We start from the raw sequence: 144,179 nt of genomic DNA on the forward strand, positions 1-144,179 counted from the left end.
CTTGATGAGGTGGCTTGTGTGTCTGTACAATGCAGATAACTTTTAAACCTGGGAGTTTTTTTTTACGATGTGTCACCCAGCCACGGAGAGGCTTTGGTGTCTTTGTTTTCCAGCCCTTACAAAATGCTTAATTATACCATTAATAATATTAAAATGGCTCAAATGGCTCTAAGCACTATGGGACTTAACATCTGAGGTCATCAGTCCCCTAGACTACTTAAACCTAACTAACCTTAAGACATCACACACATCTATTCCCGAGGCAGGATTAGAAACTTCGACCGCAGCAGCAGTGCGGTTCCGGACTGAAGCGCCTAGAACCGCTCGGCCACAGCAAGCGACTCACTGATGCATGCAGGAGGTAAAATTATAAATCCAGTGATTATTATCATTGGCTGATTGTTTGAATATTTAACAAGTCAGAAAACTTAATATGCAAATTTTTATTAAAATGTAAATTTTTACGGTTCCATACCTCAGTCAGTAAAGACGGAACTCTTGTAGGATCATTTTGTTGTCCATTTGTCTGTCAGTCTGTCCGCCCTACTGTTAGGAACCCTTTTCCTCAGGAATCAAGCTGAAATTTATGTCACATACTAAGGTTATTGGCCCGTTGGCGGTGTAAAAAATTGAAGCTTCTAAGCCAGTGCAATAAAAAGATACGGCTATTTATGTCACATATTTTGATACTCGAAAACTCACTTTTAAAAATCTATAGGATACTTGCCGTTGGCCTCGAATCATGAAATCTGGCAAGGAGCAAGGTTTCACAGAATAACTGAAGGCAAAAATCCTGAAATTGTTAATTTGTAATTTATGTCGTTTTGTTATCTGGCTTTAGACTTAAAATTAAAACATTCCTGTAAGTCTTGGAATTCCTGGGACTGACATCTTGCCAGTATCATTGTCTATAACAGGCAAAAATCGTCGAAATTCTCGATTCCTGGGGTGAATGAACGGTCTATATAGATAATTAAGTTTGTACGGAGCCCTCAGTGGGCGAATCCTACTCACACATGGCCAGTTTTTCTCGGTATTCTGGATCCGCCAATGTGTTGCTTTGATACAACACCATACAACACCATCGGATAATGGGGTCAAATAACTTAAATATCTGTCGAACATATCGTTAAAGAGACACGACATGGCATAAATCGTTAAAGGATGGAACCATTACATTCAAACTGGAGACAAGGTGCCCTCATGGACTACCTTAGTGCTAGAGATTCTTCCTCCTTAGTCTGGCCAAACAGCCACAGCAGTGGTTAGAGCTGCCTCCTCAGTAATGTTGGCCTCAGAAACGATTTTTTTCTAGAATAGGGACATGACAGTATCTCCTCCAAGATCATAAAACCACAGAGACCAGTCTTCGATCCCATCCCTTCTGGATACAGCTTTTTGATGGATCCCATTCAGACGCAGGTTCGTGAAGGTGCCTTTAAATTGTTATGAAGAATGAGTGTGGAAGCGACCGCCATCTTTACTTAACACGTAGTGATGTCCATTACTTTTGAGTCAGTCATGTGTAGAATGACGTAGGTAGGGGTGTGGCTATTCCGTAAGAGTATGCATGCACCTACGTCAGTTGCCGTAATTATCTGCTCACGCAGCTTGCTTTGCGAGCAGACCACATACCACTCACTTATGCTGATGCGAAGGAGTTTCCGTGCTTGTCGCACTTTGTATTCCGATCTAGCAAATCTCATGGTGGACAACAATATCTCTCATCTTTTTCTTAATATAGTTTTCTACTCTTTACTAGTTACAACTCTCTTGGGGCTAGATGAAAATTAGTTTGTTTGATCGTTTTTTCTCTTGTAACTTCTGATTCTAGTTGAGGACCGGCTATACGATGAATAATCCAAAATCATGCATTACTGTTGCCCCATAGGCTACCTCGTATTCTGTTGTGTTTGATTGTGTTTTACGAGTGGTGTCCAATAAGGAAGTTTTCCGGTGGCGTCACATCTGTACTTTCCTTTTATTACGATGAATATCTATATATTGACAGCAACAAGTACGTGTAATAAAAATAAAATTTAATTTACTAACAATTTATCATCTATGAAAGACAGCGATGTGTGAGCTGTGCAGTCATTAATTAATATCCTTCGTGAATGACCATAGAGTAGAAATATCTCTGGAGTGAGCATTCAGAAGCGCAGAATTGATTTTGTGTTGTCAACATATGTTGCCACAATGGTCACGTGATCTCAGGACGCCGTAGATTTGTCCGACATTTGTCCTATAAATTTTGAATGTTGTCATATCGCTAGTAAAGACAGATTCCCTTCGTAAGTGCTATGGATTTAGTATAGACGTTTTGCAGGCACCATAGCAGTTTACGTCTGATATTTGAAGTAAATTGGGCTCTTAGCTTTGAAGAGCAAAATGAACGGGCATGACGTCACAGAAGCTTCACGTCGGTATGTATTTACACTGTCTTTCATGTCATATCTCGTCAAGTCGCTTAACACAGTACTGAACGGCGAAATTGGGGTTTTGAGTCACCATCCCCAATGTGCATAAAATGTCAGAGTATAGTATCAGACCTGAGGAGTTAACAATGACAAAGTTTGTCAATGGCCAAAGCAAACTTTATAACCCATGTTCTTGATCAATTATGTTTGGTAACTTACTGAGAAGTGAGACAACGTTCCAAAACATCGACAATTATTTGCTAGGGAAAATATGTACATTCATACACATCAAAGGAAGCTTCAAACGAATTAATGAAGCCTGTTAAACTTATCCATTATGTTTTTGTTACGTAATTAATAACATGATAAACAACTGCATTTTACTCCTTCATTATGCTGACTTTTTTGTTTAAAATGTCATATGGTGGAATTTGCTTCGTCTATTTATGTTCTTATACATATACATTGTGGGCGTCAGTGCTGTTGTGTTACTGTGAAACCTAAATAACTTTTCGCCGTCAGGTATACGACCTCGATTGTGTAAGAGAGTGGAAAAAATATCCCAGTCGTCATGGAACGCCTCCAATTTGCAACGAAAACAAAGCGATATTATAAAATAAAGATTATGAAGATACAACAGTACAAAATCCACTATTATAAGGAGAGTGAGCGCGGCGAAAATAGGTTAACTGAAGATGTTTACAGACTGGGACCGTCAAAATTTTCTTCCCGAGAAACCTTGACGTACCCTTAAATGACGTGACGTTCCGTTGACGACCTGTGCGAATGCCTCCATTCGAAAGGTATTGTAGAATGTTTTGATGTTATGTGACGAGACATGACGTCGCCAGATGGCGGACGCGAATTGGCCATAAACAATCGACGGCGTCCCTAGATCAGGTGACAATTCTAGTTTAATGTTGACAACATGCGCAGGACGAAATGCTCACTGCAGAGATACTTCTACTCTATGTGAATGACAAAGGATATTAGTTTTTGTCAGACTATTATAAATACAATGGACCAAGGCAAAAATGCTCTCTTATGATTAGCTGTGTCTTACGAATAGATCTCTCTTGCAGCTAGATCTCTCCTGCAGTTAGGTCTCTCTGGGAATTAGATCTTTCTTGATCGCTGTCGCTGAGCTGTGTTATTTAATGTGAGTCAAATTTGCGCGTATAGATCTAATGTTCATTAAAACTATAAAAATGTCTTTTGCATTGGGGCTACGTTATTTGAAGAAACTCTTTTTTATTTCTGGTAAAATGGAAAGATAATTTAATTCAGTGAAAGTGATATAATTAAATGCGGAAGCTTTTCGTATGGTTCGCAATTATTTCAAAAGTTATTTCGTGTGTAATTACTATTTGATTGTTATATTTATTATAACTCGCAATAATTTATTTTTCTGGAAGTCCGATAACTTTTCTTAGTGCAATTATCACGAAGGCAAACTTCATTTCTTTTTTCGGCCAGTAAAATGCCAAACGAATTGTTTTCAAGCTAACTCTTGGGCGGTAGCTATTCTGTAATTTTGAACTAAATGAAAGTTAACAGTATTATTATCATTCCCGACTTTTACGAAAGTGATTGAACCAAAGATATAATTTGGCCCTAGTTTTTTTATAATAATACCGCCAAAGACAGTGTTATAATAAATAATTTTATGTCGCAATTAAAGCTCTTCATTATCAGATTCAGAATATAAAGTCAAACTCACGTAATCACAGGCGGTATTGGTTATATCCCTGTTTTATAAAAAAATACATTACACACAATTTATAATGTTGAAATAATTTTATTGGCAATATACATCGCTTCTGTTACTTTTATACATAGTCGCCATGTTTTTCCAGGCTTTTAGGTATCACGGAACGTGACACAAGTTTCTCCAGACCTGCATTGTACCAGGTCGGGTTCTGTGTTCGTAACCAGCTGTTCACTGTTATGTGAGTTCATCATCAGTGTTGAACTGCTTATATTCAAGATTACCTTTGAAATGGGGGAAGGTGCGAAAATTACTTGGGGCAAGGTCTGGTGAATGTGGAGGATGCAGGAACACTTCACAGCTCTTACGAGCTCCTCCTAGGTCATTCAAGCTGTATGAAGCCGAGCATTGTCATGAAGGAAGAGAACATCACGAGATCAAAGTTAAGGGCTTTTCTTTTAATGGCATATCGCAGATACCTCTCTGCACCCATTGTGATGTTACGAGACAGACAGTGAACAAGCGAACCGCCCTGACAGTTCCAAAAGATGGCTGCCATAACCTTTCCAGCCGAATGTTTGACCTTTCCATTTTTGGGGGCACTTTCGTCATGTTTCTTCCACACCATGCTCTGACGTTTTGTCTCAGGACTCATCCCAAGTGACAAGCGTTTTGGAGAGCAGATCTCCCTCGCTCTGATGCATTTCAAAAATAATTCTCACTGAATCGATCTGTGTCTGCTTGTGGTCATCACTCAGGAAACATGGCGCTCTTCTTGCACAGACTTCGTGATAGTGAAGATGGTCTGTTGGAATCTTTGCGACGGACGAGCGCCCAGTTGCAGCCATAATGGGCAGCCGCATTAGGATGTTGTCAATGGTAATGTGATGATCTTCCTCCACAATATCGCGAACTGCAATACTGGCATATTCACCCGTCTGTTGTCACACCCAGCAGCTGCCTCGCTGCAGATAATAACCTGTTATTGTAATCCTGCAGTTAAATAGTCTGTGCATAGGCTAAAAAAAAGAAAAAAAACAGAAATATTAAACAAAAGACACACGAATAATTTTCGTGAATAATGTTTTTTTTAAGAAAGTGTATCTCAAATAAACAAATGATGGTCTTACGATAACCAGTTATATTGTAGACAGAATGATAATCTTACTAAGTGTAGTAAAGTTGCGTTATGAACGTTATGAGAATGGTAGCAAAATCTCCAAGCTAAATAGTCATTCCAGGCACACGAAAAACTAACTCCATTTCGTGATCACAATATGTGAAATACTCATCAGCTCAAAACAATTCAAAGTGTAGCATGTCGACTTACACATTAATACATGACAGAAAACGCATAGGAACTCATACTCTTTCTATCCTCAATTACAAAACGCAAGCAGAAAGTTAAAGTTCTGCACTGAAGCACATTGAACCCTCATGAGAGGTGAGAGTCCCATCAAAAGTTAAAGTATTGTAGTGGCTGTTCACTGCCCATAATTAATCAGCCATTCTACTGTATAACACACTTTGCCACATACAGGTCAGCATTCTTCCAGAACTAACGTCAAAAGTGTCTAGCATTGCTCCATTGAGCATTGTAATCAAACAGTGTCATCTCCACTTGGCTCCAGCAGTGTTTCGCTACTATCTGCTACTCCATTGACTGAAGGTTGTCCCTATTAAAAATATATCGTTCTTATGTTGTACAGACAGGGTTTTGACTCAATTTCACCACTTCGCTCACTAAACCGATATATTATAAGAACATTTAAATAAAGAAATGTTACAAACATTCTGTCACACTCAGACCATTCACAATAAATGTAAATAAAGGTTTGTTCAAAAATAAACAAGCTAGCATTCTTGCACCAGGGAGCTCATGTTAAAAGACAAAACAATGATATTTAATATTGTTTAAACAACTATTTATGTCTGCTTCATAGAAGTGTCTTTTGGCACTTTTTTCAATAGTTGTGCCAGCTAAAATAAGGGACTGACCATTTCTTAAATTATCATGGTTTTGAATTATCAACTGTAAGTATATGTAAATAAAGTTAGGGGCAAAATAGTAGCATATTCCTTAAAAAACTACACAAGTATGACTAGATACGAGTTTTGCATGCTGCATTCGGTTGCTGTGTTATTGTGAGGAATATGATGTTCTAACAAACATTTGCATAATGAAAAGGACGTGAATATATAATAAATCAATAAACAAAACAGTCGCAGATTGCACTGCACTCTTGGGCCTGGACCTACAGGCCACGCTGCTGCACAAAACAAATTTTTCTTGCCTCCAACCACTTTTAGGTGACCAAATAACTCGCCTACAGGGATGACAGCTATAGAGCAATGTTATCATCTGAGATATCAGTTGTTGAAATCACATGATGAGTTTAATTGTTATTACTTCTAAGGTTCATTGTGACAATATTTAGTCACTGTAAATGATTAACTTTCGTAATTTTAAGAATATTGAAAATATTATTGTTTAACTGGATGCGCCTCATTTATCTGAGTTTGCCGATGTATTCAAATTTGCTTTATTATGTAACAGCGATTTGTTACAGATTTTCTAAGACCTGGAAGTATTAGTATTGTAGACTGTCCCATGCTCCACCATTTCTAGTGCATCGTCTGTTGTTCTGCTAAGCGAGAGACCGTAGTCTGAATTCCCCTCGCCACCTTTTACCTGTTTCCTGCAAGACTGACAGCCTTTGTACTTGGGCTGACCAGCGATGATCTCTCCAGGGGGCAAGGGTGTGCTGAACTCTTGGTCCTAGACCTACCAGCTTATCACACTGCTGTACAAAACAAATCGTTCTTCCCTCCAACCTATTTTAGGTGACCAAATATCTTGCCTACATATGTGTAACATTATACACTTTCGCTTAATGTGGTGCATTAGCTTGCTAACTGTGCACATTAAGTTGCATCAAATTTAACGTACTTACATAACACAATAAATAAACAAATAATGTAACAAACAGTATACACTACTTGTGTGTCACAATAATAACGTAAGTATCTGTGTGCTGGTCTATGAACCAGCTTGCGGCTCCTAGGATAGGTTATATGTTATCAGCAAACACTGATTATAAATCTAATATAAATTTTAAAGTTATGGCATATTATTAAAATGCCCAAATAAACGCATAACATATAAATTTAGAGAAACTCGATTCAACTTGAATTTTTAACAGAAGTTTATAGCGTTGTTTGCCCTCATTTGATGGCACTTTTATGCTTCGACCACTTCATCATAGCACTTCACTACACAGCACACAATAGATATTCTGGCGTCGAAACGTAGACCGTTTGCAGTCCAGTCACTTCTGCAGAAACTCATGACTCCACTGGCCACATACTGTGCCAAAACGTGCATCAGTCTGCAACCACCACCAGCGTCGAAGTACAATAAGTGTCGAAATATGACTGTGGAGGAGTTAACAAGTAATCAAATAATTTTCTGAAACCCCATAGATTAGCCACTGAGCGCTCTCCCAAGTGGAATTCACAGACAGGATAGCAGGGCATTAACTGTTTTGTAGCTCTGGCAGAATATGTTTGATTGAGTTTGACATTCAAACACTCTCCATGTTCCCACTAGAAGACAGGTGCGCCATGAAAATTTGTTTGACACCATAAGCCATTATCATTTTATCGTTTTTTACAATTTTACCACATCTAATCAGCAACTTAAAAAAAACTGAGGTTACTCTGAACAGAATTTGCAGTACAGCAACTTCTGCAGAAACTCACGATTCCATTGGGCACATACTGCGCCAAAACATCCATCTGTCCATAGCCAACGTCAGTGTTGAAGGAACTCAGTATTATAAAAGCTCGCAAATATTCATTTATACTTGCACTAGAAAAACGTTTGACCTCAGAATGCCTTCTCTTAATCGTTATACAAACTTATCCCCAACTTTACATACAAACACATGTGCAAGACCGTTCCATAATAACGTATACTATAGTACTAACCCAATATAATATGTTCTATCCTCCTAAGCAATTGAAAATTTAATAAGGTCTGATGACCTCCACATACAATAATTGCAATTAAACTACATACATCACATGAGAGATCCATCCAAAATACTGCAAATAACATATTTAAATAACCCTTGAAAATTACCCCCCAGATCTTATCTACAGTACAATTTATATATCTCTCTTTGATAAAAGATGAAACTATTCACGTTTTGCCGACCTCTGTGAATCAAGAGTTGTGCAGCTAATATATACCCCCCTCTTGCACTAAACTCTGCCCCCTGCTCTATCACATGCATTTTAAATTCATCAACACTTTAGACAAAATAGAAGTAATCCCAAAATTCTTGAAACTAATCATGAAATTACACTTATTTACATACTGATATTAATACATATGCTGTTCTTCTTTCACAAGGTGCAATTCTGGCACCAGTGTCCCTGTGGCCACTGTGAGTACCTTTCGAATGCCACTTTTTTACACATTTTGAACTACCCAAATTAAAATCTTTTTCCTCGTTCGCCAAAGGACTCGTTCGTTTACGGACAAAATTTTTGGTTATCACTGAAACACCATTTTCAGATTCGAGAAGCATACACTTTCTTTCTTCATCAGCATTTATCATTTCACTTACAGGATGCACATTTTTAATTTCACCTCTCTCTAAACACTGCTCCTTCAAAAGATCATTTTCAACATCCCTTCCTTTTCCCCCTTATTTGTGGTACATATTATAATTTAAAAGCAACTCTCAATCTCATTATCTAATCCTAGATTCTCATGATCTGCTTCCAAATTATATGCAAGATTTAATTCACTCTCAAAACCTGTAGTTTCATCGTCCTCATTAGCATCAACTATATTGTTCCTTTCCTCTGAAGTAACGATATCAGTAACACAACCTCCTCACAGATAATCACATATCGTTCTTCATCTCCCTTAAAACAAAGCCTCATTTTTTCCGCCAAATCACTACAAACTTTATCACAATTAACTCCTTTAACATCCACTGGTAAGCCATAAGCCTCATTACCTAAAAATTTCTTTACATCCATCGATATGTTCTGAAGATCACCATCTATAACTCCTTCTGCCTCCTCCAATATCTCACACAAACTGCTGATACTACATCGCACCATATCAGAATTAATAGTACACTCAGATTCCACCAAGTTCAGATCTACTTCTGCTTCCGTAACATTTTCCATCTTTTCAGATGCCTCAGTCACTTTATGCTTTAACATTCCGTCTGACACATTATTTTCACATTCATACTTCAACATCCACTCACAATTCAAGTTTTCATGAAGAGCCATCAATTCACTTCCATCAAGAGAAATAAATTCTCAGATTCCTTCCTCGGAGATATCTGAATCAGTAGCTTCAACCTTCACAGCTTCTGCACCTAAAACGCCACCTTTACTTCCCTTAAGAATATACCATACACTTCCATCGACAAATAATAAAATTCGAGACTACTGCTAAGGCGCCTTCACAGATATCTTCCCATACTTCTGTCAATACAGCACAATCACAGATACACTACTGTCGGTAAAAAGTGATACACCCAGAAGCAATGGACTGCTTTATGCCGCGATAAGAGGACATGTAACACTGGGTAACTATAATATGTGATTTAGAGGGCAGAGAGATGGAGTGCACGTAGGCGCAACAGCGCCCTCTTTTGTTTGACAAGAAAGGTCAGTATTATGCAATGTTCACTCAGTGTGGAGCAGTCATACGAAGTGGAAACCTATAACCAAGTACCACTATGTCTTGTCGACATCACCGGATAGAATATCGGCATGTGAGCGCATTTGAACACGACAGAATGATTGGGCTCTGGGCAGCGTGTCTGTCGTTTGGGCCATAAAGAGCACTGAAAGAGTACTAGACGACACAGTGTCACCATAGCGCGAGCTGAGCGGCATCTTGTGTGCTTGGCTGTAACTCACAGAACAGCTTCATCCACAGTGTTGACGTGACGTTAGAGTACTGAAACAGGTGTGGACATACATCAATGTTTCAATGATGTCTTCTGCAGGCTAGACTGGTGGCACGCGTACCACTGCGTCATCTTCCAATGACCAGAACCCACCAACATCTCAGACTGCAATGGGCACGTGGTCGGCGACACTGATGTGTTCAGTGGCAAAATGTAAAGTTTTTCTACGAGTCCCGCTTCATCTTATCGTATAGGGATGGCCGCAAACGCGTTCGACGCTGCTGTGGTGCCCTGCTGTGGTGAACATAATCGGGTACACTGTGCTGTTGAGCAGCATAGTGGACAAACGCGAAGTGTGACAGTTTGGGGCACCATTGTCTATAACACACGATCTCGCCTCGCCTGTCTTGAGTTAGCACTACATCCAGGAGGAGTTACAGCCTGAAGCACTGCCCATTTTGCTCGCTGTTTCACATGCCATATTTCAGGAGGGCATCACCCAGCCACATGTGTTGAGGAATGTGCAAGTCTTTGAATAGTGACAGGTACCATTGCTTCCCCGACCTGCACATCCACTTGACATGTCGCCGATCGAACATGTCTGGGATATGGTCAGTCGGCAACTTGTTCATGCAGAGATTGGAGTAGATAGATTAGATTAGTACTTGTTCCATAGATCATGAATACGACACTTTGTAATGATGTGGAATGTGTCGGATTAATAAAAGGTGTCTATGCAAGATATTACATTACGCAAAATATTACATGACACTTAATATTTTTAATTTTTTTTGTGGAGGTTGGCAAATTACCCACTTACTATACCCAAAATTCATCTAATGATTAGAAGAAGTTGCCATTAAGAAATTCTTTTTATTTCCTTGTAAATGCTATATGGCTATCTGTCAGACTTTTGATGCTATTAGGTAGGTGACCAAAGACTTTTGTGGCAGCATAATTTACCCCCTTCTGAGCCAAAGTTAGATTTAACCTTGAGTAGTGAAGATCATCCTTTCTCCTAGTGTTGTAGCCATGTACACTGCTATTACTTTTGAATTCTTCTGGATTGTTAACAGCAAATTTCATAAGTGAATATATATATTGTGAGGCTACAGTGAAGATCTCTAGATTTTTAAATAAGTGTCTGCAGGATGATCTTGGATGAGCTCCAGCAATTATTCTGATTACATGCTTTTGTACAATGAACACTCTTTTACTCAATGATGAGTTACCCCAGTATATGATGCCATACGAAAGCAAAGAATGAAAACAGGTGTGGGAAGCTAATTTACTGAGATGCATATCGCCAAAATTTGCAATGACCCTGACAGCATAAGTAGCTGAACTCAAACGTTTCAGCAGATTCTCAATGTGTTTTTTCCAGTTCAACCCCTCATCAATGCAAACACATAGAAATTTTGAATATTCTACCTTATCTACCGATTTCTGATCGAAGTCTATATTTATTAATGGTGTCATTCCATTTACTGTGTGGAACTGTATATACTGTGTTTTGTCAAAGTGTAATTAGAGCCCACTTGCAGAGAGCCACTTAATGATTTTCTGAAAAACATCATTTACAATTTCACCAGTTAATTCTTGTCTGTTGGGTGTGATAGCTATACTTGTATTATCGGCAAAAAGTACTATCTTTGCATGTTCGTGAATATAGAATGGCAAATCGTTAATATATATTAAGAACAGCAGAGGACCCAAGACTGAACCTTGCGGCACACCATTCTTGATTGTTCCCCAGTTTGGGAAATCACCAGTTTTTTGCATATTATGTGAACTGCGTATTTCAACTTTCTGCACTCTTCCAGTTAGGTATGATTTAAACCATTTGAGCACTGTCCCATTCATACTACAGTACTTGAGCTTATCTAGAAGTATTCCATGATTTACAGAATCAAAAGCCTTTGATAGATCACAAAAAATCCCAACGGGTGACTTCCAGTTACTCAGAGCATTTAATATTTCATTGGTGAAAGTAAATATAGCATTTTCCGTTGAAAAACCATTCTGGAAACCAAACTGACACTTTATTAAAACTTTATTTTTACAAAGGTGTGAAGTTACTATACAATACATTACTTTTTCAAGAATTTTGGATAAGGTAGTCAGAAGAGAGATTGGGCGGTAGTTGTTGACATCAGACGTATCCCCTTTTTTATGCAGTGGTTTAACAATGGCATACTTCAGTCTATCTGGCAAAATACCCTGCTTCAGTGAGCTATTACATATGTGGCTAAGAATCCCACATATTTTTTGGGAACAAGCTTTTATTTTCCTGCTGGAAACGCAATCAATTCCATGTGAGCTTTTATTCTTGAGAGAGTTTATTATCTTCCTAATTTCAGAAGGAGAGGTGAGTGGAATTTCAATTGTATCAAATGGTGTGGGTAAGGCCTCTTCCATTAACTGCCTTGCTTCTTCTCATGAACATTTAGATTCTATTTTCTCTACAACATTAAAAAAATGATTATTCAAAATGTTTTTGACTTCCGGCTTGTTGTTTATCAAGTTTCCATTCGCTTTGATGGTGATGCTGTCATCCTGTACTCTTGGTTGCCCTGTCTCCCTTGTAATAATATTCCAAATTGTTTTAATTTTGTTATCAGAGGTATTAATCTCAGAAATGATACACATGCTTCTCAACTTTTTAATAACCTTTCTTAATGTAGCACAGTAGTTTTTATAATATTTGGCTGTTTCTGGGTCATTACTCTTTCTTGTTGTTAGATACAGTTCCCTTTTGTGGTTACAAGATATTTTTATTCCTTTAGTAAGCCAAGGTTTTTTTCATGGTTTCTTATAATTAGATTTAACTACTTTCTTGGGGAAACAGTTTTCAAATTGTCTTACAAGTGTATCATGAAATACGTTATATTTTAAATTAACATCGGGTTCCTTGTACACCTCATACCAGTCTAACTGCTGAAGATTTTCTCTGCAATTCCTAATTGTTGAGTCATTAATTGAATGCACAACTTTGGAGGCTAGTTTTGAATTACTGAATGGAGCTATGTTATATACTGTAACTAGCTGAGCATCATGATCAGAAAGGCCATTCTCAACAGGACAAGAATTTATGTTTTTAAACCTATCTTGGTCTATAAAAGTGTTATCTATCAATGTGCTGCTGTCCTTTACTACCCAAGTAGGAAAATTAATGACAGATGTCAAATTGAAAGAACTGAGCAAGACTTCATCATTCTTCCTATTACACTTTTTTAGTGAATCAACCTTGAAGTCCTCACAAATAATAATTTGCTTTCCCCTATCTGACAGATAGCACAACAAGGCAGGTCTTACTGCAGCCACTGTTGATGCTTTGTGGACACACCTGCAATCCATATGGCAGAGTATTCTCCAGCAGCATATTCAGGTGCTCTTTGATTCCATGTGATGATACCTCATGATTCTGATTGCAGTGCATGGTGGCACTCTCAGTACTGACTTTCCACAGTCACAGTGCATGTTCAGATCTGTAAATCTGATCATTTGTGTCTTATCATGTCCCCAATCACTAGAATAAGTTTTAGTGTGATTACTTATCCGGTCAATGTTTCGCTTTTTCCAAACAATAGTGTAGACACACTTACTTCCACTGACACAAACTCATTACTTTCACCTACATTGTTATAACTGTTGCTACTGACCAGAACCTCATCAGAATTCATCATACCTTCCACTTCCACGAAATTCAGATCCACCTCACCCTTTCTTCTGATCGCAGAGTTTTCCATCAAACATGAATTCATTCCGTCTTTCCTCTCACAAAATAAATTTTTGAGCCCCGGTCGTCACCATCAAATTTCTCTATACATTTTACAATACTTCTTGCGCCCTATTTATGTTTGTGCCACTTAAAATTATTCCCTATTTTATTCAAACTTCTTACTACCTCCATACCCAACAACTGTGGCTTCTTTGCCGAATTTTCGACAACCACTGAATTTTTAAAATAACGTGTCCTTTTAAGTGCTGGTTGATTTCCCACTCTTGGAACTAAGATGTGACGATCTCTAGTCTTCCGACCTCTTATTCTGGTGTTGAGTTTTGTGATGCGCCTGTCCCTCATCTCTGTTTCCTGTTGTGATTCCCGTTGTAAGAATTCTCATTTCCATTTCCCCTTTGAAAATTATTATTACCATTACAATGGTAATTATTTTGGCTATGATAATGATAATTATTTTGATGATTATTATAGTTCCCATTCTGGTACTTATTTCCCTGTATATTGTTCCCACTACGTGACTTGATTTCAATGCCTATTCTAATTTTTTAGTAAAATATAGAAACTCGTCAGTGTAATTTGTTGGAGTGTGGACAAAATCCAATTGTAAAAATTCCTGTAAGTGTCTCTTCAGCATTGTGACATTGTGATTTCCATTAATGCTTCCAGCAGATTTTTTCTTTTTTTTTTTTTTTTTTTTTTTGCACTTTTCATTCCCTTCTCTAAGGGCTGCCCTTTTCAGTCATAGGGATAAGTTTATTCTGTTTTGGCACTATTTGCTTTGATCGCAAGGGGTGGATGGGGAGGGGGGTATTTTCCCAATTGGGAATTTATTTGCAGGAGTATGTTGGGGACAGTTCCGGTATTCACCTTAGCGGCCAAGGAAAACCTGCAAAACCTGGACAGAACTGCTTATGTCTGTCTTCTCTTTTATCTGCCGTTCTGCCAGCGTTGGTGCTGGAGTTCACGGCGGGCAAGAGTGGCTTCGCTCCTTCTGTTGCTCTCCTCTTCTTGCCTTCTTTCTCTCTCTTCTTGTTCTCTTCTAAATTGCTCTTCGTGGGCTTCCGCCTTTCTTCTTATGAGCTCCTGACTTTGTAGGAAGCTCATTTGGTGCTCGTCCGCTCGGCCTCGTTCGGGATCGCTTCGTCCAGGATCTCGCTGTTTACCAGGTAGTCTGTAATTGACGAACTCCCTGGTTGGGACCTCTGCGTCCTTATGCGTTGCAGGCGCTGTGTTGGCTGCAGCTACAGCTTGTGCGGCTCGGCTTATTGTCATCTTTTTTGGCCATGCCGTTTGGGTGGCTTGGTCACGACGTTGGTGGGCCTCCTCCGTGGCAGGCCCATCGGCAGTTGTTTCCGCGGCGTTGCCTCTCTCTTTTGTGGTCGCCTCTGACCTCCCGTCGCTGTTGTTTGCAGCGGCAACGGAGTGTTGCCGTCTTCTTCTTCTTCTTCTTCTACGGCGTCTCCTCTTGCCCTGGGACGCCGTTTTCGGTGCTTTGGCGGGATTTTGGCCACTGAAGGCCTGGTATCCGCGCCAGTTAGCGACGTGCTCTCTGCCGCAGCGGGCGCAGGTCGGCTGGTCGTCCCTGGTGCTGGTACATGTGCGGCTGTCGTGTTGACCTGCGCACTCGACGCACCTCGCGGCGTCGCGGCAGTGCTTCGCCACGTGCCCTTCTTCCTGGCGCTTGAAGCCCTGGGACTTTGTGTTCAGGTGCGGGTGGGGGGTGGAGTGGGGGAGTTTCCGGCTCCACGCGAAAGCCTAGCAGCTTTCGGATGCCGAATTTATATGCGTCAACTTAGCCAGTTCACCCACACAAAAGTCCCGCATCGACTCACGTCTATATTTGAAACTTGGTCTGTTTAGGAATTCATTCTGAAGTTGCATGTGCTTCGCTTCATTTCATAATTTTTTCAGGAAACGGCTCTCAAACAAAGAACTCACCTACACATGCATAACGTTACAATATCCCAGTCGAACTCGCCAGCCCTCCCATGTTATGGGCACATTTCATTTTACAGAGAAATGAAATAGGGGAACTTACTTATTGTGTGACCCTCGTCAGTGGCCAATATTTAATTATTTCATTGATTTACTGATTTTCTGTTATGTGTTTGTTGCTTCCCCCCCTGTCCATTATTCTATAACTTTATCAGGCTGAAACACTTTTTGAAGGAGGCAGATATCCAAGAAAGATAGCTTTTACGAGTATCTGGAGACAGGAAAGCGGTAACAGACAGGGCAGCAATATCAATTAATTATTCTTTTTGATTTGACAGAGACTCTCCATGCCATTGTTTCATTCGTTTATCCAGTCACAAGCCCACAAGCTGTGCCGTAGATGCAAACACGCCAGAGGAGTATCTGTGGAGAGGCTTGACAAATACGAGATCTCCAAAGCCCTATACTTGCCTTCAGAAATGCAGTGCGTAGTTCTGTTAGATTCCCCTCGGGCACTGACGAGCCGTAATTGGTAGTTAACAGTCATGGGCAGGTGTTACTGACTGCGGGCGGATCTTTATTTTTTTGTGTATCACGAGAGTGACGAATGTTCAAATTACTTTCTATGGTTTAGGCCTGAAATGACACTTCGTGGGATGTTACAGACTGAACAGTGAACACAAGCTGCGTTGTACCGTTCTCAATTGGAAACACTGCTCGCTTTACGAAGCTGTACTGAGGGTCCCGGTTTAAATATTGGGAGAGAGGTCTGCGGGAAAAAAAAAGACCTATGCAAGTCATGGGGGCGGTGCAAAACATTTTTTGAAAAGTTTATTTTGTCACTCGTCATTTGAACTTTATATTGCTTTAACTACTTTTGTCTCTACTTTCGCCTCTCAATGGATTTATCACAAAACAGACGAGTTCTGTGTACTCAGTGGTGTGAAGATTGCCCACGTACACTGTTGTCTCTGACCTCAACGTCCATAGTAGATTCTCGTCAGAACTTCAGTGGCGGCACCGGTTTACTCAGTTCCCCCAAGGTGACGTAGTCCCCGCCCCACAACACACTTGTCGCGAAAATAATACAACCCTAGACATCATCCTAGTATCTCATCACAGAAGTCCTGGACCCGACTGGAAGTTGCCGCCCACTCCTTCTACTGTCAATATCCTCCTCCACATCTCGCCACCATGTGCCTCCTCATAATATCCGCTTCAGATTTATCCAAGTCACTTCTCATAGCGATTGAAAAATCTACTGGGAATCCATAGACACCCGTAACAGAAGCCAGCCACATGCTTTTCAGATGATGATGTATCTCGTGCCACTTCGGTCACTCAGCAGGCATTGTTAAACGCCATTTCCACCTATATCACTACCAAACGCGTTCATCCCAACTTTCTCCTACAATACTTCCAATAGCTCTACTCCTCCTATATGCGACCCGTCGCTTATACCGCTCGTTTCTGCATGCTCGGGACATGGCTACAGTCACACACCACCGTCAGTTACAGAGACACATCAGGAACCGTCAGACACTTACAAAGTACCAGAAAACGTCGGTATTGCACCAAACATGCACCAGATTTAACGCTACACTCCCCATTAACTCCTCTAAGTATAGGAAATTATCCATTGATAGGGAGCAACTCTATTCCTCGTTACCCACTCCTCCACAATATGGAACCCATACCTCACATCCTCAGCAACGCTTATCACTTTGTATTCCATCTCCCGGACGTCTTCATAATTCGTGATGATCATGATTTCGACTACTCCATATTCTGTACAATCTACGAAAGTACAGGCATCACTGTAGCACCACTTGCTCCTAGCTTCCGTTATTTGGACAACACTTCACAGACTGAACTGAAAAATTTCACCACAGAACATGACCAATATTACACAAAAAACGAAACACTACTCTCGGTCACGACTGAATTACGTACTGTAATGTCACTTCCTTGGACGAGAAATGAAAATATTCCCAAAGATTTCCCCGAAACAAGTTCCAAATTCCATGCAAAATGAACAAGCAAACAAATTTCCAGTTAACACTATTATTTGGATATTAACCAGTAACTGAATCAGGAATCTAATACTTAGTAATTTATTAACATACGAAAGAAAGATAGGATTCCAGTAAAATAAAACTCAGAATTCAAAATCATAGTAAATCGCAAAATCATTATAATTAAAATTCGCAGAGTAGAACCAACGTTCCCAAAGAATACTCCGTGTGAGTATTCTTTGAGATTCGTGAGTAATGACTAAGTATAATTCAATCTATTGTCACTACGTTACGAGAATTAGCCGAAGCAGGTCATACTTTTGAATGCTCGTATATGTGGGCTCTATTAGATTGTTTTTTCAGAATTGATCATTGCGATCTACTATGACGCAGTGAAACGATACTTTGACTTCAAATATTACGTTATTTAGTATTCAGATAGGGGACTTGCATATATTAGACAGAAGTGACTTTTAATTAGATAACCTGAAGTTAACACTATTTAGGAAGTGAAAACAGATAGACAATTTCATTCGTAATAACTAATGGACTATGGAACTTGGCGATAGTTACGAAGCATATAATTTATAATTCACCCCAACACCTGGGAAAGCTTCTTCCTCACGGCTCTGTTAGGAAGTGACTAATATTGTGTAATAAACCAGCATATCATGTCAATTCGCGGATTTATCATTCAAGTTTTACAGTATTATTTATAGAGATAAAGAGCTGCGATATTATTTGACTGAAGCGCTCGGCGCTTATATAGAAACTCTTTGACGTTACAAATTAATGACACTGTTACGACTGATCATAGATTTGAGATTACAACCAGTCTATAGGGAATTTGGTGTCGCTGGAACTAATTTGAACTTATCATTAATATTTAAATAGCAATTGATAAACAATCGATTATAAACGATTTAATTACGACATTTGGTGAATTAAATTTCTCGCACAAGTCGCGAGTTCAGTTCATCAATGTTCTGTTTGTTACGTCGATACCTATACATAAGAAATAACAATCACATTGCTCTACCACTGAGTGTTAGCCAAGACCGAAGATCCGAAGGACGTTACAGTACAGACACCTAAAAGAACAGTCCGCAGCTCGCGGTCGTGCGGTAGCGTTCTCGCTTTCCACGCCCGGGTTCCCGGGTTCGATTCCCGGCGGGGTCAGGGATTTTCTCTGCCTCGTGATGACTGGGTGTTGTGTGATGTCCTTAGGTCAGTTAGGTTTAAGTAGTTCTAAGTTCTAGGGGACTGATGACCATAGATGTTAAGTCCCATAGTGCTCAGAGCCATTTGAACCATTTTTTAACCTAAAAGAACGTTCTTCTTCCTTGCTATTAAACCCTATAAACATTTACAACACGATCCTCTCCACTGGCTACTATGGAGAACCGCCAAACCTCAAAAACCTGCAAAGTTTTATTTCTCTTCAAACTAAAAAAATTCCCTAGCAATACACTCTCCTATTGACCTATCAGCCTCACTTTGGCGTTTGGCAAGGTCTATAAATCCATCCTTTCCCTGCACCTGAACCAACAATTACTCTTTCCTATGAACCAGTGTCCCTTCCATCCCAATTTTCTGACTAGCAACTCTTATACCTCACACATCTCCCACTACATTACCTTACGAGCAGTAAATACGCAATTTTCGTATACCTTGACCTTGAACAAGCCTATGACCGTGTATGGAATTCACGTCCCGTCTTTTAAAATCCAAAACACATTCATTCCGCCGCGCGGAGTGGCCGCGCGGTTTAAGGCACCATGTCACGGATTGCACGGACAACTACCTCTCACCGCGGACAACGCAAGTGCCGACGCTCTTCACGTAATGACCGAAATCAACAGCGTTACTGTAGAATTGTCAGTGCTAACTAACAAGCAATACTGGGTGAAACAACCGAAGAAATCCATGGGGTGCATACGACGAACTTATTCGTTCGGACACTGCGGTGAAATTAGGCTTTAATGGACTATAGTTGCAGACGACTGACGCGGGTGCCTTTGCTGACAGTACGACATCGCCTGCAGCGCCTCGTGACTATATCGGTTGGACCCCTCCTATTTTCCACAAGTCTTCTCAAAGATTTGATGCAGCCCGCCACGAATTCGTCTCCTGTGCCAACTTCTTCATCTGAGGGTAACACTTGCGACCTACGTCCCCAGTTATTTGCTGGATAAATTCCAATCTCTGTCTTCCTCTACAGTTTTTACTCTCTACAGCCTCCTCTAGTACCAGGGATGTTGTTCCCTGATATCTTAATAGAGGTCCTACAGTCTTGTCCCTTCTTCTTGTCAGTGTTTTCCACACATTCCTTTCCTCGCTGATTCTGTGGACCTCCTCTTTGCATACCTTATCAGTCCACCTAATTTTCAACATTTTCACTGCCATACAACGCTGTGCTCCAAATGCACATACTCAGAAATTTCTTCCTCAAAGTAAAGTCTGTATCTGATACTAGTAGACTTCTCTTGGCCGGAATGCCGTTTTTGCCATTGCTAGTTTGCTTTTTATGTTTTCCTTGCTTCATCCGTCTTGAGGTATTTTGCTGCCTAGATAGCAGAATCCCTTAATTTCGTCTACTTCGTGATCACCAAACCTGATGTTAAGTTTCTCGCTGTTCGCTCTCAGCCCATATTCAATACTCATGAGACTGTTCATTCCATTCAACACATCCTGTAATTCTTCTTCACTTTCACTGAGGATAAGGATACCATCAGCGAATCTTATCATTGATATCCTTAAAACCTGAAATTGAATCCGACTCTGAAACCTTTCTTTTATTTCCGTCATTGCTTCGTCGATGTTTGGATTCAACAGTATGGGCGAAAGACTGCTTTCCTGTCTTACACGCTTCTTAATCCGAGCAATTCGTTCTTGGTCTTCTAATCTTATTGTTCCCTAATGGCTCTAATAAATATTGTATATTAACCGTCTTTCCTATAGCTTACCCTTATTGTTTTTAGAATTTCGAACATCTTGCGCACTTTACATTGTCGAACTCTTTTTCGAGGTCAACGTATCCTATGAACGTGTTTTGATTTTTCTTTATTCTTGCTTCCAATTATACCTCTCTGGTGACTACCTTTGCTAAAACCGAACTGATTGTCATCTGACACATAGTCAATTTTCTTTTCCATTCTTCAGTATATTATTCTTGTCAGCAACTTGGACGCATGAGCTGCAGTCTTCGGAATTGCGTGGTTGATATTTTCTTGAAAGTCAGATGGTACGTTGCCAGATTCATACATTCTACACACCAACGTGAGTAGTCATTTTGTTGCCACTTCCCCTGATGATTCTAGATATTCTGATGGAATATTATATATCCCTGCAGTCGTATTTGATTTTAAGTCTTCAAAAGTTCTTTCAAATTCTGATTCTAATACTGGATCCCCTGTCTCTTCTATATAGGCTCCTGTTTCTTCTTCTAGCACTTCAACAGACAAGTCTTCCCCCTCATAGAGGCCTTCAATGTACTTTTTCTATTTATCCGCCCTCCCTTCTATATTTAACAGTGGAATTTACATTCCTCTCTTAGTGTTACCGCCCTTGCTTTTTGTTTCACCGAAGGATGATTCTGTATGCTGAGTCAGTCCTTCCGACAATCGTTTCTTTTTCGATTTCTTCACATTTTTCATTCAGACATTTCGCCTTAGCTTCATTGCACTTCCAATTTATTTCATTCCTAAATGACTTGTTCTTCTGTATTCCTGAATTTCCCTGAACATTCTTGTATTTCCGTTTTTCATCGACCAACTGAAGTATTTCTACTGTTTCTCATGGTTTCTTTGCAGTTATCTTCTTTGTACCTATGTTTTTCTTTCCATCCTCCGCGACTACCTTTCTCAGAGTTGTTCATTTCCCTTCAACTGAACTGCCTACTGAGCTATTCATTATCGCAGTATCTATAGCCTTAGGGAACTTCAAAGTATCTCTTCATTTCTTAGTAATTCAGTATTCCATTTATTTGAGCATTGATTCTTCCTGACTAGTCTCTTAAACTCAACCTACTCTTCATCACTACTGGCAACGGCCTTGCCGCAGTGGATACACCGGTTCCCGTCAGATCACCGAAGTTAAGCGCTGTCGGACGTGGCCGGCACTTGGATGGGTGACCATCCAGGCCGCCATGCGCTGTTGCCATTTTTCGGGGTGCACTCAGCCTCGTGATGCCAATTGAGGAGCTACTCGACCGAATAGTAGCGGCTCCGGTCAAAGAAAACCATCATAACGACCGGGAGAGCGGTGTGCTGAGCACACGCCGCTCCTATCCGCATCCTCATCTGGTCGGATGGTCCCGGTGGGCCACTTGTGGCCTGAAGATGGAGTGCTTCTTCACTACTACATCGTGATCTGAGTCTGTATCTGTTCCTGGTACGCCTCACAACACAATATATGCCTTCACAGTCTCTGCCTCATCATGATGTAATCTAAATGAAATCTCCCGGACTTTTGCAAGTGTACCTCCTCCTCTTGTGATTCTTGAACAGAGTATTCGCTATTACTAGCTGAAATTTATTGCAGAACTCAATCAGTCTTTCTCCTCTCTTATTCCTGCTACCAAGCTCATATTCTCCTTCCCTTACAACTGCATTCCGATCTCTCATTATTATTATATTTTCATCTCCATTTATGTACTGAACTACCTATTGAATATCTCTTGATATTTGGCTTACGATGTCGGCGTGTATGTCTGAAATATGTTCGAAGAGATTTCGGGATCGCAGCCAGTCGTCGTAAACTTCATTCCACACATTGTGGCGTCTTCGAGTGGAGCAAATGTCGACGGGATTCCAAGCATTTCCAGCTGGTAGCCGCTGTCACGGTTCATTAGATTTTCCTCGATGCATACTTCAACGGATTATTTTAGTATAATGGCGTTTCAGAAAGTTGTTGCTGTGGCCAAGATTAATGATTTGTTACACTCCACTGAATGTCCGTTGGAGATACGATGTTCCACAATTGTAGACTTGTTGGGTGCAGAAGGCGAGTGCAACGTTTACGTTCTCTGCAACGTTCTTCCACCGCGAGTGTTGTTTGTGCTACATGGGCTTTACCACACTGGCAAGGTATTTTATAAATTCCCGCCTTTCGCAATAACAAATTATCCTTCGCTGGTGCCAGCAAGTCCGAAATCATAGATGGTGAGCGGAAAATCACTTTCATCTGAAAATTACTAATGATTCTTGCTATTTTGAAGGAAATATTTCCAACGAAGGGAAGAAAAGCTAGGGACTTTGTTGGGGATTCTGCTCTTTGTCCACTTCCCGGTTTTTGGTTTTAGCTGAGAATGTCCTGTTATTTTGCCGGGTCGAGTATCCATTGCCTCTGAACACTGTCCGTAGATGTGCAAGCTCTTTAGGCAAACTGTCTGCATTCGACACTGTGTACAAGGGTTTTAAGCACACTCATAGTTTGGGATGGGTTATGGCAACTTGCAGAGTGCGAGCATAAATCACTATGAGTGGGCTTACGATAAACAGAATGTTCCAGAGAGCCGTCGCTCTTCCGTCGAATCAAAACATCCAGGAATGGGAGACAACCATCTTTCTCCAATTCCATAGTAAATCGAATGTTCTCACGAATGGAGTTAAGATGATGCAAAACTTCATTAACTTATCTTCTCTGTGGGGCCACACTATGAAAGTATTATCCACGCATCTCCAAAAAACAGTTGGTTTAAGAACCGCGGATTCAATTGGTATTTCCTAAAAATCCTTCATAACAGAGTTAGTCACCACGAGAGACAAGGGGCTGGCCATGGCGAGGCCGTCAATCTGTTCAAAATATTCTTCGTTAGACACAAAATATGTTGAGGAAAGAGTGTGCCGAAACAAAGCAGTGCTGCCCGACTGAAACTGTTACCAATTAGTGCCAAAGAATCAGCAAGAAGTACCTTCGTAAAAAGAGATACTGCAACAAAACTCACTCAAAGATCCGAACTACTTAGGTGGAGAGCCTCCAGTCTGTTGAAAAAATAGGCTGAGTTTCGTGTACGAGGTGGACATTTGCCAGCCAATAGTCTCAACAAGAAAGCAAGATGTTTGGCTAAATCATGTGTGGTGTCAATATTACTCACTATAGGCCGTAAAGGAAGACCATCTTGGTGTAGTTTAGGAAGACCATACGGTCTTGGTCGTACGCTGCCATGTGGTCTTAACTGCTTAATGGTCTGTGGAGGTAACGAGGAAGAATTCAGCAGTGCACACGTCTTATGTTGCACACATTCTGTAGGGTCGTGATCACTCTTCCTGTACGTAGTATCACTAAGTAGACCTAAAATCTTCTCGAAATACAAGCTAGGAGGGAAGAAAACAACTGAGTTACCTTTACAAGCCTTTTGCACCACTACGTCCGGATCCGCTCGGAGATTTGTAGTGCAGCCCTTTCTTCAGATGTTATATTACTGCGTTGAGAAGAAGCTTTCAGTATCCACAGTAAGGCGTCATACAGCTTCATAAACACAACTCACAAAACTTCTCAGGGGCAGTGCACTTGCCGTAGGTGCACAGTTGTGTCCTTTATCCAATACAGACAGCGTCGCATCGTCCAAATTCTTCTCCGTGAAGTTAACAACGGAGCATTGTGTAGTTATTCCCTATGGCGACGGCTGTTATGGCACCAAACGATCAAATTTTGATATCTGCCGACAACTTGCATCTTTCTATATAATCAAGCTTGGCTGAAGTCACTCCACCAACCCAATCCCATGATACAGGAGAGAGAGAAGTGCTGCAATCTTCAGAAGTAAGTAAAACACTTCTTCTGAAATGGCATTCAACCTTCGTCTCGAGTAACAAATTCTCTCCTTAACAATAGCATGACGGGGCTCCTCCGTTATCTTCCGTGCAGTGATAGTCTTAATAAAATGTGACACTCCGTCAAATTTCTTTTGTGTGATACGTTTCGAAACAAGGCGCAACACACAGTCCCGCATCATATTAGTTATAGCAGTACAGAGATTCCTTCCGTTTCTTGTTCTCGTTGCGTATGATGGATCTCCTTTCAAGTCCTTGTTGTCTTCCTGCGATTCAGCGGCACTGGGAAATTGCCTTTCGCGAAGCCACAATGGATTTTGCTGGTGTGTTCGGCGACGTCCTGATCCTTTCCTCTCCTCGTGGTACGTTCTTAAAATCTCATGAATGAGGCTGTGATGAAATTCGGTGACTGAATTATTCTTTCCGGTTGGAACCTTGTAAATAATGTGGGAATTTAGCACGCACATATCAAACGTAAGGCGTGAAAAAAGTGGTGGTCGTGTAGTTGCAGTGTTTCGTAAAGCATTCCTGTGAGATACGAAGCACGCCGTATTTGTCCACTGCACCCGTAGATACGTTATAATCCAACACTCATATCGCTTAAAAATTTTCGGTATTAGTTGGCAGTCCATTTTCACACCTGAATTTATTGCAACTCAATGACATGTCAGCAACTCACACATATATCTTAAATCATGCAACTTCAGTGCCTTCCATATCTTTGCAGTTTCGCTTCAGCTTTTGGCGTTCCTTTCCTGTACATCAAAATTATACATACCATATTTGTTCTTCTTTTATGTAAGCAGTGGAAGAGAGATGGACCTGTACGCCACCTGCCCATATACAGCGTGTGTTTCCCTGGCGAGCATTTCCTAAGAAAACTTCAAATGTGTGTATCTGAATTTAGCACTCTGCTCCTGTCGCACCTACAGGATGATTTCGTGATAATGTTACAAACTATCAGTAATGATGGAGAAAGGTAAATGTATCAATCTGAGATAGGAGATTCTGGTCTGAAAACTACCGAGTCGAAAGATATAAACGGAAATCGTTCTGATATCTCTGGTAGTGGACATCTTCTACCGCAAACTCTTTGTTTTCCACGTTTTGCGATGTGGTAATATGGGCGAAAAAAGAAAAAAAATCTACACTACTGGCCATTAAAATTGCTACACTACGAAGATGACTTGCTACAGACGCGAAATTTAACCGACAGGAAGAAGATGCTGTGATATGGAAATGATTAGCTTCTCAGAGCATTCACACAACGTTGGCGCCGGTGGCAACACCTACAACGTGCTGACATGAGGAAAGTTTCCAACCGATTTATCATACACAAACAGCAGTTGACCGGCGTTGCCTGGTGAAACGTTGTTGTGATGCCTCGTGTAAGGAGGAGAAATGCGTACCATCACGTTTCCGACTTTGATAAAGGTCGGATTGTAGCCTATCGCGATTGCGGTTTATCGCATCGTGACATTGGTGCTCGTGTTGTTCGAGATCCAATGACTGTTAGCAGAATATGGACTCGGTGGGTTCAGGAGGGTAATACGGAACGCCGTGCTGGATCCCAACGGTCCTCGTATCACTAGCAGTCGAGATGACAGGCATCTTATCCGGATGAATGTAGCGGATCGTGCAGCCACGTCTCGATCCCTGAGTCAACAGATGGGGACTTTAGCAAGACAACAACCATCTGCACGAACAGTTCGACGACGTTTGCAGCAGCATGGACTATCAGCTCGGAGACCATGGCTGCGGTTACCCTTGACGCTGCATCACAGACAGGAGCGCCTGTGATGGTGTACTCAACGACGAACCTGAGTGCACGAATGGCAAAACGTTATTTTTTCAGATGCATCCAGGTTCTGTTTACAGCATCATGATGGTCGCATCCGTATTTGGAGACATCGCGGTGAACGCACATTGGAAGCGTGTATTCGTCATCGCCATACTGGCGTATCACCCGGCGTGATGGTATGGGGTGCCATTGGTTACACGTCTCGGTCACCTCTTGTTCGCACTGACGGCACTTTGAACAGTGGACATTACATTTCAGATGTGTTACGACCCGTGGCTCTACCCTTCATTCGATCCCTGCGAAACCCTACATTTCAGCAGGATAATGCACGACTGCATGTTGCAGGTCCTGTACGGGCCTTTCTGGATATAGAAAATGTTCGACTGCTGCCCTGGCCAGCACATTCTCTAGATCTCTCACCAATTGAAGACGTCTGGTCATTGGTGGCCGAGCAACTGGCTCGTCACAATACGCCAGTCACTACTCTTGATGAACTGCGGTATCGTGTTGAAGCTGCATGGGCAGCTGTACCTGTACACGTCATCCAAGCTCTTTTTGACTCAATGCTCAGGCGTATCAAGGCCGTCATTACGGCCAGAGGTGGTTGTTCTGGGCACTGATTTCTCAGGATCTATGCACCGAAATTGCGTGAAAATGTAATCACATGTCAGTCCTAGTATATTTGTCCAATGAATACCTGTTTATAATCTGCATTTCTTTTGGTGTAGAAATTTTAATGGCCAGTAGTGTAGTAAACATTGGTTCTAAAGTGCATACCGTAAGAGCCAGGAGCACTTGCTCATCATTGCTGTTGCGAAACACATTTCTTCTACTGAACAGTTGCTCATAGCACTTTAGGTACGCATTTTAGAGCCCATCTTTACTTGATATTTTTTTTCTTGTTTCCGTCCATACTGTCTCCTCCTGAAGTATTTAAAGCAAAGAGAGTGCTGTAGAAAAGCTCTTCTGCCAGAGGTGTCAGATCGATTTCCGCATATAATATTCGACTTAGTAGTTTTTGGACCACGATTCCTGACCTCAGATGCATACATTTACCCTTCTCCATCATCCCTGAAAGGCTGTAACATTATGATGCAATCGCCTTATATGTAGTACATCGTTAGCACTGGAGGCACCACCATTGTGCACTGATGTATACGTAGCCAGGAGTTAAAGGGCGAGATGTGGCATACCTGAAGACTTGTGGATTCTCTTCTACGCCGAACAGATTAGAGGCGGTGTTACACGGTATTAGCGCGATATCTGCTGGGGGGTGACTAAATTTTAGTTCTGTTTGCTTATTTCCACACTCGCAATACTTTCCCAGTTTACAGCATCTCTCCAGCTTTTTTCCAATTTTTTTTTAGGGAACGTTCTAAATGTCAGGCTATAATGACACATCTACGTTAAAAAATGTAATCCACAAAAAATTAATTAGGCAGATATGATCACCTGTGTCATGTGCGCGCTTTTACTCCACGACCCATTCAGTAGCTATATTAATGACCAACTGTGGCTGTCCAAAGCGGAAACTTCGTTTCCTCGATGGTTATCACGTGCACAGGGCGATATCCGGTCGGCACGGACGTGTTAAACAGACAGCGGCTCCCTCGGACCAGCGGAAGCCAGAAACCTTCGTGCACTGGACGCTGCAGCGATGTACAGATTCGCCATGCTCTTCCTGGCCGCCGCCACGTTGCTGGCGCTCCAGAGCGGATTCGTGGGTTGCTTGGTGAGTAAAAATCCGTAAATGCATTTTTTCAGTAGCTTTATGCCTCCCACTAGAGTGCAAGAGTGCAATAAAGATTTACGTGATTATATAGCTGTTTCTGTTGGAGTATCTTTGTCCAACATTTATAATTTTGCGCTAGCGGACACTAACAAATTACTTTTTAATCTGATTTTTGCGTGTTTCGTTTCCAACCGGCATCAGTCGCCTACGAGCATAATGCGAAATCTACATTTAATTTATACGTTTACTACGTTCTCTCGCGTCCGTCGGTCGTCGTAATTTAATGTATATATTATTATTGTTATTATTATTTTTTGATTGTTGCCGACTTACGTGGTGGGCCTTCATAAAAATGATATTTAAGTTGAACAATGTAATAAACTTTTCATATAAATTTCCTCGGCTAGTCAGTTGACGTTAAAGCAAAAGATCTTTAGTTATTAATTACAATTGCGGCCCACACACGCGCGAGAGTATTTTCTTACCTCCGTTAACCATTGTATTGTAGTCAGAGTCCTGGCTCTGAGTCTCGGCTATGCTACTGAAAATAAGAATCTTAAAGCTAAGTATTTCTGCAACTTCGTGCGGCTGTGGAGAAAAATTAATATTATGCTAATAGCGGGCGAGTTTTCCGCTTCCGCTAATTTTTCATAAGTTAATATCGCCACGTAATGGCGTCGTTGGCTGCATCGGGCGCTGCGATTGTTGAGCTGTAAATTACTTGAATGCAGGTTAATTCAAGGAAGGCGGACATGAAATCGGGATCACCTCTTACAAATTAAAAGTGCACAATAATATTAAATAGTTATATTATATGTTTAACTCATACAAATATGCTTACATTTGTCAGCACACACAAGATGTCCCTCTAGACACATTCAAGACAAGCGAAGAAGTGAAGACGACTAAAAAATTAACAAAAGAGTGTAACTTGTCGTCTCTTTAGATCATTCTGTCATAAATTATTTCTTTGCAATCTAAACCTACACAGAGAAATTATTATTTTACGGCTACATGATAAAAAATTTGGCACTGGGGACGCTATAGTTCTTCGAAAATGGAAAACAAAGACTCCCCAGTTAGGATTTGACAATAACAGCAACAGCTTTGTTTGACGCTCTTGCTTGTCTACGGTACGGTTATTGTCGTTGTGGTCTTCAGTCCGAAGACTGGATTCATGCAGGTCTATCCTGTGCCTCTTCATCTACGAATAACTGCTACAATCTACATCCTTTTGAATCTGCTTACTGTATTCATCTCTTGGTCTCCCTCTACGATTTTTACCCCCCCCCCCCCCCCACTTTCCTCCAATACTAAATTGATGACCTCTTGATGTTTCAGAATGCGCCCTATCAACCGATTCCTTCTTTTGGTCTAGTTGTGCCACAAATTTCTTATTTCCCCAATTCTGTTCCATACCTCCTCATTAGTTACATGATCTACTCACTTGATCTTCCATCTTCTTCTGTAGCACCACACACTTCGAAAGCTTCTATTCTCTTCTTGACTAAACTGTTTCTTGTCCACGCTTCGCTTCCATACATGGCAACACTACAGACATATACTTTAGGAAAAGATTTCCTAACACTTAAATCTACATTCGATTTTAACAAATTTCTCTTCTTCAGAAATGCTTCTCTTGCTAATGCGTCTACATTTTATATCCTCTCTACTTCCGCCATTATCAGTTATTTTACTGCCCAAATAGCAAAACTCATCTACTACTTCAAGTGTTTCGTTTCCTAGTTTAATACCATCAGCATCACCAGATTTAATTCGATTACATTCTATTATCTTTATTTTGCTTTTGTTTTTGTTCAATTTATATCCTCCTTTCAAGACACTGCCCATCCAGTTTAACTGCTCTTCCAAGCCCTTTGCTGTCTCTGCCAGAGATACATTGTCATCGGCAAACCCTAATGTTTTTATTTCTTTTCTCTGTGCTTCAATTCCTACTCTAAATTTTTCTTTGGCTTCCTTTACTGCTTGTTCAGTGTACTGACTGAATAACATCGAGGATAAGCTACAATTCTGTCTCACTCCCTTCTCAACCACTGCTTCCCTTTCATGCCTCTCGACTTTTATAACTCCGACTGGTTTCTGTACAAATTGTAAATAGCCTTTCGCTCCTTGTATTTTACTTCAGCTACGTTCAGAATTTCAAGGAGGGTATTCTAGTCAACAATGTCATTAGCTTTCTCTAAGTCTACAAATGCTAAGAACGTAGGTTTGCCTTTCCTTAACCTGTCTTCTAAGATAAGCCGTACGATCAGTATTGTCTCGCTTGTTCCTACATTTCTTCGGAATCCAGACTGATGTACCCCGCGGAGAGCTACCAGTTTTTCCATTCTAGTTTCAGGTTCTGAGGATATGTTACAGCGAGCTCGGTTTCAAGAACTGAAAGAAGTAACGAAACAGCACAATTTTGAAATTTTATTGCATAAAAAGGAGTACATGGCATTTTATCGTCCTGCTCGTCGGTTATTAATAAGCAGTCCGTTAACCAGGCTAGCCAATTTACTATCCGTGGTCATACATTCCATCTTTTGGAGAACTTGGTATTGGAAAGATAATTGAAAAATTTAACGAGGTGTGTAGTACAACAAGCTAAGAAACAAACAAGGAAGGAAAGAACACTGAAGTTATACAAGATTACTGCGGCAACAGCAACTTTATACGGGGCAGAAGCGTGGGACCACCGTAAAAGGCACAACAGGGCACAAGTAGGTAAAAACCTTTGAAGTGTGATTTCTTCAATCAGTTGTGGAGAGTGATGAAGAGGGATAGGAAAAGAAATGAAGACATACGGAAGACAATCAACATATGTAGCTTAAATTATCAGATATCGTTTCTTTCTTGCCCTAATGATGGCTGCGTGAGGCGTCAGTGACGAGCAGAATTAATTACGTCGCAGTAGCATTTGTAAAATTTTGCCCTGTATTTGCTACAAGAAGGTGTCCGATACGCCCAGGGGTGGGAGCAATATTGTCGTAGCCGGTTAAAATTATAGTTCCCTATGAAGCCTAAATTCTACAATTGTTAAACTTAATGCCATCGAGTGATAATTGCTGAACGATGGTAGGATTAATCACTCTGATTTTTTATTACTTCATCGACAAGACACGCCGAGTGCAATGCGATCTCGTATTAACGGAAGTCATCATAACTGTTATCACCACCTCAGAATTCCCTAAGTAAAGGTGAACAGATTATAGTTTTAACTTAAATAATGCCTAATACGACTTTGGATTGCGACAACATTTTGTCCCGTTAGCTGCCAGTATTATACCTCGTATTAGTTTGCACAAAAAAGGATTAATTTCCTTTATTCACTTCCCAAAACCAATATAAAACCTTTTGATTTGTATTTTAAAATGGATCGTATCTGACTGCTATTAATTACAATACTACATGACCATAGTTTAAATCTTTTTAAATGCAGATATAAAAATTAATACAAGGATACTGCATTACTGCTTATTTATTCCTAAAACTTAAAATTGATATCATATTGAGTCATCGAAAAAAAGCCTTAAATAACACTGATTCTCTGGCCATCTCCAACCTACATTTCCTACTCGAAAGAAGAAAAACCAAAATTGGAGCAAATTTTATGTGGCTGCGCCACTTTTATATCTACAAAATAAAATATAAGACTAACTTCTATCCTTTTCAGATGTAGCTCTTTATAACCCGCATTCTTTACAAAAATGTTTTACATATTAGACTCGAACACCCTATTCGACATCTGAAATCCGTATCACGCTCATTCGGGGACTTTACCGTAAAGTAATTTAGAAGTCTCAGGCTTATATTTCATGAATAATCTCACATAGTGTCTAAAACGGACGAATGAACAATGCTTCGATTCTTTATAGTAGCCCTTACACTAACAGTCTTTAGTGTTAAGAGGCCAGCTCAAATTTATTTTTTACTTGTGAGGTCGAGCGGTGGCGTTGAAGTCCGACAGGATCTGCGGGACGTGTTCTTAAGTGTTCTCGTTAGATGCCTCAGCCTTGACCTCCACTCCGCCTGGCTCCATAATACGAATGCAACACAACATTGACTCACAGAAAAAAAAACTCTAATGAGAAGCTGGTCAGCTTGTTCAGTGGAAGTAAAAGGAATATATGTATAAGCACCAAAGAAACTGGTATAGGCATGCGTATTCAAATACAGGGATATGTAAACAGGGGCAGAATGCGACGCTACGGTCGGTAACGCCTACATAAGACAAGTCCCTGGCGCAATCGTTAGATCGGTTACTGCTGCTACAAAGGCAGGTTATCAAGATTCAAGTGAGTTTGAACGTGGTGTTGTAGTTGGTGCACGAGCGATGGGACACAGTATCTCCGAGGTAGCGATGAAGTGGGGATTTTCCCGTAAGACCATTACACAACCGTAACGTGAATATCAGGAATCCGGTAAAACATCAAATCTCTGTCATCGCTGCGGCCGGAGAAAGATCCTGCAAGAACGTGACCAACGACAACACAAGAGAATCATTCAACGACAGAAGTACAACCCTTCCGCAAATTGCAGCAGATTTCAATGCTCGGCCATCAACAGGTGTCAGCGTGCGAACCATTCAACGAAACATCATCGATATGGGCTTTCGGAGCTGAAGTCCCACTCGTTTACCCTTGATGATTGCACGACACAAAGCTTTACGCTTCCCCTCGGCCCGTCAACGTCGACATTGGGCTGTTGATGACTGGAAACATGTTGCCTAGTCGGACGAGTCTCGTATCGAGATTGTATCGAGCGGATGGACGTGTACGAGTATGGAGACAACCTCATGGATCCATGGATCCTTTATGTCAGCAGCGGACTGTTCAAGCTAGTGGAGGCTCAGTAATGGTGTGAGGTGTGTGCAGTTGGAGTGATATGAGACCACTGATATGCGTAGGCACGACTGTGACAGGTGACACGTACGTAAGCATCCTGTCTGATCACCTGTATCAATTCATGTCAATTGTACATTCCGATGGATTTGGGCAATTCCAGAAGGACAATGCGGCACCCAACACATCCATATTGCTACAGAGTGACCCAAGGAACACTCTTCTGAGTATAAACACTTCCGCTGGCCGCCAAACTCCCAGACATGAACATTAGTGAGCATATCTGGGATGCCTTACAACGTGCTGTTCAGAAGAGACGTGCTGGCAGGGACCCTACACTATATTAGGTAGGTGTACCAGTTTCTTTGTCTCTTCAGTGGATATACAATTGAGATCCCTAGTCTAAAGTGGTATCTTACAAAATGACAAAATCTAAGATTATCGTCAGAGTCGGACATCTGTTACAGAAAGGATGAGCGATAAATGTTTGCCGAGATCGGTTTGCAGGTATAAACCTAAAGTTCTTTAGCGTAGGCTGTCCAGAGAGAATATGGAAAGTCAAGTTCCCAGAAAGTCGAAGGGCCTATTGCATGATGAAGGTGATCACGAGCAGTATCCATAACTATCAATTTCTTTCTTATTGTCGACATAAAAGTTTGCTGGGTATGGTACCGCGTCATATTGTATAAAACTAGTGCTGGAGAAAATCAAATTTGCGGCCACGGTTGCAGCGGTCTTCTTCAGTGTCTACTGGTGCGTTCTAGCTAGGCACTGTTCCTTATATTTTGTTATTACTGTTCATTGCGCAGTCAGTTACCTCATAAAATTAAAAAGATTGTTCATTTCATTGGTCGCTTAAAGAAGAAGGAGAGGGAACTTTATTTTAATAGGTTACTGTGGTGGAGAGCAGCGTAACCACTGTTGTGTGTTGGCTCTTGTATTATGTGCCATGATTGGTGGTCACCGGCGAATGAGAAGTTGGCCGCAGAAGCCTATGCAATTATATTCTTTCTTCTAATTATTAAGAATTACATAAAACAGTTATAAGCGTTATAAAAGCAGCATGTCACGAATTTTGCCTCAGATTCATGAGATTGTGAAAAACAATCGAAAAATCAACTGAAATGCTATTTGTTTTCAAGAAACTGCTGCCTTTCTTCTGCCATAACTAGAGTAATCTTCTCGATTTATCGCAATAAATAGGTTGATTTAGCTGCCCCTGCCGCTGTCATTTGATGCTACCCGCAATGTTGTAGCTGGTTTTCACAAACCACGCGCGAGATTTTCGTATTCTGTTGCTTGCTACACGTAAGCTATTAGTTCTACAAAAGAAATAAATAAAGATTCTTTGTAGAAAATTTAATGTAGTTAAATACTGTACTACGATATGTTTTCGATAGAGGCTGTAGTTGTCGAGTTATTCAAGAAAAACGTGCAGAAGTGACCTTCAAAGGCACCCACATTCAGTGCTCACCAGACAGGATTTCTAGTGTGTTATTCATGACACTCTCTTCCATCATTGTACAAATATTTGCCACTGCATGAATTATTTTCCTCATTCGACCCTTTTTCGTCCTCATTATCTGGCCTTATTACGCCACTGCCTTGGAGCATTTACAAATTCTAAAATTGACGTTTGTGTACATTTTTCCTAACAGTTTCATGAGTTTTAACAGCAGAAAATAAATAAGTTCATCGTTGTATTAGATTAGATTAATTATTCGTTCCATAGACCCACAAAAGAAGGGATGCTCCTGGGTGTGGAACATTTCAGATAAACACATTACAAAAATATAATCGTAAAAACTTGAGTTTCATTAATTTTAATGATCCTCAGTCAATAAACAGTAAAATTATGTACATGAATTAAAATTAAACTTATAATTTCTACAGGCTTAATACTTATATCTGCTTTCCATACATCCATCATTCACATGGTAGGTAGTTACATGGCTGTTACAACCAAATATTGTCAAAAATTAAAGTATAATAAATTTTCATTAAAATGGTCTACTGCACTTGTTGAGAAATTCATGGATGGAATAGAAGGAGTTGGCCACCAAAAATCTTTTAAGTTATGTTTAAATTGTGCATTGTCTGAAACTAAACTCTTAATGGTTGCTGGTAACTTATTGAAAATATGCGTTGCTGAATACTGGACTCCTTTCTGGGCAAGAGTAAGTGATTTTAAATCTTTATGTATATTGTTCTTACTCCTAATATTGATACTGTGTACTAAGGAGTTAGTTGGAAAAAGAGATGTATTATTTACAACAAACTTCATTAAGGAATAAATATACTGAGAAGCTGTGGTTAGTATGCTCAATTCTTTGAATAGGTTTCCACATGATGTTCTTGGATTTACACTACACGTTACTCTTATTATATGTTTCTGTACTCTAAAAATTTTTTCTTGGTTTGTGGAGTTACCCCAAAATATGGTACCATATGACATAATGGACTGAAAATAAGCAAAAAATGCCAGTTTTTTAAATAGTTATATCTCCTATGTCTGACATAATTTGAATTGCAAACACATACTTATTTAGGTTCTTTAGCAGTCCATTAGTATGTAGCTCCCAACTGAATTTACTATCAAGTTGTAATCTCAAGAATTTTACACTCTCAACTTCTATTTTGATGTCATCATATTTTATATACACACTAAAAGAAAATCTCTTGGAAGTTCTGAACTGCATATAGTGGGTCTTTTCGAAGTTTAATGACAGTGAATTAGCTATGATCCACTTACTAATGTCAGTAAAAATTTGATTAGCTGCCCTTTCTAAATTTATATTTGATTTACTATTTATTGCAATGTTTGTATCATCTGCAAATAAGACAAACTTGGCATCTGGTAATGTGACAGATGACTGGTCATTAATATAAACAATAAAATGTCATGGACCTAGTATGGAACCTTGGGGAACACCACATGTAATTCCTTCCCAGTCAGATAATGTCTGATTACCTACTGCTGTAGTGTTACATAATGACACACTTTGTTTTCTATTAGTAAGATATGATTGAAACCACTTTGCAGCACTACCAGTGATGCCATAATATTTTAATTTACTTAAAAGAATGCTGTGATTCATAAAGTCAAAAGCCTTTGACAGGTCACAGAATGTGCCAGTTGCCTCTAGTTTTTTGTCTAATGAATTAAGGACTTTTCATTGTAAGTGTAAATATCCTTTCCAATATCAGAATTCTTATGAAACCCAAACTGTCATTTTGACAGTATGTTATTTTTGCTAAGGTGCTTAAGTAAATGCTTGAACATATTATTTTCTAAGGTTTTTGAAAAAGCTAGCGAAAGTGAGATTGGTCAGTAAGTTGATGGCCTTTCTTTGTCCCCTTTCTTGTGGAGAGGTATAATTTCAGCATATTTAAGGCAGTCCAGGAATGTTCCTGTGATAAGTAATTGATTACACAAATAACTTAAGATATGACTAAGCTCATATACACACTCTTTTATTAACTTTGTTGATGTGATATCATAACCACTAGAATGCTTTGATTTCGAGAACTTTATGATGGATTCTACTTCTTTGGGTGAAGTAAGCATCAATTCCATTTTACTGAGATTGCTTGTGTGCACTGGTCTCAGATATTCCATTGCATTATTCACTGAACCTGACAACCACATGCTATCAGTAACAGAGACAAAATACTTGTTTAAATGGTTTGTAACACAATATGCATTTGTTACCAGGGTTTCTCTTATTTTTAGAGCTTTTTGTTCCTCCTCGTTTCTGGTCCTACCTGCTTCTGACTTAACTATATCCCATATTGTTTTTATTTTATTGCTGGATGTATTTATCTTCTTCTCAATGCAGTTGTTTAGATTTCTGGATAACCTTCTTCAATATTTTGCAGTAATTTTTGTAATGAGCTATAACGTTAGTATCAAAGGTGTCCATACACATCAGATAGAGTTTCCTTTTTGTCTCACATGATATCTTTATCCCTTGTGTGATCCATGGTTTCTTATTAGACTTCTGCTTAATTTGAGTTACCTTCAGGGGAAAACAATTTTCAGATAAGGTGCTAGCTTTATTAATGAATGTTTTGTATTTTCCATTTGTGTCTTGGATGCTGTAAATATCCATCCAAATAATTTCTTTGAGCAGTCTCCTAAATTTCTGTTTTTGACTGTTTTATTGGCCTTCTGTACTCAGTTCTGATAGATGTTTTAACCTGACAATTTTCAAAATTTAATGTTAGATGTTGCATGTCATGGTCAGATAGCTCATTTACTACTGGTTTTGTAATGTGGCTTAGTTGCCTAGAATTTTGTATAAAGATATTATCAATGACAGTCTTAGAACATTTGTATACCCTAGTTGGGAAAGTTACAGTAAAAATTAAATTGAATAACGATGTAACTGATTTCAGTAACTGTTCACTGACAGTGTTTTTCTGGACATATATATTAAAATCACCAGCAACCACTAGTTCTTTGTTTTCTAATTTTAGACGAGATAATAAATCTTCAAGGCCGTTTATAAACAGGTTGAAATTTCCTGAAGGTACTCTGTATATGGCTACTGTTATAAAGGACATATTATGAAATTCTATCTCTGTTGCACATGCTTCTAAGTGCTGCTCCAAGCAAAATTTATTTATGTCAATATTCTTAAATTTAAAACTGTTTTTAACAAATGTGGCAACTCCTCCTTTCTCCATATTTTGTCTGCAGAAGTAAGAGGCCAAATTAAATTCTGTAAGGTTTAACATATCTATACCAGTGGTCACATGGAGGCAGATTATATCAACTGGGTTCAATCACTCTAATTCGTCAATGCACATAAGTAGTTCATTAATTTTAGTTCTAAGCCCTCGAATATTTTGATGCACTAAAGATAGTTGGCATTTCATATTTACAGAGATGAAATTGGGTAGAAATAAAATTTCTGCTGATTGCTGTAAATTTTTAACCAACAGCTGTGTTTGCTGATCCAATGTGCCAGGATTATTCTGTTTGATTTCTTTCTCAAACTGAAGGTTCGTTTCAATCTTTGCTTCTCTCAGAACTTGACTTCGTTCTGTCCTACCTATCCTAAAAAAGATACTAACCCAACACCTATGACCACTGGTACATTACCACTCATGGCAGTGCCTCCCCCTTACATTTCCTGGTATTAGCCCAGCCAATTTATCCTCTCCTTTCCTGTTGAAGTGTAGGCCATGTCTACTATAATCCAACCTACTGAGAGAATCAACAGGAACCAAACCAATATGTGACCCTGCACCCAACCCAAGTAGCTGTTCCAACTCTAAATTAACTCTCCCGAGAGAAGAGTTTAATTGAGGTTGGTCATGGCGACTCAGAACAGACACAAACTCAACACTGGTATGTATCGTTGCTGATGCAATCTTTGCCAGGTAACACTCGAAATTGTACCCAGGATATCTGTTAATACTATTGCCCAGCCCACCCACAATAACCATGGTGTCTTCCTTGGTAAAATCTTTACAGAGTGAATCTAAATCCTCTGTCACCTGACCCAGACCAGCACTACGTTGTTGGCCTGGTATTCTGAACCTAACAGATCCTGGAAAAGTTGGCCTACACCTCTGGCAGGTGAACTACCTAACAACAAAACTTTCTTTCTCTTTGCTGACTTCCCTACATTATCATTCAATTTTCTACTGAAAGTTTGTTGTGACCTCTCTACACCTACCTCTGTCTGAGGCTCATGAGTTTCTAACTGAGGCAACAGATCAACTTATTCTTCACATTCACCACAAAGCTGTCTGAAAAAGTTCTATCTCTGTTCCTCCAGTTACCTGTTGCCACTTCCAACCTCTCTTTACCCTTCTCCCTCCTTAACCTGTTCAGATCTTCCCTAGCCTGTTCTAACTGTGCCTGAAGGACAGCAATTTTCCCCTCCTGTTCCACTACTTTCCTATCTCTGCTGCATATCCTACAGAACCACTGATGAGTCTGATCCACTTCCCCATTTCCTACGCCGCTATAGTCACCCCAATGGAAAAAACTACTGCAGTCATCACACCAAACCCCGGAACTAACAATTCTACGGCATGTCAGGCAGTTTACACTCATGATAAAAATCTTACTTTGGCGAGAATAAGTCAAATTAAATTACTGAAAAACAAGAAAACACGTTTATGAAAGATTATGCCTAGTCTCAATTGCATTTAACAAACTACTTTAGTGACAATAAGTTAGATTACCGAAAAAAGAAGAAAAACACGTTTACAAAAATTAGGCCTAGTCGCAACTGTATGTAAACAAAGCTACTACCGTATGTGCAAAGTTTCCAGATACCGGAACTTAAAATTTACGCTGTGTTTCGCAAAATAAGAGTCAGACATCAAAGGGATACCCTTTTCTTAACTTGCTGGAACGGAACAGAACAATTAAATGAGATTCTATAAGTTTTTCTGCCCTAAAATGTATGCGAGAAGACGATCGTAACCTTACTTTATGTTCCTTTCGCGTTTTCTGGAATAATACCTTTAATAGTAAGCTTGAAAAACACACTAATACACCTATTAAACTAGTTTCCTGAACTAAACTGAGTTTTATTGCAGTCTAAACCACTTATCTGTATGGCAGCACAAAACTCACGTGTCTCGCCTAGTGCAGAGCTACCCACCAGGTCTTCTGACTACGAAGCTACTGTTCTTGTGAGGGTTAGGTTTGAATCGACTTGTGATGGTAATAAGTTTTGGCATAACGTTTTACGTTCATTACCCTCACGGGTAGGTGTAAAGTAATAAAGTTTACAAAGTAGCCGACTATGCTGTTGGAGTAATAGCCCAATCAATAGCGACCAAAAGAGGTTGGGAGTATTTCGTGTAACCGGAATTTTTTTTTCAGTGCTAGGAGGGAGTGGCACAAGTATTAGAATAGGGCCAAAACAAGAGATCCTTACTGATGGGGGATGAGTGTGGGGTGGAGATGCATTTGAACGTCACTTTTTTACGTTTTTCTTGAATAACTCGTAAACCATGTCCTTTAGCGAAAACGAATCTCAGTACAAAATTTAGCTCCATTAAATTTCCTGCAGAACTGTCCTGCTCATTTTTTTTTCTTTACGACTAATAGCTTGCACATAGTTTAAGGCGGCCAGCTATAACATCGCGGGTTGCATAAAACGACGGCGGTAGGGGCAGCTGAATCACCTTCTATAGTCCGCAAGGAAACACTGAGTAAAGTCTCTAGACATAACCTTCTGTTTAGTGACGTTTACTTGTACGTAATCTTTGAAATGTGATTTTGGAAATTACCTGTGAACGTACACTTTAATTATAGATCGTGCAGGCACATTTTTATGATGTAACTAAACGCATCGCCGTCAGCTAAGATATACATTAACTGTTGACTGGGATTGGATTTTCTTCACGTCTTTACATCTTTGAAATATACTTTTGGAAGTTACCTGTGAATATGCACTTTAATCACAGATCGTGGAGGCACATTTTTATGATGAAACTAAACGCATCGCCATCAGCTAAGATATACATTAACTGTTGACTGGGATTAGATTTTCTTCATGCCTTTGGACACTTGCACAGGACTCTACATCTACATCTACATCTACATTGATACTCCGCAAGCCACCCAACGGTGTGTGGCGGAGGGCACTTTACGTGCCACTGTCATTACCTCCCTTTCCTGTTCCAGTCGCGTATGGTTCGCGGGAAGAACGACTGTCTGAAAACCTCCGTGCACGCTCTAATCTCTCTAATTTTACATTCGTGATCTCCTCGGGAGGTATAAGTAGGGGGAAGCAATATATTCGATACCTCATCCAGAAACGCACCCTCTCGAAACCTGGCGAGCAAGCTACACCGCGATGCAGAGCGCCTCTCTTGCAGAGTCTGCCACTTGAGTTTGTTAAACATCTCCGTAACGCTATCACGGTTACCAGATAACCCTGTGACGAAACGCGCCGCTCTTCTTTGGATCTTTTCTATCTCCTCCGTCAACCCGATCTGGTACGGATCCCACACTGATGAGCAATACTCAAGTACAGGCCGAACGAGTGCTTCGTAAGCCACCTCCTTTGTTGATGGACTACATTTTCTAAGGACTCTCCCAATGAATCTCAATCTGGTACCCGCCTTACCAACAATTAATTTTATATGATCATTCCACTTCAAATCGTTCCGCACGCATACTCCCAGATATTTTACAGAAGTAACTGCTACCAGTGTTTGTTCCGCTATCATATAATCATACAAAAAATACAATAAATACAATATGTTGCATTACACACCTTCATTGAGTGTGTTCCCAGTTTTCGCGGTTGGTAGAAGCTGAATTTTTAAATCGTGCTCAGAGTGAATAATAGTAAGTAAAACAAGCTGCTAACAGTGAAAATTGGGCTATTTTGTACGGTTATGACTAAGCTTTATCACTGGTTCCCAGAAAACATATAAAAACAGACTATTTATCTTGTAAAAACTGTCTGCTTTTAGTACAGTATTAATGTGTCACGCACATTCTGGTCTACTGTCATCACTGTAACGTACGGGCACACACAAATGAATAAGCTGAAGTTTGCAAGTGAATGAAATTGGCTGTGATTAGTTCATGTGAGATTTGATAGAGGAACTTGTAACTTGTAGCTAAGTCCTTTTATCTACGAAGTAAGAAAAAGGTGTCGACATTCCAATGTAGATGTACTTAGCTTTTTACAGCTTCTTTAAAAAGGAAATTTGTTTATTTACTAATTCATTAATAAGAAGAATAACCATGAGTTTCTAAGATTGATATATTACTGTCTTGGGCCATTTTACTATTTTAAGAGCCTCTCCGTCCGTTAATTTCCTTTTTTGAAATTTAAGTGATAAATGGGTTTATGATCATACGTGAGTTTGCTGAAGGGGCATGTCGTTTCTTTGTTATTGATATATTTGTCCTACTAACAAGGAACTCCTTGCGGGACCTTAGTTTATCCCGGCGTATACAATGTTCAAATAAATGTAAATAACATATAATAAATATTGTGGTAATATGACGTGAAGTGCCGACCTTGTGGACGAGCGGTTCTAGGCGCTTCAGTATGGAACCGCGCGACCGCTACGGTCGCAGGTCCGAATCCTGTCTCTGGCATGGAAGTGTGTAATGTCCTTAGGTTAGTTAGGTTTAAGTAGTTCTAAGTTCTATGGGACTGATGACCCATAGTGCTCAGAGCTATTTGAACCATTTTATGAAGAGTGTTTTTCGACCACATCTAAGATCAGGATATTTTTAGCTTCCGTAAAGAATGATTTTGGTTTGCGTAAGGCGGATGTCTACAGTATTCTTTGCAATTTTATCGTGTCATATATTGGCCCGACTATCAGGACTGTGTAGGACCGGTGTACTGAGCATAAGCGGCACACACGCTTACAAACAGACGAGAAAATCCGCCATTGCAGAACATTGTCTTGACGCTGGTCATCCTATAGAATATAACAACACGGAGATTCTGGCATGTAGTTCCAGCTATTGGAATAATGTTATTAAGGAAGCCTTTGAAATTGAATTAGCAGGGCACCTTATAAATAGAGATGGTGGTTTTTCTTTGAATTCTGCATGGAATCCTGATCTCTCACTTATGAAAAAAAAAGAGGGACAGAGTTTATGCTACTTCACCCTTTGATTATTAATTTCACTGTCGATTATTTCTGAGGTCGGTTATCTTTGGTCTGTGATGGCGCTAGTGTTTACAGTGTGTATCTATGTTGTCTTTATGGACTTTCTGCGCAAACCGAGGTTTTAAATTCCCTTGCACAGCGCTTACTTGCTGCAGTGCCTTGAAAATGGCAGTGTGAGCTCCTGCCGAAATATCGGCGGTTGTCGACACCGTCACCCGGCTGCATTCCTGTAAGATTTTTGGACAAGGAACGCCTTCAGTGAGAGATCGCAAAAGGCCATGTTTACAGCATTCGACACCCTGCATATTGTTTACCAACCAACCACAATTTTGACTGTTAATAGCAACAGGAAGCAGAACTGGAGGTATCCATTGGCGAGCACAGTATAAAGGTACGGAGCGTAGTTCAACTGCTCAGTGGTACAGTGACAGTGGTGCTGATACAGCATAGCAATGGCAACGATAAACAAAGCAAACAATTGATTATATCTACAACAACAATTGTCGAAGCTGTCAGTTTGTCAGAAAGGAATCCAAGGTATTTCGCAGAGTGAGAACTGGCAGATGAAATACTAGCGTTTTTGCGAGGTGAGGCAGTGGAATGTGTGGCTTCGCATACGCTCGAGTGTGCGGACAGTGTACATGAGGAGTACAATAATGACGATGCATGCTTAACAAGTGAAAGTGATACTGAAACAGGTGTCCTTGTCGGATGGGGAGCTACAAATGTCGTCTCCAGTGAAACGTAGTAAAGGACAATCGTTGTCCAAGGACGTGGTACTAAACATAATTACGGACATGGAAGACCTTCCGCATCTTAGTAAAAAACAGTTATGAACAGATGTCGAATAAATCCGCAGCAGTATGACTGTGTATGATTAAGAAAAAGCTATGGATATTCAAGGGAGGGCAAGAGGCACTTGTTCCACAAACTGCTGTTTGCGCTTTTCAAGGATGCTCGATACAGTTCACGGGATTTCCACGACAGTGATCTATTACGTTATGCACATCACACTGTGCGCTACGTAGATTACAATGACTTCAAGGAAAGCAGTGGATGGCTGCATAACTTCAAACAGTGCTACAGAAATGGAAGACGCAAGATAACGAAATTTCAAAGTGTCAACTTGACGATGCACAGCAAACTGTGGAATCGGCCCGAGATAAACAAATTTATCCCATCATTCAGTAAGTAATTTGTTTTCAGTTCCGACCAATCGGTATATATATGAGAGGTACCAAGAGGTATCAAGACCAGCCAACATCAATGCCTTACCGTATTCTTATACAATTATGCCGACCGCTTATCTGGATGGTAAATCGGCTGGAAAGTTATTTCTTGTGCTGCGAGATGCAGGAGGTGCTCTGCCCCCTACGATTCTTTCTCGTGTGCGTGATTTTATAAGAGCAGTAGGGAATATTTACGTCAAGAGTGAGAAAATGGTTGTAAGAGGACTACAACTATGATATGAGCACTGCTTTTCGCCAATATCTGGTCAAAATAGCTTGCTTTTGCTATCATACTTTTTTTAGAGCAAACTAACCCTCCCGAAAAGTGTGTGACATCGCAGTTCATACCATGTGGAACGAATGGACGAATACAGCCTCCGGATTTTTTTTTCCTGTGCCTATAAAACATATTGTCGCATTGTCTGCAGCTACGGCATAAAGGATAGCTAGTTAAGCTCCACGATATACTACTCGCATTCGGTTGCATGCCATCACATTACATCATTTCTCATCATCCCGCTACACCAATGTGATTCTATATGCTTTCTTTAAGAGAGAATACCTAGCTGAACGTCCTGCAGGGTTTGTAACTCCAAGGGAGGTCGTCTTCAGTCTCGATGGTGCGAATATTTGTGTTGACTGTGGCGCGCATTTTTCATTCGGTGTTGTCCTTAGGTTAGTTAGGTTTAAGTTCTGGGGTACTGATGACGTCAAACGTTACGTCCCATAGTGCTCACAGCCATTTCAACACACACACACACACACACACACGCACACACACACACACACACACACACACACACAGAGAGAGAGAGAGAGAGAGAGAGAGAGAGAGAGAGGGGCACACGAAATCACAGAAACAGAAATAACAAAGGTGTTTTCTCTGCTGTTACCTCCGTTATTGACACATTGATCACAGTGTGCGACCAGAGTCTTCATTCCCTCGTAGAAGTTCGTCTGCTGTGCTGGAACTAGCTGGTGCAAAGTACTTAAATTTCTCATAACGGATTTCTAAGTAACTTTCTTCTCAGAGAGGTGGTCTTCCACTTCGCTGTTTGCCATTCAGACACATTTGACCACACTGGAAGTTTCTTCGCTACCTACCACTGCATCATGTCGGTGCCTTGTTACCGCACGGTTGCACCAACTCAGGATGGGTTGTTGCGACGTTGTTCCCCTTCCAATGCAGAAAACAAATTGCCGCACGATACACCACTTTATCAGTGGACTGCGCTATTTCGTTTCCGTTGCACTAGCGGCGTGCTACGATACTTTGGTGCGGGGACTCGACTGAGTACCAGGACTTCAGACGCGGGCAGCAAAAAACAAAAATGTAACTACATAACTTTAGTGTTTCAAGGTGATAATTACAACTTTATGACTACCTCTTATCTAGGCTGTTTGATAGATTTAGGTGACGAAACCCACTAACAGGGAGGGGGGGGGGGGGGTTCTATATCCTGGCAGAATACAACAAATTAAACAAGCTTGCCAGAAGATGTTCACTAGCAACTCTTTTCTCACAACACCTGTCACGTCTCTGACGAAACCCACTAACAGCGGAGGGTTATATATCCTGGCAGAATACAACAATTTAAACAAGCATTCCAGATGATGTTCACTAGCAACTGTTTTCTCACAACACCTGTCACCTCTCCTGCTTATTGCTCCCACCTCCGTTGTACAATGTACAGGTACGTAATTTCGTCGAGATCAAAGCAATAAAGGTAAAGAACCAACACCTCTGAAAATGCAGTATTCACTGTCATGCCCCATTGTAGTTACTGTCGCAAGCACATATCGTACAGAAATAGAGAAATGTCCTACCAGTAACCGTTTTAGTCTTATGTCTCAACACCACTGCTCATGTTATGAGATGATTCTTTACTATTACTGCTCACTTCTTTCATTGTTACAGTACTATCTTTTGTTTTATTTGATGACTAACTGGCTGCTTACTGATAACTGATTGATTGCTTAGTGGGGTCGAAAGGGACCACACTGCGAGGTCATTCGTCCTTTCTGCCTTATATGTTCAAAGCACAAGGATTCAATCTTTCATGGTTTCATCTGAAATACTCCTGAGGTTAGAATATTTTCGTTATTATTTCCCATATCAGGGTTTCGAATTTGTCTTGCTCAGTTTGAGATTCTTATCTAAGTTCTTCCTACTTTTTCCTGAACAATTCCATAACATCCTGTATTATCTGGGTACTCTCTTAGATTAAGAAGAGTGAGAGAGAGCCAATGTCCCAAGCTGAAACATTGTTGAGAGTTAAAAGTGACCTAAAGACTTATAATTTTTACCCAAAGACTAGATGGTGGCACTACACTGACCCCCCACCCCCCTTCCCATCCTCCATGAAGTAGACCCAATCCCTTAGGTTTTGCTGTGACCCAGTTCTCTATTGCAATTGCCACTTCCCCTTAATATGTAAAACAAGTACATAACACTAAATCTGTTGACATGTGGCATAATCGGGTCTACTGCCAGATGTTTATGTCGCTCTGGCACAATATTTCGGCCACGTAACTCGTTGCCTTCTTCAGGTGCTACCTGAGAGTGCCATATTGGAGGATCTTGTCCAGTATTCACGCCCAGAGGGCGCTGGGTGCTCTCTCTGCCGTCTGCGCCTGCCTGGCGCTGCCTGTAATGTGTTGTCTCTTCCCCGGTGCTCCCTCGGACGTCCGCGCCCGACTTGGTCGCCGTCTGTGGCAGCTGTCTGCACGGGGTACCGACGTCGCACGGAGTCCTCCTCCATTCATACCTAGCCGAGAGGTCCTTCCATGTCAGGCTGGACGACGGGACATCCACCCATCGACACATCCTTGCTGGAGTGCCGCAGGGGTCCGTCCTTGGGCCCCTATTGTACTCCCTATACACCGCCGACGCTCCGCGCGTAACGCCGGTGAAGTTGGCGCTATATGCCGACGACGCTGCGCTGTTCGTGCGGAGCATGAAGGCGGTCGAGATGCGACGTCTTCTCCAACGAGGTTGCGAGGCCCTATGCGCCTGGTCGACCAAGTGGCGCCTCAAGCAAAACGCGGTGAAGAGCCAGGCGGTGGTGTTCACGAGACGACCACTGCCGCCCGATCTTCCGCCAGTCACCATCATGGGCAGCCCCGTCCCATGGAGCAAGACTGGCTGCTACCTGGGTGTCACATTGGACCACAAGCTGACGTGGAAGCCGCACATCGAGGACGTCAGGGGCAGAGCAATAGGGCGCCTACGCGTTCTGTACCCTCTGCTCAACCCGTCGTCTGCCTTGCCTCCCCACCACGGCATCACGCTGTACCTGGCGCTGGTTCGTCCAGTGCTGGAATATGCGGCCGTGGTGTGGGACAACGCGGCCGAAACACACATCAGCAAGCTGCAGAGGGTGCAAAACAGGGCGCTCTGCGCCTGTCGAGGTTATACTCGACCGCTCGGCTACACGAGCAGACCGGAATCCCCCTCCTCCGCGACTGCTTCAAGCAATCGGCGCGGGCCTTCTATGAGCGGACCGAACGGTCCAAAAACCGGCTCATCAGGGATCTGGGCCACCCTGCACATCACAGGCCAGCAACACGTTGGCCTGACCTGCTGCGGGAGTGAAAACTTCCGCAACAGAGACAGGACATCTACATCCACGAAAACCTAGAGGCCAATCCATGAAGAGAGGCAGTACTTCCGAAACGTAGGGTTTACGCAGGAATAGCAGTAGACGGCTTAGCCTGCTCCTGCACGGGTCAGGGCAGACCCGTAAGGTAGAAGAGTGAGTGAGTAAGTGAGTCTGAGGCCCGTCCTGTGTCAGGCGCTCCGTTCACGGTCCGTTTCAGATATATAAGAGCTAGGCAGAGCAAAATCAAAATCATCAAAGCTCTTGGAACTGCTGCACACAAGCTCACGGCCACCTGACGACTTACGGCCCGATACTGTTCCAAATGCTGCAATAACTGCTGCGTGGTGATCCGCCCCCTTGTGTTTAACGAACAGTCCAGGCTTAGTTCCCAGGTGTCATTAAGGAAGGTAAGGTTTCTTTGGGCAGCATCTCTAGAGGTTCGAGTGGGCCATACAGCAGGGTTGTGTTACATTCAACACAGTAATACCCATCATAGTAGCTGGTGACTGAAACGTAGGTCCCATAATTTCACACATAGTCCCATTGATTAATGGGACCCACAATCTCGAGGGTCGGCATTTGGAGACTACTCTGCTCTGTCATTTCTGGAGCTCACCCTCAGTCACCACTACATGTCGATCCCTGTCTTTCGCTAATAGTACCACTCGTTACCCTCCCACGAGCACGAATTTCCCAACTGTTGCCAACTTCACCAGATATGTTTGCACTGTAACACTAAGCACCGCATGCTTTTCAGCCACCTCTTCACTGAGACATACAATCGTGCACTATCTGTCGTTACAGCCACTGTTCAAATGGTTCAAATGGCTCTGAGCACTATGGGACTTAACATCTATGGCCATCAGTCCCCTAGAACTTAGAACTACTTAAACCTAACTAACCTAAGGACAGCACACAACACCCAGCAATCACGAGGCAGAGAAAAATCCCTGACCCCGCCGGGAATCGAACCTGGGAACCCGGGCTACAGCCACTGTGGCACCATGTTAGTAGAACAGAAAGTTCTCGCTGCTTGACTCTACTATTAGCTGTAATTCCGGTGCTAATACTCCTTGCAACTTCCTCAAGCATTTCAGGCACACCGTCCTAGACATTGACAGTGCCAAATCTCTCAGCCACGTTGCTTGTCTTATTGCAACAATACTTTATTCACCTCCTCACTCTACTTCAACTCGTAAGTATGTACGATTAGTATCCTAATCCTATCGGCAAAATCCTCAACCGCCTCGTCATGCCTCTTGGAAGCGATTACCAGTTACTGATAGAGAAACTGTGCACTATTCTGCTTCTTATACCTTTGATGTAGATCTTGTCTGAGTTTATTAAAAGTCTGCGCATTGCGTAGCATCTCTGTAAACAACGAGAACGACTTTTCTTCCCCTGTTAAGTGTATCTTTAATAACTGTTCATACGACCAAGCCCCTGAGATCCTCCACAAATGTCAACACATCCTCTACGAGAGAAGGGTGAAATACGATCATCAAAAGCGAGATCCACTCCTAGAGCCTGTGACCACCACATCTCTATTTCCTGATCTTTCTCTACCATCTTATTGTATGTGACCACTTTATCTCCCCTTAACTGAGCCACTTGATTCACCAACGACTGTATAGCATCCTCACTAGTGGCACATTTTGTCACTGCTTCTTCCTTACTCATCTTTACGATTCAAAATTAATACCTCAAAACACCACCAACCCATAATTTGCTATTAACCCAGATAAAACAGGTAGTCGAGGAGCATTTTGCCAATCTACTTCTTCTACCTAATCAAGAGCCACAGGACTCTCTACATTGCCTGGCCATGTATCCAAAACATGAAAGCAGACAACTGCTACAAAGACTGCACAAGGGCAGAATGTCCAAGCAAACTGTACTGCGTGCAATGCATGAGTAGTAACTACTCAACTCTAGAATTTGCCTTAAACTGCGATAAGTCAACTGGTTTCTTTAGTTTCATAAAGGTAACCCTCATATAATCACGACCGCTAAAATTGGATGCCATGAATATCACCACACAAGAACAAAAAATAGCCTCACTCATCCCAAATGAAGGCATTGCAGACTCTCACTCAGACGTCACGCTGTGGGAATATCGCACCCTCCACTGCTGATTATAGTGACGTCAGCACTCCTGACACCACTGACGAGTGACTGACCCCACTCTGAACGATACGGGGTAAGTGGTGTGGCCAAAGTCCCCAGTGGAAACACTGTTGACAGTAAGCAATGACTTTTATTGACTTCAGCGGCAATGTCCTTGCTGCAGTGGTAAGACTGATTCCTGTCAGATCAACGAAGTTAAGCACTCTTGGACACTGGTAGCACTTGGATGGGTGAACCTCTGGGTCTGCCAAGCGCTGTTGGCAATCAAGATGCACTTAGTCCTTGTGAGGCCAATTGAGGAGCTAACTGGTTGTGAAGTAGCGGTTCTGGTCACGATTACTGACAACAGCTGGGAGAGCAGTGTGCTAACCACGCGCCGCTCCATATCAGCATTCAGTGATGCCTATCGGCTGAGGACGACACAACGTTCGGTCGATACCACTGGGGCTTATGAGGCCTGTTCAGATGGAGTTAAAGTTATTTATAGTTTATTGACTTCAGTACATGATGCAGTGAGGCAGATGCATCTCTCCCTATTGTCCCTGGCTGATGTTGATGAACAGGGGGTAGCTCCCACCCATAGCTGCTGAGCTGGCGCCCTACGTTGCTGAGGCTGGAGACTGCGGCCATTAACATCAACAGTGCTATGTGTTGTGCTCCGATGTCATACAAGAGGAATGGCTTCTCGGTTCGGTAAGCGGCCACAGTGGCGCAAGTGGAATCTGCCGAGGATGGGCTTCAACCTGCTGATGTTGAATTGGACGGCTGCTGGCGCTGTGGTGCTGAATCCCGCTAGGAACTCGGCGTTGGTGACGTCAGACACAGAGGGACGTCGGTAGTGCCATGGCACCATGTCTCATGAAGGAAGTGCTGCTGGCGGCAGGCACAGCATGATGTCAAACCCATGGCTGCTGACAGCAGTGCCCAGTCATTTCGCTGTCCGACATATCTGTGGCGTCGTTGTAGTGCTACTGGTTTCCAGCAGCGAAAATTGATCCCTGCCTCACAACCCAGCCTTATTCATATGTCTCTGGCGCGCATTGTTTCACTGAACCCGTCACCTTGTCGTTTCGTATGTCACAAGAGACCTTCTCTGCTGTGGTGACATTGCCCTGCTGGTTACAGGTTATCGCTGCATCCTACGATTTACTGCTGCTTTCGGCTGTCTAGGCTTTGCAATCCATTTATGTGCCTGTTATTATGACCGACATGTCGCCACAGTGGCAGCTACCGGGTTGCAGCTATTAACACAACACCCTACGGCAGCTTCCACACTACATCACATTACTTTTGCTGAAGACTTATACGTTTTACTCAAATACTAGGTAGTGGCGCTATAATTAGTTTACAGTTCAGGGAGAAGAAACAAAAACTTTGAGGCTTGCCGATTGTATTTTAATTCTGTCAGGAAGAGCAAAGGACTTGGAAGAGCAGTTGAATGGAGTGGAAAGTGTCTTGAAAGGAAGATATAAGATGAACATCAATAAATGCAAGACAAGGGTAATGAATGTAGTCAAATTAAATATGGCGATGCTGAGGGAATTGATTAGGAAAAGATGGACTAAAAGTAATATATAAATTTTGATATTTGGGCAGTAAACTAGCTGATGGTGACCGAAGTAGAGAGAATATAAAATCTAGACCAGCAATAGCAAGAAAAGCGTTTTTGGAAACGACGTTTTTGTTGTCATCTAATATAAATTGAAGTGTTAGGGAATCTTCTCTGAAAATATTCGTCTGGAATGTAGATTTGTATGGAAGAGAAATGTGGATGATAAGCAGTTTAGACAAGAAGAGAATAGAACCTTCGAAAATGTGGCGCTACAGAAGAATGTTGAAGATTGATGGGTAGATCAAATAGCTAATGAGGAGGTACTGAAATGAGAAAAGAAATTTAAGGTACAACTTGACTAAAAGAAGGGGTAGGTTGATAAGACACATTTTGAGACATAAAAGAATTACCAGTTTCGTACTGGAGGGAAGTGTGGGGTAAATTTTGTAGAGGGGGACCAAGTATTGAATACGGTGTGCAGGTTCAAAAGATATAGGTTGCAGTGCTTACTCGGAGTGAAGTGGCTTGCAAAGGATAGACCAGCATGGAGAGCTGCATCAAATCAGTCTTCAGACTGAAGACTACCACCATAACAACGACAGCAGCAGCAACAACGACAATAACAACAACATATCTTTCATTATACAGATGTTTTGTGTATCAACTGGACGATTGGAAAGTGCTAACACATGCATTGATTCGAATTCCGGCAAGCTACAGAAAAACTGACAGAAAACAGCAGCAACACTGCAGTGAGCCTAGTGGAAAACAGTATAGCGGTACATCTAGTATTTTATGAGTATAGCGTTGTGTAGGAAAGACTAGGATAGAAGAACAAACAGTTTTTTGAGTGAACAGGCACAGTCCAAGAAGTACAACTAACAAAGACAAAACAATGAACGTTGATGCTTACCTCGCAATTTCAGAGGAAATTTACGATTGATATGGCTGACTTTTCAACAGGCATGAGTTGATGTTTTTGAATAGACACCGGTAATGAACTGATTATCAGTGTGCTCTACATTACGACAAACTTTAATTTATTACTGAGAAACTCACTTGAGAAATTTTTACAATATGTTAACGTATTACTTCTTTCCATGCTGCATAAAAAATGAAATTAACTCTGATACAAGTTAGTTCCTGAAGGACAGATTCCCCAGAATTTAGTCCACAGCACCACAGCATTCACGGGGTAGAGAAACCAATATACTATATATCACAGTTGTCAGTAGAATGAGGCTTTCAGATACTGCAGTCACTACCACAATACCACTTTGTCAGATTTAAATAATAGTGTAAACTTATTTCACTACACTTGTTATACAGGTCAGAAAATTCAATAATTACATACGTATGCAATCTAAATGGGCAGAGACTAGAGGATTCTTTCATGTGAATGATTCATATCATGATGGACCAGTTGGACCAATAAGGCACAAACATTTTATGTGAGAATATAAAAATAATCTAATTGTTTAATATGTGGGATAATTGCACAGAAGACCTTTAAAATTTGGCATAGCAGACACTGAAAGGAAACACTCTACTACCTCACTAAAATGCCCCTAAGAAGTTTTAAAAACGTTTGTCAGGACGGGATCTAAAATTAACCTGCAGTATGATACATTACACCCGTTTTATAGATTCCAAATATACGATTACATTAATAACTTCTTCCACAGAGGCAAATAAGACGTGATTCTTTCCCTGCTACAACGATGAACAGATGTAGAAACGATATTATCATATAGGTCAGTTAGAAATATTCCGTGACATGTATATTACATCAATTTCGCAATATAATTTGTAGGAATTTTTATTCTCTTTAGTACATAGATCTGGTGTCTGCTTCTTCAGTAGTTATATCATACTGAATATCAATAAAAACCCGATTGTTTTCTCAGGGAGAAATCACTATAAAACTACAAGGTTACGAGCAATGTGAGGACTGGCCAGAAACTACTATGACACTGCAAGATGTGCAGCTAACTAAGACTGGACCTTACAAAATGAAGGTTGACGCCACCATTACGATTGCTGAGGAAGTTGAAGATTTGCGGGTGAGTAAGTTTTTGAAATAAAATCAAACACTAGAACTATTTCCCCGTTAATTTATTCTAGTAATAGTTTTTGCTTCGGTCATCTGTGGATTATAAAATAAGTCGTACTATTTAAGAGTGTATAGAACCGGTGACTACTGCAAATTCAACTTTTCTGTCTTTTCTGTACGTCAAAAAAAGCTATTCAAAAAGGGGACACTCGACTCGCAAGTATTTATTAAAAATATAACTTTTTATGTAATCTGACGATAGTATATCACTAGTCTAAATTCGTCTTGAGGATAAATCAATGTGCCTATGAAAATGCTACTTGATTGCAACTGATAATTTTCATCCTAAAACAACTTTAAAAATTATTGCTTGAATACATTACTTTCAGATTCAGAAACACAACTGTGGTATGCAATAATCACTTTCAAGCCTTTGATGTCAAGTACTTGCGACACCTTTATATATTCCAGACGTTGTATCAGTATTGGGGGCGATCTACAATGGTGTAGACTCTGAAGATACTTCCAAGCGCCAAGATCGCTAGTAAAGCATTTTTTAGATATAGATAACCGGTTTAGACTAGTCTATATTGCCATCTTCGGACATACAATAGTGTAGAACCGAAATTGACAAGGTGAACAGTTAACCAGCATGATAAAACAATGTTCACAAACATTTCCATTTACTACAATGTATGAAACAATAACATACCTTATGGATTAAAATGTTACATAATTGTTTTCCTCAGTACTGTAAGCTGTGTTACACCATGTATATGTTTGTATCACGAAATTAAATGGAAATTGGCATCTCTAACATAAGACTATGTACAAAGATTATGCTAATGCGCTGACTATGAGTGCTGATGCATATCAACAGCTGACCACTGCTTGAGAAACAGTGCAAACATTCTGTTACATAGGGGCAACAGATGGCACCATATTGGTATGACTCGATAATACCGTTTTCCACTGCACAAATGAATATACTATTCCATATAATTGTTTTATGTAAAATAAAATCCACTAAATATTTACAACGTATATAAGCCAAGTCAGAGAACATAACAGTTTCGACATTATCTTTAAAAAACATTTTTTGTGAAATAACATATTATAAAATTTTTACAAAACTTCTTGCAAATTTAAGGAAATGCACTGTCAAAAGCCAGAAGACATTTGTTTTAGGATCTCTGTGTATACCTAATAGTAATCGAGCTAAAACTTTATTATATCCAAAACTACATCGATATTTGAGGATATAATTAACTATGTTATGATTAAAATTAACACAGAGTATTTCTGACGTATTTCCTCGCAGTATATGGAGGGGGTTTCACTGATTATAGTATCCTGGTAATTTTATTATCGAAAGAGAATGATGTTTTGACGATTTTTTTTATTACAACACGTCACCCGTTGTTTCGATGGTTTTAAGTACAAACCATGCATAGATTAGAGAGGACAACCATCTTAATTTTCTTAATATACACACATTAAATTCATTGTCTATGACGAAGATCGCTAATCAGAATGTATGTGTACACTTATGTCATTATAAAAGTAACGTAATGTTCAGGCACATCTGATTCTTCAAGTGAAGTCTAGATGAAATCTAGTACAAAAATTCCTTTAGACTGGGAACACTGTTGAAACTAACTGAATTTGGTTTAGGTTGTCTTTATGTACATAATTTCCAATAGCGTTTAGCTGAATCTATCACTATCCCAGAATAGCTTCGGTATCTAAGTGTCTACTTTCCTATATAATGATATAGTTAATGCACATTAAATCTAACTCGCAACCAAAGGGAAGAATATACGCTTACTACAGCATCTTTTGTAATACATCCGAACAGTGTCAATGTGCTAAACATATTAACATGACGTTTTCCATCCATCGATTAACGGTAGGGGGGGGGGGGGGGATGGGTTACCAGCGAGAAAGAATATCGTTAAGGTTTGAAATCATTTTTGAAGTTTGTTGGAAGCCGCGAGCGCTGTCATTCTCAAATACTGGATGTATACAAACTGAGGTGACGAAAGTAATGGGAGAGCGATATACACATATACAGATGGCAGTAGTATCGCGTACACGAGGTATAAAAGGGCAGTGCGTTGGTGCAGCTGGCATTTGCACCCAGGTGTTTCATTTGAAAAGGCGTCCGACGTGATTATGGCCACTCGACGGGCATTAACAGACCTTTAACGCGGAATAAAGGTTGCAGCTAGACGCATGAGACGTTACATTTCGTAAATCTTTAGGAAATTCAATAACGGTGTGAGCCGTGTGTGTACGTAATGGACGTCACGTTCCCAAACAGTAATTGAATTGTTATGGATGACAATGCGCCGTGTCACCGGGCCACAGTCATTCTCGACTGGTTTGAAGAACATTCTGGACAATTCGAGACAATGATTTGGCCATCGAGATCGCGCGACATGAATCCCATCGAACATTTACGGGACATAATTGGGAGGTCAGTTCGTGCACAAAATCCTGCACCGGCAACAGCTTCACCATTATGGATGGCTATAGGGGCAGCATGTCTCAGTATTTATGTAGGGGATTTCCAACGATTTGTTGAGTCCATGCCATGTCGAGTTGTTGCACTACACCGGTCAAAAGGAGGTTCGTCTCGATATTAGGAAGTCTCCCATGACTTTTGTCACCTCAGTGTGGTCTGGGTAATATGCGCGTCACGAGTTAAACGCTGCCTCAGGAAATATACACAAGTTCTAACTGTAATACTTGACTTATTGTTAAATCCTTAACATAAGAATGTAGCTCTTAGATAGTAGATTATGACAGTATTTTAAAGTTTTAAATTTGGGGAATAACTGTATGAATGACTGAAAAATCAAATTTTTCTTGTCCCTGGAAGCCGTTTGATAGGCAACCTACCACTGGGATTTAGCCCCGCGTTAGACGATTGGTAACGTAGATTCTGCTTTTCGTATTGGCCTCTCAACAGGCCTGAAGATCCTGAACTGGAGTCACAGATCAAGTCACGTCGCGAAAATACTGAGGCACGATCTGGGATATCTTCTGCGGAGTCAGTTTAAGGGTTGACTGACATGGAAGTTAATGGCCATGACTTATATTTTAAGTACAGCCTCCTTACGGATTCCCATACTACAGCGGCGCATGTTGAACGCTACACAGACTTCAGAAACTTGCACTGTGTTCCTTACAGCACATCCACATTTGTCGTTCCATAGTGAGAAAGATGTTTTCTGTAGTGACCCAAAGATTTTGGTATGAACAAATCAACTGTAGAGTGGATGACTTCAGTCTTGCACGCAGTTTCAAGGACAGTCAACTGAAAAACAGAAACCAGTATATCATGCTGATTACCCCATTTGACGGTTTTACATCTGCCTCCACTTTTTGGATCTGGTGGACAAAAACAGCGAACTTTTAATTGGAGTGATGTCTGGCACTGGCCACCGAGCAGTATCTCCTACGTCAGGAGGGATATTGTGGTCTAAATGGCAGGGAATGATACTGTTACAGTGCTAAAATGTGTCATTCTTCAATATTGATGATGATGAGTTCTTTACAGAGCGTAGGGGAGCGACGCGGGAGACCCGCGCCGCCTTACTAAATTCTCTTACGTTATGATGGCCATAATCGCCTGATCCTTAGGAGCAGGTGGAGCTACAGCCCTAAGCAACGAACGATATGTGGACTGAAATCTCTCGAAGGGAGGAAAGGGGGAGGGGGGTGGGAAGGGAAGTGGGAAATCGGTTGATCAACTCTCTGTGTCACTGCTTAGTGCCTGTTGTGCAGCAAATAGAGTAAGAACGCTGTTGCATGCAGTAATGTATGTACTGAAACAGTAACTGCTTGAAGTGACACGTGAGAACAAGCGACTCAGAGTGGAGCATTGTCACTACTTCTTTGTTTCTTCCATAACTAAGGGCACGTCTTTTTAGAGCTGGTAGCTTTGACGTAACGAAGGCCTGAAATGTGTCTACTGGGGAATTACACATATGCTAGGAGTTTCAGCTACTCCAACCAAATGAAGCCCGAAATCATTCACGTTGCACTACAGAATGTTAATTATTTAATGGTGACATTTTTCTTATCTTTCTGTTTGAGTAATTGCGGATCTACAAGGCCATTGGAGGCACTACGTATTCCTTTTACGCTGACGTCATCTATTAGCAAAATTTGTGCTTCACAGAGGGTTTGAGTTTTCGTGTGTACGACATTACACTCTTCTTTACTAACCTTTGCAATTTCTCCTTTTTGTGGGAAAGAATTCTTGATAGGGTGAATCAACCTCTGCAGTAAAAGTCTTTTTTCTGAGGAGCAGGTACCGCAATATTACTTCACTGGTCGTTGCAGGCAAACTGAAACGTTCAACTTGGTACTTAAATATGGGCTGAGTAACGTCTGTTGCAAACGACCTCATAAACTACGAATATTGGATGGTTTAAACTAACATTTTGGCCTCAGCGTACGACACACATTCTCTAACTTTAAATTTATTTCCTTCATCACAGATTTTATGCTTCAAATACGATGTTTGCCCCACCAGTTAACACATAATGGTGGGAGTGTGTATTCTATATCTGAATCACGAACGATGTAGTTACACACCTTGTGTGTGACGTGGTCAAATTTCAGTCACTTGAAATGTCGCATATCTTTACGCACACAAAATGCTTTCAAATGACGCTGGAATTCAACGTCAGAATCGAGATGGTTGGTACTGTCTCCTGTGTGTTACAGACTTCAGTAAGACGCTCGTTCTCCCATTATTTTTGAAGTTCAGCATAGTCCTCACTTCTTATGTCTTTGTGAAACACGACCCTAAGGCTAGCAGTAAGAGTTTTATGAAATTCAGTTACAATGGGGAAGTAATCACTACCACAGACTTTAAAAAGTGATTTACCTAGAGCGAATAGTATCGATAGCAATGTACCCGTCAGTAACATATAGCACACTGGACTCGCATTCGGGAGGACGACGGTTCAATCTCGCGGCTCGTCATCCTGATTTAGTTTTCCCGTGATTTCCCTAAATCGCTTCAGGCAAATGCCAGGATGGTTCCTTCGATAGGTCACATCCGACCTCCTTCCCCATCCTACCCTAGTCCGATGAGACTGATGGCCTCGCAGTTTGGTCTCCTCCCCCAAATCAGTCCAATCCAATCCGTAACATCTTCGGGTCAGTTGTGATAGTCTTTAAAGCTCCATGTTTATAGAATAGGGATGCCCTTTCCAAGGCTATCCCTTTATAATGTTGCAGTCATTAGGAAACACCTGCGTCTTTTTACTAAAACTCGTTGGAGACTTACATTGAGGGACAAAGGGCACTAAATAACTCCTAATATAGTGTCAGACCTCCTTATGCCCGGCGCAGGACGGCAACTCGACGTGGCATGGACTCAACAAGAAGTTGAAAGTCCTCTGCAGAATAGAGCCATGCTGCCTCTATAGCCGTCCATAATTGCGAAAGTGATGCAAGTGAAGGATTTTGTGCATGTACTGTCCTGTCGATTATGTTCCATAAGTGTTCGATGGGATTCATGTCGGTCGATCTAGACGGCCAAATCATTTGCTCGAGTTGTCCATAATGTTCTAAGGTGGCGCATGGTCATCCATAAAAATTCCATCGTTGCTTGTGAACTTGAAGTCCATGAATGGCTGCAAATGGGCTCAAAGTAGCCGAACATAACCATTTCGAGTCAGAGATCGGTTCAGTTATACCATAGGACCCAGGCTATTCCGTCTACATACAGCCTGCACGATTACGAAGCCACCAGCGGCTTGCACAGTGTCTTGTTGACAACTTGGATCCGTAGCTTCGTGGGGCCTGCACCACACTCGAACCCTACCGTCAGTTCTTACCGACTGAAATCGGGACTCATCTGACCAGACCACGGTTTTCCAGCCATCTAGGGTCCAACCGATATGGTCACGAGCCCGGGAGGCGCTGCAGGCGATGTCGTGCTGTTATTAAGTGCACTTGCGTCGGTCGTCTGCTGCTATAGTCCATTAACGCCTTATTTCACTGCACTGTCCTCACGGATACGTTCGTCGTACGCCCCACATGGATTTCTGCGGTTATTTCACTCAGTGTTTCTGGTCTTTTAGTACTGACAACTCTACAGAAACGCCACTGCTCTCGGTCCTTAAGCGAAGGCCGTCGGCGACTGCGTTATCCGTGGTTGGAGGTAGTGCCTGACAGTTGGTATTCTCAGCACACTCTTCGCATTGTGGATCTCGGATTATTGAATTCCCTAATGATTTCCGAAATGGAATGTCTCACGCGCCGAACTCCAACTATCATTCCGTGTTAAAAGTCCGTTAACTCCAGTCGTGTGGCCGTAATCACGTCGAACACCTTTTCAAATGAATCATTTGAGTACGTATGATACCTACACCAATGCACTGCACTTTTATACCTTGTGTACGCGATACTACCGCCATTTGTATATAGTTGTATAGCTATCCCATTACTTTTGTAACCCGAGTGTAGTGGTGGCATGTTCAGGACAGATATCATTCATGGATGCTTCGTTGGGTTGGGTGCTGTTGTTACCCACTGAGAAGTCACCAGGGTCTAGGGGTAGCGTTTTTGACCACAATACTAGATGTCTTGGATGCCTTGTTCGATCCCAGCCATTTCTTCGATTCAGAATGCAGAGCATCAGGTATGCTAGGCGAAAGTTTCCAGTATAAAGAGACACTTTCATTACGCCAGTAGCATCGGCAAAAGTGGAAGAAGGTGTAGATGAAGTTCAGGGCTCCTTCTTGTCCTTCGAGTGGGAGGCCCCGCTCCTAACGGCGGAAAAATCAGCAGCGGTCAGCAGGCAATCGAAACCACTGCAGTAAAGACGGAGAATGTGGCCAGTAATTGAAAAGTGCCATGATGATCTCACCAATAACAATAGATATCACTCTTTCCATTCTAATCTCTGGGAGGGGATTGCCAAGAGCGTAGGTGAAAAATATTGACAGGCCAACGAAACGTTTACATTCTGCTAGAGTGCGGACCATCGGATGACTGTGTCTTATAGGCTAGTTAGAATATCTGAAAAGCTAAATGCAAAGGCTGACTCTAGGTGTAGTGAAACGGAACGAAGATAAATATTTCTGGTGCCCGTTAACTATGGGGATATCGACAGAAACAGGACATCTTATAACAGGAATAGGACTCATTACGAGTAAGAGGTAGGACAAGCAGTGAGTTACTGTGAACAACTCGGTGACCGATTCAGTCTTATTAGAGCCCATATGAAACCGATACCAACAATTGCTGTTCAAATATACTTGCTGACGTCGCAAGTATAAAGTGATGAGATGAAGTATACATGGGAACTGAAAGTAACTCAGTACTTAATTGGAAATGAAAATATAATACTCATGGAGGATTGGAACGCTATACCTGGGCACAAATTAGAAGGCTGGCAAACAGAAGAATGTGGACTTAGCAACATAAATAAGAGAGGAGACTTTCTTCGTGAAACAAATCCTATACCTAAAACGAAAAACGTTAGGAAAAGAATTAAAAAAAGCACACAGAATGAAAAAAAATAATCATAAGGAATATAACAGAATGTTAGTAGTTGGAGGGATAAAGTACGTTGGCGGTGTGTCACTAGAAATATACGCCATAATAACGATTACCATTATGCAGATAGGGACAAATCAGCCACAAAATCATATTGTAATTACATGGCAGTAAGTACAATACCAGACTAAAATTGCCGGAGGGGTGCCAGTAGGTGCGTTAGTATTTGGACGTAATAAATATAAGGCTTTCTGCTTTTGAAGCAAGTGATATCAAGTTTACTTCACTTAGCCTGACAAACTGTTTATCAAAGTCGTTAGGACCTTAGATAATGTCTTAGGTTTCTATATTACATGTTGTGAAGATGATTAATTAATCGACACTGGGATCTGGATGAACATTGTGAACATCTGAAAGCTTCCTTGGAATGAGACATAACTCTGAAATCATCAGGGTCTCGTTTTGTGAAGAAAAGCCTCAAGTTTTTAGAAAATATTAAATTGGCTGAGGAAAGTTGAAGTGAAAGCCACTCAAGGGTGACCTACCCCTTCAACCACTGGAAATGTGTCTAGGCTTATACAGTTTCTCAGAAGAGTTATTCAAAGATGATGTTATGCTTGTTTAGACTAGAAGAAGTCAAATATAGCTCAAATATTTGAAGGATAAAGGAGTTAAGAGTTGTTCAAATAACTTACGGGAATGCAGCCAGGCGATGTCGTTAACAAATAACGTTATAAATAGGTATGGTGGTTGTTGTTTAAATTCTTCAGGAAACCATACTCTATCCCTTGTCAAAAAACCTCTCTCATTGGTTATTAATTTCATTATCGATAACTCCTGACGTAGGTCATCTTTGGTTAATGATGGCGCTAGTGTTTACTGTGTGTGTGTGTGTTATCTTTTCCGAGTTTCTCTGAAAACTGAGGTTTTAAATTCCTTTGAACAGCGCTTACTTGCCGCAGTTTTGTCTTGAAAATGGCTCGGTATACTCCTGTCGAAATATCGGCGGTCTCCTGGCTGCATTCCCATAAGTTATTTGAACTCTGTATACGTCGGGAGAAACTCACCTCCCACATACTTAAGAGTTGTTATTAAGTCAACCAGTTATACTGTATATGCACTGACAGTACTGGGGATGGTATTGGAGAATAAATCATCCAGTTTACTAAATATGGAAAGAAAGAAGATAAAAATCATAGAATTTTCAGCTAAGTTTAATCTAGATGCAAGTAGAACCTCAGTATACAAACAAAGGAAGCATTTGATATTACTTGAGTTTTCGGTACTTTAGGAATGGTTGTGTTTACACACCAAAAAGATCTGACATGTTTGGAAGAGTAAAGATTGATGCAAAACTGACTGAAATGAAAGTTCTAATTTTGAACAGTTTAAACTGAGAGCTGAATACACCTCATGAAAACAGGAGAAAAGTGCTTGACAAATTGTCGCGATTATCAATTGTTATGATACTACATGGGAACAAATTGTTTAACGAAGCTATTTGGGATTTCTCCATCAGTTACGCAGCCAGAGAGAAAACTATAGAGTAAATTTGTAAGAATTTGTGCTACCAGGAAATTAGAGACGAAATCTGGAGGACAATCGAGATATATTACAGAAGAAAGGAGAGCAACAACCTTACTGGTTTTATAAAATACCCACTGATGTAGTGTTTTTAAGCACAGGTGAAAAGTGAGGATACTGAGCTTTAAGTTGACCTCTGGGATATGTCGAAGCTGTAGAAAAAGTATGCCATTTGTACTGTGGACCTGTGGCTCACAAGAATTTTATTGTCAAACTCAGTGAATGTACACGTTTTCATGGAATAATATAGCTTGCACAAAATAATATTAAGTTATGAGAAAGTTAAAGTAACAAAAAGTATCAGCCAGAAACCAGTTAAGGGCGTCAGACCCATCGATATTCTAGAAAATAGAATAGTCGAACAGTGTGTTCCAGTGTGTGATCAATATTTTTTTCAAAATTTGTATAAATGCACCCTTTTACGGTAAGATGGAGAGATTATATTTTCCTGAGTTTGGAAACCTGAACTCAATATTTTTTAACAATGTGTTGCAATATGTTCTGCACGTACAGAAGGTGAAAATGGCCATCCAAAGTGCAGAATAAACATATAACTATCTATATCATCCGTATAGTAACTTGGCCTAGAGATTTGCGCGGGTAATAGAGCAATTACTTCAAAGCTATTGTAGAAAGAAACATCTTTCTTAGATCAGAAACTAGCTGTGTACCTGTGCTTCACACTAAAGTTTACAGAATAGCCTGTGGATAAAGTCATTTTCTTATGAGATATTTTATACAGGGTATCCGACATAAAACCGGTACGCTTCACGTACCGGTTAATCATCTCTAATCGAAATACTATTGAAGTGGCTTGGATGCCCACGGCCACCACTTCCTGCATCTCTTATAAACAGATGTAACTACATGTTTTCTAATGTCACTATTATCTATTCTTTTTTATTTAGTTCACTGTTACTAGAATCGCGGGCGTGAGGCGTACGGATTTTATGTGGGACAGCCTCGCAGTTTCTATGATGACTCGGCGGGCAGCCTGCAGGGAACCAAAGCTTTTGGGTTCCGCGGAAAGTCTGGTTGCAGTGCTGAAACTTAAAGCAATTGACGGAAGAGCACCACCAGAAGTGGAGCCTGGGGCTTAATTTGGAAATCTCACCGGGCCCGGACACCGGAAGGACTGTCAGATTGGTAGCTCTTTCTTGATTCGCTAGAGGGTGGTGCATGGCCGTTTTCAGTAGATGGAACGAATTGTGGGTTAATTCCGATAACGAGCGAGACTCTAGCCTACTAAATATTCGCGTCACACCCTTCATGCTATCAGCGATTACTTTTCTTCTTAGAGGGACAGGCGGTTTCTAGCCGCACGAGATTGAGAAATTACAGGTCTATGATGCTCTTAGACGTTCTGACCCGCACGTACGCTACAGTGAGGGCATCAGTGCTTCTTCCCAGACTGGAAGGTCTGGGTAACCCGATGAGCCTCCTCCGTGCAAGGGATTGGGGCTTGCAGTTGTTCCCCATGAACGAGGAATTCCTATTTATCCCCCTGTTTAAACGAAATACCACCAGCGTTGCAAGTCTGAGTGGACTGATGTCTGGTTGTTGGTTTAATGAATTCGCTGGCGTAAAATTAGCTGGCGAATCATAAAGGAACAGCCAGAAAAGGAGTATGTATTTGCGTAGAGTTGTAAGTACCCATGAAAAAAATGGGAGAATTTCACATGGGCGTTTCTTGAACACTTCATCTGTTACGCGTTCTACTCCTCCGATAATCTTCAGAGCTGACTACCAAGAACAAGGTTCAGGAGGAGGCACTGTATCCGTTTGGGACAAAAACAAACACATTGACTCACGTACTTCAGTAATTTATTAGTGATTATGTCATGCTGTAAATTATGCTTTTTACTATAAATATTTGTAAACAATGTTCACTGGATAAAAAGTCCTCGGTTAAGTTTCTGCTTCAAAGTCGGATAAAATCTCAAGCTCGATCATCGTTGAGAGCTACGACTGGCTATTGTGAAGCTGGAGAGGATCTCACTGCCATGCTCAGAGGAAGGCATCTGATTTTCTACATTGCGTCATGATGACGTTTCAGAGATGTCGTAAGCTGAGATATCGCCCTCCGCGTTCATACATTACGATTGTGTTTGCTACCCATCGTCGTTTGTTGCGCCGCCACGTATATCGGTCAGTAAACTATGTGAGATTTTCTTCTTTGATCTTCCTTTGCCAAGCGTACGCCTCCAAGCCTTGCTACATGCTTAACATGTGTCCCTATTGAAGTTGTCATGACACCGATTTCCACTGGTCCTCTAGTCGCAGAGTCCCAATATTTCGAAGCATGACCTAGAATTCTGTCTGTTCGAATGTGACACTGTGTTTGTTTATTAGACTGTGTTCGGCCACAGCTGATTTTTCAGATATCTGTACTTACTTGTTGTTGCACTGCGAAATGGTAGCCTCCCTATGTGTTGGCCTTCCTGGCTTGGTTGAACCGCATCACACCTTGATTTCCTTGACAGAACTGACCTAATGTAGCAGTAGTAGTAACAGTAGTTTCATTCATCTATGAATCACTTTTACAAGAGTATTGCTCACGTCATTGTGTTACAATTTAAGAACAATGAAAACTGCATAATTTATATGTACAGGAATTTACATGCAAACAGCTCTAGTTTAACGAAGTCGAGACACTTAGTTGGCCGTGGCCTTTTTGTAATTTAGGGAAACCACAGACAACGTAAATCAGAATGGCTCGATGGAGAATGGAGCCTCCAGCCTTCCGAATACAAAACTAGTCTGTTTTAAAAAATGCTACCTCATTCGGTTTATTCGCATTGTACATTACTGTCTTGCAAAGAAATAACTTCATAACGAACACGGCCGCTGCTACACTCTTCACTCGTTTATCACTACCAGACACTGTACACACTACACACTACCCACACCATCAACTAGCATCAGCACAATTTTGTCTTCTGCAACTTCCCGTTTGTTAACTGTAAAACTAAATCTGTATCTCTATGAGTAAGATGTTGAGCTCAGGAAGAGAATAAGCTTTTAGTACCATTCATTGCATTGCTTTTGGAGTAAGTTTTCCACTAAACAAAGAAAAGAGAAAAGAAGGAAAAAGATAATGTGAAAATGTTATGTGAAATGGTAGATGCTTTGTTAGTATTGTCATTATTGTTATTATTTACTTGCGACACACTCTTTACCAAACCTGTACTCTGTTCTGTCTAACTAATCCTTACTGTCTAGAATATTCTTCATAAAAGATACTTTTAACAGCCATTTAAGTAATTTCCTTTCAATAATATCTTAATTTCATTGAGCAGTTTGTACATTTTTATTCTTTGGTAGAAAATGTTGTTTTGGATTCTATGTTTATTCTATTTTTGGTAAATGTTAGTTCACTCTAGATTTCATTCCTTAGTCATAGCCAGAGCTGTTTGTGCAGAAATTTTCAACGTTATTTTTGATGAGCATAAGTATTTGGTAAATGTACTCACATAGTTATTAAACATCCCCAGTGCTCTGAACAGTTATTTACAATCTGCTCCACTACGTCTGCTAGTTTTTTGTTGTTCTTATTATGGTATTTTAATGTAGTTTGAAATCTGTGTTTATATTTTGCGTATTTGTGCCCCAGAAAAGAATTCTGTAGCAAAGAACTGACTGCACATGTTAATAGTATGTAACTAAAAGATACTGGCTCTTTACACAGTGATGACAGGAATCTGCAGACATAACATGCTGATATCGTTTCGTTTCCAAGCATCTCCCTGTGTTCTCTCCAGTTCAACTGAGAATCGGTATTCATTTCTACAAGTTTTGTGTGTTTAACACAATCTACAAAAATGCCGTCTATACTATTTTGATTTAACAGTGCCATTTTTCCTGTTCAAACTGATTTTCGTGACATTTTTCCTCTGTATGTTGACTGTCACATTATGTTATACTGACCAATTGTAAACTTCCTTGAGAGGTTGATTTGTTTTCTCTACAATGAGTTTTCTTGTTTTCTCAGCGAATATAATGTTGATGTTATCGGCGAAGATTATTTTTTCTCCACGCGTAACACTATTGGGAAAGTCATTGATGTATTCCAGGAACAGTATTGGTCTTCATATGCGACGCCAAAGAACTCCAATATCAATATACGAGCGTGGGAACTTAAAGAGTGTCAAGTATTTATTCATAACCGAGGCAAAAGAGGTACGTGTTTGCACCTGTTACTGTCCTTCAAAGTAGTCACCAGCGTTGTGTAGAACCCGTTGCCAGCGATGTGGAAGGCGTAGCGTACCGTTAGCAGAGCCTGTTCTGTTGATGGTGCGAATGGAGAGGTCTACTGCCTGTCGAATCTCTGGAACAGTTCTGAAGCGAATGCCACGAAGTGGTTCCTTCATCTTCGGAATCAAATCAAAGGCACAAGAACTTAAGTCTGGGGAGTATAGTGGACGGTACAGTACTTCCCAGTCCGTATCGACCGAACAGAGCAGTCACAGCTTGCGCTGTATGTGCCCGTGCATTGTCGGGCAAAATGATGGGTGGGTTGCGCAGAAAGTGTCGCCGCTTCTTTCGCAAAGCTGTTCGCTCCAAAAACGAACAGTAATACTGTGCATTGACGATCTGCCGTGGAGGAATGTAATGCGTTAGGATAACACCATCACAGTTTTACACGAGAACCACCATAACTTTAGACCGCTCCATGCGCACCATTAACAGAACAGACACTGCTAACGGTATACTACGCCCTCCACATCGCTGCAACGGCTTCTACACAACGCTGGTGACTGCTTTGAAGGACAGTAACAGGTACAAATATGTAACTCTTTTGTATCGGTTGTGAATAAATGGTTGCCACTATTTAAGTTCCAACTCTCGTATTTTGTTTCTGGCAAGTGATTCACTAACAGTTTATTCTTATTTAAGGTTTATGTTACCTATACTCATTGTAACCTACCTTTAAGGTATAATTGGCATCAGTCATTAACTGCACCTCTTATTCCTAATGATTCTAGTTTATTTAGTAGAATCTTATAGCCAGCTTTGTCAAGAGCACTGCCGGCCGGTGTGGCCGTGCGGTTATAGGCGCTTCAGTCTGGCACCGCGTGACCGATACGGTCGCAGGTTCGAATCCTGCCTCGGGCATGGATGTGTGTGATGTCCTTAGGTTAGTTACGTTTAAGTAGTTCTAAGTTCTACGGGACTGATGACCTCAGATGTTAAGTCCCATGGTACTCAGAGCCATTTGTCAAGAGCACTGTCAAGAGCATCAAGAACCCCTTTTGTGAATTCTACTAAGGCTGACTCTGTACTTTTACCACTATGTAACGAAAACTACGATTCATTTACAAGGTTGTATTTATTCAGGTAATTCGTTAATCTTCTTTCATAATCGATTCTATTATTTCTGAGAATGTCTGCCCTATCCGTTACCTTTCTCTAGCAAAGACACAACTCTTACCTATTTATAACACTCTAGACATTTTCCTGTGTTTATTAACAAAGCATCGTTTCTGCACCCATAATGGTACTTTATCTAAGTCTAGTGAATTTTCATTTTTAAACCTTGTACAATTTAACTGATTTCATCCTCCATGATCGGTAATAACATGATCGTATTACTGCATAGTTATTTACGGATGTTATATTTGTTTTTGGGATTTTTTTGTATTTTATCTGCTATATTTTAAAAATGCTCATTCACATATTTTCCTAGGTGATATGGATCGTTTGTTACTTTATCCACTCCATTAACGGTATGTTACTGTCTCTGTATGTTTATCTTCTTAGAGATGGTTGTGGGACTCCGCTGTTCGATACAGGATGTGAAACTAAACACCTTTCAGCCGTCTAGTTTCCAAATTTATTTAATGTGGCTACCAGTTTCAGCGTTTTACTGCGCCATATTCAGGACCCTGACCGACGTGTAGGAAGATTCTATCTCGGTTGTGATCAAAACCAGTACTGGTATTAGTATATTTCTACTTGCTACAATCACTTCAACCATCATCTGCCGGCAGATGATGGTTGAAGTGATCGCTGTAGCAAGTAGAAATCTACTAACAGCATTATTGGTGGCCCCTGATTCGATCACAACTGAGGTAGAATCTTCCTACACGTCGGTAGGTGCCTGAAGATTGCGCAGTAAAACGCTGAAACTGGTAGCCACATTAAATAAATTTGGAAACTAGACGGCTGAAAGGTATTTAGTTTCACATCCTGTATGTTACCATGTTTCTGTTTGCCTCTCCATGCTTCCTGTTAACGTCACCCCAGAGAGATTTAATTTTATTCTCTGTTTTTTTGTATTATTTAGCCATTAATGAATTTTTTGCAGCGTTCAGCACCCTTCTGTAAATCGTCATCTGTCTCTGATAGAAATTTAAGAACTGTAACTCATTATAAACTTCTGTCACGACACTGAGGCACTTGAGGGTTTGGAAAGGCTTCGTAATACCGGCTCTTATTCAGTTGCTTTTGCGAAACATTGCTACTCACGTGGATATTTTTTGAAATGTCTTTTAAAGTTTAAATTCAAATGATAGTGTCAACTTAGAGAATCTGGTGTTTACATTGGTTTCTCTATGTCACGGACTGAATATTCATTGTTTCTGAACGGCGTTGTCAGCTGATTAAACTCAGAGCCGAAGTGGTCTTTGTCCAAAGTAGTCCTGGCTCTGTGTATTAGCGTGTTAAACGTAGGTCTCTTCTGATATCCCACGTCGGCAATTGGCAGGAAGACAGTGGAGCTCCTAATGAACTTTGATCTCTCTGAAGAACTTGCGAAAAATGTGTAAACATGAGCACTCAGACCACCCACGCTACATTGCCTGAAATACATGAAGAAGTCATACCACTAGGACCAATAGTTAGTATCAGTGGCTCTCCTCCATACAGACTGCAAAGAACACTGCTCTGCTAAACGTAAGGACGAGACAGATAAAGTGCCGTAACATACTCATTACTCAGTGGAAACGAATGAAACTGTTGGAGAAAGTTGTCAGAGGCTACTCAGTCATCTGCAGCAAGCAGGACATCACACGGCATGAGATCAGCGAGGCTATAGCGCCGCATGGGACCGGCCGCGCAACCCGAGGCACTTGAAGGAATAGGAAAAGACAGCGTGTGTCAATCAGCAAGAAGTTAAGGTGCACCGTGATGATGTTCTCCATTACAATATAAACCAGAGACAACATTTGGATGACTTCATACAGGGAAGTCAAAGACGTATGGGTAATCAAGGCAACAAGGGACCCACGTCAAAAACCGGATGCAGTTGCAAGTACATTCAACAGGACTGCAAGGCGCGTAAACTCGCGCTGCACAGTGGCACGTCGACTCTTTGCCAGGTAGTCAGTACATTGTGTTGAAATGAATTAAATGCCATGGAATGAAATTAATACTTTTATAGGGATCAAATGAATGAAGACGCAGTGACATGATGTCAGTGCTTAGCTCAGCCTACAATATAATAAACCTGTAGTCGCAACTGAAAATTTGTACCGAGCTGCGACTCAGACCTGGACTTTCTGGTTATCGCGACCATTTGCCTCAACCATTTGGTTGTTTGAGTTCGCCCCATTCGAACTTTCACAGTCACTGATGCGCCTATAGGCCTACTCTGAGGAGACAAAAGGTATGCGATAGCGATATGCACGTAACAGATAGCGGTAGTATCGCGTGCACAAGGTATAAAAGGGCGGTGCACTGGCGGGGCTGCCATTTGCACTCAGGTGATTCGTGTGAAAGGTCTTCGAGTTGATTATGGTCTCATAATGGAAATTAACATATTTTGAACGCGGAAGGGTAACTGGAACTAGACGTATGAGACATTCCGTTTCGGAAACCGTTAGGCAATTCAACATTTCGAGATCAACAGTGTCAAGAATGTGACGACAACATCAAACCTTAGGCGTTACTTCTCACCAGGGGCAACGCAGTAGCCGATGGCCTTCGCTTAACGGCGACATTGTCTGCAGCGCATCTCTGTTGCTTGTGACCATATCGGTTGGATCCAAGATAACTGGAGAACCGTGGCATGGTCAAATGAGTCCCGATTTCGGTTGGTAGAAGCTGTTGGATGGGTTCGAGTGTGGCACTGACCCCACGAAGCCACGGACCCGTCAACAAGTCACTGTGCAAGCTGATGGAGGCTCCATATTCGTGTGGGCTGCGTTTACGTGGAATGGACTCGGTCCTCTGATCAAACTGAAACGACCATTGACTGGAAATAGTTATGTTCGGCTAGTTGGAGACCATTTGCAGCCGTTCATAGATTTCATGTTCCCAAACAGCGACGGAAGTTTCACTAGGACACAGTTGTTTGCGATTGCTTTGAAGAACATCCTGGACAATTCTAGCGAACCATTTGGCCACTCAGATTGGCCGACGTGAAACCCATCGAAGATTTATGGGACATAATCGAGAGATTAGTTTGTGCACAAAATTCTGCACTGGCAACACTTTTGCAATTATGGACGGCTGTGGAGGCAGCATGGCTCAGTATTTCTGCAGGGTCTTCCGCAGACTTGGTGAGTCCATGCCACGTCAAGTTGCTGCACTACATCAGGAAAAAGGAGGTCCGACACGATACTTTGGGGTATCCCCTGACTATTGCCACCTCAGTGTGCATCGCTGACGTCAGCTGGTGTAGACTTATGGAAAATTTGTATGACCACGCATTACGCCGTTACTGGAGAAAAAACAACAACAATTGGCTCCGGAAGATAGATCTTGCGCAATACAGGTCGCTTTGTCGAGCGATATGGGGCAGTGGTTAGCACTCTGAAGTCGCATTCGGGAGGACAACGGTACAAACCCGCGTCCGGCCACCCTGGTTTAGGTTTCCGTGATTTCCCTAATCGCTTCACGCCAATGCAGGTATGGTCCCTTTGAAAGGGCACGACCGGCTTCCTTCGCCATCCTTCCCTAATCCGATGGGACCGATCACCTCCCTGTTTGGTCCTGTTCCCCAAATCAACCTGCGAACCAACAGGTCACTCTGTTCGTCCTTGAAGTCTAGGGTGACGTAAATAAAGGCGTACAGATTGATATCGTGTTCCTTGAGTTCCGGAAGGCATTCGATACAGTTCCACACTGTCGCTCGATTAACAGAGTACGAACTTACATTGTGTGATCAAAAGTATCCAGACACTATCAAAAATATACGTTTTTCATATTAGGTGCATTGTGGTGCCACCTACTGCCAGGTACTCCATATCAGCGATCTCAGCAGTCATTAAAAATCGCGAGAGAGCAGAATGGGGAGCTCCGCGGAAATCACGTACTTCGAACGTGGTCAGGTTATTGGGTGTCACTTGTGTCGTACGTCCGTACGCGAAATTTCTACACTCCTAAACATCCCTAGGTCCACTGTTTCCACTGTGATAGTGAAGTGGAAACGTGAAGGGACACGTGCAACACAAAAGCTTACAGACTGACTTCGTCTTTGACTGAGAGACACCGCCGACAATTGAAGAGGGTCGTAATGTATAATAGGCAGACATCTATCCAGAACATCACACTGGAATTCCAAACTGCATCTTGATCCACTGAAAGTACTGTGACAGTTAGGCGGTAGGCGAGAAGACTTGGATTTCATGGTCGAGCGGCTGCTCGTAAGTCAAACGACACCTCTCTTGGTGTATGGAGCGTAAACAATGGACGATTGAACAGTGGAAAAGCGTTGCGTGGAGTGGCGAATCACGGCAGACAATTTGGCGATCCGATGACAGGGAGTGGGTATGGAGAATGCCCGGTAAACGTCATATGCCAGCGTGTGCAGTGCCAACAGTAAAGTTCGGAGGCGGTGGTGGTGGTATGGTGTTGTCGTGTTTTTCATGGAGGGGGCTTATACCCCTCGTTGTTTTGCGTGGCACTATCACAACATAGGCCTATATTGATGTTTTAAGCACCTTCTTCCATCCCAATCCAAGACCGGGATGGCGATTGCATCTTTCAACACGATCGAGCACCTGTTCATAATGCACGGCCTGTGGTGAAGTGGTTACACAACAATAACAGCCCTGTAATGGACTGACCTGCACAGAGTCCTGACCTGAATCCTATGGAACACCTTTGGGATGTTTTGGAACGCCGGCATCGTGCCAGGCCTCACCGACATCGATGCGTCTCCTCAGTGCAGCACTCCGTGAAGAATGGGCTGCCATTCCCCAAGAAACCTTCCAGTACCTTACTGAACGTATGCCTGGGAGAGTGGAAGGTGTCATCAAGGCTAAGGGTGGGCCACCACCATGCTAAATTCCAGCATTACCGATGGAGGGCGCCACGAACTTGTAAGTCATTTTGAGCCAAATGTTCGGATACTTTTGTTCACATAGTCTATCTAGTATCAGGCCTTATTTGTGATGTAGGACTCCCTTGCCGATAGCATGTAACGCTTCGTGCTTAACGGAACATTATCGCAAGATGTAAAGAAACTTTTGGGATTAGCATAATTACACTGAGGTGACAAAAGTCATGGGATACCTTTTAATATCATGTTGGACATCCTTTTGCCTGACGTAGGGTACCAGCTCGATGTGGTATGGAGTCAATAAGTGGTTGGAAGTCCCCTGCAGGAACATGCTGCCTCTGTAGCCGTCCATAATTGCAAAAAGGTTGTCAGTGCAGGATTTTTTGCACGAACTGACGTCTCGATTATGTCCCATAAATTTGCGATAGGATAGCTGGACTAGAGGAGCAGCTGCATTCCATATAAACACAGCTCACACCGTTATGGAACCACCATCAGCTTGCTCAATGCCTTTTTACAACTTGGATTCATGGCTTCATGTGGTCTGTGCCACACTCGAAACCTTCCATCAGCTCTTACCAACAGAAATCTACATCTACATTTATACTCCGCAAGCCACCCAACGGTGTGTGGCGGAGGGCACTTTGCGTGCCACTGTCATTACCTCCCTTTCCTGTTCCAGTCGCGTATGGTACGCGGGAAGAACGACTGCCGGAAAGCCTCCGTGCGCGCTCGAATCTCACTAATTTTACATTCGTGATCTCCTCGGGAGGTATAAGTAGGGGGATGCAATATATTCGGTACCTCGTCCAGAAACCCACCCTCTCAAAACCTGGACAGGAAGCTACACCGCGATGCAGAGCGCCTCTCTCGCAGAAAACATCTCCGTAACGCTATCACGCTTACCAAATAACCCTGTGACGAAACGCGTTGCTCTTCTTTGGATCTTCTCTATCTCCTCTGTCAACCCGACCTGGTACGGATCCCACACTGATGAGCAATACTCAAGTATAGGTCGAACGAGTGTTTTGTAAGCCACCTCCTTTTTCTAAGGACTCTCCCAATGAATCTCAGCCTCGTACCCGCCTTACCAACAATTAATTTTATATGATCATTCCACTTCAAATCGTTCCGTACGCATACTCCCAGGTATTTTACAGAAGTAACTGCTACCAGTGTTTGTTCCGCTATCATATAATCATACAATAATGGATCCTTCTATATATTCGCTATACATTACATTTGTATATGTTAAGGGGCAATTGCCACTCCTTGCACCAAGTGCCTACCCGCTGCAGATCTTCCTGCATTTCGCTGCAATTTTCTAATGCTGCAACTTCTCTGTATACTACAGCATCATCCGCGAAATGCCGCATGGAACTTCCGAACTATCTACTAGGTCATAGCGACTCATCTGACCAGATCACGGTTTCCCAGTCGTCTAGGGGCCAATCGATTCGGCCACGATACCAGGAGAAAAGCTGCAGGCGATATCGAGCTGTTAGCAAAAGCATTCGCATCGCTCGTCTACTGCCGTAGCCCTTTAACGCCAAATTTCGCAGCACTATCCAAACGGATACATTCGTCGTACGTCCCACGCTGACTTCTGCGTTTATTTCACGCAGTGTAGCATGTCCATTAGCACTGAAATTTCCTACGCAAGCGCCGCTGATCTCGGTCGGTAAGTGAACGCCGTCGGCCACTGGATTGTCCGTGGTGAGACGTACTTGGTATTCTCGACACACTCTTGATACATCAGTGTAGTTGTTAACGTTGGAAACTCCTTAAGGCTATTAGCGGACGATGCTGTTTTCTACAGGAATATAGCAACGGCAGAGGACTGCAGCGAAATGCCGGAAGAGCTGCAGGGCATCGACGAATTGGTGCAGCAACTGTCAGTTGACCCTGAACGCAAATACATTTTTGTTGTTGTGGGAGGTTGCGGTACAGCTTCACCGGCTTAGCAGCGGTATAACTGCCTTGGCGTAATTGTAAAACTTTACTGTATTACAATGACATCGAAGTTCAACCAAATACATGTAACTTAAGACGCATAAATAGGTGAAGAGATTCACTAATATTTGATTGTAATACTGACGACAAATCACTGAAAACAGTAACTTCTGTGAAATACCTATGAGTAGCCATCCTGAGCTATCTTAATCCTTTGAGCAACTGTGGTTTCTGCCTCAAACCTCTATTTTTCAAATTTTATTTTGAAGTACCAGTTCTTTCGCGTGAAACCATCGATGCTATTGGAAGACAGACATCTAGCTGTATACTGAGGTACGTCTAAGAATCTAGTGCATTTTAGCTGTTACTTACTGTGCCATGTGGTTGTAGGAGATCATGACGTGTGTTTTTTTTTGATTTTTACATTGATCGTGTTGAGGAGATCACTGAAAGTTAAAACACGTCTGTCTAAAGTTATTGTAACGTAAATATTTGCGTCCTGTAAAGTATTTTAGTGGAATACTGATGTTTTATCTGAGTAATATATTAAATAAACACAGCACTCTTGACACACGTTAACAACAAGGGATATGATGAACACTTGCAATTCCCGCATGGTATTTTTATGTTCACTGACCAAAGATGTGAGATGTAGTCATTATGGTGTAGTGACAAAAATAAGAGAGAATAATAATAATAATAATAATAATAATAATAATAATAATAATAATAGATAGCTGCATCTGAACCCTGCTTGCTTACAATAGCTGTCGTAGGATCCTTTAATTCCTCCGGGACTTTGTCATCGCAGATACGTCGTAACAGGTGAGACCAGTATTATGCAATAGATCCCTAAAGTATAGCAGGTCTGACAGATTATCCACTCAAATGTCTACCAGAAGATACAAGAATTTTCCCATATAACATGCTGATGAAATGAATTAAACAGAAAAATAGCAGATGCTATTGTAAACTTTGGAGCTCTCCAAAGGAAAACGGGTTACTTGAATTGAATGTAGTTCATTTTCACCTCTTTGATTTTTCAGGATTCTGAAGCTTACGATGCTGATGATGGCAAATTTGACCATACGTTTCCCCCTTCTCCGATAATATTCCGTTGCAATTTGACGTCCTTCTGACCAGTGGTGTTATTTCTACAGCGTTTCGAAAGTTTAATTATAATCACCCTGTACATCTTGCTGGGAATGAGATGATCAGTGACGGAGCACAAGCTTGGATTGAATGACAATGTGGAGGAAACGGCTGTATTTTTTTCAGGGAACTGACAACTGACACATCACTTAAAGAAAATCATTGCTGCAGACAGCAGTCAGAATAGTTTGCGATTCTTTCAGTATGTCGTTGGCAGACGGACATACTAGCATTAGCGTCTCTGACTAAATACTTCTTTACATACCAGAGTAGATGACATTTAGGCATAACAAAGGTGGATAATTAGTTCAAAAGTCGAAAGGCGGCTGTTGAATGTATGGTATCATGGATCGATAACACCCTCACCGGCGTCTCACAGTTGACAATGGATGCCGATAGCTGTCGCGTGTGGTCCCGACGGATCCAACGACGAGCGCCTGGTAGCCACACATTCAGCGGCTCCGACTACGAGCACCCTCTGACGCCGCAGTGTACAATGGTCTGCGGCAGATCCATGGCCCTGTCTCAGTCGGTCTTCGACATTCTTCAGCCTCATCCGGCCTTCGACAGTTCGCTCTTGCATTTGCAGCGAGAGCCTCACACTGCACACAGGTTAACTGTAATAGCTGGACTTTGTTTCTGTTTATTCTTTTGCAAAGTTTCTTCGCAATGCTTGCAGAAAGCTACAAGTTGAGTAAAAGTTCTGTTTACTGTGTTTACGTGTTCGCTAATCATTTCTGTTCCTGTCCGTTTTTCCTACGTTGACACTCGCTGCACCACTCACTAGTCCACTCCTCCTTACCGTTTTCTACGAAGCAGTACACAGCAAACGTCCATGTCAGTTTGTAGTACACTTGAGCCAGAAAAAAAACAATCGAACGGCATCTGTATAGGCGGCCTGCCTGAAAAAACTCTGCCGTTCTTAATTTGTGGTGTTGGTTGCCATAGTGGTCGAAAACGATATTTCTTTCTGTAATTGGGCTTCTTGACCTAGTCACAGAAACGGGAATACATCTGAGAAACTCATGCAGCTATTTTGCATTCTCTCGGTATGTGTCCATCCATCAAAATAATTTAGGGCTTGCCTGCAGCTATTCTCCAGGAAGCGGGGCTCTGGGAGGCACACGAATAATTTAGATGAGAAATATATATAGTCTGATTAAAATTATATAGTCTGATTAAAATAGTTGACATTTCACACGTTGGAGCTAGTTTCCTCCACTCAGAGCGCTCAATGCCATGCATGAAACGTTCGCCAGCGCAAACTGGCCATAAAATTTGTCAGTTCATTTCCCACTCCTTGTCCGGCATTCTTTCTTGCTGTGTTTGGATTTCGAATCATGGGTCTATCACTTTTATTTTGTATTTCACCATACGTGATAACCACACTGAAACCAACAAACTCTCTCTCTCTCTCTCTCTCTCTCTCTCACACACACACACACGCAATACAACACTACACGAATACCGAGTGGGGTAGCACAGTGTTATTTTTATTCACTTACTTTGTTTAAATGTAAGTTTTTTATTTCTAATTATTTGCCATGTCATTTTTCATCGTCACATTGACTTTTTATTTATGTGTGTGTCTTGTGTATTGAACCAGGGACCAAGACACGACGGAGAGATTTCGTCCCACCGTAGCCTTCAGCGGTTCACAACCCCACACAAGGCCACAGCAGTGCACCCACCCCACCGCCGCCCCACTCCGAACCCAGGTTTATTGTGCAGTTCGGGCCTCCAGTGGAAACTGCCCCCCCCCCTCCCCCCTTCCCGGGAACGTCGCACACCAGACGACTGTGACCACACATGTTTATGGTTTATGGTGTACACATACGTGGAGACAGTGTTTGCACAGCAATTGCCGACATGGTGTAACTGAGGCGGAATAAGGGGAACCAGCTCGCATTCACCGAGGCAGATGGAAAACCTTCTTAAAAACCATCCACAGGCTGGCCGGCACCCCGGACCTCGCTATGGACGTGCACGGCCTACCACTGAGGATCAAGGCATTAATGTCCTTCACTGTAGCGATGAAGACCCTTTCAGGACTAGCCCAGAAATTAGAAACATCCTACAGCTAAGCGTCAGCAGATGAACTATACGTTATCACCTCAAGGAGAAAGGAAGGTATGGACTAAAATCGGCCTTAACGATATGTTCAAGGAGCAACATAAGGCTGCCAGATTACACTTTGCACTGGCGGACAGTGTAAACCGCTTTAGTACTGGTATGAAGTTATATTTACGGACGACAAGGCATTTTCTAGTGCACTAAATGGTTTGGTCCATGTATATCGTCCAAGTGGAGAGGGATTCGACAACAAATATGTCCAGCAGACACAAAGCTGTGGCCAAACTTCTGTCACAATTTGGGATGAATATCAGCAAACGGTTGCGGCCTCTTGTGGGAACTGAACTGTCTACTTTCTAGCTATTACTGCTGCAAAATACTAACTAACATAATGCCTCTTTCTGTTCGTTCCCCAGTGCACATAGCGAACTGTGTAAAACAGTGGCTCCAAATGAACGGACACGTTGATCTGTTGGTATACCAGAGGAAACGAAGTGCTGTACAAGATGGAGAGTACTTTATTCGCCCCAGAAGTCAAATCAAATTTACTGTCGAATATTTGCTTTGAAAAAGATTTCCTAAATAGGTTCCTCGTAAATATTATTTCGAACGTCGCGGAAATTTATTTTGTCAACAGTACTACCCCTTGTATCGGACCACACAAGTCGGTAACAGCACTGCACCCATGTAGGGTAGCGTAGTGGTGAGCATGTAATCTATAATTGTCAGGTTCGAATTCTGTCAGTTGTACAAATTTTATTCGTTGTAAACGAAGGATGAGTAGATTAGGAGGAGAAAGTAATTGTAGCGCCCAAAGTATTCATATTGTATAATCATTTGAGTACGTGGCTTGCCATCTTCGCTGAAGGAAACCAAGGGCAAATAGTCTTCACTAGCTTCCGTACTGTAAATACGCTTCAGTTTGAGAATGAACTCAACTTGCAGTTGATAATCGTTTTCTAGTTTTACCAGTACCCTTAGGAGGTAAACAAAGGTTTCGACCAATGATTTCCACAGTTATAAAAACACAACATGTGGTACCTCGTGGGTAAAATACTTAAGCAGTGCTATCAGATGAAACGATCGACGCGGCCCAGACTGTGTGTACTTTGTTTTTAAACCCCTTGCTACCTGGCCAATGATACTTTCTTATTAGAGAAATTTGTGAACGTTTAGTTAAGACGTGTTTAGAGGAGAATAAATTCCTTCACCTACGGCGACAAGCCGCTTTTCGTCGCATTTCACTGGTTGAAAGAGAAAAACTCAATGTCTGAAAAATAAGAGCAAATCTGTCAGAGAATATAAAGTGAAGCGGAAAATATAAGTCAGCAATATGAGCATATTGCGCCACCTGGGGCCTGAACTAATGTAGGGCCTGTTTGAGTGAGGCATATAGAGCTTGAAATCTGGCCACAATTAAATTTTTCAATCCTTATGCATTGTTTGCACACGAAGTTACTAATACAGTGCTGTTACGGAGCCCAATGAGTCGTCAACTGTGTATTTTCCGGTGAGAAAGGGCGCTGTCAAACAGTCTTCACAATATCATATTACTGCAACTGATGTTCCATAGAGTTAGAATTTCTTTTTGGCGACTAAGTGTAAGGTCGCTAAGTTGGATGTGAGGTTTCCAACTGTGCAATAATTTTCTGCATTGTTGAAAATGTGAACTTAGACTAGATTTAGTTTTAATGTAATCAATGAATGATTAGAGATGTGCGATATTAACGTGAAAAATATTCCCTGGATATGGAGACTAAATAATTTAACTATTTTTGGGCACATGACTAACAAGCGTTAAATGCTTCCTTGAGCAACCCTGTAGCGGCAGATATATGAAGAACATAATAGCAATAATTCATAAACCCTTGAGTAAGTCAGAGATACAATACGAATATTAAATAAAAAAGTATTCTGCTGTGCATGACGACTGATTTTAGATGTGAAAGTAAGGTATCACTGCAGTTATGTATAACATAACTAGCCGACAAATGTGAGACAATTAACTTCCCTTATAAGTAGTCATAATACCTGCTCTCTGAAATAGTGTCCAATGGTTATAAACCACCGACGCTCTTGCTCATACATTGATGACACGTTGTTATAAAGATGAAAATTAAAAAAAAATGAAAGGTATGTTTTATATGTAATTTTATACTGGCACATATTTTATTAAAGCGCCTTGTACATGAACTGTATCTTATATTGCTATCCTGCATCGTCTTATTTCACAGTCTCCTATTACATAATCGTTGTCATCCTTCGCTTTCAGAAAACCTACCAATAATGTCAAATCATACTGCATAATTCAGTAAATGACGACTGTGTAGGCTTTCAAAGCTAATTCTATTACCGATATCGTATGGCTAAGATATTATGTCATCGTGACGTTACAAAATGTTTCGAATTTTTATCTGATGATATAGGCAGCATTCCGTGACACTTAACAGCATGCTGTGGCTCCTTTACACGCAGTTTGTGTAAACTTTGTCTTTATGATTACTTGGTGAATACTACACTGATGGTATGTTAATTCTGTTAATTCCGATGTTAAACAAAAGTATGACCCTGTTACATTGTCCCGTTATACTCTAAATCCAGTCGTCAATTACTCTGTCCTATACCACGAAGAGGCAAGATGTGACATGTATCTATCTTGTTCGTGTTGTTTGTACCTGAACTTGCACGTAACTTATGATAGCACGCCTGGCTTGTCATTGTAATGGTACGTTTTTATTTTTATTTAAATTTTACTTATTAGAGGTATTCATTATTATATTTTGACTTATGATTTTATCCGTTCATATAAGCAGAGTTTTATGAGAGTTATTATTTTACAGCAAATTGTATAGTCCTAATGTGACACAGTGTTTAAGCGCTTTGTGATGTAACTACCACCTCTCGGTTTTAGGGGTCTGTAATTTTTGCCCTTGAGCTGTGTGTATGCCCTCCTGCATTTTTTTGCATGACTGTAAGCCTGTAAAAAATGGTTCAAATGGATCTGAGCACTATGGGACTTAACTTCTGAGGTCATCAGTCCCCTGGAACTTAGAACTACTTAAACCTAACTTACCTAAGGACATCACACACATCCATGCCCGAGGCAGGATTCGAACCTGCGACTGTAGCGGTCGCGTGGTGCCAGACTGAAGCGCCTAGAACCGCTCGGCCACATCGGTCGGCTGTAAGCCTGTAACCCCGATACATTTTCTTTTTACAGACATGAAGATGGTAATACATACTGCCGAAACTAGTGATCGAGTAATTGTGTTAACATAGCGGTCTTGGAAAATAAATCGGTTTTCACAAGAAGATTACAGTACAAAATCAATTTAAGTGTCATGATGCCCATTCGGAAGGTATTTGTCTGGAGTGTTGCATTGTACGGAAATAAAACGTGGACGATGAGCAGTTCGGACAGTAAGAGAACAGAAGTTTTTGCAATGTGGTGCTGTAGAAGAATGTTGAAGATTAGATACATATATCTGAGGAGGTACTGAAACGAATTAACGGAAAAAAGAAATCTGTGGCACAAGTCGACTATGAGGGGGTTGAATAAGCAATACAACAATTTTTTTTTGAAAGCAGGGGTTTTATTCAGGAATCCATTACGTAATATTATTGCTCGCTCTTCTGGCTACAAAATCCTATTTTTCAATGTAACCTCGCTTCAGTGCGACGGCCTGACCCCATCTTACTGGGAGGGCCTGTATACACCCATGGTATCACTGTGCTGGTCGTCGTCGGTGCCAAAGCCTTGCTGCACCAGTACTGTTTCCCGCGGAGTGCACCCTTCATTGGGCCAAATAGATGAAAGCTGTGAGATCCGGGCTGTAGGGTGGACGAGGAAGAACAGTCCAATGAAGTTTTGTGAGCTCCTCTTTGGTGCGCAGACTTTTGCGCTTTTGTAGCGATGAACACGCTGTAGTCGTTTCTTCAATTTTCTGAGGGTAGCACAATACACTTCAGAGTTGATCGTTGCACCATGAGGGAGCACATCAAACAGGATAACCCCTTCAGAATCCCAGAAGACAGTCGCCATGACTCTGTGGTTCTGTACTTTTTGCTCGGGGGAGAGATGGTGTTGCGCCACTTCATGGATTGCCATTTTGTTTCCAGTTCGACGTGATACGCCTATATTTCATCGCCTGTGACGACGTTCGACAACTGCCACGATCAGCTTTGCAACGCGCAAGCAATTGCGCACAGATGGTCCTTCGTTGCTCTTTGTGGTTTTCTGGTAGGCGGAAACGAACCCAGCGGGCAAACACCTTTGAGTACCTCAACTGGTGGACGAGCGGGTCATCACTACCAACAGAGACATCCAGTTCAGCAGTGAGGTATTTGAATGTGATCTGTCGATCACATCGAATGAGAGTCTCCGTCAGTTCCAACACTGCAGGGATCATAGATATGCACGGCCAGGCGGCACATCGTTGCGATGATGTCAGACGCCTCGCCCAACGACTCACCATGATTTTGTTCACTCCATAGACATTCTGAGAGCTTCTACGAATATCTACGATGCTCTGGTTTTCTGCCAAAAGAAACTCCGTGACAGCTCTTTGCTTGGAATGCACCCCCGCTACAGACGACATTGTGAAGGCTACGTATAGCGCCGCCACGTACTGGAATTTCATGAAACTACAGGAGTTGGATCGGGAATATTTCACGACGTCTCCCAACAAATTACGCATTTATTCTGCCGAAACTGACCGGGAAAAAAAGTGCTGCACTACTCATTGAAAGCCACTTGTAAAAGAAGGGATCGAGTGATGGGAAACATCCTGAGGCGTCAATGAATAGTCAGTTTGTTAACGGAAAGTTTTGGAGGGGGGAGGACAAAAATTGTAGCGGGAGACCAACGCTTGAATGCAATCAGCAGGTTCAAATGGCTGTTGATTTTTGTACTTACACAGAGATGAAAAGTCTTGCACAGCATAGAGAGCTCCATCAGACCAGTTTTCGACTAAAGACTACCACCACCACCACCACAACAACAACAACACATAATGTTCGCTTTATTACGCTGTGTTGTTTAATATGACAACTAGTTTACAAGAAGGACACAGCTCTTCAGTGTAAATGTGGGCCGGCCACGGTGGCCGAGCGATTCTAGGAACCACGCGGGTCGCAGGTTCAAATCCTGCCTTGGACATGGATGTGTGTGGTGTCCTTAGGTTAGTTAGGTTTATGTAGTTCTAAGTTTAGGGGACTGATTACCTCAGCTGTTAAATCCCATAGTGCTTAGAACCATTTGAACCATTTTTTTTTTGTAACGCTAACGGTATACATAAATAGCTTTAAATCGTACGTACATAATAATGAAGCCTTGGTGAAACTAATTAACTGAAGCACTCAGAGGATTTTGCTCTCTCTTTCTCCATTTCTCTGTCCGTCTGTCTATCTGTCTCTCTCCCCCTCTCTCTGTATTGTTCTTTCTTCTCCTGCTTCAGGGTACCTGTATCTGTATGTAGGCATACTATCTACAATAAGTTGTTATCAAGAAAGACTAAGTGTAGTTTGTTTTCAAACTTGTGCTTATTGCTTATCAGTCCAGCACTATACCACAAATTGTAATTAGGACTAAATACATTCGATTTGATGTCTACTGACCACATAATTGTGTGATGCGAATGCTTGTTTCTTGTAAAATAAAATAAGGAGCACTTCGTTGATACGTACGTAAGTTTTAAGAACTGATTTGTGCAAGAAGCTGGTAGTAGCTTCTTCAGGTAATAAAAGAGACACTCTAAGTAGGGACTCTGTGAAAACGAGTAATAGTTGTTTATTTATCTACCTGTTCCATTTGTTTTATTTTCACAGGGCTCTTTAATTAACAAAATGTTTTCTATTACTAATTAAAAGTTTGCTTTTGGAATGGATAATCAAATGTGAAAATATTATCTGTGACACCGATAGGGAAGTATGAATCATTTATTTCTTTTCCAGTTTGATTTGTTCCTGACACAATGTGAGAGCAGAGATCAGCAACATACGTGCACACAGGACCTAAAGACGAGCATAGTAGACATCTGTGATCATCTGGCAGACAAGAATCAGATGTGGACAGAGGGAGTGGAACACATATTGGAATTTGATCCCCACTGCCCCATAAAGCCAGTAAGTAGAAGCGACTTTACACTGAAGGAATCATCTCATGTTTAATATCGTTTGGTTTAAATGCATAGACAAGGATGTGTACGTCAGTAAGTCTACTCTAAGGGTCAGTGTCTACTGCTTAGTATAGGGAACATACAGGGGTTGGACTAAAAATGGAAATAGAGCGAGGACTCCATGACTGAACATAGATGCAGATGATAGCGAAGCCGGCAGGTTGCGCTGTTGTTTACGAGCACGAACGGCACGGCTTAATGTCCTCAGCTCGCTGCTAATGCCAGTCGTGGTCACAACGGTGTTCTGTGTATTTTGTCAAGTGAATTCAAACGTGGGCAAATTGTTAGTGCTTGTATTGTGGTTGCTTCCGTAACCAAGGTAGTCGAAATGTTTGGTGTGTCGAGAGCCACCACACCGAAGATTTATACTACACACAAAGAATGCGGTAATCCGTCACCGGCTATGTCACAACGTGGACGAAAGTGTTTCTTGACTGATAGTGATGGACGTTCATTGAAGAGGATTGTGACGAAAAATAAGAGGACTATAGCTGCAAATGTCGCTGCAGAACTGAATGTCGCACTTGCGAACCCAATCAGCACCAATAACGAAGGGAACTCCGCAAGTATTGCACAGCGGGCTGGAGTTCCAAAACCACTCATCAGTGATTAAAATACCCGCAACAGGAATACGTGGAGCGACGAAAGAAAGCCATTTGGTCGGATGTGTCTTATAGCATAATGTTTGCAGCTTCTGGCCGAGTTCGTGTTCCAAGAACGAAACGCGGCGGGGGTTCGGTGATGATTTGGACCCCTTGGGTACTCTGCAAGGTCACATTGCTGCAAGGGGTATACGACCATTGTGGCTAATCAGGGCCATCCCACAGTACAATGTCTGTTTCCCAATGCCAATGCTTTATTCGAAGACGACGCTGCTCCTATTCGTTCAGCTCGCATCATCCAGGACTTGTTATGGGAGCACGAGGATGAATTGTCGCGTATCTCCTAGCTACCACAGTCACCAGATCCCAATATTACGGACTCCTTGTGATACACTTTGGAGAGAAGCACACGTGATCGCTATCTGCCTTCATCACTGTTACCTGAACTTATCACATTTTGCTTAAAGAACGTTATTAGATTCCCTCAAAGACCATAAACGGCTAATCCATTCCGGATGACCAGAAGCTGTTTTGAATGCCAACGGTTTTCCTACACCATGTAAGTAAAGGTACTGTGTTGTTTTTGTGGTGTTTCCATATTTTTGTCCACCCCCTTAGCTCAATGGACAGGATGTTAGTCACCCACTTAAGAGAACATGGTGATCGCTTTGGAGCGCTGTAGGTGGCACTCGGCTGTCATGCGATCCTCCACTGCTGATGTGTCACGCCAGTGCAGTCCTGGGTACGTCTCAGTCGGTTGCATGGAATCAGCATAGTCAGGTGGAGATGAGACGGGATGGCACAAAGGAGCATATGATGTATTTGATGTGTTCGGAGGGACCAATGACCACTCCGTAAATTAAGCTGCCAGATTTATTATTTTGTCAACACTGACGGTCTAAAGCGGTGGTTGTCAAACTGCTGCCTGTGGGCCACATGCGGTTCGATGTGTGTGAAATCTTATGGGACTTAACTGCTAAGGTCATAAGTCTCTAAGCTTACACACTACTTTTATCCTAAGGACAAACACACACACCCATGCCCGAGGGGGGACTCGAACCTCCGCCGGGACCAGCCGCACAGTCCATGATTGCAGCGCCTTGGCCGGCCGGGGTGGCCGAGCGGTTCTAGGCACTACAGTCTGGAGCCGCGTGACGGCTACGGTCGCAGGTTCGAATCCTGCCTCGGGCATGGATGTGTGTGATGTCCTTAGGTTAGTTAGGTTTAAGTAGTTCTAAGTTCTAGGGAACTGATGACCTGAGAAGTTGAGTCCCATAGTGCTCAGAGCCATTTGAACCATTTTGCAGCGCCTTAGACCGCTCGGCTAATCCCGCGCATATGCGGTTCGAACCGAGTATTCATGCGGCCCGCGATTCTTAGCCGTATTATAAAATAATATGCATAAAGCAACTAACAGCTGAATCCAGAAACATAAACTGACTTTGAGAGCTTCGTACTAGTGTATACTGAGGTGCCAAAAGTAATGGGATACCTCGTCATATTGTGTCGGATCCCCTATTCCAGGTGTAGTGCAGTAACTCGAAGTGGCATGTACTCAACAAGTCACTGGATGTCCCCTGCAGAAATATTGAGCATGCGGCCTCTATAACCGTCCATAGGTCCGAAAGTGTGGCCAATATAGAATTTTGAGCTCGAACTGATCTCTCTGTTTTGTCCTATGAATGTTCGATGGTATTCACGTCGGGCGATCTGGGTGGGCAAATCATTCGCGCGAATGTAGTTCAAACAAGTTGGGAACAATTGTGGTCCGGTAACGTACCGCACTATCTATCGCTTCTATCGCTTGCGCCTTGGTCCCGCATTGTGCGCGGGGTTGACGTGGTTAAATCGGATTTGGTATGTTAATGTAAAGGGGTAGCCGGATGCCCTTCCTGCCACCACCCTGTAACCCCCTGGGACGGAATCAGAGTACTCCATCTGTCTGCGTCTAGTGTAAATCATGGAAAAGTGCGGACGTGTGTCAAATGTCTGTGAGTCGTGTAACTGAGGCGGGACGTGCGGACCAGCCCAGTATTCACCTAGAGGGATGTGGAAAACCGCCTAAACACCACACCCAGGCTGCCCAGCACACCGGCCCTCGTCGTTAATCCGGCGGGCGGATTCGATCTGGGGCGGTGACGTGCAGCACTGTCAGCCTTAAAAACTCCATCGTGTTTTGGGAACATGAAGTCCATGAATGGCTGCAAATGGTCTCAGTTGGTTCAGTTGGACCAGAGGACCCAGTCCATTCTATGTAAACACAATCCACACGATTATGGAGCCGCCACCAGCTAGCACAGTGCCTTGTTAACAATTAGAGGACATCGATTCATGGGATCAGCGCCAAACTCGAGCCCTGTCATCAGCTCTTAGCAATTGAAATGGGGTCTCATTTCACCGGGCCACGGTTTTACTGTTGTCTTTGGTCCAAATGATATGGTCACGAACCCAGGAGAGGCGCTCGAGACGATGTCGTGCTGTTACCAAAGACAGTCACGTCGGCCGTCTGTTGCTGTAGCCCATTAACGCCAAATGTCGCCGCACCGTCCTAACGGATGCGATCGTCGTACGTTCCACATGGAGTTTTCCGATTGTTTCATGCAATGTTATTTGTCTGTTAGCACTGACAGCTCTACACAAACGCCACTACTCTCGGTCGTTAAGTGAATGCCGTCGGCCAGTGCGTTGTCCGTGGTGAGAGGTAATGCTTGAAATTTGGTATTCTCAGCAAACTCTGGACATTATGGATCTCGGAATACTGAATTCCCTAACTATTTCCGAAACTGAATGTCCTATGCATCTAGCTCTAACTACCATTCCGTATTCAAAAGTCTTTTAATTTAAATCGTGCAGCGTTAATTGCGCCGGAAACCTATTCACTTGAATCGCCTGAGTACAAATGACAGCTTCGCCATGCAGTGGCCTTTTATACCTTGTGTACGTTATACTACCGCCATATGTATACGTGCAACTCGCTACCCCAGTGTATGTTTCTTGCATAGTAAGAAACAAAAGTACTTAGTGAGACAATAATATTTTAAGATGTGTTTAATTTTAATTGATGATGGTGAATTCGGCCGGGAGCTAAGTACAATTAGCCGCTTACGTGATGGGGTGGGTGGGTTGTAGCGCAGCCACTTCAGAATTAATAGAAGTGTAAGGTGAACGTTTTATCGTTTCTCTTCCAGTGCTACCAACTCACGAGCGTGCACATCTAGCACAGATCAGTTGCTACGGTATCTATGTCAAACGGAAGTAATATAAATTTCTGCCGGCGAAGGTTCGAGTACTCCCTCGGGCATGGGTGTGTGTTTGTCCTTAGGATAATTTAGGTTAAGTAGTGTGTAAGCTTAGGGACTGATGACCTTAACAGTTAAGTCCCATAAGATTTCACACACATTTGAACACATAAATTTGTGAATACGAGTTATACAGTTTCTCCGGAAATTCTCGTTACAAATTTCTAAGACTTGTAGAGTGGAGTGAGTACATAATATTTTGAATAGGAACTCAAGTTGGGACACAACAGTTTTAGTACTAAGACGGTTTCAGTTCAGATAGGTAACACATCGAAGTCTGCTAAGGGAAAGAGAAAAGTTTCAGAGTTGCTCGTCCTGGTAAGCAATAGGGTACAGAGAAAGATGTGTATTATGTTAGACGGCTACATGATGTCACTTAGCGTTTACCTTTTGGGGTCGTAAGCAAAGTTTAATTTGCGAGGCTCCTGTTTAGACAGAGGAAAATGTACCGGCACGAGATCTGGTTGCTACAACAGAAATTGAAGAGACGCCATTATAAGACGGAGAGTGCGTACCAGAACACGCTTTGTAGGTACAGTCTCTGTAACAGTGGTGGTGGTTGCCATATCGAGCCACTGTTGTAATGCACCAATACTGTTTTGTACATACAGAGTGCTGGTTTTGCTTTTTTGGTATAGTGTAAACACTTAATGTTTCAGTTTTAATACAAAAAACTGTGCTTAAGTGGTAAATGAATGTTTCGTTACATAATAATTGTACTACGTCACCCGTAATTCAGTTCCTCAAGCAGAAGAGGATGAGTCAAACAACTGAACTGAAACCGTCGTAGAACGGAAACGGTACGTTTCCGAACATGGATTCCTATTCAAAATACTATGTACTCACTATCCGTTACAAAACCCAGAAATTAATAACGGGGAATTTCCGAACACCTTGTAGAGACGCTCATCTTCAGATGTGGTACATGTTTGTACTAATTAATATGCAGTCAAATTAAGACTGTTGCAGTGCAATGCAATGAGTAAAAGGAAAATGCCATTCAAAACAATTTGTGTCTCATTTTTCAATCACTTTTATAAATTATTACAACATACAAATTTATGGACGTTACCAATTAATAGAAAGCTCTGTTGGGGAATGTGTGGTAAGGTGGTCAGAACGGGAAAAGCGGCCATTGCATATTTTTTACCTTGAACAACGCTGCTGCCTGTCGAAAAGAGTTCAAACTATTTCTAATATACATAACCGTTCCGTTGTTTGAAATATAGCAGGGTGTAACAGTTAACAACAACCCCCTACTCATCTTCGTTCCTGGGTGATCTCCGATGCTGCAGTGGCTGCAAAAGAATTAATGAGTATCTGCTTGACTATAATTTGCTCCAACTTGCTCAGTTCTTGGCAGTGTAGTGCCAAGACAAATTTCAAGAAATTCAGGTTGATACATGTTTCTCTTTTAGAATTACATGTTTCTTGCACGATACGATTAAAAAATTGTGACAAAAGTGGCTGACATAACCTGCCGAGAAACTGAGACCCTGATATCTGATTCGTCACTCATCTTGTTGTTGTTGTGGTCTTCAGTCCTGAGACTGGTTTGCTGCAGCTCTCCATACTACTCTATCCTGTGCAAGCTTCTTCATCTCCCAGTACCTACTGCAGCCTACATCCTTCTGAATCTGCTTAGTGTACTCATCTCTTGGTCTCCCTCTACGATTTTTACCCTCCACGCTGCCCTCCAACACTAAATTGGTGATCCCTCGATGTCTCAGAACATATCCTACCAACCGATCCCTTCTTCTAGTCAAGTTGTGCCAGAAGCTCCGATTCTCCCCAATTCTATTCAATACCTCCTCATTAGTTATGTGATCTACCCATCTAATCTTCAGCATTCTTCTGTAGCACCACATTTCGAAAGCTTCTATTCTCTTCTTATCTAAACTATTTATCGTCCACGTTTCACTACCATACATGGCTACACTCCATACAAATACTTTCAGAAACGACTTCCTGACATTTAAATCTATACTCGATGTTAACAAATTTCTCTTCTTCAGAAACGCTTTCCTTGCCATTGCCAGTCTACATTTTATATCCCCTCTACTTCGACCATCATCAGTTATTTTGCTCCCCAAATAGCAAAACTCCTTTACTACTTTAAGTGTCTCATTTCCTAATCTAATTCCCTCAGCATCACCCGACTTAATTCGACTACATTCCATTATCCTCGTTTTGCTTTTGTTGATGTTCATCTTATACCCTCCTTTCAAGACACTGTCCATTCCGTTCAACTGCTCTTGCAAGTCCTTTGCTGTCTCTTACAAAATTACAATGTTATCGGCGAACCTCAACGTTTTTATTTCTTCTCCATGGATTTTAATACCTACTCCGAACTTTTCTTCGGTTTCCTTTATTGCTTGCTCAATACACAGATTGAATAGCATTGGGGAGGGGCTACAACCCTGTCTCACTCCCTTCCTAACCACTGCTTCCCTTTCATACCCCTCGACTCTTATAACTACCATCTGGTTTCCGTACAAATTGTAAATAGCCTTTCGCTCCCTGTATTTTACCCCTAAGTCTACAAATGCTAGAAACGTAGGTTTGCCTTTCCTTAATCTTTCTTCTAAGATAAGTCGTAGGGTCAGTTTTGCCTCACGTGTTCCAACATTTCTACGGAATCCAAACCGATCTTCCCCAAGGTCGGCTTCTACTAGTTTTTCCATTCGTCTGTAAAGAATTCGCGTTAGTATTTTGCAGCTGTGACTTATTAAACTGAAAGTTCGGTAATTTTCACATCTGTCAACACCTGCTTTCTTTGGGATTGGAATTATTATATTCTTCTTGATGTCTGAAGGTATTTCGCCTGTCTCATACATCTTCAGGACTGGCTCTCCCAAGGCTGTCAGTAGTTCTAATGGAATGTTGTCTACTTGGGGGCCTTGTTTCACCTCAGGTGTTTCAGTGCTCTGTCAAACTCTTCACGCACTATCATATCTCCCATTCCATCTTCATCTACATCCTCTTCCATTTCCATAATATTGCCCTCAAGTACATCTCCCTTGTATAGACCCTCTATATACTCTTTCCACCTTTCTGTTTTCCCTTCTTTGCTTAGAACTGGGTTTCCATCGAAGCTCTTGATATTCATGCAAGAGGTTCTCCTTTCTCCAAAGGTCTCTTTAATTTTCCTGTAGGCAGTATCTATCTTGCCCCTAGTGAGATAAGCCTCTACATCCTTACATTTGTCCTCCAGCCATCCCTGCTTAGCCATTTTGCACTTCCTGTCGATCTCATTTTTGAGACGTTTGTATTCCTTTTTGCCTGCTTCATTTGCTGCATTTTTATATTTTCTCCTTTCATCAATCAAATTCAATATTTGTTACCCAAGGGTTTCTACTAGCCCTCGTCTTTTTAGCTATTTGATCCTCTGCTGCCTTCACTATTTCATCCCTCAAAGCTACCCATTCTTCTTCTACTGTATTTCTTTCCCCCATTCCAGTCAGTTGTTTCCTTATGCTCTCCCTGAAACTCTGTACAACCTCTGGTTCTTTCAGTTTATCCAGGTCCCATCTCCTTAAATTCCCACCTTTTTGCAGTTTCTTCAGTTTTAATCTACAGTTCATAACCAATAGATTGTGGTCAGAGTCCACATCTGCCCCTGGAAACGCCTTACAGTTTAAAACCTGGTTCCTAAATCTCTGTCTTACCATTATATAATCTATCTGATACCTTTTAGTATCTCACTCATATAGGATTTTAACAATTACTGGTTGCGTTATCCATTATTAGATACAGAACATTTATTGATTACAATAAAAAACACGCTGACGTCACGGAATTACATAAGCCTATTAGTTCGCTCCTCTCACACTGTAATATAATGCTTCATACGACTTTTAGCTTTTAGGATGGTGATTCATAAAATATGTTCGATAACAATGCTTTTTATAAAGTTGCTTGTATCATGAAGATTATTAGCTGGAAAATTTCCATTCCATAAACACAAACGAAAAGCTAATTTCACTTCTTATGAAAGGTATTCTGGAATTACAAAATGAGAATTGTTTATGTTTTATGTTCAACTATTGATTAGTAACAGTCGCACCAGTGCAGAGGTTTGTGTATGCTAGCTAAAGACGATACAAAATTAATGACAATATTTGAATCAGTATAAGAACTTAGTTCTAAAATGATCACATAAATGAAATAAGTTTGTTACCAAATTTATATAAGCCTGTAAATGTGACAGCCCGACACCTGATGTCAGCACTTCGTGTCATACTTAATGTTGTCAGTGAGATTCACAGAGGAAGCTCGTTCCGTTATTTGTTTTAGTAAAAATGGTTTCGCTTTTGAGTCGTCTGATGTGAGATAAGTAATTTATTTCATTCTTGTTTCCTCACTTGTATGGCGAGTAATAAGAATTATAATTCGGTATCACATCAGTGTTTAAACAACGTCCTTTGGTCTACAAATGTAGTTCCTTGTTATACGCTTTAGTATGATAGTCTCTTCTGTGGACCACTGACGCCGACATGGAGTCCGATCGGGAAAACTGGGCAAAATTCTCAACCCAATAAAAAAAAAAAGAAACCCAAATTCAGAATGTGTAAGTGGTAACCTTCTATCAGTAGCCTTGGGTTCGTGAAAATTGAATTTCTCTTTGAGCGGCCACTAGCCCCCTGCCCCCGTCCCCAATCCTATGCGGCTGGGCGTGCCGCACTGCAGTGTCAGTATTGGCTGTTAAGCAAAAGGTTTGACGACCAGTGATCTAAAGGGTCTAGAAACAATGATGTACCATTCGCAACCACGTAACATGTCGTAAGAACAGCGGACGTAAAAAAGATATTAACCGACAGGCGCTGGACGCGAGTGTCAGGCCTTGTCAAAGACCGAGATGAATCGGAGGTCCATCTCATGTCTATGGGGTGAGTATAGTCCATTGTGCACATTCTCAACATCAAACCGTGCTAGCTCACGTGATTTTGGAACAGCGCTGCTTGTCTACAATTTGCGATAACAGCGAAACTCGAATATTACCCGTACTGGCCTTGTTTTATACACGTTTCTGCACATTTGAGTTTTAGTGACAGCCATGGTGCAGTACAGTCGTTGCTAGGAATGTAAACACAAGTATGTGGAAGGATGCCAGTTCCTTTTCATACGTGTGCACAACAAATGGGTGATTGTAAATGATATCTCTCGTACCGTAGAGATAATTTCTGCTACTTTATGGCCATGTGCCTACGAAACAAGTGATAGATAAATTCGCAAGTGTGTCTGAGAAAACAGCCAGTCAGGTATACATATTGGTGCTATGTTCATATACAGATAAAATTTATACTGTCAGTATGATTAATTTTCTCCAATTTATGCAGGTTGTCAAATCCTTGAGTTTATCTGTTTCTACATGAGACAGTTTTCTATACACCTGCCATTGTAACGCAGTTAATTAGAACAGATTCCACTATATGAATCAGAGCAATAGAAAACCTGAAACAAATAATTATTGACAGTCAGTTCTTTTATTACTCCAAAATTTGAGCAGTGAACCTGTATTTTTTTTTTTAACGTAATGTATGGTTTTAATTTTCTGATGAGACGGCGAAAAGTAGTATAGATATTTTACTTCTCTGTAAAAGGTAGGAGGGAAAATTAGGAAAAACTGAAAACAATAATTGACAAGCAGATGGTGCAAATCATTTACCGTTTTACTGTAACAGTTTCATATTTCCAAATATGTTGTTCCTTCGTGAAACTTTGGGGCCGGCTACAGTGTCATTGTAACATAATTAATTAGAACAGAGATTAGACAATATGAACAAGTGAAACAGAAAACGCAAAAAAAAATATTGTTGGCTGTCACTTCGTATCCTGTTATCGAAAAAAAGCTTAAATAAAGTGAAATATGAGCTAAGATGCTGTGACGAAAAAGCACAAAATCATTGCTCTTCCCATCTTTAAGCCAACTTCACTTCCTGGTATTAGATTGTTAAGATGTCCGTAAAACACGTATGCGAGATTTCACGGTATTTCTGAAGATGATCTGTCTGTACAAGTGAAGTAATAACACTCAGAATAAACTAAGCGTTACACGGGCTAAAATGCGCCGTCCCAAATCACGTGACTTGAGCTGTAGGAGATACTGCAGGCGGAATCCTCGTTACGCGCATCCGAATGCTCACTCCTTATATATTTATATCTAGTGTCCATCTCATCCAGTTTTTGGGAGATCATTTCGACGAGATGCGCATGCAATGGACGAATGAAGTTCCATACCTCGCGAAAGGTCGTTGCTCGCAGCAGCACATCAGACAGCTCGTCCTCAAAACGCCAATCATACAGAAATGGGACAGTAGTACAGTGTGGGCCGAAGAATCGCGGTTTTGCCTCTTTTCAAATGATGCAACGCGACGAGTGTACTGACGGCCCGATGCGGCTGTGTCTGTGGAGGGGGTCGCTCACATCGGAGGTGATGCTGTGATGTTTTGGGGCTGTTTTTCGTACCATGACTTGGGTCTGCTCATTCAAGCTCCTTGTGGCCAAGTGTCCCCCTTATATTATACATGTTCACGATGCTGAGTATGCAGTGGATACTACCAAAATTACAACAGCTATTTTCACAGCACCACAGACATACATTCCTACTTTGACAGTCACACAGGCACCTTGTCGCATCTCGAATCGTCCACTAAATCAGTCGATCTTAAGTCCATTCAAAATGTCTGGGACTATTTGGAATAGCAGGCGGGATGTTGCAATCTATTACTTCACTGTCTGTTATCTCCACGCGATATAATCATTGATAACTGGCTTGACATGATACACCTGACGAAACCTGGACTCTCTTCCTCGCCCAGTTGAGGCCATTATAAAGTCTAGAAGGGGTATTACACGGCATTAGAATGATGTCTTCCAGGGACGAGGGGGGCAGGGGGCAGAGGGTGGGGTATGGGAGGGCGTCTAATACCCTCCAAGACAAAAGAACAACTCCGAATAGGACAGAAATCGGTAGATGTACATATAAACAGTTTCAGAGAAAATGGGATGGTTTATTCAAGACAAAGACTTTCCCAAATTGAGAAAGTCAATAACACGTTGATCCACTAGCAACTGTTCGGCTTGACAATGACAGAGTTGCTGGATGTCTTCTTGAGGGATATCATGCCAGATTCTGTACAATTGGCGCATTAGGTTGTCAGAATCTCGAGATCGTTGGAGGGTACTGCCCGTAATGCCCCAAAGTTTCTCATCTGGGGAGAGATCCAGCAGCATTTCTGACCAAAGTGGGGTTTGGCAAGCACAAAGACGTGTAGTAGGAAGCTCCAATGTTGTGGGCGGGCATTATTATGCTGAAAACTAAGTCCAGGACGGCTTGTCAAATGATGATTGAGATGCTAAAATCAGTAGAGCCTGAAGGCGTACTATCATGCACTTTAGATCTTGACATATGATTTTAATGAAAAAGCTGTAAACCGTGATCATGTATTGAAATGCGAGGGGTGTGGAGTTATCCCGTTTCATTATTAACCACTAATCTGAGTCCTTTTTCATTGTGTAGTGTGCTTTACTTATGAAGAAAGTTTTAGCTGCGTTTTTGAGCACACATAATTTAGTAATCTCTTACATTTCTTTGGGCAGTATATTACGAAATTTTATTTTTTTGTATTAAATGATGTTTTGAGTTTTTTGTTTTTCCTTCATTGTTTATGAAATATTTAGTAACGTTTTCCTTGATATGCACCACTGATTGGGAGATGTACTCAACTGGTGCAGTAAGGATGTCCAGTTTTTTAAATAACTGTTTACAACGAGCCCAGCTACTACTTCTCGTTTTCTACAGTTTAAAAATTGTGTCTATGTTTTGAGCCTTAAAGCTCCAAAAAAGAATCCTATAGCTAAGAACTGAGTGTAGGTATGAATAGTATGGAACCACAAGACATCGGCTGTTATTAACTGATTATAAAACCCTAAGAGCATAAAATGTTGATGATTTTCTTTTTACTAGTATCTACGCGAGCTGATTTCATGTGAATTGACACTCAATATCATCCTTAAAAATTTTGTTTTTGTTACACAATCTGTAGATTTATCATCTGTGTTTAAACTGACAGCATTTTTTTCCCTGTTTATGCTAAACTGCATGTTGTTCGCTTTCTTTGAGTTCAGTGTTAATGTACTGCGTACAGCTCAATCCTAAATATCCTTAAGGGTTTCATCTGATTTCTGTGTTAGGAGCTCCGGTTTTTATCAGTGACTATGATGTTGCTGCCACAGCAAAGAGAACTTTTTATCCAAGAACTTTTCCTCCCTGTCTAATACTATCTGGAAAGTCATTAATGTCTATTAAGGATAGAACTGGACCCAGCACACTACCCTGAATATCAACTAATCTTATATGCTTCTTGTCTGACAACTGCGTTATCAAAAATATATGATCAGCAGTCGTGAGAGCTCTCTCTTCCTTTTGTATTATGTTTTCGAGGTAAGACTGGAATCACTCATTCGTGTGTTCCTCCTACACATAGAGCTGTTATCTTGTTTATCTGTATTGTGATCTTTTGTTTTTCGTGGTGATCTTAAAAAAATGGTCTATATGAGTCTTCGCACCTGACTGGCGAGCCCAGGTTTATAGTTTCATTAATCGATTTACTTAACAACAACTCGAGTTCTGCATATACATCTACATAGATGCTCCGCAAGCCAGCGCATGGCGCTTGGCAGAGGGTACCCTGTACCACTACATGTCATTTCCTTTGCGCTTTGCGCTTGAGTAACACACTATTTTCCCATTCTAAGATACATAGCTGCAAAATATTTTCGCTGAAGAAGCATTCCAGAGTAATGCTTAATTTGGTAATATCTTTCGCAGAAGCCTTAAAAACAGCCTTCCCAAGGGTCGTAATGGTTTAATCCTCTGGTCTTCCCTATTTAACGTAGGCAACGGGCCAGCTTCAAGTATGAGATCTGTACCACAAATACAATGCTCTAGGAGGCTCCGCTGGGGCGAGATGGATTTTTTACTGTCTTTGGGACTAAACGACGCAACACTAAACGACATACTACGCGTAAAATCCCTTGGTGTCCACACACTACAGTCAACGCATAGACAAAATAATCGTAATAAAGTTACAAATGTTTCAGTGTTGTATAAAAGTTGTCTAAAAGCCATTTTCCAACTTGCTCTCAACGAGTTGAAAAATAAACGCTTTTTAGAAAACTGTTATACATGAACGAAACATATCTCTTTTTATGTTGATTTTTTGCCCTTATCCTTGAAATTGATCTTCCAGCCAAAAGTAGCATAAGCTGTAATTTTTTTCTTTTATGATGGACATTCCTGGTACAGACAGCACAAGATGTAATTGTCGTCTTTTATAATCGAACTTCCCGCCGCAAACAGTATAGTGTGCATTGTGTATTACTACTATGCGTTACTGTATGTGAGCTGTTCGGATCTACGTGCTAAACATAATTAATAATGTATGAAGTGAAATGGTCACGTAGCATTATTGGACGGGAGACCCCAGCTGAGGTTTTAGGCTACCTAGAGCAAGTGTTTCTACAATTATTTGACGCCAATTCAGCGACTTGCGCGCCTTTGTGATGAATGTGAAATGAAATGATCAGGACAATACAAACGCCCAGTCCCCGACCAAAGAAAATCTACCCTTGTGACGATCGAACCGTGACTCCGCGGTCTAGACCCAGTGACACTAAATACTAGACCAAGAGTTGCGGACTATGAGTCACTGTCATCGTCATCTAAGCTGTTGCGATATCACTTATTCATTCTTGTTATTAGGTCCTCGGCGTGTGCAAGTTGTGGAAGTGTCTGGGTTGCTATATCTACAGTACTCTTGAAAAACATACATGGATTATCCATTCCATGTGTGACTTTGACTCCTTGTGACATATCATCACTTTTGTACTTACGTCATTGATGTTAAGACCCTGTCGTATATCCTAGTTTTATATTTCGTCTCTTCTTATTGTATCTACAAACGACTAGGGAACATCATTTCTCTTGCCTGAATTCTGTTGCTGGGGACTCACTTACAGGTGTAATAGCATGGGCATGGTGTTGCAAAGATTCAGCATTGTTTCCTGTTTAGCTCCTATTAAATTTCTTGATTTCGTGATTATAAACTTTTTCGAAGGATGAACTACTTCCAGGAAAGAAAAACTATTCACCTTATCTGATGGAATTATTATTAACAAGGAACTTTTCAGGGTTATTAAACCAGAAAACTTGTAGCCCAGCATGAAAACAGATGTTGATAAAGACAACAAGGAAAGCGAGTGTACAATAAACTACAACTACCAACCCAAGAGTTGATTGAAAAGTATTTTGTACTATTTTATTTTAGATTTCAAGGCTTTTCATAAGAGTTATCGAAACAGAAACAAGTTATTCGTAACAGAACTTTAGTACATTCATTTCATTAGCTATGTATTTTTGGTGAAAATCTATGAAAAGGATTAATAATTAGACTGATAGCTGTAAAATATCTTTCGTTTCAGGGTGTTTACAAGATGGTGGATGCAGAATTCGATGCCGAAAGCTTCTCGCGCATTCCAGCAATCGACGGTTTCTGGAAGCTGAAAAATATCGCCATGGACAATGAAAAGATTGTTGGGTGTCAGAAGGCGGAAGTCGAAATAGACACCGGCCTTCCCTTGGTCTGATCTTTTAATAATATCATAAATGTGATAAGCCATTAGTTTTTTAAATGTTTCATCGAAGTTTAGTCCATAAACTATGGGAGTTTAAGAATTTTTTCATGCAAAAATTTAAAAAGTAATGACACGCTTGTTATTGAAAACAAAAACATTATAATGTGCAGGTTTTTGCAAAATATATGTATGTGATTTACAGCATAATGGATATATTTATTTTTGTCCAGAATACTATGTTATATTGTTTTTACAGCGTTTTTCGTCACGTGTATATCAGATAATGAGGATATGGAGTGAAACGTGTTAACTTTGTGAAAATAAGAAATAATGTTTCTGTTTACTGGCTACAAAATATCCCAGTTATTTTTCGTGTTAGTTCCACAGTAGAAGGTCTATTAAGGGAAACTTTCTTTCCTTTAGCAATAAAAAATATTTCCTTGTACGATAAACAGACAGATCTATATTGGAATTTCTAGTTCCATAAAAAAGTAGCAGAGATTAATATTCCCACACGAATGATAAGCAAAGGTTTCTACAGATAATGGATCACACTATATCACTATTTTTCAACAGAAAGTGTTTTTCAAGACAAAGGTAAGGTTAAATGGACCATTTGCTGGTGACATGGGACCATCTTTCTTCTTCACTATTTAGGAAAGATCTGTTACTTTCAGAAAGGGTGAGCTAAAATCCAAAAGTGTCTGCTTACGACACTGCTGTGACTGGTAAAGTTTCGTCGTTGGAGCATTCAGGAGACAGAATTTCCATTTGGAGCAAGGTGTGTCAGCTCACATAAAGTGTGAATAAATTTAAGTTATTGTGGATGAGTAGGAGAAAATTTCCTGATATATTTCGATACACGAACATCAGACTCTTAGTTGAGTAGACACGTCAGAAGCAGGAGCAGTTTCTGTTTTAAACAAAAGGTATATAAAGTATGAATAAATGTAGGGTATTGTTGATTACTAGCAGAAAAACTCCTGAAATTTTCGAGTACACTACCGGCAGGGGATGCGCGAGGAACAGTAGCAGTTTCGGTTTCATTTACAGGATATATTACGTGCAAATAAAAGTAAGTTAATGTGGATAGGTAGGAGAAAAATTGCTGCAGTGTTCGAATACACTACTGACAGTCACTGAGTCGAGTGGAGGAAAAGCAGTTTCTCTTTTATAGAAAGGATACATTAAGTGTTAAAAAGATATATGTTAATGTGGATGTGTAGCATGAAAAGTTCATGAGATGTTGGGACACACTAGCGGGAGTTGCAGGGTTGAGCAGGGGTGTAAGGAGCGGCAGCAGTTTCTGTTTTGACAAATTGCCTGTTGACTTGTTTATTTGATACTTTTTCAAATTCAAATGGGTCAAATGGCTCTAAGCAGTATGGGACTTAATATCTGAGGTCATCAGTCCCCTAGACATAGAACTACTTAAACCTAACTAACCTAAGGACATCACACACATCCATGCCCGAGGCAGGATTCGAACTTGCGACCATAGCAGCAGCTCGGTTCCGGACAGAAGCACCTAGAACCACTCGGCCTCAGCGGCCGGCGATACTTTTTCTTCTAACTTTTCCCCAGCACGAGTTTCTGGCATTGTCACACAGACCTATACCTGCGCAAACTACCAAATCACCAGCCGAGTCAGAAAAGACGCATGATCAACACACTCGTAGCGCTAGCAAGAAGAATGTGTGAGCAGCACCACCTCGGACGCGAGATGAGACATCTGGAAAACGTTCCGAGGAGCAATCGGTACTCCACAAGTTACATGAGATATGCCACACAATCAAACACTCGGCGAAGTGACATATCGGAAAAAGAAATATCGGGCACGGGATTTCTGCCATACATTCCAAAAATAACTGACAGAATCGGCCTTATATTGCGCAAATACGGCGTAAAAACATTTTTTGCAAATTGACAAAGAAGATGGAAGAGGTCACGGATCGGAAAAAGAGAAAAGGGTACCACTTGCAAAGTCGATCATATACGTATGCCACCTACATGTGAAAAGTCTTTGTTGGAATGATTGGAGGATTAATCAACACCAGGATCACCGATTATAAGCAGAATTACAGACTGGGGCAGGTAGAGCAATCGGCCGTGGCGAACCGCTCGCTGTGTGAGACTGACCACATAGTGAAATTCGCCAACACGCGTCTTGGTGTAGATAAGAGCTATTAGACCTGCTTCTTTAGGGAATCTGTAGAAATACACAAAAATGATAGCAACTTCAACAATTTACAGCCAATTGGTATTCCAGAAAGTACACCCTGGTGTTAACAGTTATTTTGCCCTTCTTCCCAGCATATACACTCCTGGAAATTGAAATAAGAACACCGTGAATTCATTGTCCCAGGAAGGGGAAACTTTATTGACACATTCCTGGGGTCAGATACATCACATGATCACACTGACAGAACCACAGGCACATAGACACAGGCAACAGAGCATGCACAATGTCGGCACTAGTGCAGTGTATATCCACCTTTCGCAGCAATGCAAACTGCTATTCTCCCATGGAGACGATCGTAGAGATGCTGGATGTAGTCCTGTGGAACAGCTTGCCATGCCATTTCCACCTGGCGCCTCAGTTGGACCAGCGTTCGTGCTGGACGTGCAGACCGCGTGAGACGACGCTTCATCCAGTCCCAAACATGCTCAATGGGGGACAGATCCGGAGAGCTTGCTGGCCAGGGTAGTTGACTTGCACCTTCTAGAGCATGTTGGGTGGCACGGGATATATGCGGACGTGTATTGTCCTGTGGAACAGCAAGTTCCCTTGCCGGTCTAGGAATGGTAGAACGATGGGTTCGATGACGGTTTGGATGTACCGTGCACTATTCAGTGTCCCCTCGACGATCACCAGTGGTGTACGGCCAGTGTAGGAGATCGCTCCCCACACCATGATGCCGTGTGTTGGCCCTGTGTGCCTCGGTCGTATGCAGTCCTGATTGTGGCGCTCACCTGCACGGCGCCAAACACGCATACGACCATCATTGGCACCAAGGCAGAAGCGACTCTCATCGCTGAAGACGACACGTCTCCATTCGTCCCTCCATTCACGCCTGTCGCGACACCACTGGAGGTGGGCTGCACGATGTTGGGGCGTGAGCGGAAGACGGCCTAACGGTGTGCGGGACCGTAGCCCAACTTCATGGAGACGGTTGCGAATCGTCCTCGCCGATACCCCAGGAGCAACAGTGTCCCTAATTTGCTGGGAAGTGGCGGTGCGGTCCCCTACGGCACTGCGTAGGATCCTACGGTCTTGGCGTGCATCCGTGCGTCGCTGCGGTCCGGTCCCAGGTCGACGGGCACGTGCACCTTCCGCCGACCACTGGCGACAACATCGATGTACTGTGGAGACCTCACGCCCCACGTGTTGAGCAATTCGGCGGTACGTCCACCCGGCCTCCCGCATGCCCACTATACGCCCTCGCTCGAAGTCCGTCAACTGCACATACGGTTCACGTCCACGCTGTCGCGGCATGCTACCAGTGTTAAAGACTGCGATGGAGCTCCGTATGCCACGGCAAACTGGCTGACACTGACGGCGGCGGTGCACAAATGCTGCGCAGCTAGCGCCATTCGACGGCCAACACCGCGGTTCCTGGTGTGTCCGCTGTGCCGTGCGTGTGATCGTTGCTTGTACAGCCCTCTCGCAGTGTCCGGAGCAAGTATGGTGGGTCTGACACACCGGTGTCAATGTGTTCTTTTTTCCATTTCCAGGAGTGTAGTTCCTACTCTTCATACATATACAGTTCTAATAGTCGCTGAAACTCGTCATATTACTCTTAACTATGGTCCTATGGTCTACATCTACATCTACATCCATACTCTGCAAGCCACCTGACGGTGTGTGGCGGAGGGTACCTTGAGTACCTCTATCGGTTCTCCCTTCTATTCCAGCCTCGTATCGTTCGTGGAAAGAAGGATTGTCGGTATGCCTCTGTGTGGGCTCTAATCTCTCTGATTTTATCCTCGTGGTCTCTTCACGAGATATACGTAAGAGTGAGCAATATACTGTTTGACTCTTCGGTGAAGGTATGTTCTCGAAACTTCAACAAAAGCCCGTACCGAGCTACTGAGCGTCTGTCCTGCAGAGTCTTCCACTGGAGTTTATCTATCATCTCCGTAACGCTTTCGCGATTACTAAATGATCCTGTAAAGAAGCGCGCTGCTCTCCGTTGGATCCTCTCTATCTCTTCTATCAACCCTATCTGGTACGGATCCCACACTGCTGAGCAGTATTCAAGCAGTGGGCGAACAAGCGTACTGTAACCTACTTCCTTTGCTATCGGATTGCATTTCCTTAGGATTTTTCCAATGAATCTCAGTCTGGCATCTGCTTTACCGACGATCAACTTTATATGAACATTCCATTTTAAATCACTCCTAATGCATACTCCCAGATAATTTATGGAATTAACTACTTCAAGTTGCTGACCTGCTATATTGTAGCTAAATGATAAGGGATCTTTCTTTCTATGTATTCGTAGCACATTACACTTGTCTACATTGAGATTCAATTGCCATTCCCTGCATCATGCGTCAATTCGCTGCAGATCCTCCTGTATTTCAGTACAATTTTCCATTGTTACAACCTCCTGATATACCACAGCATCATCCGCAAAAAGCCTCAGTGAACTTCCGATGTCATCCACAAGGTCATTTATGTATATTGTGAATAACAACGGTCCTACGACACTCCCCTGCGGCACACCTGAAATCACTCTTACTTTGGAAGACTTCTCTCCATTGAGAATGACATGCTGCATTCTGTTATCTAGGAACTCTTCAATCCAATCACACAATTGGTCTGATAGTCCATATGCTCTTACTTCATTAAACGACTGTGGGGAACTGTATCGAACGCCTTGCGGAAGTCAAGAAACACGGCATCTACCTGGGAACCCGTGTCTGTGGCCCTCTGAGTCTCGCGGAAGAATAGCGCGAGCTGGGTTTCACACGACGGTCTTTTTCGAAACCCATGCTGATTCCTACAGAGTAGATTTCTAGTCTCCAGAAAAGTCATTATACTCAAACATAATACGTGTTCCAAAATTCTACAACTGATCGACGTTAGAGATATAGTTCTACACATCTGTTCGACGTCCCTTCTTGAAAACAGGGATGACCTGTGCCCTTTTCCAATGCTTTGGAACGCTAAGCTCTTCTAGAGACCTACGGTACACCGCTACAAGAAGGGGGGCAAGTTCCTTCGCGTACTCTGTGTAAAATCGAACTGGTATCTCATCAGGTCCAGCGGCGTTTCCTCTTTTGAGCGATTTTAATTGTTTCTCTATCCCTATGTCGTCTATTTCGATATCTACCATTTTGTCATCTGTGCGACAATCTAGAGAAGGAACTACAGCGCAGTCTTCCTCTGTGAAACAGCTTTGGAAAAAGACATTCAGTATTTCGGCCTTTAGTCTGTCATCCTCTGTTTCAGTACCAATTTGGTCGCAGAGTGTCTGGACATTTTGTTTTGATCCACCTATCGCTTTGTCATAAGACCAAAATTTCTTAGGATTTTCTGCCAAGTCAGTATACAGAACTTAACTTTCGAATTCATTGAACGCCTCTCGCATAGCCCTCCTCACACTACATTTCGCTTCGCGCAATTTTTGTTTGTGTGCAAGGCTTTGGCTATGTTTATGTTTGCTGTGAAGCTCCCTTTGCTTCCGCAGCAGTTTTTTAACTCGGTTGTTGTACCACGTTGGCTCTTTTCCATCTCTTACGATCTTGCTTGGCACATACTCATCTAACGCATATTGTACGATGGTTTTGAACTTTGTCCACTGGTCCTCAACACTGTCTGTATTTGAGACAAAACTTTTGTGTTGAGCCGTCAGGTACTCTGAAATCTGCTTTTTGTCACTTTTGCTAAACAGAAAAATCTTCCTACCTTTTTTAATATTTCTGTTTACGGCTGAAATCATCGCTGCAGTAACCGCTTTATGATCGCTGATTCCCTGTTCTGCGTTAACTGTTTCAAATAGTTCGGGTCTGTTTGTCACCAGAAGGTCTAATATGTTATCGCCACGAGTCGGTTCTCTGTTTAACTGCTCAAGGTAGTTTTCAGATAAAGCATTTAGAAAAAATTCACTGGGTTCTTTGTCCCTGCCACCCGTTATGAACGTTTGAGTCTCCCAGTCTATATCCGGCAAATTAAAATCTCCACCCAGAGCTATAACATGGTGGGGAAATCTACTCGAAATAATTTCCAAATTATCCTTCAGGTGCTCAGCCACAACAGCTGCTGAGCTAGGGGGCCTATAGAGACATCCAATTACCATGTCCGCGCCTGCTTTAACCGTGACCTTCACCAAAATTATTTCACATTTCGGCTCTCCGTCAATTTCCTTCCATACTATTGCACTTCTTATCGCTATAAACACGCCTCCCCCTTAACTGTCCAGCCTGTCTCTGCGGTATACATTTCAATCTGAGTTTAGAATTTCATTACTGTTTACATCTGGTTTCAGCCAACTTTCTGTCCCTAGTACTATGTGGGCATTGTGACCGTTTATTAATGAGAGCAGTTCTGGGACCTTTCTATAGACGCTCTTGCAGTTTACTATTAGCACATTAATATTGTTATTCCCTGTTGCATTTTGCGTACTCCTACCTTGCCGCGACTCAGGAGGCGTCTTGTCGGGCCTAGGGAGGGAATTCTCTAACCTAAAAAACCCACATGTGCACTCCACACGTACTCCGCTACCCTTGTAGCCACTTCCTGCGTGTCGTGCACGAGTGACTCATTCAGGGGGACCCTACATTTCTCCACCCGATAGCGGAGGTCGAGAAATTTGCACCCCAGATCTCTGCAGAATCGTCTGAGCCTCTGGTTTAAGCCTTCTACTCGGCTCCAAATCAGAGGACCGCGATCGGTTCTGGGAACGATACTACAAATAGTTAACTCAGATTCCACCCCGCGAGCGGCGCTTTCCGCCTTCACCAACTCCGCCAAACGCCTGTACGAACTGAGGATGACCTCTGAACCCAGATGGCAGGAGTCATTGGTGCCGACATGAGCAACAATTTGCAGTCAGGTGCACCCAGTGCTCTCTATTGCCGCCGGCAGGGCCTCCTCCACATCTCGGATGAGACCCACCGGCAAGCAGACAGAGTGAACACTGGCCTTCTTCCCCGACCTTTCCGCTATTTCCCTAAGGGGCTCCACCACCCGCCTAACGTTGGAGCTCCCAATCACTAATAAACCCCTCCCGTGTGCCTGCTCGGACCTTGCTGAAGGAGCGGCCACATTGAAACGTCCCCTTTGAACAATTATACAAGACTGTGCTTAAACTGACACACAATATTTTGTTAGCGCAACGCAATCTGACTTTCAAAATTCCCTACAAAAGAATGGCCCTGACTAACATTAAACTATACCTTTCACAAATCACTTACCTCACAAAAATCTTCGCTGCTCAAGCTACTGCAATACAGCGAGCGCCACTACTGCCAGCTAAATAAAAGATTCAAACTATGGAAGGCACTAACTACTGATAGGGATAGTTAGCAAATGAAAGATATTAATAGAGAACAAACAATGTATTTACCTTGATATCATCATATATAAATATAGCAGTTCATGACAAATTTCAAAACTCCGCCATCTCTCTCCCCACATCCACCACTGCTGGCGGCTCACCTCCAACTGCGCAACGCTACGCGCTGTTCACAGCCAGCTGCCTAACACTACAATGGCGAGTATTACAACAATGCAAAGCAGCCACAGACTGCACACAGCACAGCCAGTGATTTTCATACAGAGGTGGCGTTACCATAAAAAAACCTAAACAGCCTACTTACATAGAGAAAACATAAACAGCCTACTTACATAGAGAAAACATAAACAGCCTACTTACATAGCCCCCATGCTCCCCACAAAAAATTTTACAAATTGGTTTGGGCAGTGCCCAATACAGATTTGAAAAAATGTTTCATAATTACAATAACAAAGATATCAAATGCACACACTTATTGATACAACATTGGTCAAAAGCTAAAATTGTCTCACAGTCCATACAGACAGTCCTAATCGTTCATTACGGTAAAATATAGTGTTTTTCTCAAAGTCTGAGCAGTAGAAGAAAATGCACACGGAAGTAGTGGATTTCCATGCAGTCTTGAAGAAGTAGTGTTGTCCTTCCAACGGAAAGACAGTGCTGACCCTTGACATACATACAGGTAATGGGCCACAACAGAGCAAACCCACAGCAGAGTCATTCGAAGTTTGGAAGAATATTGATAGGTAGGTCATCACAGAGCAGACCCACTGTAGTCCTGGTAGAGATTACGGTATTGGTGGGCCACCAGAGGTGCAGACCCACTGTAGTCCTTGTAGAGATGGCCAGCAGCCATCTGTTGCGATTGTGCAGGTGCACATTCACCATCGAAGAGTCTTGCGGAGAATATAGCAAGTCCATAAACCACCACTTGTGCACTCACAAAGTTTTTGAAATTGTCCTTAGATCCAGCAATGCTGTTATCCAGTCCCTTGCTGAATCATTAACACACGTGCAAACACTATCAGTTCCTACTTCTCACATATTGTCCATATACTATGACCAATAGAAACGTGTGCAGTGAAATGTAACTAACAAGTTAATAATATCATGAACTGGTGACAATTACAATTTTATAACATAAGAATACAATAACAAAGGTACAAAACACATCATTAAAAACATAATAATACAGATAACGTTTGTAGTAATAGGGGCTTTACAAAAGAATAGAAATAAACATATGCATCAGTGTTACAGGAATTATGACATAAGTAAATACATAAAAGATCAGAATAACTTTGAAACATCAACTTTACACATGAGCATTAAAACAAAACAGAATTAATAATGTCTAACATCTTTACAAAGTAAATAACATATTATTAACGCAAATTATATTTGAGGATAACAGTATTCCTCATCATAGTTCATGTAGCTGAGTATGAGAAAATTCTACAACAAAAGTCTGATGAGGTAAACATATAAAGACAGGAAGAACATATATACACAAGGGTACCCAAACACATAGTGGGATAACACAAAAGGAAAGGACAGGGTTTGTTTCATTGCAGTATTTTGCAAACAAAACTTTCTTTGCTTCTTGGAGATCTCCCTTCATTCATCATTATTCCCAAAAGTCCTATCTAAGCCTGCCTTCTGTATTTCGTTCACATCCTCTGTCAAAAATAGTTTTTCTCTCTGCTTTCTGTATTCTGTTCACATCCTCTGTCAATAATAGTTTTTCTCCACTGTACAGTATCCTTTTTATTTTGCCAGACCATTTTCTGATAGCTTCTCAATGCATTTCTTATAAATTTATAATAGTTAGTTTCTTATATAGTCTCCTCTTAAGCTAACTTAAATCTACTGAGCTCAGATACTAAACTAAGGGACGAGGCAATGCAGCAGCACATAACAAATTAACACAAACAGCAATGCAAAAAAAAATGGAAAATTGCAAAGCAAGCTACAGTAAATATAAATTACCAAGCAATGCAACATTACAACTAATATGAGCCAATGTACAGTAGCAAGAAAAATAAGTCAGTAGTAAAATTAGCTTAACAGAGAAACACAATTTAAAATTCAGTAGCACTATGCCTAGCAAACAGCAGCAGCAAATATAAAAAATATAAAACTTATATCTATACATGACAAAGCTCAAGCAGAAAAATATTACAGTAAAAACAACAATGCAGATAAGGGAAATGTATATTCACATCTTAATATCTATGTAATTAAAGTGGTGCACCACAACAACTGATTGTAAAAAGAAATATGACCATGTACTTGAAAAGAAAATTATGTGTTACTAGTGCCTTCTTATTGTTCTTTCCTTTCCAAGTGCTCCTTTTTTTAAAGAATGTGGATCATAAAATAATTATTTAATAGATCTGTTGACAGAAAGTGTTCACATTAGCAAATGCATTTCATTTTATAAAAGCAATGCTGCAACACAGCTGGAAACCAGATATCAAATGAAATAAGCAACTATGAAAAGCAAAGCATAAAAATATCATTCAATAGCTATGTGGCATTTCGTAAGTTAGTAGCTGTCAACTCTCGTAGAAAGACATTTGTCATTATCAGGTTTGCAGATGTAAAAATATTTCTCGTCATTTTATTAGGCATTTCAGGAAATATCATAAATTACGAGCTCCACAGTATGCTTTCAACAAGGAAATGTCAGTAGCGCGGACAATGGCCTCCCCTTTTTTTTTCTACCTGTGCCGCTGAAAGGCTAATGGCTTTTTTTTTTTTTTTTTTTTTTTTTTTTCGGGCGGCTGCCGCCCAGGTGGGTGCCCGCGACGCATTACGTGCAGGTGGTCACTTAACTTTCTTACGGAAATATTTACGACAGCAGTTTCCACTACAGTGACAGTCTCACATAAAAATATTTCACAGGTCAAGAATTAGCGTTGCAAATCTGTAGAAACAAAATCCTATAAATATAAGTGTCCAAAAAAATTTTCGCCGGCATTGTGATACATTCACGCATTTACACACATTTCATAACTCTTAAAGTACGATTCTTGGTTTCCAACATCCTGTTTCACAAGTCAAGAGTCCCTACCCACTATTCATTACTCCTTACCTTATTACACATATACGTATCCATCGACACTCGTCAATATTTCGTCATTATAAATATGAAGCATAATCAAATAACTCATATAGCCTCAGCCTATTAATCATAAACATACCTCAGCAGCATAATACACATCGTCGTCGTAAAAATAACATCATAACACCTCAGTCAAATCTCAAAATCGTCGTAGCTTCCTCCAATAATTAAAAAAATTCTCTGCTCATGTCAAAAGTGTCATCTGCCTCAAACGTACTTTAAAAATCATGAATCCATATCAAATACATCATTCAAAGCTCTCATAGTATCACAATGGTTCCAAAAAAAATATGAACAGTTTACAAAGGACAGACAAAATACAATTTCATAAGTGTGAAGTTATCCAACTCTGTAATTGCGTAAACATCTGTCACTGACGTAGTAAAAAAAAAAATGTTTGTTTCTCTGTCAAATAATCAGATAGCTGTGTAATTGTGTGTTAGAGAAATATGGTACCGAAGTGTAAAGTTGTGTAAGCAAATACCATATTAGCTAGGGCTCCTTGTGCTTGCCAAACATATGGTACACAAAGTGAGTGTGTACCCCCCTGAGGATTATTATAATTATACCCTCAGGTGTTACAGATTACAGCAATGGAATGAAATGTATCACGGAAAACTTTCTTTGTAATTCAAAAATCTTTAAAAATAAATGTTTTAAGTACAAAATTAATCACTCAAATACGTGTCCTGTAGCGCTAAATATGCGTCTTGCTGTAAGATAATCTCTGTGGAAGTGTCGTAGTTATCGTCCTCCGAAAGCTAAGTTCTGCAGAAGACAATGTACTTACCTCATGATAAACGAAAGTGAAATGCTTTGCGTATAGATATCTTAGTTATTACGCTTATTGTTGTGGTGAAGAACGTACTGTGCTGTAACATATTGTTGTGCTACGGAAAAACCTGTCTCATTGTAGCTATACTACAAAAGTTACTACTAAAACATGTTTTACTTTCCAGAATAAAACAGAAAAACTGTGCAGATATAAAACAGAAACACCGCAAAAGCAACATTGTATATTGTCACTCATTAGTAGCGTCGTGATAAAATCGTGTAGCTGTCACATAAACTAACCACTGTGTCATCTGGTATCTCACAGAAAGTACTTTAAATCCAGAATATATTTTCAAGTAAACCAAAATGTTGCATTAAAATCTCATTAGCAGTACTGGTAAATGTTCTAAGTATGTAAGCCTTATAGTCGTTCCATAATCGTGCAACTAACAAGCAAGAATGTACACACACAATAACACTGTGACGTCTGTTCACTATAGCAATGCATTCGTCATTTCTGTTTAAGTAAGTTCTCTTGGTTCTTGATTGGATATTTAACTTCAAACATTGTTGTATGTTAACAGATTCTAAGTCTGACAATGCATATTAGAAATGTGAAGTGAAAAATTTTATGGCAAAGACTAAGTTAAAAAGCAGATTATCTTTCAATAAATGGCTTTACATGTGAAATGTGGTGTAAACCTTTACTCTTCCTAGTACGCAGAGTTTCAACTTCAACGCAATTATCATGTGGTATACGTCAGATTCTGTAAGGTCCATTGTAAACTAGAAAGAATTTGTGACTCAAGTGTTTCTTCTTATGTGACAATGAATGAGCTTTAATGAGAACTTTCTGACCAATATACAATTTCTTTGCATTTGCTTTACCGTGTAGTTTTCTCCTTTTGTCTGCTGCAGATTTTATATTTTTAAGAGCCAAATCAATTATGTCTTTGTGTCGAAGTTTAGGTGTATTTGGGAAAGGTACAAGCTCTCTGATTCTGTTCGGTGGTTCTTCATTCTTTGGTACAAGAGTAGGTGGTAAAGCAGTGGAATCATGAGGCATTTCATTCAGCACATTTTGAAATAAGTGTAAATATCTGTCCCAATGCTGATGCTTTCAGTGACAATAAAGTCTGCAAAGCTTATTGATTTCTTTCATAATCCGTTCAGACGGGTTACAATGTGGTGAGTACAATGAAATAAAAACAGGTTTGATTTTATGATTCCGAAGCGTGCGTGACCAAACAGCAGATCTAAATTGCGGTCCGTTATCTGAAATGACTTTAGCAACGTGGCCAACTTCACGTAAGAAATTTTTAACAAAGGCGTTGGATACAGATCGTCCAGTGGCTTTACGTAACGGAGTGAAAGAAACAAATTTTGAAGTAAGTTCAACAGCGACTAGAACGTACGAAAATCCATTGGATGTTCTGACAAGCGGTCCCAAGAGATCAACAGCAGCAAATTCTTTTAATTTAGAAGGAATAATAGGAAACAACGGAGCACGATGTGAGACAGTAGATGGTTTCGCCTTTTGACAAAGTTTACAAATAGACAAGACTCTTCGAATTCTTTTTTCCATATTGTTAAAATAACAAGTCGTTCGAAGAATATGATAACATTTTCGTGGACCAAAATGTGCGTAGTTAAAATGAATGTACCAAATGAGCTTATTAACAAAATCGTCAGGAATGCAAAGTACCCATAGCTTGTCATTAACAGTGCAGCGTTTGAACAGTATGTTGTTTCTAACCAGATAATAATGCCGAATCTGTGTGTGTGTCTTTTCATGCCATTTGCTCTTGATGTCTTTCCAAATCGGATCTTTATCTTGTTCATGAGCAATGTCCTTTAAAGATGTGGTGATGAAGTTTTCAAAGGCGACTTTCTGAATGTAAAGAATACTGAAATTTTTCTCGAGGTTGCCTTCTGTGGTACTTTTCTCAAGCCCAGCCGGTGCGCGTGACAGTGCGTCCGCAACAATGTTCTCCTTGCCGGGAATGTAGACTATTGTGAAGCGGAATTCTTGCAGAAACAATGCCCAACGTTTTAACCTGTCATGATTTAATTTTGAAGACATAAGAAATTGTAATGCACGATGATCACTGTGTACTTTTACGTGCTTACCAGAAAGAAAGAAACGGAATTTGTTAAATGCCCAAACGATTGCTAAAGCTTCTAATTCAGTAACGGAATAATTTTTTTCAGATTTTGTTAGCACTCGGCTAGCAAAAGCAATGGTTTTCTGAACAGTAATGTCATTTTCTATGGCTTCTTGAAATAAATGGGCACCAAGACCGACTTTAGAAGAATCCGTGCTAAGGCAGAAATCTTGTGATAGATCTGGATGAGCTAATATTGGCGCATGAAGTAACGCTTCTTTTAAAGAATCGAAGTCCAACTGTGCTTGTTCGTCCCAGTTCCAAATAGTATTTTTTCCAGTGAGAGAACAAAGTTTTGGTGTAACAAGAATTTGCATATTCAGAAAACGACGGTAAAAATTTACGAGACCTAGAAAACTGCGGACTTGTCTTTTTGTGGATGGAACTGGAATGGCTCTGATTGCTTCTAACTTTTCAGGATCCGGCTGAATGCCTTCAGAAGAAATAATATGTCCCAAAAACTTCACCTTTGTCCTACCGAATTCAGACTTTTCCAAGTTAACTGTAATTCCAGATTCTGCAAAAATACGTAACAAACTGTTGAGGATGCAATTATGTAGTTCCCATGAAGCTTCTGCTATTAGAATATCGTCCACATATAAGGTGATGTGACGTTTTAAGAACTCAGGTAATATGGAATTTAGCCCGCGAATGAATGCTGCTGAAGAAATGTTCAAACCAAAGGGAAGTTTCCGAAACTGATAACAAACGCCGAAACAAAGGAAAGCTGTGTATTTTCTACATTCTGGATGAAGTTCGATCTGATAAAAGCTGGATCTGAGATCAATGGAAGACAACACTTTTACACCATTAAAATTTTGAAGAAGTTCTTCCAACGTTTGCGGCCTGTCTGTTTCAGGAATAATGATCGTATTGATTTGTCTCGAATCTAAGACAAGCCTGATCGATCCATTTTTCTTCTCAACAACATGTAATGGATTGTTGTATGAGCTTACTGCAGGCTCAATAATGCCCTCATCAAGCATAGATTGTACTTCTGTTCTAACACGGTCCCTATAATGCGCCGGAATTACGTATGGTCTAACACAAAATTTAGTATGCTCACGAACATGAAATTGGTATTGAAATCCCTTGATTGTTCGTGTTTTGTGAGTAAAAACTGAGGAATGTGCCTGTAAAATCTCAAAAAGGTCCTGCCTATCAATGTCATTACAGTTCTCAATTGTTTGAATTTTATTTTGAATTAAATCATTAGTATCAAATATGTCGTCGATACCATCCCTGTCAGTACTTGCAGAGTGATTGTTAGTGTCAAGTTCCGTTGAAAATTCCGAACTGTTGTCTAACAGGAGGTAAAGCCGATTAATTTCCTCGTCATGGTTTGAGAGCCAATCTTCAAATTTCAAAGCTATTGACTTACCTTCTTTTTCTAAACTTATTTCAGCATCGTGAAAGCTTAAGATTGCTTTGTATTCATTCAAAAAGTCTACTCCCAGTATAATTTCCGTCGACAATAATGGAACAATAAGAAAGCTCATAGAGAAGCTGTGGCTTTGACAAAAGAATTCTAAGTTGGTTTGTTGGCGTACATCTACACTTTTTCCAAAGATTGCACCTTGTAATTTAATCTTACGTAACGGAAGTGTGGGACAATCGTTCGATTTGTTGCATTTGCTAAAGGCTGTTTCACTAATTACTGAAATGGGACTGCCAGAGTCAAGTACTGCCATAAATTTTACATCATTTACTGTAATGTGAATCACAGGATATGCAATGTTGTTATGTTTTATGTCGTGTTCCTGGAGTAAGATGTCCCTAATGTCTTCCATTTTTACGTAATTACTAGCTACGGCAGCTGCGTCGTCAGTTTCATAAGTATGTTTTGTGGCTGCCAGCGGTGTGAGTCATTGCCTGTTGTCTCTTTGTTGGCGCGCGTCGTTATTGGGGTTTGGAGACCTAACTTCTACAAATTCACCGTGACGAGAGGGCCCTGCTCTGTTTGAATCCCGCCAGTTCTGATGCAATTCAGGTCTGTCGTTACGATCACATCGTCTGTCGTCATGTCGGTAGTTCCTGTAGTTTCTTTCTTGTCGGTTAAGTGGTGGAGAATTTCTCCCTGAATCGTAACTGCGCGCTGGACCGTTGCGTCTCAAGTTATTCTGTCTCCCGTAATAATAATTGTTTTGGTTCCCATATTGTCTGTTTCTCTGATTGTCTCTGTGATAGTCATTACCGCGGAGAGGTGATCTTTCCCTGTAATTATTACTACTCTGCCAACGGTTGTCATACGGGTGGTGTCTGTTTTGGTCACGATTTGTGTTGTGAGAATAGCCTTGTCGCGTCCAGTTATTATCGAGGAATTGTGACGGATGTGACCTGTAATTGTTGTGTTCCTGTTTCCGCATTCCGCGATTGTCAGTGTCAATTTCCAATTCTTGTAACAGTCCCTGAAAAGCTTCAATGTCGTCTTTGCAACGTCCTGCCAAAATAATGTGTCGTAAATGTTCAGGCAATTTGATTAAGCAAATGCGGATAAGTTCTGAGGGGCTGTATGGGTTTGACAGGTACTGATTCTTGTGCAACATGTCTTCAAAATATTTCATAAGACTGGAAAATTCAGATTGTTCGAAACGTTTCATCATTATGATGCTTTGTTTTACTCGGTCTTGTGTGGCCTGAGACCAATATGCTGAGAGGAAGGCATGGTAAAACTCTCCTTCACTGTGGCAATCGTGAATGACCGACCGCATTCTTACAGCTGGTTCATTCTCTAAGTAGCCACACATAAATTCTAATCTGTGTTCTAACGACCAGTTGGGAGGAAAACAATGCGAGAATTGATGGAGCCATGCTTGTGGATGAATGTCGTTGCCAGAATTTTTAAATGTTTTGAATTTACGTGTAGTCATGAACAGCTTATAGTCAAAATCATCATGTCGGCGAGTCGCATATTGGTCATTGTTAGGTCGTGTCGGCCGTTCCATCTCAAAATTCGGTGCACATTGCCAATTTCTTTCATAACTTCCGAAATGCCCTGTGTTATTATTTTGTGGCTGTTCCGTATTTCTATGTCCCTCTTCCCGTATTGGGGCGCGAGTGTCCTCTGAAATACGTAATTCTTGTACTACTTGTGCCAACTGATCTTGTACTTCCCGGATTTCTCTTTTGTACTGTGTATTGATTTGATTTTGATTTTGTTTGAATTTTCTTATTTGTTCATACTCTTCTGTGTCAGTGAAGGCTACGGGTCTTGTGTCATTCAGATCATCATCTACCTTTGTAGATAAGTTAGTGACCTGATCCGAAAGTTCGGCTACTTTCTCCGATAGTGTACTTATTTCCTCCATGTGTCTTTCTGAACCAATTTTCAGGGTATCTACTGTGTCCTTTAAGTTTTCCTGAGTTCTTGCAAGTTGCGTAACCGAATCGGTAGATGCAACTGAGTCAATTTTAGCCCACAAGGTCTCATGATTTTCATGAACAATGGTTTGCAGTTCTTTTATGGCTGCTTCGTGATTCTGTAATGCATTTTCATGCCGCGAAAAAATAGGTTGAAAATGCTCACGAATTTGTGTTTTTACGTCATTACAGACTTTTTGACATTTCGATTCAATGTTATGTAACTCAGTAGTTAAATCTTCGCGTGTTTGTTCAAGTGTGGTGTCTAACTTTTGAAGATTTTGTTCCATTGCGTCTAACTGTTGCTGTGTTTGTCTCTGGTGTTGTTCCATTGTGTCTAACTTTTCAAGATTTTGTTCCACTGTGTCTAACTTTTTAAGATTTTGTCCCACTGTGTCTAACTTTTTGAGATTTTGTTCCACTGTGTCTAACTGTTGCTGTGTTTGTCTCTGGTGTTGTTCCATTGTGTCTAACTTTTCAAGCTTTTCTCCCATTTGTTGCATTAATTGTAATAACAATGCACTGGTGTCTGAAACATGTTCCTCAGTGCTTTTCGGCAGTGAAGTTGCACCAGCAACATTCACATTTTGACAAGCGGAAAATGTGTCTTGACTCATTTGAGAAAACGGTGAGAACCCAAAACCTGAGTCTGCAGTATTTGCAATATTGTGTTCTGTCATTCCCGATTCCTGAGGCGAGCTGTTGCCGACCAATCGATCGATAACGCTTCCCTGTTCACTACCTGTTTCACTGTCTACACCATTGTTTGCCGCCCGCTCCATTTCCCTATGCGCAATTACCAAATTACTACTTTGAACATTAGTTAATTCATTACTCTGCGGCGCTAACACACTGCTTTTGTCTTCACTGTCATTTCTCAGTTTACTTTGGAGCCTAGTATTACGTTTTTCACACGCCATTATTGTCATAGTATTTCACACGACAACACAGAAAAACACAATTTGAAGAGCAAAAATAAGAGAACACATTAACATAGCACTGAAAATAATATTTAGTTAATTGCAAGCGCAGCTGCGAAAAACTTGCTGCAAATCTACATGCATGCCACAACTGTTTTACTGTACAACAATGAAAAACTACAACTACAAAGGAAATTCTCTCTATGATTACGCGCTATCAATAAACAAAATCTACACTAATTACACAAACTACAAGAAAAAAAATCAGAAGATTCCAGTGAGGTATCCTCGGCTAAGGGTCGACATATGAAACGTCCCCTTTGAACAATTTTACGAGACTGTGCTTAAACTGACACACAATATTTTGTTAGCGCAACGCAATCTGACTTTCAAAATTCCCTACAAAAGAATGGCCCTGACTAACATTAAACTATACCTTTCACAAATCACTTACCTCACAAAAATCTTCGCTGCTCAAGCTACTGCAATACAGCGAGCGCCACTACTGCCAGCTAAATAAAAGATTCAAACTATGGAAGGCACTAACTACTGATAGGGATAGTTAGCAAATGAAAGATATTAATAGAGAACAAACAATGTATTTACCTTGATATCATCATATATAAATATAGCAGTTCATGACAAATTTCAAAACTCCGCCATCTCTCTCCCCACATCCACCACTGCTGGCGGCTCACCTCCAACTGCGCAACGCTACGCGCTGTTCACAGCCAGCTGCCTAACACTACAATGGCGAGTATTACAACAATGCAAAGCAGCCACAGACTGCACACAGCACATCCAGTGATTTTCATACAGAGGTGGCGTTACCATAAAAAAACCTAAACAGCCTACTTACATAGAGAAAACATAAACAGCCTACTTACATAGAGAAAACATAAACAGCCTACTTACAACATGTCCACTCACAGTCAGAGGGGGCGATGCCACACGACCAGCTTCCACATTGACCCTCCGCCTCTTGCGTCGCGAACGCAGCTGAACCCGCCACTCCTCTTGGGGAGAGGGTGGCCCAACCGCGTCCGGTACCCGCGAAGATGTCTCGACAGTAGGGACAGTGGGTGAAGCATGTAACACCTGGGGTGTACCATGCGACGCACCGGACTCCCCACTGCCGCTACACTGCGAGGCAGCAGCCTGAAGACGGCTGACCGCGGCCATCAACACGTTCAGCTGTTCGCGAACAGTGGCCAGCTCCTTCTGCGTCCATACACCGCAGTCACACATCCTATCCATCCTAAGAAATCAATTTACTATAGAAAGTTAATCAACTTTTAACTAGACTGCTAATTCACTAAAGGCGGCTGATAGTTGACTAAACTGTGGTTACTAGACACTTCTTGTAGAAAACAATGAAGGTAGCACTACCTGTCTCTGGACTGTATTGAAAACAAACACTAGCACTACTGGCACTATGCTTGACTAAAGGGACGCTCTCTGACTGTATCCAAAACAAACACGAAATCTATGGAACACTATTACTAGCACTCGACAATTAAAGCTTCCTAAAAGCAAAAACACACAGAAGAAGAAGTGACAAGTAAGAAAAATACAGTTAATACTTAAATTAACGTAGCTCGCTCCACAGCAGACGTGAAGCAGACGGCAGTTACGACGACACTGACACTACTGTTAACTTGCAAGGTTGCCTGTATGTCAGACTACAATGTATATGTAGACTAACTGTAACACAAACACAAACACACACACACACACACACACACACACACACACACACACACACACACACACACACACACACACATATATATATATATATATATATAACAATTTTAAACACTCAATACAGTGGACTTGAGTTAATATTCAACAAATTCCTCTTTTTACCAGTTTTATATGTGATATGTATGGCATAAGTCATATGTAGAAATTTATTTTCATTAATACAAGGGTGTGATGCAAAGTAATGCTTCAGAATTTTTTATTCTGTTGTCAACATCACTTGAGATATTAAATGTCATGTATATTACCTGATCCACTTTCCTGTTTCGTTGACACCAAGTTGCAAACCTCTGTTAGTAGAGGGCTCTGAATTTAAAATCCATAGAAGAATGAAAGCTGTGTACAGTGATGATCAAGACGACATCACAGCAACCAACGAGATTGAGGCACTGTGTGGAGAATGATTGACAACAATGAACATAAGATGTGAGGTGGCTTGGGAGAAAATAAGCTATAACCAACTGAATTATCCTATTTTAGTCTTGTTTCTTTTCTCAGTAATTGTTTATTTAGATTTTATTTATGCTAGAGGTGGTCTCTTGGAATCTAATAAAGTCCCTTGAATGCAGAGTTACGAGGGAGTGCTGAATAACAATGCCTCCAAATTCTTTATGTGAAGAATCTTACAGCTTTTTGAATAAAACAAATTTTATTAACGTTTTACATCTCTATTCTTCGTGTCTACATATTTATTTCTCAATACAGTCACCATGGTGGCGAATAGATTTCTCCCATCAAGAGACCAGTTTGGTGATACCATGACTATAGAATGTTTCACCTCGCCTTTGGTTGCACTGCTTCATCCCTATCAATGTGACATCCTCGAAGTTGTTCTTTAAGTTTTGGAAACAGATGAAAAATTTAATGGGGATAGGTAGGGGCTGTGTGGAAGATGATTGACAACAAAAAACATAAGGCGTCGGATTTTTACAAATGCAACAACGGTCATGTGTAGTTTGGCATTATGATGCTGAAGGAGAGAGTGGTCCAGGTGTAGACTAACTCTTCAAATTAGTGCTTTCAGTTTTCTGTGAATCTTGCAGAGTTTATTGTGGTGACTTTAAGCGTGACTTTCCAATGCACCACACCCTGAACATCCCAGAACGTTGTGACATGGCTTTGCCTGGTGACGGCAGGGTCTTTAACTTTTTAGGCATCAGTGATCCTTTGTGGTTGAACTCCTTTGATTTTCTCTTGTTTTTGGAATCAGAATGGTGAAACAAGTTTTCATCACCTGTCACAAAGTTGTTAAGGAACCCACCACCCCACACTGAAAACGCTAAAAGTTGTTGGTAAATGGCACATCTCCTCTGTTTCACGTCAAGAGTGCTCATTTGAAGCACCCACAACTCACAGTTTTCTGTATTGCAGTTTTGCAGTGATGCCAGTATACATTCTCACGATAAGCCACACTTACCTGAGAGCTGTGTTTCTGTTGCCCGATAATTTTCTCTGATGAGTTCATCAACCTGATTCCAATGACTGTCATCGGTTGCCATGACTCACTTCTTGTACCTACTGAATTGTTCTACTATAGTCCAAATTTCACGTCTAACTCACCTATTTTCATTTAAAAAACGTCTATTTTATTATAAATTACTTAAGAAATTGAGGAGAAATAAATATATTTTTTAATCATGTTCACTAATTATTAAAATTATTTTCTTCTCGCAAAAGGTGAATGTAAGAAATAAATAGAATATATTTCTCATAAAAGGTGCACCAAAAAATGAATAAAATTTTTCTTTAAATTTACTAGCTTACTAGTACAATGTATTTTGTTATAAAATGTGAACATAAGGAGAAACTGAAAAACAACCCACATATTGTCCTCAGCACAACTTGTTTTGTGATTCCTCTGTCCCTATGTACACAGCACTACACGAAGTTCTCAATTAACAGAACTGCTTCATTGATTCAAGCCATTATAAAGTACAGCGACGAGGGTGTTCATTGTGGTAGTCAGATGGTTAGCTCTCTTCAAACATTGCATTGTACTGACCTCTGGTTATGCATACTTCCTTCAATCGATGCTTGGGTGAAGTTTGGCTAATGAAGAAGCGTTCGAAAATCGTGTATATAGTTGCCATTTGATAGACAAAGCTGATTCATATTTACTTATTTTTGTACGTTTATTTGGGATGTAAACAAATAATTTCTTCACATTTTCGTATTTTATTTGATAAGACGAAATCTAAATACATGAAATGATAAAAACAATACTCAAATTTACATTAGAAAAAAATTCAAATTTAAAATCAAGAATGTTCCCTTATTAATTTAAATCGAAAGAAAACATCAGTGCCATCTGTTGACAGATTTTCTAACTAATGCACCTGTTTGACACATGTAAAATGAATTAACTGTACAGTTTAACATACAATATGCAGCAATTGCACAGTTAACCCATGTAAAATGAATCTATGATAATGTTTTTGTTAAAACTTTTTTATTTTTAACGATATTTGAATTCTGATTGCATTTTTGGATAGATAGCAGGTTGGGTTACATAATTCACAGGTGCAAGGTGCAAAATCTTTTTGTTAATTTCTCAGCTGAATATGAAACATTTTGAAATTGAAAATGCTAACATAATATATGTAACAAGAGCTATCTTAAAAAAGAATATAATGAAAAAATTAGATATCTTCTAATTGACATAATAACTTTTTCAATTTTTATTTCCTTTATCTTTCTGAAAATACCTCCAAAGAAGTGTAAACATGAAGTACACACTTCTATAACTTTTTCTACTTTTTTATTCATTTATGCAATTAAAAATTTTCAGTAAGTTCTCTGTGTTGTGAATCATAAGTTAATTTATTTTTACCATAGATAACTATGTAATCAAGAGTGCCATTCAGAAAATTATCATTAAAAGTTGCACAAAATTTCATAGTCGTTCTATGTGAAGTTACAATATTTTTTCTACAAGCCATATTCACGATATAGATCAGGGAACTCAATATAAAATTTTATTGTCTATCATATCTATTTAGTAGTGTAACTCATTTAAGATCGAGAAATGCATCACATTCTTTCAGAAAATTTTTGGGTGGATTAATATTCCACCTCTCCTGTGGGAAAATTTCGTTTCTTTCATTTCTCAGGTATACCTTCTGCAGTTTAACATGATCGAATAATAAAGACTTACATAACTGATTATTTTTACTATTTGTCTAAAAAGTAACAAATACAAAATATGGCATACCAAATTCTACTGAGTTATAGTAACTCTGATATCAATTTCAAAATTCTTTTTATCAATCACTGCTGCAACTTTTACAGTTTGTAGTTCAAAAAATGATAGAATTTTTGGATTTTTCTGAATATTTTGTCATTTTTCTAACTCGTTATTCGGTTCATATTTAACAATTGGTACACGATTTTCCAGTGATTCTTTAACTATTTCACCTTCTTGTGAAAGTGGATCTTTTGTCTCAATTCCAGCTTCATTATAAACTAGCCACCTAAGAATTGTATCTCCAGAACTTGAAGACCTTGTAAAACTTACTGTTAAATCGTCTTCCCGCAGCATTTCTTTATAATCTTTAAAGAAACCACCAAGCATTGCTAGTGGATTAATTACTTCATTTTTCACACTTTTTACTTTACTGTTATTACGAAAATGTCCTTCCAAGCTTATTTTATCAGCAAGAGATGAAATAAAATAAAAAAAACTAATGATGAAATAAAAGGATGTTCTATTCTAGACAAAATATTTTTTGCTTTCTTTATGGTTATAAGACACACAATGCGTATCCACAGGACATGTTGCCAGTAATTGAAGGTGTCATAATGCTCTCTTCATCGGCAAAAGATTCCAGAATAGTTCCCCATTCGGATCTCCAGGAGGGGACTGCCAAGGAGGAGTTTACCATGAGAAAAAGATTGAATAATGAACTAAAGGATAACGTTGTGCAAGTCGGGGCGTGGAATGTCAGAAGTTTCAAAATGGTAGGGAAACTAGAAAATCTGAAATTGGAAATGCAAAGGCTCAATCTAAATATAGTAGGGGTTAGTGAATTGAAATGGAAAGAAGATAAGGATTTCTCGTCAGATGAGTATCAGGTAATATCAACAGCAGCAGAAAATGATATAACAGGAGCAGGATTCGTTATGAATAGAAAGGTAGGGCAGAGAGTGAGTTGCAGTGAACAGTTCAATGATAGGGTTGTTCTTATCAGAATTGACAGAAAATCAACACTGACAACAATAGTTCAGGTATACATGCCAATGTCACAAGCTGAGATAGAGAAAGTATGTGAGGATATTGAAAGGGTAATACAGTACATAAGCAGCAGCAGTAGCAGCACTCCATCTTCAGGCCACAGGTGGTCCATCGGGACCAATCGACCCTGTGTCATCCTCAGCTGAGGACGCGAATTGGAGGGCGTTTGGTTAGCACCCCACTCTCCTGGTCGTTACGATGGTTGTCTTTGACCAGAGCCGCTATTATTCGGTCGAGTAACTCCTCAAATGACATCACGAGACTGAGTGCACCCCGAAAAATGGCAACAGCGCATGACGGCCTGGATGGTCATCCATCCAAATGCAGGGCATACCCGACAGCGCTTAAATTCGGTGATCTGATGGGAACTGGTATATCTACTGCGGCAAGGCTGTTGCCTAACACAGAACATAAAGGAGATGAAAATCTAATAGTCTTGGGGGAATGGAATGCAGTTGTAGGGAAAGGAGTAGAAGAAAAAGTTATAGGAGAATATGGGCTTGGGATAAGGAACGAGGAAGCTGAAAGACTAACTGAGTTCTGTAATAAATACTCTGTTCAGGAGTTACAAGAGGAGGCGGTATACCTAGAAAAGACTGGGTGATATGGAAAGGTTTCAGCTAGATTACACTACTGTCAGACAGATATTCTGAAATCAGATACTAGACTGTAAGGCATTCCCATGAGCAGGTATAGACTCAGATCACAGTATAGTAGTGATGAAGAGTAGGCTAAAGTTCACTACACAAACAAGTGGGATACGGAAGTACTAAGGGATATCGAGACATGCTTGATTCTATAAGACTATAGGTACAGGAATACCTCAGCAGGCAGGAGGAATGGACATCAAAAATAGGCCGATAACAAAAGTTGGGAAGGAAAACATAGGTACGAAGAAGGTAAATGCAAAGAAGCCACGGATAACAGAAGAAATACTTCGATTGATCAATAAAAGGAAGAAGTACAAAAATGTTCTGGGAGACTCAGGAATACAGAAATACAAGTCACTGAGGAATGAAGTAAATAGGAAGTGCAGGAAAGCTAAGACGAAATGGCTGCAGGAAAAATATGAGGACATCGATAAAGAAATATTGTCGGAAGAATAGACTCGGCATACAGGAAAGTCAAAACAACCTTCAATGACATTAAAAGCAAGGGTGGAAACATTGAGAGTGCAATGGGAATTTCATTGTTAAATGCAGAGGATAGAGCAGATAGGTGGAAAGTATACATTGAAAGCCTATATGAGGGGGAAGATTTGTCTGACGTGATAGATGAAGAAACAGGAGTAGATTTAGAAGAGACAGAGGATACAGTGTTAGAATCAGAAATTAAAAGAACTTTAGAGGACTTAAGATCAAATAAGGCAGGAGAGATAGATAACATTCCCTCAGAATTTCTAAAATCAGTGGGGGAAATGGTAACAAAACGACTACTCATTGGTGTGTAGAATGTATGAGTCTGGCTACATACCATCTGACTTTCGGAAAAGCATCATCCACACAATTTCAAAGATGGCAAGAGCTGACAAGTGCGAGAATTATCGCACAATCAGTTTAACAGCTCATGCATCGAAGTTGCTAACAGGGATAATATACAGAAGAATGGAAAAGAAAATTGAGGCTGTGCTAAATGAAGATAAGTTTGGCTTTAGTAAAGATAAAGGCACCTCAGAGGGAATTCTAACGTTGCGATTGATAATGGATGCATGACTAAAGAAAAATCAAGATATGTTCAAAGGATTTTACAACCTGGAAAAAGCGTTCAACAATGTAAAGTGTTACAAGATGTTCGAAATTCCGAGAAAAATCTGGGAAGCTGTAAGAAAAGACAGGTAATATCTAATATGGCAAATGGTTCAAATGGCTCTGAGCACTATGGGACTCAACTGCTGTGGTCGTAAGTCCCCTAGAACTTAGAACTACTTAAACCTAACTAACTCAAGGACAGCACACAACACCCAGCCATCACGAGGCAGAGAAAATCCCTGACCCCGCCGGGAATCGAACCCGGGAACCCGGGCGTGGGAAGCGAGAACGCTACCGCACGACCACGAGATGCGGGCTATCTAATATGTACGTGAGCCAAGAAGGAATAATAAGAGTGGACGACCAAGAACGAAGTGCTCCGATTAAAAAGGGTGTTAGGTGGGGATGGAGTCTTTCTACCCTACTGTTCAATCTGTACGTTGATGAAGCAATGATGGAAATAAAAGATAGCATCAGGAGTGGAATTAGAATTCAAGGTGAAAGGAGACCAACGATGCGATTTGCTAATGATTTTGATATCCTGACTGTAAGTGAAAAAGAATTACATGATATGAACAAGCTAAGAGTATAGAATATGGATTGTGAGTAAATCGAAGAAAGAGGAAAGTATTGGGAAGCAGCAGTTATGAGAACAATGAGAAACTTAACATTGATGGTCACCAAGTAAATAACATTAAGGGATTTTACTATCTAGACAGTAAAATAACCAATGACAGATGGAGCAAGGAGGACAACAAATGCAGAATGGCATTGGCAAAAAGGGCAATCCTGGTCAAGACAAGTGTCCTAATATCAAATACAGCCTTTACTCTGAGGAAGAAATTTCTGAGAGTCCAGGTCTGGAGCACAGTATAGTATGGTAGTGAAACATGGACTGTGGGACAACTGGAACAGAAGAGAATCGAAGCATTTGAGATGTGGTACTTCAAGGTGAATGTTGAAAATTAGGTGTACCGATAACATAAGGGATGAGGAGGTTCTGCACAGTATTGGAGAAGAAAATAATTGGAAAACACTGAGAAGGAGAAGTTTTGGACGATAAGACATCTGTTAAGACATCGTAGTACTTCCATAGTACTAGAGGGAGCTGTAGAGGGCAAAAACTGTAGAGGAAGACAAAGATTTTAATACATCCAGCAAATTATTGAGGATGCAGGTCGCAAGTGTTACTCTGAGATGAAGAGGTTGGCACAGGAGGTGAATTCGCAGTGGGCCACATCAAACCATTCAGAAGACTGATGACCTACGAAAATGGTTGTAAAACGAAATGGCTTTTCGATCTTGTGTTGGATATTATGATTCTGATCCATCAGGATTACCTATAACAATTCTAAAACTCATATACAACTGTACATGATTGGTCTCCAATATATACTTCAATATCTGTATCCTTGTTGGGTGCATTTAAATTATTTTTGTCTTCTCATTCAGAGGGAATGAGTAGAACTGAAAACTCTCGAATTTATTCATGATTTATTAAGGAAAATATTGTTCATATATTTCTAAAAGAACTGTTACACAGTCCCAATTAAAGTCAATCAAATTGTCATTTTCATCAGTTATAGTAATTTCTAATTGTCGAATAGGATAAAAAATTGGAATGTTTACAGGATAAGCTGGTTCATGAATTATTGGTCTATCGAATTTAGCATTAGGTTTGAATGAAGCAATAATGTTAGTCTGTCTATGAACATAATCAGAATGTGTTACAAACATTCCATCAGCAAGATTAAAATTCATATTAATTAATTCAACTGGTATTACTTTTGGTAAATTATTTCCAACATTTTTTGATTAATTTCAATAGTATATATTTCCATTACTTTGATTTTTATCCACATACATTCTAACCTCACTCTCAATAACAACTCTATTTAAAATCTCCTCAGTTTTATGTGTATATTCGGTTTTTGAATGAATAAATTTTTCCAACTTTTTCAAATTATACTGAGCAACAGGTGTTTTTATTTTTTCTTTATCACAGTATTATTTTCTGGTGTAAAATTTGGAGTTAAAAACGTGAATAAACCAACTAGGGCAACAGTGCTATAACTTTTTGTATAGAAACAGTCAATCTTTTTATGAGAATAGATGACTTACCACCCAACTGAATTAGACAAACCACTAATCAATAAATTTTTTATGTGAGTAAATGAAACCTGATTGGGAACCAAAATTAAGAAATCCAGGAAAGAAACCAAAAAATAAACATAATAAACATTTATCAAATTCTGTTTGCCATACAATCATAGAAGCAAGTGTATGTGGGAAAACGACATTAATGATTGACAATTATATTCTGAGTCCAGGATGATTGAACTGGTATAAAATTACTCAATTGTGTACTTACTTCAAACGTTTAGATCACCCAAAATACTCAGAATTTATAAAAAGGTTTGATAAAATAGAAGACAAGCATAATTAAAAATATCTACTTTTACTAAAATAATGACAGAATTATTCCACTAGATCAATGATAAGAAAATTGAGTTGTACTTTTTGATGACTTCATTCTTGAAAATCATGATACATTTAAGGAGTATTTTACTAGAGGCAGACATAAAAGAAACAGAATGTTTTTACTTGGCTGCAACTTATTCAAAAGTAACAGAATAATTAGTAAGAAACAACCTTAGTTTTTAAAATATTTTCATACAAGATGGCACAATTTTAAATCATATTTATCATGAATTTGTTGGAGATGATTTAAAGTCGAACGACTTTGGAGAAATATGCAGTAAATATTGGAATCATTAGTATGGATTATTTATGACCAGAATAAGTAGAAAACAAAAACGCAGAAAGTTGAGAAACAAAATTCAGAATTTCATAAAGTTTAAATGTATTTTTATCTTTATTAAATGAACATTTGAAAGATGATAGCACATATCTGTTAGACCACATTGATGGTGTTTTACCTGAACACATAAATGAAATTAAAGAACCTCTTGATTATATAACAGACCATGATAAATTAGAAAAAAAAACTGAGTTAAAGTTTGGTGAACATTATACTAATAGTTCATGGTGTAGTAATGAAACTGTATCTGGGCCTGATACATGGAGTTGCGATTTTTTGAAAGATATGAATTCAGAGTACATCATCTAATCAAATTTTATAAATCTTTTCTAACATCACCATAAACAAAAATCTTAAACACAAACATAAATTATACATGTCTAGTATTCAAGTTTAATGATAGAAATGATTTTAATTAATGTTTTATCATCTCCAACAAATGTTTGCCAAATTCAGTCCAGAAGATGTTAAAAAAGCAAAAAGAAATAGAAAAAAAGTTGAAGAATTGAAAGAACTCAAGAAGGAAAAAACAAACAAGAACAGAGTATGAAAAACATAAAAATGGTGATTGGACTAGTTAAACAAGGAATGACAGATTTAGCTGATAATGTTCTAAAAGCTATTGAAGAAAATACAGAGGTTGAAAAACAAATGGTTCTTTATGTCCATGAAGATGATAAGTTTCCTATTCCATTAGAATCTTCATTTTAGAAAAGTTTATTTCACAATTAAAGCCCATCACCACAAAGATGAACACAACTCGAAGAACTGCTAAAAAGTAGAAGAAAAGGAGAAAGAAAAACAAATTATACCTGAAACTGTGTATGTTGGTCCAACATCATTAGAAATAGAAAGCATTATACTGGGGATTCTGAAGTTAAAATCTGATTCAAAGATAAATAGTACAAAGCAATTGATGATTTTGTGAGACTCTTGATTTAAAGTAATGGCGAGGATGTATATGATTATGATGTTTTAGACAAGTATGAAGATATATTATTATTAACAAATACTATTTCTCAGAATAATGATGATTATACTAATAAACATAAATCAGGTGAGGTGAGAAATATAGTTCTTTAGTCTATCTGATACGGTTGCGAATAAGAAAATCAAGAAGCCCTAAAAAAGAAACTGGGTGAAGGTATAGTAAAGAAATATTCATAAAATCCCATGGAATATATTTAGATCAATGATGTCAGAGATTTATGCGATAGATTGGCAGTAATTCATGGCAAAGAATCAGCTGGAAATAAAAAATTGTCATAATGAAGAGATGGCATAGCACAGATGTTAACAAATAATTTTAGTGATTTCATAATCATTAATCCAAATGCAACTACATATTTAATTAGATCTTTGAATAATTTACAACATACATTTAGGAATAGTAAAAAATTTGAAAAAGGTTCAGCAAACACTTTGATTAACAAATGCAGCTACCTGTTTATTTTTATTGCAGTCCTGGGACAAAATTAGGATGAATAATATCTACAGGCGATAAAGGAATTAACCCATTAGACAAAGCTTGTAAACAACATGACATTACATACTGAGATCATAAAAATTTAGAAAGAAAACACAAAGCAGATATAGAACTTCAACTAGCTACAAAAGAAAGAATGCATGCCTCTGATGATTCATTAGAGAAAAAATTAACAGCTGCAGCAGTCAAATGTATAATATATGGAAGACAAAACTTAGGAATGGTTACTCATGTTAATGAAAAATGTTTATAATTATTAAGCCTAATAAATTTGTAATCTACACAATTGAATAACTTTTCAATTGATTATACTATGCTACTTAGCAGCACAATTAAACCAAAATCAATTCAAATCAAATTAAGTAATGAATAATTAAATAGTATTGATCAATTTTTAACTGATGCATGTAAAAGAACGAAAAATAAAATCTGGTTGAAATTTACTTATTACGTTAGTATTCCAGATGTGAAAAATGTTACTGAACGTCTAACAAAAAAGAAAGATGGCGTTAGATCAACAAAACATGAAGGTGACTTCTACAAGTTTTACCTGCAGCATTAGGTGCAATTGCTTCATTACCCTCAGGTGCAGCAGCAATCGCAAAATCAGTTCATGATAAAGAACAAAATGATGAAAAATCAGAAGGAAGATAGATTTTAGTAATTGAAAAGAAAGCTTGTGCTGTAATAAAAAAGTAAAAAATAATCAGTGATTAAGAAATGTGATAACCCCTTATCTAATTTTAACATAGAAGAATTAGTGAAGCAATTGAAAATTTAATATCTTAGAAGTCTATTCCTGATTGACAGATTACCCAATAAAACAAAATATCTTGAATGTGATTAGTATCTTTAGATACAACTTATCATGTTGGTACTCAATGAATTTGTTATTATAAATCGAAAAATGTGATATTTGATTTGGATTCATGTGATGGTCACATACTAAAACTTCTCATTAACTGTTTGGGAAAGATGATCTGTACTACAATATTGAGAGAATACTAAATTTTGATGAAGTGAAGTATGATCATTTATGTATACATGTTTAAAAACTGTTATCAGTTAATTGTAAATTTTGAGTTTAATAAATGGATATTGTGGAAACAATTAAATTTATAGATTATACTTCATCTGGAGACATTCAATCATTAAACCAAAGAAGATAAAAATTAAGAGAATTAACTTTTAAAATCAATACCAAACATCTTAATAATGAGTTAGGTAATGATCTTCAAACAGTTACAGAACTATAATCATCACTAGATTTAAAAATATGGTGTAATCAAGCAAGTTCGTAGTGAACTAAAAGATATTTTTGATGTTTGTAAAATTTATGTTAGCCTTTGTGATAAAAGTCAGTAAATGTGAATGATTCAATCTAAAGAAAATGTAGTGAACATATCATATCTAGTAAAACAATTAAAAAATCTTCTTGCAAAACTCGAGCACACGATTATTTTAACACAATTCAGTAACTATGTTAATGAAGAAGAACTAAAAAATCTTATTAGCGAGGTTGATTACACAACAATTCTTACAGAATGTACTAAAACACATGGGATTTATATCTTGACATAAAGTATTATCATTAAAAAACATGTAACATTAATTCAACACATAATTAACTTTAGATAAATGTAATAGACTAGAAAACACAGTACATTATAGACAAATAACTGAATTTAATTTTATGACTGGAAACGAACAAAAGATTCACAATTTTGAGTATTTGTTTATCCTTAAAAAAGTTGATGTTATATGTAGAATCATTGAGTAAGATTTATCATTTAATGATTTTGATATGTCATTAAGTGTTTATGATAATCTGTATAAAATACCTTTTGCTAAACAATCAATAAAAATATTACAAAAATCAAATTTTCTAACTGTAACATTAAAAGTTAAGTTAAAGCTTTTCTTGTAGATGTAAAAATAAGTATACTTGTTGAAATAATTTATAATTCGATAAATTTTTGTTCTATAGTAATAGAGAATTACAATGAACTTACTCTTTAATGTGTAAAAAGTTTACTGAAACATGTAGCACTCACAGACTAACAACTAAAAATGGAAGACAACCAACTGAAGATGCTTGTAAAGTATGTAAAACAAAAGAGAGTATTAAAAAAGTTGTAGGTAATGGGTTTAAGATTGTTAATACTCATAAAGAAATTATGAATGGGATTACACAAACTGATGAGAAAAATTTCAAAAGAAGAAATGTAGTTTCACTTAGTATTGATGGTTTGTAGCAAGTTGATGTAGTAGAATGGATTAAGGTAATTTGAAAGGGATTTCAAAAGTAAATAAAGGATGCAAATATTCCTTGCATGTTATTGATGTATTTTTAAATATGCTTGGTTATTCCATTTAAATATAAAGTAGTTAAAATGTTAGTGATTCTTTTGAAAAAATGTTTGAGGTGAGAATATCAAGGAGTTGGCAAACAAATTATAGCAAAAAATTTTATAATAAATAATTTCACAAATTAATGAAAAATAGAATAGTTATGATTATTCAACTATTATTGAAGTAAAAGTATCGTTTGTTAAAAAATTTAATAGAACATTGCAAGAAAAGGTGTGGACAAAATTCGATTTTTGAGGAAATTATAAATGGATCAACTTAATTAAAAATATTAACATCAAAACTGAAAATAGTGGAAGGTAATGAATAGAATGAATAACCAACTACTGTTAAGTCCAATGAAAAAGTTAAATTTAAAAATGGTGGTAAAGTTGAATTAGCAAATTGAAAGCAATTTTAGAGATAGTATATACTGCTAATTGGTCAACAGAAATTTTTGAAACTGAATATCTTACTCATTCTAGTGCATTAACATACAAATTAGGAGATTTGAATGGTGTAGGATTAAAAAAATTATATGAGTACGAATTACAGAAAACATAAAATCCTGATGTGTATCTTATTGAAAAAGTTCTGAGAAAGAAGGACATAGGTATATATTAAATTGTTAGGTTTTGATAATTCACATAACAGTGTATGAATAAAGATAAAATTGTTTTATAAGTAATAAATAAAATTTTATATGTAAATGTATCAAACAGTAAGAATGAGAAATTTAGCCCTTTCATATTTTCTATAAGTATGTTATCCTGATGATGATAATATATCTAGACTCAAATATCTATTATCTGATGAAAATGCAAATTATTTATTCACTCTACATAGAAAAAATATTATATTTTTTATGAATACTTTAAAAAACAAATTTAATTTTTTATTTATATTGTTTAAAATGTTCAGTCGAAACGTTTCCCCCCTCTCTTACTTCCTCAAACGAATCATTTCATCTTCTAATTGTGTTTCATTTCTTGTAATTGGATCAAGCAAATATCTCTGTTAAGTGATTTCCGGTTTCATAATTAATATAATCAGAAGGTTCATTTATATTTTTAATTGTTAATTTAAGAATCTCAAGTAAAGTTGTGTAATGTAAAACAAAAGGTTCATTCTTTTCCTTAGTCTCTAAAATTATCAATTACTTCATGATTAATTTTTCTCCTTCGTTGACATCATATACCTTTTCATAGTAACAAATATGAAATTGATATTGTTCATTGTGTAAAGCATTAAGATTAGAATTACTAATAGACAAACTATTTTTTTTCTTCAAAGTTATTGATCAACAAATACGTCTTTGAGGTAGCCATGTAAATACACCAATCTTTTAAATTTTTGTTTAACCTTGTCAATAAAGCTTTTGAAATTGATATAGAATTGTTCCAACTTTTTATTGTCATTTTCTAATTCTTCACTTTCTTTATCTTTTGATTTTTAATTTGTTTTGAAAGGTTGATGCAAATACTTTAGATTTAGCGTTTTCAAAAAATGCTATACATTTTAGTTAATTCAATAGTATTTTTCCTAAAGTAATCTAAAAATTTTTATTTTTAGTATTAGCCTTAGTTCTTAAATTCATCAGTAATATTTTAAAATTTTCAACAGTTAAAAAAATCTAGGTATTTTATGTAAGTTGGTGTTCAATTTTTAAATCCATTTTGAATGTATTCATATTCTAAAGCTAGTGGATTGTTATATTTTATTTCAGTGTATTTGTGTTTATAATTATTTTAAGAGTGTGAAATTAGTTGCTATATCGTTTAATTTTCCAGAGAGTGGAACATCACTCGCTGAATTACTATAATGAATAAAACATAAAATGTCGTCAGCAAGCATCACGTTTCTCCTCAACAAAGGAATCCATATATCTTTAAACCAGAAACCTAAATTTAGCTGATAGTTTTTTATGAAGAAATTCGAAAATATTCATTACTGAAGATTCTGAATTAGATATAAATGCAATAGCCGCCATTCACTAGAAATGTTTTTTTTATTAATTTTCTCTGGAAATAGATAGGTCTTATGTGTAGAGTAGGTGTCTATAATTTTCGATACCTAGAAATTTTCATAAATAAAATATAAAATACTATTTGTAAATAAGACAATTATCCTTTGGGAAATTCACATTTTTTAAATTTTTGTAATAAAATATGTAACATATAAATGAAGACTATAAAAGACATAAAAGGTACATTAAAATAATTAGGGTATGAAAAATATTCAAAAACGATATTCAAAAACGAATAGACAGTTTATAGCTCCATCAATTATTCCAATTAATCTTTATGTCAATGGTTACACCAATAATAATTTTTGAAGAATTCTATAAGAACTAAAAGCAAAAGATTTAGGATATGACAGTTATTCATAACTGAGATAACAAGAACTTATTGGCCATATAAGTAACTGTAATAATAATGATGAACTGACTTAGTATAGGAAAAATTTAAATGTCCATTATGTAGAAAAGTATTAAAAATATAATTAATTTGATGAATCCTCATTATATCATTAATCAGTTGTTCTGGTTTATATTCATTCAAATATTAAAATAATTAATCCAAAAATTCATTCTTAATGTTTCTTTCGTTCATTGATAGAAATTTACTGAATTAGGATTGAAATTAAGTCCTAATATTCCTTCAAAATTTGGAAGTGTGTCTATGATTCTGCATAACTGCCTTTGTAAACTTTTCCGTTGTGTTCTAATGAGATAATAATTATATTCAACGTTTTCATCAAATAGTTTTATAAGTGTACATGTTATTCTTGAAGTTTCATTATCTTCATGTAGCGCTACTATAGCTGCATCAAAAACTCCATTAAGATTTTGAATGTGATCTTCTCGAAATCTATTTAAATTTTCAAAATAACTTTTTTGACCTTTGTACATCTCTTTTATTTCTTTTTTTAATTATATTCTCTGTGTTATCGAATCAATGGTATAACTTCTTATGCAACAGGCGATTTGGTTCTCATAACTAAAAAATAGAAACTGGTTCACTGATAAGTTTTGTTGAATTTCGTATATACTTAGGTAGTTTCGATTTACCACTTCCGAAATTTTCATGTTTTTTTCAAACTTTCTGTTTACCATGAATTTGCATGGCTTCTCAAACATGTTCATATCTTAGAATATGAGCCACCTGATTTTCAGAAAACGTCAGATTATGCTTCTCATCAATAATCATTAGCCCTTTCTTATTACTGTTTGTAAGGTAGTTGTTAATATGGCCTAGTATTGACTCCACTTAAAAGAAATTTTGTATTATATTTTTTTAGATTCATTAATTAATTTTCATATGTTTTATATATTTTGAGTGTTTATGAAGTTACTGTTTTTTGAAAGTAGTATGTCCTTATGATAAAAATTATGCAATAAATTATTTAATTTATTTTTGTTATTTGAATAGTCCATCAACAGTTGAAATACTCACATGAGTGATACTTTGTTTTGAGAATCAGTACTGGTATTTCAACTAACACAAAAGTTTGTGGTAACCAGCGAATTAAGTGAAGAACTTTAAATTTTATGAACAGAGCAAGATGTAGTGAAGACGTTCATTTCGTTGTTATAAAACTACATTGGGAAAATGGTAAGAGAAAAATGTGATAATGAATTACAAAGGAGCAACTGTTAGAAGTAACAGAGGAGGCATTTTATTTACGGCAATAGTATATTGATATTCAGTTTGGTCATGATTTTAATAATATTACATTTTAATTACATGTTAAAGATGAATACATACACATGAAATATCTGGTCCTCGATCTTCAAAGGATCTAGATATAAAAGGCAATGTGTTGGGTCATGTACTTTTTGCAGATGTTAGTAATGAACCTGTAGAAATACATATGGATAACGATATAATTTGGTATATGCATACAGATAGTTATACACCAAAATATCAAACTAATGAAATTGAAGCTTTAGTTCATGAAATTGGTTACTTATTATATTTCTATCATTCAGATGTTTATTGATCAGTGATATATCTGTACATCAATGGTCCTAATTTAGAATCACTTCAAGATAATTTTGATGCTATTCAAAGTTTTTGTGGTAACAAAAATAACAACACAACCGACTATACAAAGATCTGTACCAGTTGCACCAAAAGTTAATTCAAATGAATCACTCAAAGCACTATGTGAAATTAATAAATATGATCAATTATTAGCTGTGAATGAAATTTTATATGTATTTTATAGGATATGGGTGTGGATAGGTAATGATATGTATGAACAACTGATAACTAATTGGTTGTAATTTTTACCACAATATTTGCAAAAAAATAGATGAGGTACTTCAAAGAGCAAGTGGTGAAGTTGTATTATTTTTTTGGCAATATGATATATATATGGCAAATGTACAAACACTACAATTAATTTTTGGATATCCAGAATCAATATCTAGTAGACTATTGCACAATTAAATATTGTAGTGAACAGTTATTGAGGTATGCACTTTAATCCTTAATGAACTTTCCTATGTGAGATTAGATGAATGTAATGTTACATATAAATGACGAGGGCTTATAAGTAGAGAATTTCCAAGGTTACCCACCAGAGTGAATTCTGCATTCAGATATGTTATTGGATTGTTGTATTTTTCCAGGGATGATACTTAGTATCATCATTGCATTGGAAAAGGTATAACGTGAATTTGGTAATGGCAAGGAGATGGATATGATTGTAACTGACATAATCTTGGCCTTTGCTGATCAAGTGGTGATTATGGGGGACTCAATCAGGTAGTGTCTGAAACCACTATGTTCTTGAAAGAGGCAAGCAAAGTGGAATTAGTTGACAATGATGAGAAAACCAAATATATGATCATCTCATGCAGGCAGGATTTCCCTACAAATGTAGATAGAGATGGACACAATTTTGAATGAGTAGAGAAATTTAAGTACCTGGGATCGATTCTGTCTAATAAAAGCGTGGTTGAGAAACAGATTAAACAGAGAATAATTAATGCTAATCATGCCTTCTATAGTCTCAGTAACTTATTCAATAGTCTCAATAACTTACTTGTCTCACGAAACAGCTAGATCAAACTTTACATGTCAATGCTAAAACAGGTTGTGTTATATGGTTGTGAGACATGGGCTACTTCACAAAGAATTGAAGAGCGCATTTGCACATCTGAAAGGAAAGTGTTCAGAAAAATCTATGAGCCTACATTCAACAGAGAAAATGGAAGATGGAAAGGAGGCAAAAAGAGGATATGTACCAACGTTCTGGGGAACGCTGACGTTGGTAGGACCATCAGAGAACGACGCCTCCAGTGGTTGGGACATGTCTTAAGAGGTGGCGAATCTATCCTCAACCGAGTGTTCAATTCCCAGCTGATTGGAAGACATCCAAGAGGACTAGATGGAAAGATAGCGCGATGAGGACGCTGTAGAAGGTAGAAACAACAGCATCCCTAGAAGATGCAATGGACAGAAGGAGGTGGAACAACATCTGCAGGAAATACCTGTAGCTGTGAACAGTACAATGTTCCTTTCTGTGCCACTGATGGTGTTATTGATAATTGTATAATGTGTTATTCTGGTTTGTAATATTTCTTCTGCTTTCTGTCATGGGCCTTTATGGTTTATGTGCAATAAATGATGATGATGATGATACCTTGTATGAATATAATGAATTCACACAAGTAGGCAGAGCTGTTACAGTTGTTTTATCTTTATTTGGTATTAATTGTATTTGGTAATAAATATATTAAAAGATAGATTAGAAAAATTAGAGAATTTTACTTTTCTACTAAATGTTTTCTACAGAAAAGGAAGCATGCATAACCAGATTGTGTAAATACTGTAACAATGAGAAGTTGATTGATAATTTTACTACACAAAAGAAAGCTATAGAATAATGGGTAAATGAATATGTAGTAAAAAATTACAAAAGTAAGCGAATTCCTTGTGCGTGTGGAAAAAATATTTCTATACATTATTGTAAAAATCATTTAAAATAAATCCCAAGTGAAGAACATTTGAAAATATTATTAGCAATGAAAAATGACGAAAAACAAGAAACTAACACAAATTCAAAGAAATATAATGGTTGTTAAGAAATTGAAGATGTAAATTGTTTTTACCCAAACCCTTCACATAAAGATAAACACAATAATAAATGTAAAACACGTGTTTTAGAATATATGAAGAACTAGAAAGTATCATCATCTCATACTTAATTTTTAAATATCTATTAAATAACAACTATTTTGAGCGTAATTCTGAAATCTTATTTTTTACAATTCTAATAAATTTGGTTTTTTGTAAATAGGAAGGCCAAATGAACTCATTCATGGTTGTCCATTTTTGTGATTATTGTAATAGCAAAAAATGTAAAAGGATATAGTATATCCAGGAAAGCCAGTCTAATTGCATTTTTAATAGAGAACAACTCACAGACTTTAGCCTAGCGCAAGGTGGAAGTGTTTGTAAGAAATTACCCCATTTTGATGATGAAGTACTCGCATTAAACAAGATAAACCATTGAAAAAACATGTCCATTTTCTACCAACATCTTAGAAAAAAGAAATCAGAGGAACAGTTCTCATTATCTAGTTGATAATACATTTGTAAACAGATTCCAAACAGTAACCTTTGAAACTAATGCGAACTCAATACAACTTAACTTCAGTACAACTTAACTACAGTAAAATGGTAAATTATGAAAATTGTAAAAGACAGTGTGAAAGTATGTCATGGATCGAAAATAGCTCTAAAATATTTTTGTGAGTGCCAAATGGAGGCTAGTTAAAATCTTATGGAATTGAATTTCTAAACAGAAAACTAATTTAATTTCCAAACAAAAAACTATAGGATCACAAATCAAAGAGAGTTAATTAAAAAGTTTAAAATGGCAAATAGCATATTTTTATGAAGAAAAGCAAATTTTCAAGCACAAGGATGAGTATGGACATTAAACAGAATTACTGGTTTACAACTAGAAATTAATATATTTTTTCCAGTGAGAGGGTCATCATGTATTGAATTAACAGACAAAATAAAAAGGAAAAACTATGTAGTAATGCAAAAAATAAAGATTAAAAATGTTTTCTGCGGTCTTTAATATCTGCATTATACTCAGTAGATAAAAATACTGGAAGAGTTACAAAGTGTAAGAATATTGGTCTTGCTCTAGATCAAAACTTAAAAAAGTTGAATTCCTTGTAGTGGTTGATCATATTCCAAAAACTGAAACTAAAATTAAGGTATCTATCAAAGTTTATTCATTCAAAGCAATGTATAAAGTATATCTATTAAAACTTACAAAACTAAAAAAAGAGAAACGTATACATTTTCTTTATTTCAAGAACGAAAGTAAATCACACTACTGATATATGTAAAAAAATTATGATCGCTTGTTTTGATCAAATTAGTAACCATGAAGAAGAAAAATTTATTTGTGAGAGGTGGTAACTCCATTTCACTAGTAATGAAAAGTAATAGATGATCACAAATCAAGTTGTTTGATATACAAACCATTGAAAGTTGAAACGCCAGAGAAAAGTTCATAAGTATGTTTTACAAATTAATAATATACAAAATAGTTCTATTTGTTATTTATGGTGGGGCTGAAAGTTTACTATTGATGATAGACAAATGTCAGCCAAATCAAGAAATTCATACACAGTGAAACATCAATAGCATAAACTGAGTGGTTTTTTGTTATTATATCAACTACATTAGTTGACATTGTAAAGATCCAGTTGTTCATAAAGGACAAAACTGTCGAAAAAATTATACTGAACATATTAAAAAAGAGTTTTTAGGGGAAATGGAGGGATTTATCCTGAAACTGAAGAATTGAACCATTAATTCCTGAAGAACAATGATCACATAATAAATCCACAGTTCATATACTGTGTAAATGACATTACTCACAGAAAGAAAAGATTATCATCGTGATCATTTAATGTAAAAATATGTAAATCCTGCATTTAATAATTGTAATCTAAAACTGACATATCGGAGTTTTGTACCAATTTATTTATGTAATTTATCAAGATGCAACTCACATCTGTTTGTGAAAGAACTTACATATGATAAGGTGGAAGTAGATTGAATAGCAAAAAAGATGATAGATACATCTGTTTTGGTAAGAGAACAGAAAATCTGAAGATGAGGTTTACTGATACATTTAAATTTATGGCTTCTTCACTTGACAAACTTTCATCCAGTTTGAAAAAGAAACAGATGACAAACTTTAGGAAATTTTTCTTAGAAGAATTACCCAATCTAGCGGTCATAAATGGTGGTTATCCATTAAATTACATTGATTCTGGGAAGAAATTTGAAGAGACACGATTAACAGCAAAAGAAGAGTTTTAAAATAAAATGAATGACTGTGAAAAAAGTGATGAAGGTTATAAATATGCAAAATTAGTTTGCAAAAAATTTAATATGGCAAATATTTGCTAATATCTGTAGCTTAATCATGATGTATTGTTATTGGGCGATATGTTTGACAATTTTAGCAACACTTGTATAAATGCTTATGATTTAGAATCTTGTTGGTATTTCACTTCACATGGTTTGTCAAGAGATGCAATGTTGAAAATGATTAAACAACCACTAGAATTTATGTGTAAATATGATATGATTTTAGTGGTCGAAAAAGGAAAAAGATGTGGTGCATCTCAGTGTTGTAAAGGCATATCAAAGCAAATAATAAATTTATGAAAAATTCTGATGTAAAAACGATATAGAGTTGTTTAGCCCAATTAGATGCAAATAATTGATATGGTTATGCTATGAGTCAATATTTACCATGTGGTGGATTTATATGGTATGAAGAGGATTTGTATGGTATGAACCAAATAATTTTGATTGTACAAAATTAAGTGAAATCTCAGTTCCTGCTAAAATTCGATACATTTTCATAGTAGATTTTGTTTATCCAAAAGAATTGCATGATTTATATAAAAATTTACCATGTGCTCCTGAAAATAAAACAGTACCTGGAACTAAGGAAAATACGTTACTGACTACTCTGAGTGACAAACATAATTATGTATTTCTTAAACAGTATCTGTTCTGTAGGAATGAAATTAACAGAAATACACAAAGTCTTAAAAATTGAACAATCTGACTGATTGAGGAAATTTATAAATTTGAATACTCAAACGAGGATGCTGCTGAAGAATTATTTTGAAAAAGATTTCTAGAAACTGATGAATAATTCTGTGTTTGGTAAGATAATGGAAAATATAAGAAACAGAGTAGATGTAAAACTAGTCTCAAATGGTACAATAGGCAATAAATTAGTAGCTAAGCAAAATTTGAAGCCAGAACTGTACTCACTGAAAATCTTGTTGCCATTCATACGAATAACACAAAAATCACATTTAATAAACCCATCTCTGTTGGAATGGGTATACTTGATTTATCAAAAGAACTGATGTATCATTTTCACTATAAAATAATGAAACTGGGATATGGAGAAGGTACTAAATTGTGTTATCAACGTATGCACAGTTTTATATACAATATAACAAGTGAGGATTTCTATTGCAACATGAAATCGATGATTGATTACTTTGATACAAGTGATTATCCAACAGATAATATTTATGATATTCCACATGTAAACAAGAAAGTTTTTGGAAAAATGAATGACAAATGAAATGGAAAAATAATGGAAGAATTTTGTGGTCTAAGAGCAAAAGGGTATGCTTCTAAAGTTAGTGATAAAACACAGAAAAATCTAAAGGAGTTAAAAATGTATTGTTAGAAATAGGATCAACTTAGGAGATTATAAAGCTTGTTTCTTTAAGAATAGAGAAAGTACAAAAATATTAATATGATTCAAAGTAAAAAAAATACACAGGGTCGAAAAAAACAAGAAAGCAATCAGTCTACATGATGACAAAAGATATATTTTGGAAACTAAAGTAGATACATTACCATACGGATGTTACACATTGTAAAAAAAATGATGTAGTAAAACTTTTTCTATGTAAGTTCAGATTCTAATGAAGAAGATCAACAACAAAGGTATCTCGAAAAAGATTAAAAAATAAGTGAGTTACAGAAAAATGTTTTGTGTAACATTACTGGTTATGATTAATTGATTACTAAATATGAAGAAAATTGCATATGGAGCTTTTTTTACCAGGTAGATGTTCCAAGTTAATTAGTGACTGGGCCAAAGGTCTTGCAGCAGTGGTAACACTGGTTCCCATCAGATCACCAAAGTTAAGCACTTTTGGGCTGGGTTAGCATTTGAATGGGTGACCATCCAATCTGCTGAGCACTGTTGGAAGGGGGGTGCACTCAACCCTTGTGAGGCAAACTGAGGAGCTACTTAATTGAGAAGTTGCGGCTCCAGTCTCGTAAACTGCCATATGGATGGCAGAGTGGTGTGCTGACCTCATGCCACTTCATATCCGCATCCAGTGATGCCTGTGGGCTGAGGATGACATGGTGGCTAGTCTCTACCTGTGGGATCGCAAAGGCCTGATAGGGGTTTTCAATTACTTGAAGGACTAACAGGACTGAAATATAAAGGAATGAAGATAGTAAAAATGAAAGTAATTTCATGATCTGGAATTCACTCTGTGAATTTTTTAAAGTTTTTGCTTTTACCTATTTAGTTTTTTGATCTTTAACTGGACACTGCCAAACAGCTAAAACAGTATAGGAACTGTGCAGATAAAAAAAGGTACCAAAGAATTTCATAAAGATGAGTATTGAAAAGATGGGTATCATAATATATGTAAAGAATTTAGTGAAAAATATCAGAAAATTAAAGTTACATACGAATGTGGCAGAAATATAATCAGGAATAATCTCAAGAAAGATGAAAAATCGTCAATTCGCAAAAGTCTAATGTCTCCTCAAGAGGAAAGAATTAGGAAAATTTTGGTAAAGAATAGAACATTTAAAAATAATTTTTATTTTCTTACATTCTATTTCTTCTTTACATTCACAAAATACACTGTACTAGTGAGCCAGTAAATATAAGACAAAATTTATTTGTTTTATATTAACCATAACTCATTAATTCTTTGTTTTTGTTCCTTTAATAAAAATATTTTATTTATTTTCTTATGTTCACCTCTTCTGGGGAAAAATTATTTTTATAATAAATGAGTGTTATAAGAAAAAATACTTGTCATTCCTTAATTTTCTTAGTAATTTACCATAAAATACATGATTTTTAAATGAAAATAAGTGAAATAGTCATGAAATTTAGAATATAGTAGGATAATTAAGTAGGTCCTGCGCAACTTTTTTTATGAGACAGTAAAATTTAATTCACAAAGTGAGTCAAAAAGTGAACCAGAACCTACTGAATAATCCTACTGAATAAGTTGGATTCATATCACATTTAAGAAATTAGTAGACAAACAGATACAGATCTTTACTTTGTTAAAATACAGGTATCGCAAAAGATTGGTAGTTTTGGTGTTATATTGTATGAATTGGAAGGAATTAATAACAATAAATTTTTTCGCATGATGTACAAAGTGATGTGCTCAGTTGCCTCTAAGTGCCTGTCTTTTTATTGAACTATTAAGTCTACTATATTATTTGTAATTGGTTTACAGGGAAAACATTAGTTGCTGCACATAATCAAGAATAAAATAATTACTTTACACTTTTTGATTGTGCAGGCATATTATAACAATAGTGGTGCAGTTTATACCATATTTACACTGCAGGTAGGTATGTACAACATAGTACACACATACATATAAATGATTAACATTTAATCCATCTATACATTATAGTTTAGTGTACAGGCAATTTTACTAATTAATAGGATCTTAATTAAGGGTAGTGTGATGAGCATGTACATTTGTAGAATAGGAACTGTGTATTGGGAAGAACTGCAAAATAATTAATGAACTTCTGGAACTGTAAACGATTTAGGATGACTGAATTAGGTACACTGGTGCTGTCCTACGATCGGTGAATGCAAAATGGGGCGATTCAAGATGGCTGACCGGTAGATGGTAGTATAATATGCTTGGTTGTCATTTTTTCCCCAGTTCTATGATGCCAAAATCTTAGATAGTGTATCTGGGGATGCTAACCAAGCATACATAGTTGTCATATGTCCCAGCTCACGCTATAAACTTGGCATGTCACTTGTGCTAAGTATAGATACCCATCCGAAGTTTAAAATGGTGGGAAATACAAAAATCATTGGTTTTCCCCAGATGTTTCTTCTGGACTTCCTAAGTTTGGAGCTGACTCACGTGAAGTCTGTATCAGCCCAAATATAGAAACCATAATGACCACCCTTTTGTTGCAAAGGAAATAGTAAAATTAGTCATCCTGACAGTGATGGCAGCTACTGACAACAAAATTAACAGTGATGATATGTAAATACTAATGATTATCATAAATAAGACTGAATGAAAGAATACCTTGTGATACAAAACAGAAACTTTAAAGAATTAATTCAAAAATTATCATTTTCTAAGGTTAAAGCCCAGACCATAAATCGACCAAAGATAACATTTATCCTAGAAGAGAATTGTAGCCGCATCGAGCTGTAAGTTCGCTGTGGCTACAATGTAATTCGGCAATGGAGATGTTAACTTCACTTCTCTCTTGTATTCTGCAACACTAGTACGCATGTTAAGCACTGCTGGATTTTTTAAAAACTGATTTGAAGTTAAAAGTTTTACGTTATAGACTGGAAGTATCAGTCAAAAGTCGGACTAAAGTAGGATCTTATTTACCGTTACACAAATAACGGGATTTTGATGTATGTAACAGAAAAGCGAATCGTGTGATTACTGATTTGTGATCAGACTTAGCCTTCGTGATACTTAATAGTCACGAACAACAAAGGACACAGAAAAAGACTGATCACCGACATAAACTCGATTATTAGACTTGAGTAGGGCACAACTAAACACAATCATGAAGAGATTACAATTTCGCCATATTGTCAGAAGTTATCGTCAAACTCAGGATTACTGATGTTAACGGACATAATTCCCTGAATGACATATCGGTGTGTGTGCCTAGCGTAGGGACAAACAATCATTCCGAAAGACAATAAACCTTAGATCAAATTTAATTCGTCGTGTCATTATACATCATTTCATGGACATTTAAAGTGTATTCGTGAAATTAACTGATTATTCTGATAACATGAAAGTGCAAAGTGATTTAGTGACAATTCAACTGTGAACAGTAATAACTTTACACTAAAAATACGACGCATTCTGAACGTTGCTCAAGGATATGTTATCTCTGGAATTACGTCGTGTAGTTGTTGAATAAGCGACGCAGCGACGCCTTGACGACGGAATAATAATTAACAAATTAATATCCTCGCAAAATTCATAATGTGGCCTCGGCTTGGAATGATGATTCAAGACACTATTTTTTAACGTTTGAATAACCATTCTCAAACTGGGAATAAGAACTATAGTCAGCAAGTTCGCGTAAACTGAAGGGCCTATCACGAACATGCAAGGGACTCCTGGTTATTTCAGGTCAATGGAGGCATCGCGTTATCGAGTGGTGCAGTCGCTACATTTATAAGTGAAGAAGATCGACAGACAACGAACACAACAGCTTTCATTA

At 39.5% G+C, this 144,179-nt stretch overlaps 1 protein-coding gene and 1 pseudogene across 1 annotated transcript; both read left to right on the top strand.

Moving 5' to 3' along the window:
* Positions 1-21,808: 21,808 nt before the first annotated feature.
* LOC124616942 lies at positions 21,809-21,926 on the top strand (annotated as a pseudogene).
* Positions 21,927-27,953: 6,027 nt separating this feature from the next.
* LOC124616095 lies at positions 27,954-98,532 on the top strand. Its single transcript, XM_047144351.1, has 4 exons — positions 27,954-28,074; positions 52,954-53,109; positions 83,566-83,736; positions 98,176-98,532. The coding sequence occupies exons 1-4, from the start codon at positions 28,000-28,002 to the stop codon at positions 98,338-98,340; spliced, it is 567 nt and encodes a 188-aa protein (XP_047000307.1). The 5' UTR covers positions 27,954-27,999; the 3' UTR covers positions 98,341-98,532.
* Positions 98,533-144,179: the final 45,647 nt, after the last annotated feature.

Source organism: Schistocerca americana, chromosome 5 (genome assembly GCF_021461395.2).
Source record: "Schistocerca americana isolate TAMUIC-IGC-003095 chromosome 5, iqSchAmer2.1, whole genome shotgun sequence".
Classification (NCBI taxonomy): Eukaryota; Metazoa; Arthropoda; class Insecta; order Orthoptera; family Acrididae; genus Schistocerca; species Schistocerca americana.

What these genes read in the sequence shown, in the direction of transcription:
- LOC124616095 (XM_047144351.1), top strand. Translation starts at nt 28,000, where the DNA reads ATGTACAGATTCGCCATGCTCTTCCTGGCCGCCGCCACGTTGCTGGCG. An exon ending in GCGGATTCGTGGGTTGCTTG is followed by an intron (nt 28,075 to 52,953) that starts GTGAGTAAAAAT and finishes TTGTTTTCTCAG; the next exon opens with GGAGAAATCACTATAAAACT. An exon ending in CCCACTGCCCCATAAAGCCA is followed by an intron (nt 83,737 to 98,175) that starts GTAAGTAGAAGC and finishes CTTTCGTTTCAG; the next exon opens with GGTGTTTACAAGATGGTGGA.